Below are 105,942 nucleotides of genomic sequence, written 5' to 3'. Positions count from 1 at the left end.
AAATAAAATTACGCTCTGTCAAGCTTTTATTCATTAATTATCCTAGTTATGACTGATATATGGCTGAGCGCAATGGCAAGCGGCTTCATTGACTCACAGGGACCTGAGACTTTGTTACAGTCAACATTTATTTTGACCTTTCCTAGTGTGTACAGCACATTTTCAGAGTTTTTTGGGGGGCTAGATTAAATAATGAACATCGGAGGTATCATCATTACCGATTATAAAGTAGCCCCCAAAACGCCTGAAAATGTACTATATAATAGGAGAGGCCAAACACACGTAAACTGAAACAGATTCTCAGGTCCCTGTGCATTGACCTGCATATCTATTGGCCTGTTCTACAAAATATGACTCATAACAACTAAACTTTTATTTTAAACTACGTTTAACTTTTTTTGTGCATAGGAAATCATTGTTTCCTTTTTGATAAGCCCTTTACCTATATATACATGTAGTAGTTAGGGTTTCAAACACCCCTTTCAAACTTTTATCAACTATCGCCATTTCTTAGTCAGATGCATCCTTGAGAATCAATACTAGATTATAATGCAGAATTTATTTGAAGATGTTAATCCTAGGCTACCTAGTCTGACGTGCCTTGGAAAATCAGTCATTTATTTCCCCCCAAATTTTTTTTTTTATAAAGCGAGGCGAGACCAATATATTGAAGTCTCTGATTCAGCTTACAACTTCTTCATGGGATATGTAGTTCAGGAGCCGACAGAACGTAATAATACAAAGGGGAGATAACTCCTCTTTATGTGATTTAAGATTTTTATTTTCATGGAGTAGCATCTATCGTGCTTCATGAAAATGGATGACGTCCATATTTCTGGATTGAAAACACAACACATGTGGACTGAGACCACAATTACGTACTTCCGGGTTCAGGCCCCTTTACGAATGAAGTCCCCTCAAAAATGTATGTACATCTGTATTTCAGGAAAACAAATCAAATGCCTCTTTGAAATTGATTTTTGTTGATGAATTTAATGTGGATTTATAGTAGAGATGTCAATCTAGGTTTTGTGATGTAAAATAATAATATTAATGATGCATTTTGTGCTCCAGGATTTTGTGTGAAGAGTCCTGATTTGACCTCTACCCCTGACCCGGATGTATATAATCCACATTGGTGACACATTTTGACAGCTATCTCCAGAAAATGCCCAACATGCCGTGTTGAAACTTTATATTTTGCTTCTCAGATGTTGGTCTTGGCCAGGTGAGATGGAAAGTTGCATTTGAGATTTTGGGAATTTGATATGAATTTTAATGATATGGTCTTAGTCCATATGGGATAACAACTTTTACTAACTTTTACATCGGAGAGTTCCAATATCAGACTACAGTAGTCTCACACGAGTTATGTCCCTTTACTTACAGTAATCTTCTACTGGTACCACACATGGCAAGGTAATGTTTTATTCTTCCATAATCCATATTCTAATATTTATCATAATTTATCACTGATAGAAATCATATATAATTTGGTCAAATTTCGACAGTTTGGTGAAATAAAAGTGTCCCGAAAAGTCCCGTAAAGTTTCTCAACTAAAATAGGATTCTCCCTGTAACCAATGAATATTGTGACATCATTAATTTGAAATAACAGCTATTTTGAAGAATTGCATGGTTTCTTTAAAAAATCTAGATATCGAGAAAATAAGCATGGAAAGTCATAGAAATAATTAGTAATAATTAAGTAAATGGTGACTCGTTATTTTCTGACCGTATCGTAATCCTGAAGGTTTAAAAGAATTAGTTACAGTAAGGAACACTGGATAGATCTATACTTGCCAAATGACAATCTAGAAAAAAAATATATTGAATTTGGTCAATTATTGTATTTCATTAGCTCTAAGTCCATTTTAATATCTGTTTTATTTCTTTATGTTTAAGCAGATGAACTCTCTGGATGAACTGTATATATACGGTAATTTTTAGCTAGCTGCCTGTACATGTGGCCGTTGCAGTAACCCCGTCGAGGGCCTCTCGATATCCGACACCACTTGCTGGCACGTCAGTTCCGTGGTTGGGATGTTTACATGGATGTAACATGGTGAGTCTCGTATGAAAGTTTTGATTTGTTCTACAAGTATAATAACATATTATGGACTGAAGCTTCATGGAACATGCAGAGTCTTTATGTGTGTATTTGTCCCATTACAAGACTCGGACCACAGGGGTACAGATGTAGGACGGAAACTTAAAAACGTGGCCCTATTGTTTTCGTCTTACTCTGGATCGACACATACATCTGTACTGTAGGCCTAATGATAATGAAATACCAAGCATAAGGTCTTTATATATTTTATACTTTAAAGGCATAAAGACCTAAACTGGGCATTTTTATCATCATTATTCTTATTCAGTTTTTAACTAGACCTACAGACGCCTGTGGTAGATCTATAGCTGTAATTTCTACAAAAACATTCTGCTGGACGTTTCACTCAAGATTCAAACATGTACATATACTAGCCTATAAGACGAAGTAAACATATCTTATAAACCTACAGTACGATAAAATCAGCCTTAAATGAACACCTCCTAGTCGTAGTGTACCAAAGGATATCGGTAAAACCTCGATCAGATTAATATTTATCATAAAGACCAGATCTGGGACTGACTGGATTAATTAGCCATATTAAAGCAGGCCTAGTGATTACTAAACATCGTTTCACAATAATAACCATCAAAACACATTTCAGATTTAGAATTGCTGTTAATTGGACTGACTGTGTTAATTAGTTCGACCATGTTTTCCCGTTTAGCTCTACATTGAGATAAATTTCTCTCTCTATATATTATTATTAGGCATTCTATTATACATTTGTATTATAAATCCGAGAAAAATGCTCATTTCTACGATGGCCCGTATCAGCCGACAAATTACAACTACATGATTGTCAAGTCACATGTACAACTACTAAGAGTAAACGTTCATGTACAATTTGTCAAGTTACTCATGTACCACTTCAATGAATAAGTTGACATGTACACTTTGTTTAGTATGTGTTCAACAACTTCAATTACGTAGTTGTAATTTGTCGGCATATACGGGCCATCGTACATATCAGACCCTGCTGTTCACCTAAAGTTTACTGTTAATTGGACTTTGTTTATTAATTTAGCCACGTTAGAGCTTTCTGGTTAACTGGTATTGAGCTTTATTTCTCTCAGAAGTATTTCAGCAGTTATTACCAAAAATGTGTTTAATAATTTCAATTTGTAAAAGACATAAAAAATCGATGCAGTTAACTTATTGTGCGACATTATCATTATCAAAAATAATGGATTATTGTATTGGTCTGTCAGCGAAATGATTTTGATTATTCGTCATCGTTTCAAGACTTTTAGTCAAGTAAAATACACGGCCTCCGACGTTCAAACGTTTTGGCACCGCCATGTTTGTTTACAAATGCGCGATTTTGGAGGGGGAAAATTGTAACAGCCGTGACTCACGAGCGTGTACTATTGACACGAGAGTGGATTACTGGCAAATAATACACGGTTTTAAACCAATCAAGACTGGCGTTGCATAGCAAACGTGGTAGAATTAATATTAGATGATACTTTAGATATGGATAATGAGGCCCCAGGCCTGCGGCAATCATTATCATATATAGCCATTCAATTTGGTTTTGAATTGCAATGTATGGTATCTTATTTAGTAATTGGTATCCTCCTACAGTAATCCATCCCAACATTTCGGTTGTATTTTTAAAAAAATGTCTTTGAAATTTTGAGAAATATTGCTATGAAATCTTCAGAAATTAGTTTGTGGTTGTTGGAACAAAATTCATGTATGATAGTGAATACGACATATTTGTTTACCCCTGACGACTTTTTTTTTTTTTTATTTAAGAAAGTAAAAGGTCATGATCAAGGTCAACTGGTCTGTAAATGTAGTACCAATAGCAATGATTTTAGACAAGGAACACACATACCAAATATAAAGCCCAATCTCGTACGGTTGATATACTGTGTCCATGGTTAATGTGCCTTAAAAGTAGGTCAAAGGTCACGGCCACAGTCTACGGACGACACCGACGATATGCGCCCAGGACTTGTCCCGGAAAGCTAAAACATTTATTAATGTGACCTTTATTAATCGAATTGCCGAAAACCCGACAAGTCTCTGACAAGCACTTTATTGCACACTGCTGGCCAAGTCACGTATGCTCAGCCATGTCAACATTAATTAGACGATAATGGGACGATAATGATCTACTTGGGTATGTGGAGATTGATTTTTTGTTGTTATAGATGTGTGTATTTTGTTGACAGGGACGTGATTTTTTGTTATTATAGATGTGTGTATTTTGTTGACAGGAACGTGATTGACAGGTTCAGATCAGTAACACAACACAATGGAAGGATGGAAGCTTCTGGTGACAGTTGGTTGGCTTTTTCCAACATGTCAAGGTTACGACCCTAAAAACATACTTGTGCTGGGAGGAAATGGATTCATAGGAGCTGCAACTTCAGAAAGACTCATTGCAAGGGGAGATAATCTGGTACTTGTAAATCGTGGTAACTGGTATTGGGACTCGCACTCGACTGTGAAGCCGCATGTTAAACACTTAACTTGTGATCGGCAACGTCAGTTACGTCACTGTGAGGACTTGCGTCGTTTTAAAGACTTCGTTTATTTTGACGTGGTTGTAGATTTTAGTGCGTACCATTCCGAGGCGGTTGAAGATGTTCTAGACTTACTTAAAGGCAGGGTTGGCAGATATATATACATAAGCTCCGATTCCGTGTACGAGGTCTGCAGCAAGAATCATTCCAACCCAAGTCGGGAAAGTGACGCTGTCCGTCCGATGAATGCGGAGGAAAAGCTACAAATGGCTGGCAAGGATGATTATGGTCATAGAAAACTGGAGTGTGAGGAGGTATTGGTTAGACAAAGACAGGAGGAAGGCGGAGTGCCGTACGTTCTACTGCGACTTCCCGATGTTATTGGGCCAAGAGATAACACATACCGTTGGTGGATGTATCAGATGTGGCTGAGACTTTCGGGGTATCTCGAAAGACAAATTTCAATTCCAAAATTTCTCATGGATCAGAAGTTAAGTTTTGTGTACTCTCTGGATGTGGCGGATATGGTGGTAAAATTAACTGACTGTGAGCTTGGAAAATTTGACAATGCGTATAATCTGGGTACAGACGAAATGCCAACCTTACTGGAAGTGTTAGAATTGATGAAAAGACAGCTGAATCTAGAGAACACCCATATTCCTGTCAATGATAGCGCCGAAGCGATATATCTATTCCCTTCAGTAAAACTTGGGCCTGTTGACTCGAGTAAAGCTAAAGACATGTTGAACTGGACACCGACCTCATTTGAAACTATTTCTAGACAGACCATACGTTTTTATGAGTTCGCTATCAGAAATAAAGGTTTTGTTTTAGCTCGAAAAGAAATTATTAGAAATATGCAAGCATACTTTACGAAGCAGCCACACAATGTTTTGTATGGTCTGAATGGGGTATACGGGATAAAGTACCCAGACACGCACGATGAACTATAGGTGTACTCTGTATGTTTAAATTGTTGATGATACGTTAATATTTCGCATTTGTCAAAATTCACAAAGCATGACACGAACCAAAACTTCAATGATGCACTTTCTTAGTCTATAATTAATCCTTGAATTGTCGGGTTTCGTGAAATTTCTCGTTGTCACCGCCATTTCAGAGCAATAAGATGTTCATTCATTTAGTATTTTTGTAATAAAATGATACTGAAATGCTGTTTCCCACTCCTTTATTTCTATGGTGTAACAAGTGACGATATGTTATTTAAATGGACCTTTTTGGTCCGCTCCAAAAACATTCTTGTCGCTTTTTCACTAGAACGATGTTGATCAAAGGCTGAACAAGAAGTCTGACAGTCGACCACTTTGACTCTGAAGTCGCTTGTTATCATAAAACTAGTAGTGGGTCATCTTCCTCAAAGAGGTATGGTCGTTTTCCGCTCATCCTGACCTAGGCAACGTTCAGCGATAGTCTGGGCTAAAAATACAGGTAAAATATCATGTGACCCCAGTGATTCCCACAGTGCCAAAATAGATCGTCATGGTCCATTGGCGCGCCGTGCGTTATGAACGGATTATGTAGTGTCAATTTGATTTAAACATATTTTATTTGCAAATATACAAATGGGATCAGACACAAGTTAAAGAAAACTTGTAAACCGTCTTCTCCCGTAAAACATAAATGATTAAAATTTCAATAGTTTCTGTACCCGCATGTCAGTGTAAAATGTAGTGTCAATATCAGGAACAAAACAAAAAAGATACTTGGTGATTCGAGCTCTGAACCTTCGGGTTGTTAAGTGGTGGTTCTACCATATGACCTAAGCGGACTTTGGAAATGGAAAATTCCTGTTATATACTTCCTACATTTGCACAAAAGATGGTCTCATGGAATTTTGAGCGATACAATTTGCTATCACTATTCCTTTGTTTCATTGGGAGATTTATCCAATGCGCCCTGGTCCCTAGCTGTGCCATTTTGTGTGCGCGTAAAGTTTGGGGAGGTAATCTCGTCTTGAATTTTATAGTTGATAGTGAATAACAAGATGGCCGACTATAAAAAGGTATGTATAATTACTATTGCTCTGTAAAAATCGGCTTACAATATAAACTTAAGTGTACTACTCTATCTTCTACTTTATCATTTACTTAAACATGACTGTGACTTCCTCGCAGACTTTTACTTCTCGCTGTCACTGAAGCATAGAGCAATACATTATATTACGAGTTATTCTGCAGGTTATTTTGTGAAGTGCACAACCAAGGCTAAGGTCATCAAGTTTGGCAAGTTATCCAAACTGATTATTGAAACTAACTCGGACGCTTTTTTGCGTTTTCATCGGGAAGATAATCAGAAGTCACAAGGACCTTGTCAATTCCAACATCTAAATATCTTATTCTAGTTGTTTTCACGCTGTCGGCATTTCCATGGTTATGACATTTTTGTGTCGTCTTCGCTAGCCAAGGTTTCGGATTGCGTTAATATACCAATTCATCATTGTGCTAATATCTTAAGTTCAGTTGTACACTTAAATTCGGGTATAATATTGTTGGTATAATTATAAACTAAAATTCGGGTATAATATTGTTAGTTCAAAACAAATCATTTGACTGATAAACATGAGTATGGTTTCCACAACCATCGTGATTGCGATACTTTGATTTTCTTTGATTTTTTTTGGATTTGACACAAGTACATAATGACGTTTTTTGATATATAATCACAATGTGTTCCTTGCCCCATCAAACCTATATCATATTATATGATATTGTAAGTTCAATTATACACTAAAATTCGGGTATAATATTGTAAGTTCAATTATAGAGTAAAATTCGGGTATAATATTGTAAGTTCAATTATACACTAAAATTCGGGTATAATATTGTAAGTTCAGTTATACACTAAAATTCCGGTATAATATTGTAAATTCAATTATACACTAAAATTCGTGTGTAATATTGTTAGTTCAGTTATACACCGAAATTCGGGTATAATATTGGTAAATTTCACCCTGTCAAGAACTTTTATGCCATCTACTCTTAAGATCAATAGTATCATGACGGATACACCTTGCAGAAGCGTCCACATAATGTTTTTTTAAAGTGTTTTTGTATGTTGGATGAGTGCTGATTCCAAAACTGCTTGGTGCCATTTTGGTTTGGCACCCTTGAGCATTTTGAAATATTCAAGACGGCTGAAAAATCTAAAAATGGCAATACGTTACTCATTTATTACACTAGAGTTATATTTTTTTGTGTCTACTGGGGTTTTGAGGACCATAAATGCCATTAAGATCATGTAAAATACAATGCAGTAATCATTCAACTTAATCTAAAATGGCCGGCAAAATAGCCACCGAAACCTCAAAACTGCAAGAAGTAATGTACTGTCCCTAGAATGGCCTTTGTTGTCTATTTGCAGGTTTTATGGGGCAAGGAACAAATCCATAAAAAATCCACGAAAATCAAATTATCGCAATCACAATGGTTGTGGAAACCATACTCATGTTTATCAGTCCAACGATACATTTTTGCGGGGGGGTATAGGCGTACCTTGACACCAACCACAGTCCATACACATAAACTTCAATTGTATGGGGGTACATGCGTACCTAGACACTAACCATACCAATACAAAAGAAAATATTTGTGTTACTTTCACCTTTTACACGACTATTGTTCGCTATGGAACGCGCATACTGCGAATAACAACGTCCACTTTTGGTACATTATATAATATTCACTCAGCTCTTTCCTCATCCATCCTTGGGGGCTTGGGGTACGTTAGCAGGCAGTGAAATGGTGAAAGAGATTGTGACGCTTCATCCCGGATCCAGCCAAAGCCTCTCGCATCAAGATCAGAGGGCCTTCCTCTAGTACTGCCTACCTGTATATGAGCACGTTTGACGTTTACAGAAAATGACTCGCTGTTGGTGGCAACGACTTTAATTTCGGCGTTGCAGTATTTTGTTTCTTCGCCAGTTTAGATACCAATGTTTGAGATGTTATCTATAATTTTGCTGCCATAACATGTTGAAACAAATGATGTGGCCTCTGAAATTACTTCATTTATATCTGCTGCCTGCTCTCACCAAGCTGTCCGAGTGTTTGTCCTTTTTAAAGAACCTTCATCATTGTCCCTTTTACTATTCCGAACATGTAGGCGAGTGGTTAAGGTGTCCTGACACTTTATCACTAGCCCTCCACCTCTGGGTTGCGAGTTCGAAACCTACGTGGGGTAGTTGCCAGGTACTGACCGTAGGCCGGTGGTTTTTCTCCGGGTACCCCGCCTTCCTCCAACTCCAAAACCCGACACGTCCTTAAATGACCCTGGCTGTTAATAGCTGACGTTAAACAAAAACAAACAAAGTTGCTCGTACATCTACCAATGACCTTTGAGGACTTGTTGCTTCCATTATGACAGAGCATGTCAGCTTCTGGATGGTACAGGTAAACCAGTAAGATAAATACGTCAGCATCGTCACACAGCACTTTGATGCATTTGCGCCCTTGTGTTGCAAGCCACGTCATTTGCGGTGGAATAGTCACGTCCGCCTCCTCTCATGTCAGTCATTTATAGCAAGACACCCACATGGACCTCATGTGGCGCAGGGTCAATTCCAGTTACAGCTAGTTTTTGACTTAATACAGTGCTTAAACAGTGCCTGTAGGCTGAAGATTACGCATCCGTTCTAATAACTGCTGATAAATAAGGTCCATGACCTGCACTTTCTGTGACTGTTAAGATAAATTGTTGAGCTTGAGCAGGTAAGGGAGTAGTGAGCGCAATCATGTGGCGTCGTGTTGCCCTTTTCCCTGCACGCAAATTTCGAGTGCCACTCTTGATGCTATACTCGTAATGTCTGTCGAACCCAAGGTACGTATCCCAGACGTAAAACTTGTGGCAGATATAGTCAAGAAAGCCATTTACAGAGGTCCTGAATTGTACCAGTCGACGGCCAGTGGGTAATTTAAAGTACGACACCCATCGGTGATGATGGCTGCTGTAAATGACGAGCTGACAGCTTAGAGTTTTTACTTTAGTGCTGACTCTGGCTTTGTTATACGCATGTCGACACTGTCGTCAAACATGGATGGTGGTATTGTACGCATGTCGACACTGTCGTCAAACATGGATGGTGGTATTGTACGCATGTCGAAACTGTCGTCAAACATGGATGGTGGTATTGTACGCATGTCGACACTGTCGTCAAACATGGATGGTGGTATTGTACGCATGTCGACACTGTCGTCAAACATGGATGGTGGTATTGTACGCATGTCGACACTGTCGTCAAACATGGATGGTGGTATTGTACGCATGTCGAAACTGTCGTCAAGGTATTGGAGCAAGTTCATGCTTGAACACATCCTCCATATAAATCTTCCTACAATAACAGCCTGGTCGACATTTACCGTGTCCTTGAATAGTCTTCCTGTGACGATGTTGACAATAATGACGATGTTTTCAGTATGGTGTTCCTCATTCAGTGGATCGATACAGGACTTCAGCTTGTCTTTGTCCTGAACGTCCGATTCCACACGAGCTGGCATCTCTTCCCTGTGTGAAATTACTTGTGTTTCTGCGTCTTCCTCGTGCATGTATGCTATGTCTTTGATGAGGCGACTGTAGACATAAAGGCTCGGTGCCCATCGTTTCAGAGCAGATTGGTTAAGAGTTATTCCCATAAGTCCTCCGGGACCATGGCCATACCGCATAAATGCTGTTTCGATAAACATGTCTGACCACATTCCATTCCACAATCCAGGTTAATGATGAATCACATGCCGACCTCCCAGAAAGCTTGGCAGAACTGCTTGTGGAAGGGCTTCCATGGGTCGCATATAATATAATCCATACTTTCCATTCATACTGAACAATATTTTGATTGTGATTTTTAGCTCACCTGGACCGAAGGTCCGGTGAGCTTATGCCATGGTGCAGCGTCCGTCGTCCGGCGTCCGTCGTCCGTCCGTCAACATTTGCTTCAAATCGCTACTAGTCAAAAAGCTCTTATTGGATTTTGACCAAATTTGGTCAGAAACATCCTTGGCAGAAGGAGATCAGATTTTGCATAAATGGTGACTCTGACCCCCAAGGGGCCTGAGGGACGGGGCCCAATAGGGGAAATTGAGGCAATTCCTTTAAATCGCTACTAGTCATAAAGTTATGAATGGATTTGAACCCAATTTGGTCAGAAACATCCTTTGGGGAAGGGGAACAGATTTTGCATAAATGGTGACTCTGACCCCCAAGGGGCCAAAGGGGCGGGGCCTAATGGGGAAATAGAGGTAATTCCTTCAAATCGCTACTAGTCATAAAGTTATGAATGGATTTGAACCTGATTTGGTCAGAAACATCCTTTGGGGAAGGGGAACAGATTTTGCATAAATGGTGACTCTGACCCCCGAGGGGCCAAAGGGGCGGGGCCCCATATGGGAAATAGAGGTAATTCCTTTAAATCGCTACTTGTCATAAATTTATGAATGGATTTGAACCCAATTTAGTAAGAAACATTCTTTGGGGAAGGGGAACAGATTTTGCATAAATGGTGACTCTGACCCCCAAGGGGCCAAAGGGGCGGGGCATAATAGGGGAAATAGAGGTAATTCCTTTAAATCGCTACTTGTCATAAATTTATGAATGGATTTGAACCCAATTTAGTAAGAAACATTCTTTGGGGAAGGGGAACAGATTTTGCATAAATGGTGACTCTGACCCCCAAGGGGCCAAAGGGGCGGGGCCTAATAGGGGAAATAGAGGTAATTCCTTCAAATCGCTACTAGTCATAAAGTTATGAATGGATTTGAACCCAATTTGGTCAGAAACATCCTTTGGGGAAGGGGAACAGATTTTGCATAAATGGTTACTCTGACCCCCAAGGGGCCAAAGGGGCGGGGCCTAATGGGGGAAATAGAGGTAATTCCTTCAAATCGCTACTAGTCATAAAGTTATGAATGGATTTGAACCCAATTTGGTCAGAAACATCCTTTGGGGAAGGGGAACAGATTTTGCATAAATGGTGACTCTGACCCCCAAGGGGCCAAAGGGGCGGGGCCTAATAGGGAAATAGAGGTAATTCCTTCAAATCGCTACTAGTCATAAAGTTATGAATGGATTTGAACCCAATTTGGTCAAGAAACATCCTTTAGGAAAGGGGAACAGATTTTGCATAAATGGTGACTCTGACCCCACAGGGGCCTGAGGGGCGGGGCCCAATAGGGGAAATTGAGGCAATTCCTTTAAATCGCTACTAGTCATAAAGTTATGAATGGATTTGAACCCAATTTGGTCAGAAACATCCTTTGGGGAAGGGGAACAGATTTTGCATAAATGGTGACTCTGACCCCCAAGGGGCCAAAGGGGCGGGGCCTAATGGGGAAATAGAGGTAATTCCTTCAAATCGCTACTAGTCATAAAGTTATGAATGGATTTGAGCCTGATTTGGTCAGAAACATCCTTTGGGGAAGGGGAACAGATTTTGCATAAATGGTGACTCTGACCCCCGAGGGGCCAAAGGGGCGGGGCCCCATATGGGAAATAGAGGTAATTCCTTTAAATCGCTACTTGTCATAAATTTATGAATGGATTTGAACCCAATTTAGTAAGAAACATTCTTTGGGGAAGGGGAACAGATTTTGCATAAATGGTGACTCTGACCCCCAAGGGGCCAAAGGGGCGGGGCATAATAGGGGAAATAGAGGTAATTCCTTTAAATCGCTACTTGTCATAAATTTATGAATGGATTTGAACCCAATTTAGTAAGAAACATTCTTTGGGGAAGGGGAACAGATTTTGCATAAATGGTGACTCTGACCCCCAAGGGGCCAAAGGGGCGGGGCCTAATAGGGGAAATAGAGGTAATTCCTTCAAATCGCTACTAGTCATAAAGTTATGAATGGATTTGAACCCAATTTGGTCAGAAACATCCTTTGGGGAAGGGGAACAGATTTTGCATAAATGGTTACTCTGACCCCCAAGGGGCCAAAGGGGCGGGGCCTAATGGGGGAAATAGAGGTAATTCCTTCAAATCGCTACTAGTCATAAAGTTATGAATGGATTTGAACCCAATTTGGTCAGAAACATCCTTTGGGGAAGGGGAACAGATTTTGCATAAATGGTGACTCTGACCCCCAAGGGGCCAAAGGGGCGGGGCCTAATAGGGAAATAGAGGTAATTCCTTCAAATCGCTACTAGTCATAAAGTTATGAATGGATTTGAACCCAATTTGGTCAAGAAACATCCTTTAGGAAAGGGGAACAGATTTTGCATAAATGGTGACTCTGACCCCACAGGGGCCTGAGGGGCGGGGCCCAATAGGGGAAATTGAGGCAATTCCTTTAAATCGCTACTAGTCATAAAGTTATGAATGGATTTGAACCCAATTTGGTCAGAAACATCCTTTGGGGAAGGGGAACAGATTTTGCATAAATGGTGACTCTGACCCCCAAGGGGCCAAAGGGGCGGGGCCTAATGGGGAAATAGAGGTAATTCCTTCAAATCGCTACTAGTCATAAAGTTATGAATGGATTTGAACCCAATTTGGTCAGAAACATCCTTTAGGAAAGGGGAACAGATTTTGCATCAATGGTGACTCTGACCCCACAGGGGCCTGAGGGGCGGGGCCCAATAGGGGAAATTGAGGCAATTCCTTTAAATCGCTACTAGTCATAAAGTTATGAATGGATTTGAACCCAATTTGGTCAGAAACATCCTTTGGGGAAGGGGAACAGATTTTGCATCAATGGTTACTCTGACCCCCAAGGGGCCAAAGGGGCGGGGCCTAATGGGGAAATAGAGGTAATTCCTTCAAATCGCTACTAGTCATAAAGTTATGAATGGATTTGAACCCAATTTGGTCAGAAACATCCTTTGGGGAAGGGGAACAGATTTTGCATAAATGGTGACTCTGACCCCCAAGGGGCCAAAGGGGCGGGGCCTAATAGGGAAATAGAGGTAATTCCTTCAAATCGCTACTAGTCATAAAGTTATGAATGGATTTGAACCCAATTTGGTCAGAAACATCCTTTAGGAAAGGGGAACAGATTTTGCATAAATGGTGACTCTGACCCCACAGGGGCCTGAGGGGCGGGGCCCAATAGGGGAAATTGAGGCAATTCCTTTAAATCGCTACTAGTCATAAAGTTATGAATGGATTTGAACCCAATTTGGTCAGAAACATCCTTTGGGGAAGGGGAACAGATTTTGCATAAATGGTGACTCTGACCCCCAAGGGGCCAAAGGGGCGGGGCCTAATGGGGAAATAGAGGTAATTCCTTCAAATCGCTACTAGTCATAAAGTTATGAATGGATTTGAACCCAATTTGGTCAGAAACATCCTTTAGGAAAGGGGAACAGATTTTGCATCAATGGTGACTCTGACCCCACAGGGGCCTGAGGGGCGGGGCCCAATAGGGGAAATTGAGGCAATTCCTTTAAATCGCTACTAGTCATAAAGTTATGAATGGATTTGAACCCAATTTGGTCAGAAACATCCTTTGGGGATGGGGAACAGATTTTGCATAAATGGTGACTCTGACCCCCAAGGGGCCAAAGGGGCGGGGCCTAATGGGGAAATAGAGGTAATTCCTTCAAATCGCTACTTGTCATAAAGTTATGAATGGATTTGAACCCAATTTAGTCAGAAGCATTCTTTGGGGAAGGGGAACAGATTTTGCATAAATGGTGACTTTGACCACCAAGGGGCCAAAGGGGCGGGGCCTAATAGGGAAATAGAGGTAATTCCTTCAAATCGCTACTAGTCATAAAGTTATGAATGGATTTGAACCCAATTTAGTAAGAAACATCCTTTGGGGAAGGGGAACAGATTTTGCATAAATGGTGACTCTGACCCCCGAGGGGCCAAAGGGGCGGGGCCCCATATGGGAAATAGAGGTAATTCCTTTAAATCGCTACTTGTCATAAATTTATGAATGGATTTGAACCCCAAATTTTTAAGAAACATTCTTGGGGAAAAGGGGAACAGATTTTGCATAAAGGGACTCTGACCCCAAGGGGGCCAAAGGGGGGGGGGGCATAAAAGGGGAAAAAAGGGGATTCCCCTTTAAAACGTACTTGTCATAAATTTGGGGAAAAAAATTGTAAAATTCTTAAGGGGCAATTTTTTAAAAAGGGATTTTAAACCAAGGGGGGGGAATAGGGGGAAAGAGGGCCTTGTCACATTTAGAAGGGGTTTTGAAAATTTTAAAAAAATTTTTGGGGGGGGCAATTTTTTTAAAAATTTTCCACCCCCAAGGGGAAACGGGGGGTTTTAAAAAAAGGGATTTAACCATTTTAAGTTTGAAATTTTAACCCCCTTTGGGCAGAAAAATCCGGGGAAGGGGGAAAAAAAAATGGGATTCCCCCCCCCAAACGGGGCCTAAAGGGAAATGATAATTTTCCCCCCCAAACCTTTTTAAAAAAAGTTTGAAAATTTGAACCCCCCGGAAAACCCAAAAAGGGGGGAAATTTTTAAAATTTTATTTACCCCAAGGGTGGGGGGGGCCCAATGGGGGGAAAAAACCTTTAAAAGACTTTTGTTTAATGGATTTGAACCCAAGGGGAAAAACCTTGGGGAAAAAAGGCAATTTTTTCTAAAAAGGGGGCCCCGGGGGAAAGGGGGGAAGGAAAAAAAAAATTTTCAAACGCTTGAAAAGTTGAAAGGGTTTTCCCCCCCCCAAAAAACCCCTTTAAAAGGGGGAAAATTTGGGATCAAGGGATTTTACCCCCCCGGGGCCCAGGGGGGGAAAAAGGGAAATTGGGCAATTTCCTTTAAAAAGACATAAATTTTTAAAGGTTTAAAAGGGGGCCCGGGGAAGGGGGAAAAAAAATTTTTTTGGTTTCCCTTGCCCCCCCGGAAAGGGGGGCCAAGGGGAAAAAATTTTTAAAACTTCAAAATTTGTGGGTTGCCCCCGGCAAACCCTTGGGAAAAAAGGGAAATTTTTTCAAAAGCTCTACCCCCCCCGGGAAAGGGGGGAAAGGGAATGGGGAACCCAATCCTAAGAAATTTGAATGGATTACCCAAGGCGAAACCCAAAGGGGAAAATTTTGGGGAAAACCCCCCCCAGGGGGGTAGGGGGGGGAAAAAATTGAGGCAACCTTTAAAAGAATATAATTTTTAAAATGGATTTAACCCCCCCGGAAAAACCTTTAAGGGGAAAGATTTTTTAAAAATCTCACCCCCCCGGGGGAAAGGGGGGGCCAATGGGGAAAAAGGATTCCCTTTTAAGACTTTTCAAAAATTTTGGGTTTAACCCAAGGGGGAAAAAATTTAAAAGGGAAAAGGGGGAAAATTTTCTAAAATTTTTTCCCCCACAAGGGGGGGCCCAAAATTTTAGGAATTTTTTTTAAAAAACATTTTAAAAAAATGGGTTTGAACCAAAGGCAAAAACCCGGGGGTGGGGAAAGATTTTGCTAAACCCCCCCCGGGGAAGGGGGGGCCCCAAAGGGTGAAATTCCTTGAGCATAATTTTTTTTTGATCCGGGGCAAAGCGGGGAAGGGAAAATTTTTAAAAGGTACTTTCCCAAAAAAAAAGGGGGGCCAAAGGGAAAAAATTCCTTAAGAAAAGCTAAATTATAAATGGTTTTTAAAAACCCAAAAAACCCTTTTGGGGGGGGAAAAAAAGAAAATGGGATCTACCCCTGGGGAAAGGGTTTGGGAGGGAATGGGTAAACCCAATGGGAGTCTTGGGGGGGGGAAAATTTCCCAATTTTTAAAAACCAAGTGAAGGGGCCCTTTTTTAAAAGGTTTTCCCCCAAAACCAAACGGGGCCTAATAAAAGATAAACTTTTCGACTTTTAAAAATTTTAAAAAATTTCCAATTTGGGCCCAAAAAATTTTGGGGGGGGGCAATTTGAAAAAGGTGCTTCCCCCCCCAAGGGGCCCCGGGGGGGGGGGGGAAAAAGTAAAATGAAGAAAATTTTTAAAGGTTTAACCCACCCCCAAAAAACCCTTTTGGAAGGGGGGGAAATTTTTTTAAATGTACTTCCCCCGGTGAGGGGGGGCCCAATGGGAAAAAAATTCCTTTAATGACTTTAAAAAATTTTTTTTCCCAATTTTGGGCAAAACCCTTTGGGAAAAAAGGGAAATTTTTAATGGTACCTTCCCCCTTTAAAGGGGGGGCCCAAGGGAAAAGGGGAATTCCTTAAAACATGCTAAAGGTTTGAAAGGGCCCAAGGGGGGGAAAAAAGGGGGGGGGGAAAATTTTAAAAAGGCCCACCCCAAGGGAAAAAAACCCCAATTTTTAAATTTTTGGGAAAAAATGCTACGGGAAAAAATTTTTTTTGGGGGGTTTTGGGGAAAATTTTTTGGGGGGGGGAAAAATTCATCAAAGGTTTTTGGACCCCCCCGGGGGGAAAACCCGGGAAAGGGGGGAAAGATTTTTTTAAAAAGAAAAAATTTTGGGAATGGGAAAACCTTTTGGTCCAAAAAATTTTAAAAGGGGAACCCATTTGGTAAAAAACCTTCCCCCGGGGAAGGGGGGGCCTAAAGGGGGAAAAAGGAACCCTCCATTTAAAAGTTTTTTTATTTAAACCAATTTGTTAAAATTTTTTTAAAATTTTTTTGGGAGGGCCCCCCGGGGAAAAGGGGGGGGGCCCCCCGGGAAAAGGGGGAATTTTTTAAGGCCCTTTTGGGAAAATTAAAAATTTTTTTTTGAAAAAGGGGGAAAATTTTTAAAATTGACCCCCAGGGGAGGGGGGGGAAGGGGGAAAAAGGGAATTTTTAAAAAGTACTAGCAAAAAATTTAAAGGATTTGAAACCCCTTTGGCAAACACCTTTGGGGGAAAGGGGAAAAATTTTTTTAATGGACTCTGACCCCCAGGGGCCAAAAGGGGGGGGCCCCAGGGAAAGGGTTTTTAAAAAAGCTACTAGTCTAAAGAAATGGGTTTAACCCATTTTGGGCAAAACAATCCTTTGGGGGGGGAAAGATTTTTTTAAAGTCTCTGCCCCCAAAGGGGGCCAGGGGGGGGGCCCTAGGGGGGAAAAGAGGAATTCCTTTAAACGCTACTTCTAATTATGAATGGGAACCCAAATTTTTCAAAACCCCTTTTGGGGGGGGAAAACCAATTTCTTTAAAAGGGGGGGGGGGGGGGGGGGGCCTAAGGGAAAAGGAAATTTTAAATTCCCCATCAAAGTTTTTGGGGGGCCCCAATTTTGGGAAAATTTTGGGAAAACAAGCAAAGGCCGCCCCCCCCGGGAAGGGGGGGGCCCTTTAAAAAAAGGGAAACCTTCAAATCCCCATTTTAAATAGAAATTTAACCTTTGGAAAACCCTTTTGGGGGGGGAACTTTTCCCCAAGGGACCAAAGGGGGGGGCCCAATAGGGGAAATTGAGGCAATTCCTTTAAATCGCTACTAGTCATAAAGTTATGAATGGATTTGAACCCAATTTGGTCAGAAACATCCTTTGGGGATGGGGAATAGATTTTGCATAAATGGTGACTCTGACCCCCAAGGGGCCAAAGGGGCGGGGCCTAATGGGGAAATAGAGGTAATTCCTTCAAATCGCTACTAGTCATAAAGTTATGAATGGATTTGAACCCAATTTGGTCAGAAACATCCTTTAGGAAAGGGGAACAGATTTTGCATAAATGGTGACTCTGACCCCACAGGGGCCTGAGGGGCGGGGCCCAATAGGGGAAATTGAGGCAATTCCTTTAAATCGCTACTAGTCATAAAGTTATGAATGGATTTGAACCCAATTTGGTCAGAAACATCCTTTGGGGATGGGGAATAGATTTTGCATAAATGGTGACTCTGACCCCCAAGGGGCCAAAGGGGCGGGGCCTAATGGGGAAATAGAGGTAATTCCTTCAAATCGCTACTTGTCATAAAGGTATGAATGGATTTGAACCCAATTTAGTCAGAAGCATTCTTTGGGAAGGGGAACAGATTTTGCATAAATGGTGACTTTGACCACCAAGGGGCCAAAGGGGCGGGGCCCCATATGGGAAATAGAGGTAATTCCTTTAAATCGCTACTAGTCATAAAGTTATGAATGGATTTGAACCCAATTTAGTAAGAAACATCCTTTGGGGAAGGGGAACAGATTTTGCATAAATGGTGACTCTGACCCCTAAGGGGGCAATGGGGCGGGGCCTTATGGGGAAATAGAGGTAATTCCTTCAAATCGCTACTAGTCATAAAGGTATGAATGGATTTGAACCCAATTTGGTAAGAAACATTCTTATGTGAAGGGGAACAGATTTTGCATAAATGGTTACTCTGACCCCCAAAGGACCAAAGGGGCGGGGCCTAATGGGGAAACAGAGGTAATATCTTTAAATCGCTACTAGTCATAAAATTATGAAAAGATTTGAACCGAATTTGGTCAAAAACATCATTGGGGGAAGGGGAACAGATTTTGCATAAATGGTGACTCTGACCCCCAAGGGGCCAAAGGGGCGGGGCCTAATGGGGAAATAGAGGTAATTCCGTAAAATCGCTACTAGTCATAAAGTTATGAATGGATTTGAACCCAATTTGGTCAGAAACATCCTTTAGGAAAGGGGAACAGATTTTGCATAAATGGTGACTCTGACCCCCAAGGGGCCAAAGGGGCGGGGCCTAATGGGGAAATAGAGGTAATTCCGTAAAATTGCTACTAGTCATAAAGTTATGAATGGATTTGAACCCAATTTGGTCAGAAACATCCTTTAGGAAAGGGGAACAGATTTTGCATAAATGGTGACTCTGACCCCCAAGGGGCCAAAGGGGCGGGGCCTAATGGGGAAATAGAGGTAATTCCGTAAAATCGCTACTAGTCATAAAGTTATGAATGGATTTGAACCCAATTTGGTAAGAAACATTCTTGGGGGAAGGGGAACAGATTTTGCATAAATGGTGACTCTGACCCCCGAGGGGCAAAAGGGGCGGGGCCCCATATAGGAAATAGAGGTAATTCCTTTAAATCACTACTAGTCATAAAGTTATAAATGCATGTTGTAAACTCAGAGAGTCTGGACTTCATTATTTCTTTGAAGCAGTTGGGATCCCCACGCTATAACCATAAATAGCATTGTTTGAGGTTAACAAACAAAAGGAATTGAACATGAACATTATTTTGACATTTGGTCAAATCCAACCAGGTGAGCGATACAGGCCCCATGGGCCTCTTGTTGTAACTAAAAAGCAATCTTCATATCAAAACATGAACACCAATTACCATTTTAAGGAAACAATACACGACTTATAATTTTGAGGTTTCAGGGCGGCCATTTTGGATTTATTTAAAAGCCTAACTACTAAATTGTATTTTATATGTATGATCTTAACGTCTTACCTTGCCCCCAAAACCCCACTTGTGTAATAAATGTGCGACTTATTCCAATTTTAAGATTTTGCCAGCCATCTTAAATATTTCAAAATGCTCAAGGGTCCCAGAGTGGCACCAAGCAGTCCTTGGATCAGCACTCCTCCAACATGCAAAAATCACTAAAAACCATTATTTGGACAATTATGCAAGGTTTTGAGAGAAATTTAGGTTTGGCAACCGGACTATAAATAAGGTATACCAATTCTAAGCAGTGTTCTGGAATAAAATAGCCCTTTCTGTCTTTAGTGAAGCATCAGTATGCAAGAACTGGACTCTTTATTCTAATTTATGTTTTGTCCCAACCTTCATTGGCAAGTGCTATAAAGATGAAACAGACACTTAATGCAGTTTCATTCATTACTTGACACATACTCTATTAGCTACTAAAATTAACCTGTCACTTTATCAGGTGTTTTGTGTGATTAATTAACCTGTCACTTTATCAGGTGTTTTGTGTGATTAATTAACCTGTCACTTTATCAGGTGTTTTGTGTGATTCCGTAAGTTCACATATTAACCTGCTAGAAAATGTGATAAACCACGTCTCTGACATCTCGTCACTGCAAATTGTAAATGAAGACATGACTCGGGGGTATGTAACAATAAAATATTTTACTGAATACTGGCAGCATTTGCCTACATATAATACAATTTGATCTACTGTTATAGATAGTCCCACGAGCTCTCTCCCATCTGTGCTACTGATAAACTAGACAATGTTCTGAGTAATATTGTTGCTCACTTTTGACACTCATTTGCCTTGCACTGGCCTATGGTTGTTTCTGTGTACAGAGAGGATGATCATTTCAGATGTTCAGTTTTGGAGTTCATTGGAACCACATGAGTTCGAGTGATTGCTTGAATAATCAGAATATCCAGTTGGTTTTTATTTTTTTTTGAGAGAGAAATTGATGTGTAAACAAATACAATCGCAGAACTAATGATGAATTCCAGTGATTCCAAATGATTTTCCAGTGTAAAGCTAACAAGTATTTAAAGTGAGTACCGACTTTTAATATACATACATCATTGATAACTAACTGTAGATGTGGTTACAATGGATGATTAATTCAAACACAATTTTCAACCCAAACTAAATGACTTTTACGATTTTCTCCTCAGTAAAACGAATATTGTATATCAAATTTATATATACACAATAAGTAGACTTTGAGTTTTGTGGGTGCAGTAATATTACGAAAACATATAAATTACAATAAATATTGCAAATAATATTCCACCTGACCTTATAATTTGATGCCAGTTTAAACCTGACTCCATTTCATCAGCGTGGTGAAATCTTAATTTAAAAAAAGACAAATTGAAGAAAAAGAACAGTGTCCTACCCAGTTCTACTTTTAAAAGTGTACAGTAATAGGATGTGTGTGTAAAGACCATCCTCTAACCTAAGTAGTTATACACGTATCAATACACTATTTACATAGAATTCCGTACAGCTACATGTCAATAAATATCGTGTCGCTCTTTTTTTATACTAATGTCCTCTCAATTTAGCAAGACATCCAAAATACTAGGACTACTGAAATTCCAAAACAAACTATGAACACATTGATATTTCTAATGAAGTCTGAACTTGCATGTGTATTTATTTTTACTACAACCTGAATACAACCTGTATGTAAACAGCCACACTCCCTAAAAAAATGTCATGATTTTTATAAAACGATGGCATCATGAGAACAATTCTATGAAATTACACTATCGTATGATAAGTGGAGTTGAAATGTCAAACATTTATTTAATCCCGTTATTTGACCATCCGAAAATTCAGTGAAATTTTAAATGTTTCAGTATATGTGAAAAGGAGAGAAAGAATCTGCAAATATCCAGAAAAATAGTTTTACTTTCCAGATGGTAGTAGACCTCTCCATAGTTTCTTCTGCAAAGCTAAACTCTTCGAACAAGCATATTTACAGACTGGAAACTAAGAACAAGCACCACTACTGACCGTAGAGGACAAGTGACCCTCTCACACAGGGACCAGTGTGTGCAGTGGGCAGACTCTCTGCTGAGCTTTATATACGTGTAAGTACACCAAATCTGAAGCAAGTTTTACTCTTATACATATAGCTTTAAGCTTCAGCAGTAACAGACTTAAATTTTTCAAAATTCAACCACAAATCTCTCTATTTACAATAGTCTACCGTATATATAACTCCTGTACCTCGCTCAGTGTCCAGATTTAGTACAATAGCCTATAAGCAACCTTGCATCCTCTTTTCACAAGACCAGACGTACAATTCAATAGTAAGATAGATCTTGTATTGAAAATTGGGACGTACGGTCATACGGTATATCAACAAGGTAAGTTTTTATTCTCATCTGTACTGTAATTCATGTGAAATGAAAGGGTTCAATATCAATACAAAAACAACATTCTACAACATCTATCTGGCAATAGAAAGAGCAATTTGCAAAACAATGAATATCTTTTATAAACAATTACACATACATTTCAAAACTGATAAGTTGTTATGAATACAGATATGTGTGGTTTTTTCTTTCTTATAAGGAATACTATGAATCCTTTCATGAGAGCCAAAGTTTGAACTGGATACATATATTTGCAAAAGAAGCGTATGCATAGCTCCTCTTTGTCACCGACTTAGAGATAAAATAGCACATAACATTTTTTAGGCTCACTTAACATGCTACAAAAAAGTGTAAAATGAATCCTTAAAATCTGTGGTTTACAATAAAATTGACAAAAAAAAAAAAGGTAAAATGTGAAATAAATATAGAAACCAGCATTACAACTCAACATAAAAGCATGTACCTGTCAACATCTACAATACTGTGGTCTTATATTACAGCATACATCAGCCAGTCACAATGTTCTTATACAAATATACTCCATGTTATCATGTTTCGGTCCACAACATCTGATATCCTTATGGAATCTTCTGATACTGGTGTAGCCTTGGGTTTTTAACTATATCTGTATGTTTTGTGGGGTTGGACAAATCTTGTGTTATCATAAGTAACAGAACATTTTCCCTTTACCTCTTCCAGAGACCCCCTCCTCTAAATTGGAATCTGTTAACACTTCAGTATTATTTCCCCACAACTCTTCTGAAGACTTTCTGTGCACATGTAAATGATAAACTGTGGAAGAGGCAATGCATTTCCTCAATACTGAAACAATCAGAACAATCATTTTCTGTTGGACAACAAGTTGTACCCATCTATTTGTTTTTTTACCACTATTAGGTTAAGTTAACAGGTGCCATGTCTGTTAATGTATTTGGTGATTCAAATTGCACTAGAAAATTTACTGCTTTGATATAAAGTGACTTATCTTATAAGCTGTTTTTAAAATGGCTACACATTTAGATGATAAATACATATCAATACATATAAAATATAGTTATTTGTTACAGGTTTGTTTCAGATTTGGATAATGAACTACATAAATTCGGAAATACTTAACACTGTATCAATATTTCAATTGATGTGACGTTTTCATTTAAAATAATATTTTTCCATCATAAAAAAAATTGATAAAATACGACATCCATACAACAAGGTGCTCTTGTATATAAGAAAGTACATGCTAAGAAAACTTTTTAACTTCCTTACTATTAACGAACTCTCATAAAAACTCTATATTTTCTTTTGTTTATATAATTCCGAAAGATCTATTTATCTCAAATACAAAATCCTATTTTTTATATCTGCTGTGTCTGACAATAAACATGTAGATTTGCAAAACAATATCATAACATCTCTTCATCACAGGACAATTTACCCCCACAGAGAATTCATCCCAGCTGAGGAGTGAACAGGTGTGTTGGGTAGACTGTGTGATGGAAGAATGGAAAATATACAAAAATAACAAAACTAGGACATAAAGTTACATGACACCAGGTCAAAAATAAAAACATTCACATATAGCATCTAGAACGGTTGGCATTCACCAATCCTTAAAATAAAACGACAGATTTTTTTTTTGTTTTTTTTCTTTCCAAATGACTATAGATTCACAGTACAGATGTTAAAGCCTATAGAGAAAGAAACAGTAGAAATAAGAGGTACATTTGATTATCATTTATGAGGTCTTTTCCACGTAATTTGAAGGGAGCATGCCCCGTTGACCTGTCCGTTCCACTGTACCCTCCATCCATCCTGCATCAATGATTTCACAGTTGGAGATGTAGTCATCCTCCCGAAAAGAAACTTCATCATCATCAGCTGCGGTGTAGTCATACAGAGCTTTATACTTCACCTGTTGAGACCAAACATTTCCCTTTTATTTATTCATGATGTACTGACAAAGCAATAGCAAGATATCCTTAGCCATTTATCTGATTTTAAAGAAAAAGAAAAAGAAAACAATTTCAGCACAGTAGTCGTGTAGATGTGGTGGTGCAGATATGACTTAGTTCCTTTGGCACTGACCTTGTCATTTTTGTAACAATGGGACCAGAAACTAGCCTTGACTAACACTTTTAAGACTTGTATTGACATCTTCATGTCTGGTCAACTGGTTTGCCAGCAAAATAGAGCAAATGCTAGAGGTCTGTAGGACTATGAGTTTGAGGTCTGTTGTATAACTGACCTGGTTCCTTTGGGGCTGACCCGGGGTTCTGTAGGGCTTTGTTGTATAACTGACCTGGTTCCTTTGGGGCTGACCCGGGGACCTGCATGGCTATGTTGTATAACTTACCTGGTTCCTTTGGGGCTGACCCGGGGTTCTGTAGGGCTTTGTTGTATAACTGACCTGGTTCCTTTGGGGCTGACCCGGGGACCTGTATGGCTATGTTGTATAACTTACCTGGTTCCTTTGGGGCTGACCCGGGGTTCTGTAGGGCTATGTTGTATAACTGACCTGGTTCCTTTGGGGCTGACCCGGGGATCTGTATGGCTATGTTGTATAACTTACCTGGTTCCTTTGGGGCTGACCCGGGGTTCTGTAGGGCTATGTTGTATAACTGACCTGGTTCCTTTGGGGCTGACCCGGGGATCTGTATGGCTATGTTGTATAATTGACCCAGGATCTGTATGGCTATGTTGTATAACTGACCCGGGGATCTGTATGGCTATGTTGTATAACTGACCCGGGGTCTGTATGGCTATGTTGTATAACTGACCCGGGGTCTGTATGGCTATGTTGTATAACTGACCTGGGGACCTGTATGGCTATGTTGTATAACTGACCCGGGGATCTGTATGGCTATGTTGTATAACTGACCTGGGGACCTGTATGGCTATGTTGTATAACTGACCCGGGGACCTGTATGGCTATGTTGTATAACTGACCCAGGGTCTGTATGGCTATGTTGTATAACTGACCCGGGGATCTGTATGGCTATGTTGTATAACTGACCCGGGGATCTGTATGGCTATGTTGTATAACTGACCCGGGGTCTGTATGGCTATGTTGTATAACTGACCCGGGGTCTGTATGGCTATGTTGTATAACTGACCCGGGGATCTGTATGGCTATGTTGTATAACTGACCCGGGGACCTGTATGGCTATGTTGTATAACTGACCCGGGGATCTGTATGGCTATGTTGTATAACTGACCCACGGACCTGTATGGCTATGTTGTATAACTTACCTGGTTCCTTTGGGGCTGACCCAGGATCTGTATGGCTATGTTGTATAACTGACCCGGGGATCTGTAGGGCTATGTTGTATAACTGACCCGGGGATCTGTATGGCTATGTTGTATAACTGACCCGGGGACCTGTATGGCTATGTTGTATAACTGACCCGGGGACCTGTATGGCTATGTTGTATAACTGACCCGGGGACCTGTATGGCTATGTTGTATAACTGACCCGGGGTCTGTATGGCTATGTTGTATAACTGACCCAGGGATCTGTATGGCTATGTTGTATAACTGACCCAGGGTCTGTATGGCTATGTTGTATAACTGACCCGGGGTCTGTATGGCTATGTTGTATAACTGACCCGGGGTTCTGTAGGGCTATGTTGTATAACTTACCTGGTTCCTTTGGGGCTGACCCGGGGGTCTGTACGGCTGTTGTTGTTGTTGCTGCTGTGGCTGATATGCAGGTTGACGTGCTTGCTGGGGTTGAGCTAAAGAAGACAACAGTAAAGTGAACAAAGGTTCCTATGTTTAAGATGAGGTCACCATACCACTATGACCTTTATAATGACCCATTCAATGTACCAATCTTTCTCTTAACTTACCTCTCAATCACTTATAAAATTCTTCTGAATTTGACAGAAAAAAAATCAAATGACATGCTACTGCAAATATAATTACTACATCAAATGATGGAGTGCAGTTATTGTTAACTACAATTGAGACTTATTAATACAGTTATCATTATGGTGTACTTCAACTGAGAGTTTATCCCTTATTTGACTGAATATGTGCAGGTGGCATGGTAACTGTGTAGAGCTCTATAAACTAGTCAGAATGCATTGTGGTAAGACATGGTTCAGATTCAAGTGCAGTTATAAATAGTAGTTATGCTAGGGAGAAGCAGATAAAATCATAGAACACTACATGCAGTAAAAATCCAGCAAATCCAAATACTTCAAATGCAAATTCTATTTTGTAATCTAGTAAAGCAATAAGCCAACTGCCATACACCTGAAAATGAAACTTGAAAAATAAGTATCTACATAATATCAAACAACATGATAGCTAAACATGTATCTTTCGCTACATTTATATAAACTAATTAACTACTAACTAAAATAATCTAAAATCATACCTGATACACTTTAAATATTTCCAGTAAAACTATTCTGGCTTATTGGCAGAGAGCAATGATACTGGAAAAAGGGACCTTGAAATATATTTGTGAGACTAGTGCAGAGTGTAATAAATTGGGACACATAATCAAGTTAACTACAACGTTCAGATAGACAAGTCCATCGCACACAGGGGAGGCCGTCCTTAAATTAACATACATGTTGTTAGGATGTTAAACAATACAAAAAGGAGTCTATTGTTACATTTTCCTGAATCTGATGCTAGACTTTTTAAAAATATTAAAGTGCAAACATGTAAAATTTAGATAATAATAATTGTTATTGTGTAGACTTTTGATTACAATAGTCATTGTAGTTGTACCATCATTGTTTTGCTTGTCCAACAGTCACTATATGATGGTGAGAACAAATGTATAGTTGTGGCAGTCCATACTTAAAAGGTCTATGTACCATTGAAATATATGTGAAAGAACTATTTCATAGTTAAAATTTTATACAGTATCAGATATAAACATGAAGTTGAATGGTGGAGGAAGTGCTTATCTACAGAGGTATTTGATGATGTGGTTAAGAATGGGTTCAGATTTCAACAAAACCTTCAATAGCCAACTGAAATATGCTGTGACTGGTGCTGAACTGCAAAGGTAAACTTAGAGCTCAGGTGGTGCAGCTCTAAGCTGAAGTATGAAACCAGTGGATCTGCAGTGGTAACACGTCAGTGGTGCTGATCTGCAGTGGTAATATCAGTGGTGCTGATCTGCAGTGGATGACAGGGGTCCCGGACATAGTGCTGCAGCATCGAATGGGGACACTGTAAGGTTAACTTACAACCCCCTGTCAGGTCATCGGGAGGACCTGGAAGTGGGTAGTTCTCTGACTGGCTGATACTCTCCTCTGTTGGAGGGGCTGGGGGGTCATAAGGTGGAGGTATATCGTTCTCCACAGGAGAAATCACATGTTGTGGAGTCATCCTCACCGGTGTGGCGAAATGAATTTCCATCTCTTGAACAGAATGTGGGCAACAACCATTGTTTATACCATGTCACTGGGTTATATCTCCAGATAGAATGATTATGTAACAGAAACTATTATCTGGAACACCATGGCCTTTTGTCACTATAAACATTACAACACTTCACTCCATGATTCATTTTGAACCTTGACCTCCCCACAGGAATTTTACAGTATTCCTATTAGTGTACATATCTTTGCAACATACTTGTAACAAGAAATCATCTTAATATAATGTCCCTACTTCATTATTGTCTATAAACATGTTAACATTTAGAAAATGATTTACCAAGTCGAACATCTTTTGAAAGCAAGAATTCATGTGACTTAAATGTAAACAGATAGGTTGTTAATCATCGGGGGGGGGAAATCTACTTTTTATGACAACATTTAAATTTGTCAGTTTGTAAAACAGCAGCAATATATTTATGGTATATTGCAGGGAATGGATCAGCTTATACAGCTGTGTGCTGGGAAGATCAAACAGAACTATGGAGAGAGGGAAGACAGAAGACTATGTTGGTCATACAGGGATTGACATCGTGGCTTTCCCATGCTTTCCTGCTGTTTTCATACCAGAGATTAATCGTCATGCCAAGTTGAGTAGAAGAACAGGAGTGTATAGTAAAGATGCAATCTTAAACAGTCAAGAAATATAGATACTACTAGATAATTTACATCCCTGGTGATATTGCCATGAGATAGTAGATATATTGACGAGCAGTTGGATATTGTTATATTAGGAGTTGAGGAGCTGATGTCAGGAGTAGACCTAGCTTTATTCAGGGTCAAGGTTGGCACTCACTTGGATCCTCTTCTTGAGCACTAATTGCATCTTTCTCAGCACTCAGGTCAACATTGTCATCATCAGGGAGAGGAGGGACATTGGAACTAAATTGTTCCTCCACTTTTGTGACAGACGGGGTGTTAGTTGTAGGGAATTCCTCCTCGTTTGTGACAGGTGAGGTGTTAGTTGTGGGAATATCCTCATCGTTTGTGACAGGCGGGATGTTAAATGTGGTATCTTCTACTTTAAAATGACAATTGCCAATTCATTTTTAATTAATGATGATTGTACCAAAACATTTTTAATCAATGATGATTAGACTAACTCCAAACATTAAAAGACAGCTGTGTGCACGTGAGGAACAGAATCCGTGACAGTTCAGTTGTTTTTGTATCATACAATATATCAATATTTAGAGCAATTAAAAGTATCAACTATACCTGTATATATATATATTAAACTATAACAATAAACCCATATATATAGAGAGAATATTGAATGGTTTCCCGTTTAATATAACAGATTTCACAAGTATGACAGAATATCAACATTTTCACGAGTGCGAATCGGGTGAAAAAAATCAAAATATTCTGTCATACAAATGAAATATATGTTACATGTATATTACAAGGGAAACCATTCAGTTTTCTTTTTATTGCATTTAAGATACTTAAAAACAAAATTAAAGAAATTCGAAAAATTATTTGTGTCAAAAAATGCAGGAATCGGTAACATAATTCATGACGTCATCTCTTTGTTATGTTACTCAACGTCAACTTGACGGCGAAAGGACTGATAAACGCAATTTAAGCATTTTCTGCTGTTAATCGGAGTATCTGCATGAATAGTTAACATCATATGAGTTTTTTTTTTTATCAAGACCTAGTCTGAAATTTTTCAGAAATACAGCAAAATAACCAATTTATCTATCTTCGCTTTGATTGGAAAAATCGGCAAGTTTCAATGCGGTGAATACAAAGGTTTGGTCAAAATCGAAAAACTTATATTTTTCACTGCAAAATCTTACTAGTTTGATAAATTTCTATATTTCACTGGCAAAAATGCAATGAATATATATACATGTATATATATATAACTTTGTCTTGGTAACCACATTATGACGTCATACATAGAAGAGGAGATAATGACGTTATTGCTTTAGGTATTTATATATACAGCTGGCCAGCCAATCAACTACAGCTAGTGTAAAAAGTAGAAATATTAAATATCATTCATGTATCATTATTCATATTGAAAATGTCAATGTTTAACAAACTATAATTTTCATATTTAGTGTGAAATTAACATAACTTTACAACGTTAGAGCTCTGTATGTATATAGGTGTTGTGCATATATATGTTCATATATTCGGATAAGAGTAAAATGAGGTAGTTTGATACATAGGAATATGGAGAAAAGTACAGTGTATGGATAATTACAGGAATGATTTAGGACTAATAAGAGTTAATGATTACGTGGGTTAATGTGTAGGATAGAGTATTGTTTTAGTCACTATTTAGAACAAAAATATTTAATTTTATCTATAAATCAATAATTATGTACTTATGACCTTTTTAATAAACAAAACATTTAAAATTGATACTTTTACTAAACAATTTTTCTCTGTAGAAAGTGTACATTTGTATCTCAAAGAATATGCGTAAACTTAACACTTCACACAATGATTAATATCTAATCGAAACATAATATTACCAAATTGAGAAGTTCCAAAGTCACATTTTATTTTGAAGAATTTCAAATATTTTTACAGTATATAGCAAAGACTTGTTGAGACATTGAATTATCCTGAGAGGGTTTACCATAAAGCCTGACACTCTGATTTTATATACACTACTGAACAGTTCAAGGCCAATGATTAAAGATAACAACTGGACTATAGGACCTATATAATCCATTAGAAGAAAATTCTGCAGAATTGTCAATATATCAAAGAAAGATGAGCCCATGAATAAAATAAATAAATCAAAATGGAATAATGGACACATATCCGTGACATATAGCGCCTCTCAACAAGGAGGTATAATTCATGTGAAAACAAGAGGGAATATTTCCTAATCCAAGTCTATTGTTTTATTATTAATGACTACAAACTTGGACAGACGAAATGGACCCAACACATTCTGTGTTCAATCAGAAGTTGTTTTCTATATGATCTTCAGAACTTATTTGAAAGTATCAATGAGAAAGTGCTGACAACTGAAGGATTTAGTCTGTACTGGTGTTAGAATATCACTACTGTTACCCCGACTAGCAGGTGTTAAAGCAGAAACTCATCATGAAAAAAATCACTTTGAAAGCAGAATTGTAATTCAATGTTTTGTAGTAGAATTATACAAGTGAAATTTCACTTCAGCATTTTCTAGCAGAAGTTATAAAAAAGCATGATCTAAATCATTTTTTTTTTTTAGAATATTGAAAATAATTTCACATCAAATTTCCACAGCAAGCTAAAGCACTAAGTTTGAAGTCCTTGTGTTGACAAAGATAAGAAGTGGACTAAGTTGTCAGTGAGAAAGCAAGTACAATTGCAAGGTAACTTACCGTCCATGTGGGGAGGGGGCACCTCAACAGGGTTGTATTGAGGGATAGGGTCTTCCTGTTGTGGTGGTGGAGGTGGTGGTGATTGTTGATGTTGGTATCCTGACAATATTGGAGCAGGTCAATTCTAGTTTCTTGTGCAAACATTTTGACATTATATTGCGGGGCTGATACTCAGTATTAAATATATTTAGTGGTATATATATGTTGTTAACAGTTGACGTTATATTGAGAGGCTGATACTCGGTATTACATGTACTTAGTGGTATGTGTTAACAGTTTGATGTTATATTGAGGGGCTGATACTCGGTATTACATATACTTAGTGGTATGTGTTGTTAACAGTTGATGTTATAATGAGGGGCTGATACTCGGTATTACATATACTTAGTGGTATGTGTTGTTAACAGTTGATGTTATAATGAGAGGCTGATACTCGGTATTACATATACTTAGTGGTATGTGTTAACAGCTAGTTGACGTTATATTGAGAGGCTGATACTCGGTATTACATATACTTAGTGGTATATATATGTTGTTAACAGTTGACGTTATATTGAGAGGCTGATACTCAGTATTACATATACTTAGTGGTATGTGTTGTTAACAGTTGACGTTATATTGAGGGGCTGATACTTGGTATTACATATACTTAGTGGTATGTGTTGTTAACAGTTGACGTTATATTGAGAGGCTGATACTCAGTATTACATATACTTAGTGGTATGTGTTGTTAACAGTTGACGTTATATTGAGGGGCTGATACTTGGTATTACATATACTTAGTGGTATGTGTTGTTAACAGTTGACGTTATATTGAGAGGCTGATACTCAGTATTACATATACTTAGTGGTATGTGTTGTTAACAGTTGATGTTATAATGAGAGGCTGATACTCGGTATTACATATACTTAGTGGTATGTGTTGTATTTTATTCTGTAACATTTTGATGATTAATAAAGCTTCTTGAATGCATATCTTGAATGAGCAATAGTGACACAAAGCAATGAATTTATATATATATCTTGTATGTATAACCAAGAACATGTATCAATGACCTCCATACAGATTTGAAAATGATCAGTTACAAAGATAAATAATTTATAAATCAGTGCTGAATAGGCATTAAGATGTTGATTAAGACAAAATTCCAATGATCAGATTTCTCTAAGATGGTAATTATCTCAATATCAGCATTTATATAGGTCCAGTCTCTTGGATTCATAGACAAAGTTGGTATGTGCTGCATTTTTCATCAATGACATTCTTTCCAAATTATGCTTCAAAAGTATATACTGTAGTTACAGTCCACACACCCAGTTGGGTGAGGCTATTTCACAGAAACTAACATATTAAATAGGTATGAATTAAAAATGCCAAGTCTATCATATGAATTTACACTTTCGAGTCTACATCAATCAACACTACTGAGTCTAGCTAAACGTATCATACCAGTTAACACTGCCGAGTCTAGCTTAACGTATCATACCAGTTAACACTGCCGAGTCTAGCTAAACGTATCATACCAGTTAACACTGCCGAGTCTAGCTTAACGTATCATACCAGTTAACACTGCCGAGTCTAGCTTAACGTATCATACCAGTTAACACTGCCGAGTCTAGCTAAACGTATCATACCAGTTAACACTGCCGAGTCTAGCTAAACGTATCATACCAGTTAACACTGCCGAGTCTAGCTAAACGTATCATACCAGTTAACACTGCCGAGTCTAGCTAAACGTATCATACCAGTTAACACTTCTGAGTCATTACGTATTAAATTTCACACAAACATGCAACCTAATGTATCTACCTCACTACCATATACCGAGTGGTAATGTAGGAACACTTAGTTTATAGGAAAGCACCTCCCACAATAGGAGAAGTATGTATTCTTATAAATCTGGCTTGTTGACATAGTTTACAAATTGAAATGGACTACCTGAGCATCCATCAACTATCAAATCATCTGGTCTAAAACATATTAATATCAGTCCATGCATTTTGTACTACAGCGATTGTCAACTTCTTTTACATGTATGTCCATATCCCCGAGTGTTTTTTTTTACTCTGGTGTTTAGTAGGACAGCTGATTGTCATACTCTTGTTTTTCCTGAATATCATACATTTTTTCAACTCCAGTTCATCCAAAATATCCAGCAATTCTACTAGTCTAGGTCTTTAACTGAATGATCCTGGTTTGCAGTTGAATATTGTACATACAAATTCGTGATTTGGTAGAGTGTTTACTCAGACTGCAAAACTATTGTCCCATACAGGATGTGAAAATATGGAAATGCTTCAGGTACGCTAGAGTTACAGATGGGATTAACAGTCTCTGATTGGCTTAGAAGATCATCCAGTGAACAGTTGTTAACAGTGTAGCCAACATCACTGATTCAAGGATGGGGGTAATGAAGCTCAACAAAATAAGAGCACAACACCCTCAGTGTTACTGGACTATGTGAGATTTACAAATAGGTTGACCAATCATTGAGAAATCATTTTCTAGTCAAAAGAAAGCTGTTGTAAATATTAAGATTCCAAAGGCTTTTGGATGATCTAATGAAGGAGGCGTTTTTGAAGATAAAAGGTATCTATCAAGGCTTGGGGATAACTTTGTGGAAAAGATTTTTTTTTTAAAGTTAAAAGTTCAACGACTACTGTCAAGAGACAATATTTAGATAACAGAAAATCAAGGTTGAAGAAGTTGGTTGGACTAAGGGGCTGTTTACAAATCTGAGGTTTTTCCCGGCATGTTTGAGGTCTTATCAGGACTTACCAGAGTATTGCCCGGCAATGGAGCCATATTTCTCATTTACAGGATCGTAATCAGAAATTGATCCAACTTTTCTGCCATGTGATCCATTTTGAACTGTAAACAAAAATAACCAAACCATAATTCCTACAGTTCTATATAAAACGGTAACAAAAAGTATACCCAAAAGGGGAACAAAATCTGAAAAAATAAGGCAGAAATCATGCATCAAAAAACTGAATTAAGCTACACATCAACAAATACGACATGGTAACGAAAACTCAAAATGAACAATTAATATCACTCAATACAAACTGTTCTGTAAACCCTTGGAACTGAACACATACCGCGATACTGCCATTCTCATTTATAATTCTTTTTGTACTCAAAATGTAAGATAGCCTGCCACAATTTTCATTTGGATGAAAAACTGAGAAAATGACAAATGCCTGAGCACCATTATACTGGTACCTAAGGTTGAGCACCATTATACTGGTACCTAAGGTTGAGCACCATTATACTGGTACCTAAGGTTGAGCACCATTATACTGGTACCTAAGGTTGAGCACCATTATACTGGTACCTAAGGTTGAGCACCATTATACTGGTACCTAAGGTTGAGCACCATTATACTGGTACCTAAGGTTGAGCACCATTATACTGGTACCTAAGGTTGAGCACCATTATACTGTTACCTAAGGTTGAGCACCATTATACTGTTACCTAAGGTTGAGCACCATTATACTGGTACCTAAAGTATCTTTTTATCAATCTGGTAACAACGTGTTTGGGCCGATATGTAATGGTGGTACGAGCTGAAGAGGTCAAAAATTATAACATCATAACATAGGTTACCTGTGTACCGGTGTTGCCTGGTAAGATTTGATGAAAAGAGAGAACTCTAAATCTGTAAGGGAGATAACTCGAGGACTGTAAAGGGAGAGAACTTGAAGTCCATAAAGGGAGAGAACTCAAAGTCTATGTATATAAAGTTCATATTCTCATGCTTTTATGTATTGCATTCATAATTTAAAGTGACATTTTCCTACAAGTTTTTACCAAAATATTAAATACAACATGTAGAAATGTCACTTTAAGAAAATATGAATATAATGCAGTCATATGACCATATACATTTAGCAGTGCTGGCTATACATACACAATATCAAATAAACACATAAATAACAGATTTACAGTTAACAGGACACAAACATAACCATACAGTATACATATAACATTCATAATACACTGCATACATTTAATGCATGTTACTTTTGAACATTTTATGCTGAAACACATTCAATATATATCTTTAACAAAGCCAAGTATATAATTTGTAGAAAATTAGCCATTACACATGTATAATAGACAATTGAGCAAAGATTTATAGTAAAAACACCATTCACTGAAATAAGATATTTAACAGTCATTGAGAGGATACACAGAAAAACATTTTAGTGTGGCATGCTTTTGGATTTTAATGTTATGGTAAACCTTTCTGTATAAACACGCAGTAGTAGAACATGTTAAAATAACCATGTATTACCATATAGCATTGGGTACATATGGCAGTCGATTGGGAAGTAACAGCTCTCAACACTATGTACACTGGCTTCAGTTTTATGTTTAGAATTTTTTGTTTGTTTTTGCTTTGTTTTTTGTTTTGTTTCTGTTTTATAAATGTTTCACTTGCCTAGTACCAATGTCTGTGTAAATAGAACCTGGTTGAATAACAAATTGCATGTATTATTTCACCTAATATAAACATTTTGAGAAGTATAAGTACCCAAACCTTTTATTCTCAATGAAAACTTTTAATATGATACAACACCTGTTAATGTACAAATATTTCCTGTTTATATTTCTGTTATTATATTACAGCTTGATGCCATCACCTGTAAAAACCACACAGACTTGTTCTGCAGTAAAGGAAGGTTTTTAAGTGAGATATACAGGGGTCAGACAGGTTATTTGTTTTCATATAAAATACAACCAATAAACTTTTATAAATAAAAGTGAAATTGATACAATTAATTCCATCACAATTATGTATGTCAGTATTGAATGAATACAATGTGTTATACAGAAATAAACTCTTTAGTGTCAATATTTGCATTATATCTTTGATATATAAGCTACAGCAAAACTTTTATTAAACAATGAACGATGTAGTGTTAATTTTGGATTTAGTAATGCATGATTCCTCAACACATGGTAGAATCTACTGATTTGAGCCTTTATTTCAATATGTACTCCACATCTTGATATGCTCTAAGATATTCAGAGTATACAGTGATGTATCTAGTCTGTTGTATGTTCCACTGAACAAAAAAAAAAAAAAAAAAAACCCAAACTTTACAAACATTTCCATGTTAGCCTGTCCAAGGGAAATATTGCGTCCCATCACCTTGTCTTCACTCTAAAAGATTTTTATTCCATTTGCCATGTTTTTTTTAATATTTAAAAAAAGTTCATGCACATGATTACTTTGGTTTATCATTTTACCTAGCCATGCCTTTTCCTCATACACCCACATACATGACCTTTTTGAGATAGAGTTACCTCCCCTTATCAATCGACTATCTAATTCTTTCTGTACGATTTGAATTTAAAACCACTTATAATTACAGACAACAAAACATCACAACAATTACAGGCTCTACTATCTATTGCTGCTTTACCATTCAATATATATCAGTTTCTGTCCCAGTAAACTATATAAGTTTCACCTGTATTCACTAACACCAACAGAAATCACTTTTGTGGAGATCAAAATTAAAAGATGAACCATCTACCCAATTTATTAAATTCACTCCATATGAAAAAAGGTGAAAACTGATGTAAAATTCTGATCTAATATTAGCAGATACATGAGCCATTACCAGTATAAATATGCCTTGTATATTTGAATAAAATTCACATTTGAACTTCTTAGGTTAATTCTTAAAACAAAAACCCCCAAAAATTGGCATGGCACTAACTGAATATGTCAAAGTTTAAGTAGAATTATTCTTCCAAATTATGTCAGAATTTTACAACCATGTATTATGAATATGATGAAACTGGAAAAACTGTAAAGAATAAGTAGCAGAGTTGCTAAGACGAGAGTTGAAGCGTATAGGTCAGTAGCTGTGTCCCCTTTTTACTTACTGCTACTGGATGATCCTGTCGAGTAGCGCTGGTGAGAATCTGAGGTTACGACAAAAATGAAGCATCTCTTTGTTAGAACATGATGGTACGAAATGACATGCAAATCTGTTGGACAAATATCATACAATCTTCTTTCTAACAAGCTCTGCTTTATAACAATGCATAACCTACTCCATACACTTATTACACACAGTACTATTGGGTGCTATTAATCTGAAAGCTAAATGGTAAAACCATGCCTTTTTGTGTCAATACCAGTTATTTTTTTCTTTCTCTTACTATCATTCATTACTTCTATTTTCTTCCTTTTATATCAACTTGACTTTCTCTCTCAATAGAGTAAGCAATTCTATTCAATCACAATGATAAGGCTCCATTTTCATGATGTCTCACTCTAAACGCTGATTTTTGTTTATAGCGGGATTCACTCCAGTGACTGGTTGATAATTTCATATCGATAAGGATTCTGAAATATCTATCTTTTCCTACAAATAAGCTGACATGAAATTGACAGAGTAACATCTATGTTTTCCTGCTAATCAGCTGACATGAAATTGACAGAGTAAATGTCACTTTTGCTTACACAAAAAGACAATGTAATGCATGCTAGTCCTATCAAGCTGTCTGTATTAACCAGCTGTACAGTGTAAACTACTCCAGCTGAATATCAGTAATGTGTGGAACATCTCTCCAGCCATAACAGCTAGCTAATCAAGCTACAATACACATATCTATTAAGTTCTCTCAAATCAAACAATGGGTTTAAATCGTATGCTTCAGTAGTTTTTAATTGATTTATTGAATATCCATTCCAGTAGTAACTGTAGTAGAAATTCATATCAGGTCACCAACAGCTTTTAGTAAAAATACTTAATGCTAGTCTGTATTCAGTAAAGGTTCAATTTTCATGGTACGATATATCTAAAAAAAAAAAAAATTCATGATTTTCTCGATGTGAAGACTATCTTTCTCAAGGATCTCTGGAAATTAAGGTTTATAAGAAAACTGAAAGTTTATAAATAAGTATATCACAATTAATATTATTGGCAGAATGGAAGAAATCCAACCAATGAAAGGGGAGAATTTGGTAAACAAGCTTCAGGCATGGAACAAATAAGGGGGGGTTATCAGAGGCAATAACTTGTTAATGTTTATAAAAATTTGAACACGAGATCAATTATGAACAGAAGTGAATAAATGAGGAGAAGTTAGGGAAACTTCAAATCACGGTAATGAGAATCTTACTGGACAAATATCCTATTGTTATTTCAAATTTACGGGAAACAGGAATACTCAGAGTCTTTGGAACAGAACATTAAACCTCTATCTGGTTGAACAAGCAGTGAGGATCAGCACAAAAACTCACGGAGTGGATCTGACCTACTGGCAGTCACACAATGGACTACGTTACTATGTCAGTGTGTTAATACCGACAGAGTAGCCATGCTGGAATCACCAACGAGGCCTGGAAACTCGCACAAACCAAGGGCAGATTACTCACCAACCCGAGTGCTCGGAGGTTGCCATACCGCATAGGCGGGAGCATTACCCCCCGGTTGCTGGGGGGCACTGCTACCCTGGTATGGGTAGTTACCCCCCTGGTACGCCATGGGATTCTCATATACTAAATAAGATGGAGTTATTTAATTGTATGTCTACCTGGAGAACCTCAGCCAGAGAACATTACAATTTCAGCAACATTCACAAAATCAGGGTGAAATTGATTAAACAATTGACAGTGAAACAAAATATTTACATGTAATATTCAAAATACAGTAAAACCCTAAATTGAGCTGAAGACAGTGAGGAAAAAACAAATATTGAGATAACAATGTTCAGAACTGTTGTGGAGCAAGAGCTATGATATATGATATATTTGCTCAAAACTTAAAGAGACCCTAAAGAATGTCTCATTAACCTTTGAAGTTTGAAATTGTCAGGGACTGATAATCCATGACAAAACCTCAATTAAGGAAGACTTAATGATAAGATGTTACAGAATGTCAGTCTGACAAAAAGATAAAGCAATTTGAAACACATGTGGGTGATAAATTGCTTTTCTCGTATAATCTATATCAAAATTACTTAAATACAACATAATCATTTTTCCCCCCAAATTCTTCAATTGGACAAGACGCCTATTAGACTGTATTAGACAGAACATCTAGAACCTGTAATTAGCATATGAGATTTCCCTGTCTCATGTACGAGCAATTCTAGCCTATGAATAGTGAGACAACTGAGCTTGTATCTGACCACGGCCTTACTCTCATAAAGCCTTAATTTTGATCTATATAAGGTATTTTACATCAATATAGGGCAGGTTTTCAGATAAGGGTTTAAAAACTTGAAATAACTTCTTACACAGGATAAAACCTGTGTAACAAGGTAGACAACTCACCTACTCCAGTTCGGGAGTCGTACACAGCGGTACCCTGTGACTGGCGTTGGGAGTAGGGTGTTCCCCCCTTATTTGCAGTTGGATCATAGTCACTAATACTGCCAGGCTGGCGTCCACGAGGTTCATGATCACCGGTGCTCCCGGGACGACGTCTACTCTGCGCCTCTACAAAGAGGCAAGGAATGCATCGCAGGTTCATGCAAGGGGTCAACGTGTAAAATGATGTTAGCATTAAGCCATATATATATATGCAGGTTTCCAGCTATTGAAAGTTTGTACTAATAGTTCACCAAAGATCTGGAAGATATTCTATTACCATTCTTGGCAAATAATATCAATGTTGATTTGTTGATGGAAGAAATGACAACACTTATTGAAAATTCTGGAAGTACTGTTACAAGATTGATCTTATGAGTCCAATGTTAAGTCTTAAAGGCTGGAATGAAATCCAAGTTAATATGGTATGTGCAAAATATTGTAGAAACCAGGAAGTTATAACATTTGTGTTCAGTATATATTTGTGTTCAGTATATATTTGTGTGGCTCTTATCCACAAGTACATCATAACAAACAACATCACTTTCACTAGCTACTAGTTTAGACAAATTAGATATTTTCAGCACCACTAACATAAAACACAGGGATCTAGGGTTCTCAGGAGGGTATTAACACCAGTGTGATAACAATATGCCTTATAAATATGCAATATCATGTACATGTACACTTAAATTGAGCGGGGTATTGAAATTTAAAAGCGAACATCTAACTACCTCGTATCATGCCATTGTACATTTCCATATGACAGTGCTCACATAGACTACATGCATGATATAGTCAAATAAGTTTCCATGGTAACCCAAAATATCTATTGGTTCTTTTTTTGTTTTTGTTTAAACACCTCAAAATACGGCTGAACTGAAATAATCCAACCACTAATATTGTTTTCCTGTTAGTCAGTAGTTTTAAAAGGATTTCTGTATTAAAGAACTTGAGAGATGTACTATTAATCCAGACTTAAAACATTACTTATATACACCAGTACAACTCGTACACAGGTGGTGACTAATTTACTTGTTTTTCCTATTCATTTTTGATAATTATGTCACAGAATCCATTTCCAAACTATGTAACTTCTTATTACACATATAGTTGCATGTGCATCTTTAAGACTGGAACAGCTGAAGCACATTTATTTCAAGTTTTGTAAAATTACCTTTGACCAGTTCGCAGTGACCTATTTTTTCTCTGCTCTGCTCTACTTACCTCATGCAGCTGATACAGGCAAACTTTTTAATGGCTTAAAACATTTGCAGCCTAAGTATATCCATTAGTAAGACAAAACCTTAAATTCCATAGATTTTTACAATAATAATGGTTTCATCACCAAATCTTAAAAATTGAAGAATATCTTCAACTGATTGGAATGAAGGTTGTACAAATTAAGATGATTTTATAGAAGAAAGGCACTTGATATACCAGCTTGTCTGCCGTACCTTCCTGTTCAACTGGGCGGTTCATCTCCATTTTATTTCTCTTGAGTACGTCTCCATGGTAGCTGACATTACTGATAGTCTCCATGTTTTTCCTCACACGCTTCGTCTCCGGATCATCAGCTATTGATATCTTAGCACCCTTTGTTTTCTCAAATTCTGCATGATATTTAATCTGTAAACAGGAGGAAACATACCATCAAATATACAATTTGTGTGGTCCAGATCTAATGTCATGATATTTAATCTGAAAACAGTAAGAAACATACCATTAAATATACAATTTGTGTGGTCCAGATCTAATGTCATTTGTACAGAATGAATCTCTGCATGGATTTGACAGAAATATTTGGTGTTCATCTAAATAGGTTGGTTGTTTCTGCATATAATATTCAGCAGTATTTCCCACAAAAGCACAATAACCAGAATTTGTTATAAAGATAACACCACTTCTCCTTATTGTTATAACCACCTTATTGTTATAACCACCTTATTGTTATAACCATTTTACCAGATACTCAGCACCACCTGTTTCAAGGTCAATCATGTGGTGTATACTAGCCCGAACATTCATACAAGTGTGAAATCTATGTTGTACTTCTATAAATGCCTGTGATTTTCCACATGTGAAGGATGCTTTATAAAACAGGTGATGTACATCCTTTGATATCAGATGAAATGTCATGCATGCTGAAATAAATTCCTGTAATCAATTAGTATTCCATGCCGTTAAAAGACTTGCATATGTGTTAACAGCATTGGGATGACTTTATCAACTGTTACATTTGATTGTATTGAACAACTTTGCTCCTACAACGAAGTTTTCTCTAAATATTTACATGCATTCAGGTTATGTAGCAATCAATATTAAATATATTGATGATTACATTTTGATAAACTGTCTCTTCTAATTCTGGTGCAAAAAGGGACCTTCTCAATATTACCCGACTAAAATCATTTTTGGGACATATGGCCTTTCATTTGCGATTCAGATAATATCTTCAGTAGCTCAATAGGTCTTTAAAGCCAATGCAAGTTTTGTTATGCTTCTCCACATTCAACAGTTCATATGTAAAGTGTCTGTAGATTTCATATGAAAGCCTTTATGCTAATTACTACTCTGTGTTTATGATTCACATTTTTTCTGTATTATCTGTCAAACAATGAAAAATTTCAATATTGTTATATAAACAACATTTATAATCTGAAATACCGTAATGTCAGCTGTTTACATTATTAATGTTTATATATAACTAGACTGTATCTCACTCATGATATTCATTATTTATGTCCGTATAGACAAATATTAATCATATCGCATACAAAATCTTGTGTGACAACTCATCACTAATCTATTCATTACAGATCCATTGCGTCTTCCTTGTCTTAGGAATAAAAGATCAGGTTATGTAGAGGAAAATTAACAAAACAATGGATGATGGGGTAGAGAAAAATCAAAACCTTATCAATGAGTCTTAATTGTGGATACAAAACACTGGGAGTTATGGAACTGGGGTTGGGAGAGTTGATACTCTTCTGGAAAGGTCAATATCACTCAGACGCACTGGTACCAGTTTTGGCTTGGGGATTTTTTGTTGTTGAAAAAGCAAATTCACACAAATATCAAGGGTATGATGAAAAGTTGAAACAACATGCCTAGAAAACGTTAAAAGTATTATACCGTACTGAAATTGTCAGTATTTCGAAAGTGAGTTCTCATTTCAACTGTATCACATATTTGGTTACACGTTCCACGCTGAGTTGTAAACTCTTTCTGATATTCTATCTGAAAATGATGAAAAACAGTTTGCGACATGGCATACACAGACAGACCTGGCTACAACACCAAACTTATCAGACCAGTTCCTTCTGTATATCTATCTGCTCTGAGGAACTAGATATATTTAATTTGCAACAATATTCCATAAATCTAAAAATGTGTTTTTTCTGAGATGGAAACATTTGTGGTATCACTGTTACAAAATTACATTAATAAAATTACTTCGGATTTTTATCTGTAGAAAATGGAATTTGCAACAAAAGTGTTCCTTGTTGTTGTACGATGAAACTCTATCTGAATGGTATATGTTATAATCAGGTTTGTTTTAAGCAGACAATTAAGCACAACAGTTATAAACAACATCTACAGCAATTCTACAACAAATAAACAATGGACAAGTGTACATCTTGGGTTTTTTCATGGATAACAAATACCCCATTCTTCCTCATTTACATTAAGGCATACCATAACTGATACTTATGTCCAATACTGTAATTCACTTTTGATCACAAATCTGCATAACAATGGTCATGCTTAAATTTATCACAACAATACCCCATTATGTTGTACCGTCATGGAAATCTCACATATTGTGATATGTCACCAAAGAAACAGGAGTCAAAATATATATCAAATTTCGTATATAATTCTGATAAAATACTCTTTTATATACAACTCTTTATACAATAATCTTAGCTATGTGATAAATCTTCAATTTATTTCCATTTCACATGTAAATTATCAGTCTTCACACTTTTTCTCATTTCACCTCGCCAGACGCTTTGTTAATGAAATACTCTTTGTTTCATGAATACCAGTAGTATAAAAAAAAACTTCATAATATGTTAGCATCTATCATGTCCCAATGATAAACATTCCACATCTCTCAAAACACAACAGACAATGGTCAAAGTTCCAAAATGTTCTTGCTAATATGAACTGACTGCAAAATGCATGGCTGCATGAACAAAGTGGTGTTGGTACAGGTCACAGTACATAGAGATGACATGTAATTCTGACAAAGTGGTGATGGTACAGGTCACGGTATATAGAGATGGCATGTAATTCTGACAAAGTGGTGATGGTACAGGTCACAGTATATAGAGATGACATGTAATTCTGACAAAGTGGTGATGGTACAGCTCACGGTATATAGAGATGACATGTAATTCTGACAAAGTGGTGATGGTACAGCTCACGGTATATAGAGATGACATGTAATTCTGACAAAGTGGTGATGGTACAGCTCACGGTATATAGAGATGACATGTAATTCTGACAAAGTGGTGTTGGTACAGGTCACAGTACAGAGATGACATGTAATTCTGACAAAGTGGTGTTGGTACAGGTCACAGTACATAGAGATGACATGTAATTCTGACAAAGTGGTGATGGTACAGGTCACAGTACATAGAGATGACATGTAATTCTGACAAAGTGGTGATGGTACAGCTCACGGTATATAGAGATGGCATGTAATTCTGACAAAGTGGTGATGGTACAGCTCACGGTACATAGAGATGACATGTAATTCTGACAAAGTGGTGTTGGTACAGGTCACGGTACAGAGATGGCATGTAATTCTGACAAAGTGGTGTTGGTACAGGTCACAGTATATAGATGACATGTAATTCTGACAAAGTGGTGATGGTACAGGTCACAGTACAGAGATGGCATGTAATTCTGACAAAGTGGTGTTGGTACAGGTCACAGTACAGAGATGGCATGTAATTCTGACAAAGTGGTGTTGGTACAGGTCACAGTACAGAGATGGCATGTAATTCTGACAAAGTGGTGTTGGTACAGGTCACAGTACAGAGATGGCATGTAATTCTGACAAAGTGGTGTTGGTACAGGTCACAGTACATAGAGATGACATGTAATTCTGACAAAGTGGTGATGGTACAGGTCACAGTACAGAGATGACATGTAATTCTGACAAAGTGGTGTTGGTACAGGTCACAGTACATAGAGATGACATGTAATTCTGACAAAGTGGTGATGGTACAGGTCACAGTACAGAGATGACATGTAATTCTGACAAAGTGGTGATGGTACAGGTCACAGTACAGAGATGGCATGTAATTCTGACAAAGTGGTGATGGTACAGGTCACAGTACAGAGATGGCATGTAATTCTGACAAAGTGGTGTTGGTACAGGTCACAGTACAGAGATGACATGTAATTCTGACAAAGTGGTGATGGTACAGGTCACGGTATATAGAGATGGCATGTAATTCTGACAAAGTGGTGTTGGTACAGGTCACAGTACAGAGATGGCATGTAATTCTGACAAAGTGGTGATGGTACAGGTCACAGTACATAGAGATGGCATGTAATTCTGACAAAGTGGTGTTGGTACAGGTCACAGTATATAGAGATGACATGTAATTCTGACAAAGTGGTGTTGGTACAGGTCACAGTATATAGAGATGGCATGTAATTCTGACAAAGTGGTGATGGTACAGGTCACAGTATATAGAGATGACATGTAATTCTGACAAAGTGGTGTTGGTACAGGTCACAGTACAGAGATGGCATGTAATTCTGACAAAGTGGTGTTGGTACAGGTCACAGTATATAGAGATGGCATGTAATTCTGACAAAGTGGTGATGGTACAGGTCACAGTATATAGAGATGGCATGTAATTCTGACAAAGCGGTGTTGGTACAGGTCACAGTATAGAGATGGCATGTAATTCTGACAAAGTGGTGTTGGTACAGGTCACAGTATAGAGATGGCATGTAATTCTGACAAAGCGGTGTTGGTACAGGTCACAGTACAGAGATGGCATGTAATTCTGACAAAGCGGTGTTGGTACAGGTCACAGTACAGAGATGGCATGTAATTCTGACAAAGTGGTGTTGGTACAGGTCACAGTATATAGAGATGGCATGTAATTCTGACAAAGTGGTGTTGGTACAGGTCACAGTATATAGAGATGACATGTAATTCTGACAAAGTGGTGTTGGTACAGGTCACAGTATATAGAGATGGCATGTAATTCTGACAAAGTGGTGTTGGTACAGGCCACAGTATATAGAGATGGCATGTAATTCTGACAAAGTGGTGTTGGTACAGGTCACAGTATATAGAGATGGCATGTAATTCTGACAAAGTGGTGTTGGTACAGCTCACAGTACAGAGATGACATGTAATTCTGACAAAGTGGTGTTGGTACAGGTCACAGTATATAGAGATGGCATGTAATTCTGACAAAGCGGTGTTGGTACAGCTCACAGTACAGAGATGACATGTAATTCTGACAAAGTGGTGTTGGTACAGGTCACAGTATATAGAGATGGCATGTAATTCTGACAAAGTGGTGATGGTACAGGTCACAGTATATAGAGATGGCATGTAATTCTGACAAAGCGGTGTTGGTACAGGTCACAGTATAGAGATGGCATGTAATTCTGACAAAGTGGTGTTGGTACAGGTCACAGTATAGAGATGGCATGTAATTCTGACAAAGCGGTGTTGGTACAGGTCACAGTACAGAGATGGCATGTAATTCTGACAAAGCGGTGTTGGTACAGGTCACAGTACAGAGATGGCATGTAATTCTGACAAAGTGGTGTTGGTACAGGTCACAGTATATAGAGATGGCATGTAATTCTGACAAAGTGGTGTTGGTACAGGTCACAGTATAGAGATGGCATGTAATTCTGACAAAGCGGTGTTGGTACAGGTCACAGTACAGAGATGGCATGTAATTCTGACAAAGTGGTGTTGGTACAGGTCACAGTACAGAGATGGCATGTAACTCTGACAAAGTGGTGTTGGTACAGGTCACGGTATATAGAGATGGCATGTAATTCTGACAAAGTGGTGTTGGTACAGGTCACGGTATATAGAGATGACATGTAATTCTGACAAAGTGGTGTTGGTACAGGTCACAGTACAGAGATGGCATGTAATTCTGACAAAGTGGTGTTGGTACAGGCCACAGTATATAGAGATGACATGTAATTCTGACAAAGTGGTGATGGTACAGGTCACGGTATATAGAGATGACATGTAATTCTGACAAAGTGGTGTTGGTACAGGTCACGGTATATAGAGATGACATGTAATTCTGACAAAGTGGTGTTGGTACAGGTCACAGTACAGAGATGGCATGTAATTCTGACAAAGTGGTGTTGGTACAGGCCACAGTATATAGAGATGACATGTAATTCTGACAAAGTGGTGTTGGTACAGGTCACAGTACAGAGATGGCATGTAATTCTGACAAAGTGGTGTTGGTACAGGTCACAGTACAGAGATGACATGTAATTCTGACAAAGTGGTGATGGTACAGGTCACAGTACATAGATATGACATGTAATTCTGACAAAGTGGTGTTGGTACAGGTCACAGTATATAGAGATGGCATGTAATTCTGACAAAGTGGTGTTGGTACAGGTCACAGTATATAGAGATGACATGTAATTCTGACAAAGTGGTGTTGGTACAGGTCACGGTATATAGAGATGGCATGTAATTCTGACAAAGTGGTGATGGTACAGGTCACAGTATATAGAGATGGCATGTAATTCTGACAAAGTGGTGTTGGTACAGGTCACGGTACAGAGATGACATGTAATTCTGACAAAGTGGTGTTGGTACAGGTCACGGTATATAGAGATGACATGTAATTCTGACAAAGTGGTGTTGGTACAGGTCACAGTACATAGAGATGACATGTAATTCTGACAAAGTGGTGTTGGTACAGGTCACGGTATATAGAGATGGCATGTAATTCTGACAAAGTGGTGTTGGTACAGGTCACGGTATATAGAGATGGCATGTAATTCTGACAAAGTGGTGTTGGTACAGGCCACAGTATATAGAGATGGCATGTAATTCTGACAAAGTGGTGTTGGTACAGGTCACGGTATATAGAGATGGCATGTAATTCTGACAAAGTGGTGTTGGTACAGGTCACAGTACAGAGATGGCATGTAATTCTGACAAAGTGGTGTTGGTACAGGTCACAGTACAGAGATGGCATGTAATTCTGACAAAGTGGTGATGGTACAGGTCACAGTACATAGAGATGACATGTAATTCTGACAAAGTGGTGTTGGTACAGGTCACGGTATATAGAGATGGCATGTAATTCTGACAAAGTGGTGTTGGTACAGGTCACAGTACAGAGATGGCATGTAATTCTGACAAAGTGGTGTTGGTACAGGTCACAGTACAGAGATGGCATGTAATTCTGACAAAGTGGTGATGGTACAGGTCACAGTACATAGAGATGACATGTAATTCTGACAAAGTGGTGTTGGTACAGGTCACAGTATATAGAGATGGCATGTAATTCTGACAAAGTGGTGTTGGTACAGGTCACAGTACAGAGATGGCATGTAATTCTGACAAAGTGGTGTTGGTACAGGTCACGGTACAGAGATGGCATGTAATTCTGACAAAGTGGTGTTGGTACAGGTCACAGTACAGAGATGGCATGTAATTCTGACAAAGTGGTGTTGGTACAGGTCACAGTACAGAGATGACATGTAATTCTGACAAAGTGGTGTTGGTACAGGTCACAGTATATAGAGATGGCATGTAATTCTGACAAAGTGGTGTTGGTACAGGTCACAGTATATAGAGATGACATGTAATTCTGACAAAGTGGTGATGGTACAGCTCACGGTACAGAGATGGCATGTAATTCTGACAAAGTGGTGTTGGTACAGGTCACAGTACAGAGATGACATGTAATTCTGACAAAGTGGTGATGGTACAGCTCACGGTATATAGAGATGACATGTAATTCTGACAAAGCGGTGTTGGTACAGGTCACGGTATATAGAGATGGCATGTAATTCTGACAAAGTGGTGTTGGTACAGGTCACGGTATATAGAGATGGCATGTAATTCTGACAAAGTGGTGTTGGTACAGGTCACAGTACAGAGATGGCATGTAATTCTGACAAAGTGGTGTTGGTACAGGTCACGGTACAGAGATGGCATGTAATTCTGACAAAGTGGTGATGGTACAGGTCACAGTACAGAGATGGCATGTAATTCTGACAAAGTGGTGTTGGTACAGGTCACAGTATATAGAGATGACATGTAATTCTGACAAAGTGGTGTTGGTACAGGTCACAGTATATAGAGATGACATGTAATTCTGACAAAGTGGTGTTGGTACAGGTCATAGTATATAGAGATGACATGTAATTCTGACAAAGTGGTGATGGTACAGGTCACGGTATATAGAGATGGCATGTAATTCTGACAAAGTGGTGTTGGTACAGGTCACAGTACAGAGATGGCATGTAATTCTGACAAAGTGGTGTTGGTACAGGTCACGGTACAGAGATGGCATGTAATTCTGACAAAGTGGTGTTGGTACAGGTCACAGTACAGAGATGGCATGTAATTCTGACAAAGTGGTGTTGGTACAGGTCACAGTACATAGAGATGGCATGTAATTCTGACAAAGTGGTGTTGGTACAGGCCACAGTATATAGAGATGGCATGTAATTCTGACAAAGTGGTGTTGGTACAGGCCACAGTATATAGAGATGGCATGTAATTCTGACAAAGTGGTGTTGGTACAGGTCACGGTATATAGAGATGGCATGTAATTCTGACAAAGTGGTGTTGGTACAGGTCACAGTACAGAGATGGCATGTAATTCTGACAAAGTGGTGTTGGTACAGGTCACAGTACAGAGATGACATGTAATTCTGACAAAGTGGTGTTGGTACAGCTCACAGTACAGAGATGACATGTAATTCTGACAAAGTGGTGTTGGTACAGGTCACAGTACAGAGATGGCATGTAATTCTGACAAAGTGGTGTTGGTACAGGCCACGGTATATAGAGATGACATGTAATTCTGACAAAGTGGTGATGGTACAGGTCACAGTACAGAGATGGCATGTAATTCTGACAAAGTGGTGTTGGTACAGGTCACAGTACAGAGATGGCATGTAATTCTGACAAAGTGGTGTTGGTACAGGCCACAGTACATAGAGATGACATGTAATTCTGACAAAGTGGTGTTGGTACAGGTCACAGTATATAGAGATGACATGTAATTCTGACAAAGTGGTGATGGTACAGGTCACAGTATATAGAGATGGCATGTAATTCTGACAAAGTGGTGTTGGTACAGGTCACGGTATATAGAGATGACATGTAATTCTGACAAAGTGGTGTTGGTACAGCTCACGGTACAGAGATGGCATGTAATTCTGACAAAGTGGTGATGGTACAGGTCACAGTATATAGAGATGGCATGTAATTCTGACAAAGTGGTGATGGTACAGGTCACAGTATATAGAGATGGCATGTAATTCTGACAAAGTGGTGTTGGTACAGGTCACGGTATATAGAGATGACATGTAATTCTGACAAAGTGGTGTTGGTACAGCTCACGGTACAGAGATGGCATGTAATTCTGACAAAGTGGTGATGGTACAGGTCACAGTATATAGAGATGGCATGTAATTCTGACAAAGTGGTGATGGTACAGGTCACAGTATATAGAGATGACATGTAATTCTGACAAAGTGGTGTTGGTAGTACAGGTCACGGTATATAGAGATGACATGTAAGTCTGACAAAGTGGTGTTGGTACAGGTCACAGTACAGAGATGGCATGTAATTCTGACAAAGTGGTGTTGGTACAGGTCACAGTACAGAGATGGCATGTAATTCTGACAAAGTGGTGTTGGTACAGGTCACAGTACAGAGATGGCATGTAATTCTGACAAAGTGGTGTTGGTACAGGTCACAGTACAGAGAGGGCATGTAATTCTGACAAAGTGGTGTTGGTACAGGTCACGGTATATAGAGATGACATGTAATTCTGACAAAGTGGTGTTGGTACAGGTCACAGTACAGAGATGACATGTAATTCTGACAAAGTGGTGTTGGTACAGGTCACAGTACAGAGATGACATGTAATTCTGACAAAGTGGTGTTGGTACAGGCCACGGTATATAGAGATGACATGTAATTCTGACAAAGTGGTGTTGGTACAGGTCACAGTACAGAGATGACATGTAATTCTGACAAAGTGGTGTTGGTACAGGTCACGGTATATAGAGATGGCATGTAATTCTGACAAAGTGGTGTTGGTACAGGTCACAGTATATAGAGATGACATGTAATTCTGACAAAGTGGTGATGGTACAGGTCACAGTACATAGAGATGACATGTAATTCTGACAAAGTGGTGTTGGTACAGGTCACAGTATATAGAGATGACATGTAATTCTGACAAAGTGGTGATGGTACAGGTCACAGTATATAGAGATGGCATGTAATTCTGACAAAGTGGTGTTGGTACAGGCCACAGTATATAGAGATGACATGTAATTCTGACAAAGTGGTGTTGGTACAGGTCACAGTACAGAGATGGCATGTAATTCTAACAAGCCACAGATAGAGTGGTCTACAGCTTAGACAGATAAATAACCTGTGTGAGTACACCGTAGAGCTGCCTATTTTCAGCCTTCAGTTGTCTTGAATTTTCAGGTGGAGAACTTAGTCTAATCCTTAGTACCATGATATTGACTCACAGATCAGTATAAGGTTATAACTAACATTTTCTGCAACAGTAAAATGAAAAACAGAAATTATTAAGGCACACCAAATACTTTGAAGCCTTGAAGCCTTCAATTCCAAAGGGAGACAACTCTAATGGAGATAAAAAAAGGTTTTAATATCACTATTAAAATCAAGTCACAAATGTGACTTTGAATACGACCTTCTCTTCTGAAGTAAACCTTGAAACATAAGTACAGTACTTGCATGCAGAATTTTTTTAGTTCCTATTAATTATGCAATACATATAGACCAGAAACTAAACCATTGCAGAATATTTGACGTGAAACTTAACAATTTTTCACTGATTATTTCCCTAAAATTAATCACTTACGTCACTTAGCACAGGAGAACATGAAGATGTGATTGTGAATTTATTTTCCCAATTATTTTAAATAATTCTATACCCAGACAGTCTAAACCACATGTTGACTAAACACAGAAACGTCAATAAATAAACATTAATCTGACAGTGAATGATAAATACAGACATTCTTTTATTAGAAGTTTATGATCAAGTTTAATGTCTGCTCTACAACTGATACATGTCCGCAGGATACAAGCTGAACGACACAATGTAGGTCTGATCTTAATGTCTGATAGTGTCATATGATGGCTAATGTCATGAAATTCTGTGGTTAGGATGATGAAAACTGTTGACCACACCCAGGAATGCTACAGAGAAACGTAACAGGTAATATCAGCACCAGGCAAAAAAAACCCACAGCGAGATAGCACTGATCTACCTGGTCACAAACTGGAGATCAGTGATACCATGTATAAATCACATACATCTGGAAAGAACAGTATTCAAAATGTTTCAACTCAAACTCAAGGTCAAATAATTCATGCCAAATTATAAAGAACAATATGGATAAGAATAACAAACCATGTGAAGAGCATGATTTCAGTCTAAACATCATCAACATATATAGGTGTCCAGGATTTAGCAAACAATTCTGGGAATGGTAGCAGGAAAATCAACAAAGGTAGTTAACGAATCAATCTGGAAAAGCTCAATATTTTATAGAATACAAATTGAACTATTCAACAAATTCAAGGGTATAGTTGCAAGGTCATCAGTCAAGGTCATTCCATATAACAGGACACACAGCATGGCCGATTACCAAGCTAATGTTTTTGGTGTTGTCCCGAACTCTTTGGAGGTCCGGAGTGTCCACAACAGGTGTAAATTGGTCCTTGGTCATCTCGAAATCTTTGTGATATTGTATCTGTCAGGGAAAACCACAAATAGTCACTTACAATGGATATTTTTCTCTGTACACTAGAATCATAGCAATAAGCTACAATCTGATTTTACCTATCAATTTGTCCTCTGTCCAAAAAACTGAAAAGCAACAATTACATGCTTTTTAAGGGTTAGCATTCAGAACAATACACTGGTCTGTTACCATACATTTTGATTAATCAAAGGAAAGGCTGCTCAGCTAATGAGATTCCATTTGGCTGTTTAACAAGTCCAATGTATTCAGGAACTGCAGAATCATCCTCATAGGTATATTTCTGCTATTCTATATATATAGTAACAATTGATTACTGTAGTGATAGCAGAGATCATTATGATCATTTTGCCAGAACTTATCCAAGGAACCAAAGTGAGGACAGCACAAACACATCTCTATACAATGTATAAATCATTATGGCCACAGTACATATAATGTGTTAACATCTCTATACAATATTAATGTATAAATCATTATGGCCACAGTATATATAATGTGTTGTATTTTCCTTTAAAAAAATTCTGGTAACAATTAATACATATCTATATATCCAACCCTATAAAAATGATTATTCTGATCAACAATTCCAACCATGACATGAGACACATTATACGATATCATTTAACAATAGACAAAGTAATTAATACCATGAAACTTCTGCGATTTATAAATTCTTTTAATAATCACAAACCTTAACTTTCCAAAGAAGTGTTTTTTTCTTATTTCTTTTTTTAAATATCAGGTCCACTTCACATAGTTCTACTAATAATATATCAAATTTTCAAATCAATAGCTTTTGTTTCAAATACGTTTTACTGGTATTAATAAAGATAATAAAATATATCAAATTTTCAAATCAATAGCTTTTGTTTCAAATACGTTTTACTGGTATTAATAAGGATAATATTCCTTGATAAAGAAAGCCCATCATACTTCAAACCTACATTTGTAAGTTATAACCCTGTAATTCATAGTTATATTCTCTGTGGATTAAGTATTTACTTAGTAATGTACATCTACATGTACACTGATAAGTAACTAGGTACATCTACATGTAAACTGCTAAGTAACTAGGTACATCTACATGTACACTGATAAGTAACTAGGTACATCTACATGTACACTGCTAAGTAACTAGGTACATCTACATGTACACTGATAAGTAACTAGGTACATCTACATGTACAATGATAAGTAACTAGGTACATCTACATGTACACTGATAAGTAACTAGGTACATATACATGTATACTGATAAGTAACTAGGTACATCTACATGTACACTGCTAAGTAACTAGGTACATCTACATGTAAACTGCTAAGTAAATAGGTACATCTACATGTACACTGATAAGTAACTAGGTACATCTACATGTACAATGATAAGTAACTAGGTACATCTTCATGTACAATGATAAGTAACTAGGTACATCTACATGTACACTGCTAAGTAACTAGGTACATCTACATGTAAGTAACACTGAAGTCAATAGGTATACTACTAAGCTGTTAGTATTTACAGAACTATACAATGGTTCTATGTAAAGGGGGATTACTCTTAATAGTGTAAAGTCAAAAGTGTTTTGAACATGTTTTGAAAAAGTTAATATCATAATTTTAACACAATAAATGGTACTTCAATTGCCAAACATGAAAAAAAAATCAATTTATACCAGTTACGATTGAGTGAAACAATACATATTTACAATAGATTAATTGTCCATTTTGTTTCTTGCTTGAACTGATCAAGTTAACTTGGTTTCAAGCCAATCCTTGGTTTAGAGCCCATGTTTTATTTCTGGTGTCTCAGGTATATATCATTGGACCCAGTTCTTGTCTGTTTAAATAAACTGTGACTTTCAATTTCTTCTTTTGATAAGCATGACGCCATGGTTTATCATGTTTCTGTTTTTTGATGCATGTACATGTGTGTAGGGTATTAAAGCTAAAGAAATATAAGTAAATAATCAAACAATATCCTTTACATAACTATGTATGTGGGGTAGTTTGAAAATACATTTCATAATAATAATTTTCAATGGTTATCATGGAAAGCTGAAGTGCAAATTAAAGGCAATTAAAGATGGTAGTCATCAATCATCTGACAGACTCAAATTTGTGTAATCTACACAGACATTTATTTCTCTGCATACAGAAAGTCAAACCTACTACAACAGATACAACAACATGTTACAATATATGTTGACATCACATGATTACCATGGTAACAAGATATAGGTCAATTGTGTCTACATATTGTAAGAACAAAACAAAAACTTATCACAGTTTTCATAACAAAGGGAGGGAGTAAGATTTACATTGAGAATTTACCGTAAATCACTTAAATTGACGAAAATCTTGACCAGAACCAATAATTCCACACAACATGGTACTTACAAATAAATTGACTGTTTTTCCTATACAGTATTGATAAAAACTGAGTATATACCAACTTTGTGTAATTTAAATAGACAATTATGTGAATTCATCAACAGAGTATAAAAGACCACACCAGTGTGATACATACTTCAGGTTAGTGGAATGACTAGATAATGAATTGGTACAAATGATTCTTCCGAGAATTTTGATCAATATAAGTGATTTAAAGTTGATATTTACAAATATACATATGCTTCAATCAGTAATCGTGCCAAATATCTATAAATTATACCGAGCTAAGATTTTGGGTATTGAGCAATAGCCGCTTCATGTCGACGGTGTCGGGCACCTGTGTGTAAGTGCCTTTTCTGCGCTCAAAATCGCTGTGATACTGAACCTGTTGTAGTCGGGAACCAAACAAAGAAAACAATTCTCGGGATGAACAATAGGCAAATTATATGGTTTCATGGTACCTTCTGCACGAGCCCTGTCATATATATTTTCAATTATACAGGACTGAGAACAAACACCCTTTTTCAGACTTATTACGGTATTTCTTTGAATTCAATATGATTAAGTTATCAAAATATATCAAGAATATCAAATATATTTTTGAAAATAAATATTAGGAAAAAGTATCATCAGATGAATCTCAATTTTGAAATTCATAACAATTTATTACAAGGTCATCATTTGAAACAATAATTCAATTTGAAATGAAAAATAACAAGATTTTAACAAGCCAACTCCGGTAACGATTCTATGTATAAAATGGTCATTAATATAACCAAATACAAAAGCAGCAAAATTAGTCTACACTATCAACCACCTATCAACCATCTATTAAAAAACATGAACAAAAGTGATTACACAAACTACTACATATTGAAAGCATAATTAAAATTTAGAAGTAGAAAGAAACACTGAACTATTTCTACCAAACACACCATGCTGTAATAGTGATGATGGGTATATATTCTATAGATCCAAAATTGTGAAAAGTGCAAATAACAAATGTTTAAAGAGGTGAAATAAGGAAGATAATTGTGTATTTTTCATTTCCTCTCATGCCTATTTTTCAAAAAAATATTCCTAATTACGAATATTTCAATTGAATTACATAGTTTTACCATACAAACAAACAAGCTCAAACCCTTTATCAAGATACAGACAAATCCCTTATTCTTTATTTACACCAAATAAAATTATCTCCAGAAAATTTGAAAAAAAAACCCACAAAAAAAACAAATAAAACAAATAAAAAACCTTCAACAAATCATATTAAGATCCTCATCTATTTCTATGTCATATGAATATATGTGATTTGAGTGAGTGTCTATTTTGAATGAAATGGTGGTATCAAATGTACAGTACACTTTTTTCTGATGTATTAATCAGAACTCTTTGTTCAATTCCTGAAATGCAAATTTTTCATACTATAGATGACCTTTTGAACTCTACATGTCCCTACATTAGATTGTTACCTATGTTTTCTGATACTGACTGTAAGTACTTACATTACTCTGGATTTTCGTGTTCTCTGCGATTCTTCTGGACTCTGGAGTGTCTGCCACAACTGTGTGTGTTGTCTTGGGATAATGCCTACAAAAATATTGTTCTTTTTTAAATCTAAGATTTAAAACTAACAAAATTTATAGTATTTTATATTTCAAATCAAAACAGAAATAATGTTCAGCTTTGGTCAAACTCTTGCATTTCTTTCTTGATGTTTTTTTTTGCAGTGGCCTTCAAGTTTTAAGTTATTTTTTCTATCAGTATGTTTACTCTTCACAAATCAATACCTACACTATTTTTCTAAACATTAAACAGATGTAGTGAAACATGACATACATATACATTACATACACTAATAATCACCAAAGCTGCTGTACACCTTATTGCCATTAATATCATCAAGATGAATATGTAATTAGTGGATGATTTTATCATTGATAGTAATACCAATTTGATAGCGTGTAGACAATATTTATTAATTCTACAGTTGTCCTTGCCTGTTACAAATGAAACACTACACCAGAGAAACACTCCGCTATATTCCAGTTATGTGTCTCTTACACTGTTATGTTACAATGTTGGCAGTCAGTGGTATTTCTGACTGTTTACATTTGTCCTGTGTGCCATAACTAAACATTACAGCGACCCTGTCCAGCTACCATGTACACTAACATCCCTGCTGCCTTTCAGGAGTACTTTGTTCAGCTACAGCAGACATTGATGGTGGGCTTATTACCAGGTAGTTATTGCTGAATGTACATAAAGACCTTCACCAAGAAGCTGTCTTGACCTTTATTGGGAAATGAAGTGATTATAGTTTGCTAGCTTCATTGACGCGAAGCTAAGTGAAAATGTTAATATTACAAAATAATATAATATTCAAGCTCAAAGATGTGTGTCCATATAGACACGACTTCCTAGAGGTATCACATATAATACCAAATATGGCGGGACAAATAATTGTACTTTTACCAAGAGATGCATGCCTAAAAACATAAAACACCCTAGAGCTGAACCAGTATATCTCAACTTCGAGCTTGGAGCTGTTGAATTTGTGGCTAATCAGGGCATAAACTTCTAGCTTGGAGCTGTTAAATTTGAGACTAATCAGGGCATACACAAACAACTATTTGTAATATACAGCTATAGGAGAGTAACATACTGTATGGTGCATAAAACAATCATTTATACAATTGTGTGGACAAGTACTCCACAATCCTGACATGCTGGACCCCACATGGTACCTGGTCGTTCTGCACATGAATTATACAGCTCCAAAAGACGCATCACAGCAGCCATCAATGTGACTGTTTGTAAGCCATCAATGTTGTGTAGTGTGTGTGGTGTAGTGTGTGTGGTGTAGTGTGTTTGTAAGCCATCAATGTGGTGTAGTGTGTGTGGTGTAGTGCGTGTGGTGTGGTGTGTGTGGTGTAGTGTGGTGTGGTGGTGGTGTGGTGTGGGGTGGTGTGGTGGTGTGGGTGTGTGGTGTGGTGGTGTGTGTGTGTAGTGGTGGTTTGTGTGGTTGTGTGTGTGTGGTGTAGTTGTTGTTGTGGTTGGTGTGGTGTGGTGTAGTGTGTGGGTGGTGTGGTGTGTGTGTGTGTGTGTGTGTGTGTGTGTGGTGTGTGTGTGGGTGTTGTGTGGTGTGTGTGTTGTGTGTTTGTGTGTGTGTGGTGGGTGGTGTTGTGGTGTGTGTGTGGTGGTGGTGTGGTGTGTGTGTGTGGTGTAGTGTGTGGTGTAGTGGTGTGTGTGTGTTGAGCCATCATGGTGTGGTGTGTGTGGTGTAGTGTGTTTGGTGTAGTGTGTTTGGTGTAGTGTGTGTGGTGTGGTTTGTAAGCCATCAATGTGGTGTAGAGTGTGTGGTGTAGTGTGTTGGTGTAGTGTGTGTGGTGTGTGTGTGTGGTGTAGTGTGTGTGGTGTAGTGTGTTTGTAAGCCATCAATGTGGTGTAGAGTGTGTGGTGTAGTGTGTGTGGTGTAGTGTGGTGGTGTAGTGTGTGTGGTGTAGTGTGTTTGGTGTAGTGTGTTTGTAAGCCATCAATGTGGTGTAGTGTGTGTGGTGTAGTGTGTGTGGTGTAGTGTGTTTGGTGTAGTGGTGTGTGGTGTAGTGTGTGTGGTGTAGTGTGTGGTGTGTAGTGTGTGTGGTGTAGTGTGTTTGTAAGCCATCAATGTGGTGTAGTGTGTGTGGTGTAGAGTGTTTGTAAGCCATCAATGTGGTGTAGTGTGTGTGGTGTGGTGTGTGTGGTGTAGTGTGTGTGGTGTAGTGTGTGTGGTGTAGTGTGTTTGGTGTAGTGTGTGTGGTGTAGTGTGTGTGGTGTAGTGTGTGTGGTGTAGTGTGTTTGTAAGCCATCAATGTGGTGTAGTGTGTGTGGTGTAGAGTGTTTGTAAGCCATCAATGTGGTGTGGTGTGTGTGGTGTAGTGTGTGTGGTGTGGTGTGTTTGTATGTACTGGGATGTAAACAAATCAGGTGTGTTTCCATTGTAATACTGTAACTATCCATTCAAGCAAACTGTCACCCAGCCATCAGATTTCTATCGATTGCTGCCAATATCCACCAAAACCACAATTGTTTAACAAAGCACAACCATATATTCAAGTCACCATATACATCTGATCAGATGTAACACAGCCACCCACCCCAGATTGTAAACTGATCACACCACTTAATATTTACACTGATCACATCGCTCAAGATTTACACTGATCACAGCACCCAAGATTTACACTGATCACAGCACCCAAGGTTTTACCCAACGTTGATCATATCACCTTAGGTTTTACCTGACATTGATCACAACACTTGAGGTTTTACTGACATTGATCACAACACTTGAGGTTTTACCTGACAACGATCACAACACTCAAGGTTTTACCTGACATTGATTACAACACTCAACGCTTTACCTGACACTGATCACAACACTTGAGGTTTTACCTGACATCGATCACAACACTCAAGGCTTTACCTGACATCGATCACAACACTCAAGGTTTTACCTGACACTGATCATAATACTCAAGGTTTTACCTGACATTGATTACAACACTCAAGGCTTTACCTGACACTGATCACAACACTCAAGGCTTTACCTGACATCGATCACAACACTTGAGGTTTTACTGACATTGATCACAACACTTGAGGTTTTACTGACATCGATCACAACACTAGAGGTTTTACCTGACATTGATTACAACACTCAAGGCTTTACCTGACATCGATCACAACACTTGAGGTTTTACCTGACATTGATCACAACACTTGAGGTTTTACTGACATTGATTACAACACTCAAGGCTTTACCTGACATTGATTACAACACTCAAGGTTTTACCTGACATTGATTACAACACTCAAGGCTTTACCTGACATCGATCACAACACTTGAGGTTTTACCTGACATTGATCACAACACTTGAGGTTTTACTGACATTGATTACAACACTCAAGGCTTTACCTGACATTGATTACAACACTCAAGGTTTTACCTGACATTGATTACAACACTCAAGGCTTTACCTGACATCGATCACAACACTTGAGGTTTTACCTGACATTGATCACAACACTTGAGGTTTTACTGACACTGATCACAACACTTGAGGTTTTACCTGACATTGATTACAACACTCAAGGCTTTCCCTGACAATGATCACAACACTCAAGGTTTTACATGACAATGATTACACCACACAAGGTTTTATCTAATCAAGACCGTAGTTCTCAAATTAAGGTGTTACAATAATGATCACGATTTTTACCTGAAATTATCATAACATCCAGGATTTTACCCAATTCTTGTTTTTTCAACACTTTGTGGTCATACTCACGCATTGCAGTATGGCAATTTATTATATCCTTTGTAATTCTTCATATTAAGTGTCATCCCACACTCTTGACAACGGAAACATCCCTTGTGCCATACCTGTAAATATTCAAAGATACAAATAGTTCATCACTTTGCAAAATAAATTAATAAAATCTCACTTTTTTATTCAGTATGGAAAGTTCTATGCTGTTAAAATCACAAAATTCAGAGCATAGTTTTGACATTATTGATGGCCATGGGGTCAATCACTAAATTTTATGATTCAAACATATTTTGGCTTCAACAATGAGTAACTTTTTCACAGCTTTGCGGCCACTTACTCCTAGCAATAAACAAGGAGGTGTACATTTGTATATAAAACATTCAAATTGCTGATCATGAAGAATAATGAAATTATCCCGATATCTGGATTTAAAAGCAAGGCCATAAAACATGTAATTACTAGCTGGCCTCAAACTCCATCCAAACTTCAATACACTGATTATATGTTGGTTTTTAGCTGAATTTGAAGATTCATTTCAATGCCAAAATAACTTACAAAATAACTGTATACATGTACAGTATAAGATATGTTCTAGTATCTATATTTTATACTCATGGACGTAAAGTGACCTGAAGAACATTGAAATGAGCAAGTGTTCTAATTACTGGATGTATGTGGAAATACACATCCATGGCCAATACATGTTCCCTCATGATCAATTCCAAGGTGTAAATTATTACACTGATAAAACTAGGATAATTCACATATAAGTTACATTGATTATGATGTCTGATACAACATGTACTGTACATATTGAAGGATGATATTTTTTTTTATTTTTTTTTTACGGAAACAATGATTTTTTTTTAAATATATACTACATTAAACAACAAGGAAATTTGTTTCATAAAGCCCCGGACACCGAAAGTTTGAAGGACTGAAGTACTATGACCTAGCTATAGCTGTCCTTATATGTCTTATAGCTTTTTACCACTTTAGATTATTAAATAGGTTTGTAAATATAAATAGTTCCTGTTGTATCAGTAACACCATCCAAATATGTTTTGTGTAAGTGCTATCCACTGATAAACTAAGGGCCTGCAATCTCTATCACATAGTTGTTACATTATTTAGGCACATTAACAAGCTGAAAAAATAGCATGATTTTTGAGTGATTTCTCCATTTCTGATAGTTTCCAAGTAGATTTAATCATTAAAGGGTTTGATATAGCGATAAAAGGCACATCTATGCCCTTGCGTTTGTCTGTAAAGATAAATGTTACAGACTTTTGACCTTGTCTGTCCTCATAATAAGTCAGAGAGAGTCTATAGCATTTCACAAGGTGAAGAGTTCAAAAGAATACCTACAAATCAATAGATAATGTCAACATACAACTGAACACTGCTGCTGTAATCCTTATATATTGTAGGCTTAATGTCAGGAGATGGATGGAGGTAATTAGGTCGGGTTAGGGGAAGGCTTGACAAGGCATAGCTGACATCATCTTCGTCATTGAAGAACAATGAGTGAGGGACAGGTTCAACTCATTGAATAAAACAGTTCAAAATGTATTTCTTTTTTTATATTTTATGGCTTTTCACGCCAGTATACAGCCAGGCAAATGGGTGGAGAAAAAAGAAAGAAGGGCAACCAAGACATTATTGGTAGGAAGCAGCAGCACAACAATGTTAACAGTAGGTCAAGGTCACTTATATTTTATATAGCATTGCATCCTCTAGCTACCTGCTAGCAAAATATCAGGCTTCTGGGTCTTCATGAACTTGAGATTTAACAGTTTCCTCTGTTGATCTTGAGAAAATGTCATACATGTGAAACTTCATAGTAAATATATATATACTATATCCAAAGTACATCTTCTGGTCATACAAGTATTCTGTGACTTATGAAATCTGAGAAGATTTGTTTTTAACATATTTCAGTATCAAATTTAAAGCTAGCACACTGGTACTGGTACTGGTATTTTCATACAAAGTTTAGCTGGCGCTCTAAGATTTCTGAAGAGTATAGTGTCTCCAATATACAAAGAAACCCTTGGATTCCCAGCAATTAATTTTGGTTCAATTGATAAATATTTTAGGGTTTGTTGGGATTATCAACATCAAAACTTCTAAGAAAGGGCATGGTCCTGATAGGAAAGGGACATGACCCTTTGGAGTTTACCTATTTACTTGTGTTTGATGATATGTTATCCAGCATGTAACTGATACAGCACACACACACAGTATGAAAACAGAGCTACAGTGACTCAGTATATGTCTCGACATATATATATCAGTATAGAAGTAGGGATATGTAGGTTTCCAAGATAAAACAACTGATTAAATACTTACCCTAACTCATTATGCAGAGTCAGAAAATTATTACAGAAATATTGATTACATCACAAAGATAACTATACACATTGTGTTATACACAGTTACATGGGCACTTTTAATGTCGCATGTACAGGTAGTATATCAACAAGTCATGCTTGTGGGATACAAGTTTAACTTTGACATCAACTTCAAACAAAATAAACCTAAAACAAAAACTGTTTTCAACTGTAGTAGATAGGTTTAGTGTAACTTGACTTATAAAGATGGCCGTGGTATTACTGTAGTCCAGAGGACCAAAACCTAAACTTGTCCTATAAGATGGAGGTGGGATTACTGTAGTCGAACCTAAACCTGACATACATACATAAATGGGATTTGAACATTGTTGCCTATGGTATACTATAATTAGTAACAAGTATGTACAAATATCCTAGCTATATGTGTGCTACATCACTGTGGAGTAATGTGCCAGACTCTACCATATACATTGGATCCACCCATCACCACAACTTAAGTGTGTGTCTGGGTTAAACTTACAGCACACATCATTACAACACAGTATGTCACTATACACTTTGATTAGCTGCAAAACTTTTCAGAAAGAGGATCCATCCAATTATATTAACAAGTCCTTTTCTGTGTGAATGTTGGACTTCCTGTGTTCTTAATAAAGTGTATACATGTAAAACATGGCTGTTTCTGAGATAGAGTCAGACCATGTGAAGATTGTAAATTATAATATTCAATGAAGATTGCAATCTTCAACTTCACCATTTCTAGAAGACAATATCTAAAACTATTATCAATATTACCTGAAATCTGTGGCACAGCTTATTGTGGGAATAAAAAGTTTATGACTTACTGGCATACAACATGAGGACATAAAACATTGAGCTTCAGCAAGCTAAACATGGATAAATATCCATTCCATTACTCGGACAGGAATAGTGGTGATAAACTTCAAATGTCAACATATATGGCTCCCCATCGGCTATTTTGTTTTTACGATCACTCACAAACTGTGAAACCAAGGTACAAGAGAAACTTCAGAAATTGTCTTGAGAAATAACAATACCAAGAATTTTTAAGAATGGATATATGTCCCTTATCTGCTTTGATGGAATTGATGGGACAGTTTAATGAGGTCAAAACAGGTAACCTACCTAGGTGGGTCACTATAAGGTCATAATTTTGACCTTTTAATGTTAGTGATGTAGATTCAGAGTCAATATAACCAAAAAGTCTAATTAAGATGTTGTATATATATACAGACACATGGATTAAACAGTTGGTAACTGGACCATTAGAAAAACCCATATGCCCATCTATCCATGTACTGTACTGGGTCCATCAAATTTCTTCCATATCCTAATAACAGGTTAAAATGAAAGCTTAGAGAAAAATCTTGGTTTATCACATGAAAACACAAGAGGCTCGATGGACCTGTATCACTCACCTGATTGTAATGCAATTTTTAAGTTGATATAGGTGATTAATGTACAGATGTGAAGGTGATTTGGTGATCTAATTGTTAATACAAGTACGGTACATCTGTCATACATTTAATAATATATTCAGAATGCTCAAATTAATGTATCGTCACTTTAAAGCTGTTGAAAGACAGGTTGGCCACAATCTAAAGTAAAAATGGAATGTTTGAACACTTTATTGATTTAACTACTTCATTCAAATATAATTTTAACACCTAATATTCATGAAGTGATTTTGTAGCACTTAATCCAAGCAAACCAGTAGCCCAATATCATGGCCCTCTAAGCACTTTGCTTATTCACAAAATCAATTAAAGGCCAAAGTGACCGATAAATTTCATGGTTTGAGATCATATTGATCTATTAGTAACAGTGACCTCAATTTTGACACAAGCACCCACTAGTACAAGTGATGATAGTTGTGAGTAAATGATTAAGGAAGTTAACTCTTTACGTACTCATTCAAATTTCGCGGTCGCTACCGGAAGTGAATGCTGGGTAGGTCCTTTGTGTATTGGAGCATATGGCTATCACATCAGACGTCGATAAAACAACCTTTTACTGATCTTTTACTGTTGTATAATGCTTAATATTAAATGAAGTTTATCATATGGAACAAGTACTGAGTACGGAAACTCTTTTACCCAATTTTTCCTTTAAAATACGGCGAAATCACCAGGCAGAATCGCGGGAAATGACATGTTGATCGGCACATGTGTCACACGTGCGCAAGAAATCACGCAGCCAAAACATCGTTTTTTCGGTGTGTAAAAATATTTTACGTATTTCTTACTTATTTTGATGATAAACGTTACTCAATTATATATATATTATCGTTTTTAATTGTTTTATTGTGTTTAAAACCTCAACAATCTCGCAGAAAACGAAAGTAAATTTGAGGCCGCCATTTTGTAGCTATGTAAACAACTCGGCATGAACTGGCGGAATTCTTTGAAATAGACAATCTTAACGAATGAATATGCTTCTGGTACGTAAAATATACCATCAATACAATATTTACATTGCTTTTTATTTCTTAAAAACATCATTTCCGTGTCAATTCCTTCGTATGACTATGCTAAACCAGCAAGTAATATCAACATCTTTCGCGATATTTTACGACGATTTGAGTCGTCACAAAGGATGGAAGGCATGTTAATTGTGACGTGTGTAGTCGTCATGAAGGATACAGGAGCACATTTTTGTGACGTCTGTAGTCGTCGTGAGTACGGAAAGAGTTAATAGAGCAAAGACATCAAATATCTATTTATAGTAAGTGACCTCAATTTTGACCGCATGTTGTTAAAATGATTGTGAGTTAATAATTACAGTCATATATTCATTCCCCACAAAAAATTATAATAGATTAGTTGAATTTCCTGTGATAAAGATATTTTATTACATATGTTCCAACAATGCTAAGTCACTGTCTACATATAACCCACACACATCAAAGATAGCTGGGAGTAACCTCAAACATATAGCACTGGATTACATACACATCAAGATTAGGGACTGTATATATTATACAGTACATGTTGATATACAGAGGGACTTCAGTCAGAATCAGGTGTACAGTATCAGTTTGTGATCATCAATAATTCAGATGAGCAAGGAACATTATATCACTGCCTGTGGTCAATCAGGGCGGTGCTATGTAGATCTACACACGAGAACCTTTTTACAATAAATAATGTTTATTACTTTGATAGTACACAACTGTCAGCGTTTTTCATCCTGTTCATGTATTTTGGTCAGCACTTTACAACAGTCTAGGTTTTTACCCCCCCCCCCCCCCCCCCCCCCCCCCCCTCCCCCCTCCCCTTCATTGAAATCGTCGTAATTGTGTAAATCTTTAAGACTGGTCTTTTTCGATATCCAGAGTTCTCAGTACATATGTTTTTCATTTTCCCATCATTTCATACTTTTACTGCCCAAAAAAATCCAAATTCCTGTCTTGTTGCAGTTTCACAAAGTGCAAAAAAGTGCCAGGAAAACTTGTGCACATCTTAGAATATGATGGTATACACGTTTACAATTTAGCATACATATCTTTGACAGTGTATACAAAGTGAGCCAGATCTATCTTGTAAAACTGAGATGTTTCTTACATACAAACAATATTAGAAGACAGATGTTTATATATCTATTTTTATTTTGGCTTTCTGCCATAACAACTAATGTACAAATATTGGATACAGGATACCTGACCAATCTTCTCGGAACTGATAAAGTCTTACCAAGGATCTGATATAGCCTTACCTACATCCACCCAACATTCATCCCTACGCCTTCTACAAAAGTGACCCCCACTGCTTTGGACATGAATTAGGAGCACTAAAAATATTGATATATGGATAAATAAACTTGAAATGGCAATCAAGAGAAAAAATGGGAATTTTCTAAACATTTTAGATATAGCTAAATACTTCTCTTTCCTAACACTCAATTAACATCTACATCATTCTCTGTTATACTCGAAAGTCCAGTGTTCGGAATCACATGTATTATATTTTCCTTCACCCCCTCTGAATAAATCATGATCTCCTCTCAATTCTCAGTCATCATCCCAAAGCACCAAATAGCTACCAACAATCACTGAAGGTCATAGGTCAGGTGTCTACCTACTCCAACTCATTAAATGGTTTGTGTACCAAGTTCAGAAAAATTTCTAAAAACACCTGGAGCCAATAAGTAAAATATTTTGGCAACAGTTTTATGGGGGAGGGGGCCTGTTGGGGAAAATTGCCTGTATCTGCCAGCCAGCTGTTAAGTCTACAAGACATTTGCTGGAGATCAGTACTTGGGTAATTATTGCAGACAGATTTCTTTATTATCAACTAGTGATCATGAGATTGTTGATTATACAGACCTTCAAAGTACTTTCGCCATGACAGCTGTGGCATGTACATATATAGGTTCAACTCTTCAGGACTCATTAAGGGGTGCCAAACAAATTCAGAAAAAAGAACACATGGAATGTGGACATTTACTTCTGTTAAATTTTTTATGTCACAACAATGATTCAATTCCCCATAGGCCCACCCTTTGTACAAACACCGAGAGTACAACCAGTATTTTCTGCAGATACACATACATGAAACTGGAAATCTACCACCAAATTATTTTTAAAGCCACTAACTTAATATTCAGCCCGATACTCAAGTTATTGTCTGTCCCTATACAACACCTGTATCCTTTATATTCACTCTGTACACCTTGTAGCTTAAGGAAATATATATGGCAGCCATAGATTCCAACTCGTGATGCACCATATCTAAACTATTGACGTAAGGAAGATGATAGTAAAGATAGGTAGACAGCTTATGCATGGAGTCTATGAAGTGTATTTTCTTGACTTTTGTTGATGGCTGAATGTATTACTTATAAGGTTAATTATTTTACCTGAAGCTAAAGGTCATCTGAAGTAATTCAGATTCTGGGAACCACCAGACAAAAACGGTGACAGAATATATAGGGAAATCATCATTCATAGGATTAAACAAGAAAAATCTTTAAAAAAGATAAACGGCATAGTTTTACTGCAGGTGGTTTAATGTTAAACTGCTGGTGAAATAAATTAACGAACTAATTAATAAATGCGCAGTTTCAGCACGGATAACACAATTATATCAGTTTGAATCATTTTTGTTGATAATAAGACTGCATTTGAATCAGGAAAATGATTTTATTAGTGTGTCATTTGAATAGATACATCCACTTATTCAGCTTGCATTCAATCTTAATTTTGTTTGGTCTTTGACTGCATATCTGCATTTTGCATTTACCGCTACATTGACCAATCACATACTTCAGCTTGACCAGTAATGCCACCTTTCGCGTCATATCCGGGGTCAAAAGAAAAGTATATGGCTATGCCGAAAAAAGTTGTATTGATAAACATTTAAGGTCAGTGTCTTATATAAATCCTACTCAGTGTATATCTTAAGCCTGGTGTAAACAAGTAGAAGAGACTCTAGGTCTATAATCAGGTAATGTCCTAACAGTTCCATACATTGGTCCACAGTGGTCCCCAGTCCTGACTCAGTGCCTGGGCTCACATGTACACCACCAAGAAGTAAGACTCCTGACGATGGGTAGGAGAATAACCTAACAGTGGTCCCCAGTCCTGACTGAGTGCCTGGGCTCACATGTACACCACCAAGAAGTAAGACTCCTGACGATGGGTAGGAGAATAACCTAACAGTGGTCCCCAGTCCTGACTGAGTGTCTGGGCTCACACCACCAAGAAGTCAGACTCCATATGATGATGGGTAGGAGAATTAGCTAACAGTGGTCCCCAGTCCTGACTGAGTGTCTCGGCTCACACCACCAAGAAGTCAGACTCCATATGATGATGGGTAGGAGAATTAGCTAACAGTGGTCCCCAGTCCTGACTGTGTGTCGGCTCACACCACCAAGAAGTCAGACTCGAGATGATGATGGGTAGGAGAATTAGCTAACAGTGGTCCCCAGTCCTGACTGTGTGTCTCGGCTCACACCACTAAGAAGTCAGACTGTGTCTCGGCTCACACCACCAAGAAGTCGGACTTCAGATGATGATGGGTAGGAGAATTAGCTAACAGTGGTCCCCAGTCCTGACTGTGTGTCTCGGCTCACACCACCAAGAAGTCAGACTGTGTGTCGGCTCACACCACCAAGAAGTCAGACTCCATATGATGATGGGTAGGAGAATTAGCTAACAGTGGTCCCAAGTCCTGACTGTGTCTCGGCTCACACCACTAAGAAATCAGACTGTGACGTGTCGGCTCACACCACTAAGAAGTCAGACTGTGTGTCTCGGCTCACACCACTAAGAAGTCAGACTGTGTGTCTCGGCTCACACCACTAAGAAGTCAGACTGTGTGTCTCGGCTCACACCACTAAGAAGTCAGACTCCATATGATGATGGGTAGGAGAATTAGCTAACAGTGGTCCCAAGTCCTGACTGTGTCTCGGCTCACACCACTAAGAAATCAGACTGTGACGTGTCGGCTCACACCACTAAGAAGTCAGACTGTGTGTCTCGGCTCACACCACTAATTATATAAGAAGTCAGACTGTGTGTCTCGGCTCACACCACTAAGAAATCAGACTGTGACGTGTCGGCTCACACCACTAAGAAGTCAGACTGTGTGTCTCAGCTCACACCACTAAGAAGTCAGACTGTGTCTCGGCTCACACCACTAAGAAGTCAGACTGTGTGTCGGCTCACACCACCAAGAAGTCAGACTCCTGATGATGATGGGTAGGAAGAATTACCTTCAACCAAGGTCAAGGGCAAAGAGATCTGCAGAGCAGTCAACTTCAGATATATCTTGGCACACACAATTGTATTATGTTTGATAGAGTAAAGATCCAAGACTCCAGAGAATTTTGCCTTTTCTCAAGCTTCTTTCCTCATTAATTATGTAGTCATGCCTAGAAAAAGATGTTAATGTTGCAATGTTGTGTACATTAGGTATATTGACTTGTTACTTGGCATTGCTAAGTAACAGAATACATATAATTTTTACAAACTGTGTAACACTATGATGTCACTACAATTATGTAGATCCATTACTTCATTTTGAAGATTGACCATTTCATTTTCATCACATTCTGGCATTGAAGATGCAAAAGTTGAAATGCCCCAATAGTACAAAAAAAATATATTTGTGATACTGTGACAGAATTATTTCATTGCTTGGAAGAAAGATAACTGAATGGGGTGGTCATGCTAATCTTAAAACATCGGAAGGTTAGAGAAATTCCATCACTTTCAAAACTCTCAACACACTACCGGCAATTGTTATTTAATTAATGAATTGATCATTGATTTATATTTATTGAATCCAGATCTAAACAGTCGCAACCAATTGACAGTTTGATGTATTGTTACACCATTATTATGGATATATATATATATTTTCTGGAGCAGTTTTGGAGGTTATTATAAAAAGAAACAAGATTCACAAGCTGTCATGCCAATACAAGGACTGTACAAATATACACCCCCCACAACCTCATGATATTGGTACCTTGCACACACTTATGGTATCCAAACCTCACTGGGATACTGTTGCTGTATATTGCCTGTTATGACATAACACGATGCTGTACAACTCTCGCTGTAACAGGAGAATCTAAGCCCTCTATACATTACTGTCTGCCCAGGGAACCAGACACATAACCCACCAGTAGCAATATCACTATGGCAAATAATATATATAATTAGTTGGCCATCAGTAGTGCCTGCTAGTTATGCTGATACAGACCAATTCTCTGCCAAAATCACCACTAATCTTTACTAAAATGCAACTGAAGATTTTGTTTTCTGATGTTTTTTCCTGTTTGCCCAGTTTTCATTCTTTCTTCATTTCACACCACAGACACAGGACTACATGTCTGTTATATCATATAGCCTGCTGCCTCATTTGTATGTTGATTCTGACTGAGCGAAGTCAAACACAGTCCAGTTGGAATGACTGCATTATTACAATGACATTAAAGACCTATCAGCCACTTCAATACTCCAACAGCTATATAACACACAATCGGTTTGTGTTGGTTTTCTACGACAGCATCACAGAGAACATTAGGTTTTCAACATCCAAGTTATCTGATACCAATGTCTATAACCATTTTGCTATTGATAGTTACAACTAACATAATGCCATTTTTTCATTAATTAAGTCCACACACATAATGTTCCCCTACAGAACCTATGTTTACCGTAGTTTATACCATTAGAGTATTTTTATTGTATGTACCATAGTTTATTCCACTGGAGTATATCTTTATTGTACGATTCTGTGATATATTGATTTTCTATTTCAGTGACCTTACCCTTGCTGACAGTGTGTTGCCTGTCTGGCATTTGTTGCTGGTTCACCAGTATCATTGAAAACACTTCATCAATACTTAACGTAATATAAAATGGCGCGTGAAAGCACATTTTACCTTATTATATAATGAAGTACACCGAACCCTTTTATATATGATCAACATCAGGAAATCTGTGTAAACTTTTTGCTCATGACATTCAGCTTGATGATTTTTTTTTATATAAATATTCGAATTAATTAGAATAGTGAAAACTTCTTGAAAAAGTAGTGAATATTTGATGATCATATGTCCCTGCCCCTCCTTGGAGCTAAAAGCAATAAATTTGGCTTAAGATGTTAGAACAAGGAAATTTTCAATTTCTTCTTTCTTAAATCAATAGCATCAATTTGGAATGCAATACAGTATTTATTTTTAAATTTATAAACAAGAATGTCCACAGGGTATATAGCCTTCATGTAATGCAAAAAATATATTTGTCATAAAACATTGCGAGACATTTCTTCATTAATCATTGTTGTAGACATACACACACTAATTAAGGTTACTGGCCTACGTACAATGGTAAACCAAATATGACCTCAAGTCTCACAATGCCATCACAATGTTCATCACATCTTCATTACAAGTTGTAGACTTAAATTCCCATCTATGTAAATTTTAAATATGACATGGTTGAATTGGCCACACAAGCCTTTAATATGTACTACAAATTTATCATTCACCCAAGCATGCTATACAGTCAAATATCAGGTTTGAATGAAGCTCAAGGTCATTAATTTTAACAATTTTTTTTTGCCTTTCACCCCAGTATCAGGTCTCTGGGCTTCTAGCATAATCATTTCAAGATTTTAGCATATCTGACCCCTGTGACCTCAAATGAAAGTCAAGTTCATTCATTCATTTGAACAATTCTGATAGCCCTAGCCTTCACCCATGCACACTACATGCCCAATGTCAGGTCTCTGGACCGCTTGCTTAATGAGAAATAATTGAGAAATTATGTGAAAACCATGTCCTTGTATGATCAGACCACTTAATAGGGTTTTAAATCTTTAAAACAAGTAGGATGATTTGAAGACTGTCCTTGGAAGATGGGCAACTCCATAAGGGTTTTACATCCCCACAACAGACAAGATGATGTGAAGACTGTGACCTTGGATGATGGGGCCACTCAAAGGACATTTACCATCATATATACTGTAGTGTCATAACCTGGGCATATACATTCCACCTGGCCATATTATACCAACAACTAGCTAACCAGTCTTTACAGCCAGCTCAACAAGAATCTAACATTAAACCTAAGACAGCTCAACAAGAATCTATGGCCCTGCTAGACAATTCTATAATTACATAACCTAAGCCAGTTCAGTGCTGCCCATCTACAAATCTGAAATTGAAATATTCACCATTTTGTTTTTTTGGTTCAGGTTAAATTATAAAGATCGATCACCATATCTGGCTGTTAAGGTTTAACCAGTCTGCCTGATAAATATGTTAATCAACATTCACTGTGCATAAATCCCTAGTACACTGTAACAATATGAATTTACAAACAGAACAGACTGTCACTCCAATTCCATTAGACCATTGCATAAACACAGATTCTTATGCAAATGTTTCTCCTAACTTCTGCCTTCCATTGACTGCAGTATATAATGCTGTAAATACCCCCTAACAGTGAAGGCATTTATTATATTATAGTAGATGTAGGACTAAATTAACTATCTAATCAATGTAGGGACCAAAATACATACCATGAGCTATAGCTGGTGATTAGTTTTCTTAAAAACTCCTTTAAAATCAATAAACTTAAATTCAATACAAATCAAGATGAATAAAGATACACCACATCTGACTCCTGTTCATCCTGAAAACTTCTGACATGCATACACACTGTAGATGTGGGTTAATAAACATAGGATCTAGTTTCTTACACACCAAATGTTCCAGATAAAAGCTGATGACATCATAATATAAACTGCTCCCAGGAGAAAAATCTATAATTCTGACAGAACAGGAAAAGGTTCCAACATTTAATGTTCCATCAGAAACATCTTGCTTTACTGAGAGAGTATCTATCTGACTAACTGTTCAAGATTGAAGAACAAACAGTGCACTTACAAGTCTTGTAAAACAAAAAACAAGTTTGGCTCATTCCAAATTTGTTGATACTGCATGTAATTCAGTATTGTTTCTGTTCCCCATCTTCAACAGACCAAGATAACAATCCACAAATTTTGCATGTATGTACCATTTTCAGACACGAGTCACGAATTACATGTGTATAAATCGTGTACTTTACAACTACATGAGTAACTGATATAGTTGTTGGGGTCGTTCTTCACTATATACCTCGACTCTTTGTCAAATTATTAAGACAATGTTCCTCATTGTAGAGATACAAACATGAAACAATATCTTTATTTTGTTACATTACCCTGACTTCTCAGTCTAGCTGCTCATCGTTTTTTTGTATACACCAGTTTTCTATGTTATACAGGTCCAATAAGATATGTTCAAGCTAGTTTTATCATCCTAAGGTCCAATAAGATAAGTTCAAGCTAGTTTGATCATCCTAAGGTCCAATAAGATATGTTCAAGCTAGCTTGATCATCCTAAGGTCCAATAAGATATGTTCAAGCTAGTTTGATCACCCTAAGGTCCAATAAGATATGTTCAAGCTAGTATGATCATCCTTAGGTCCAAAAAGATAAGTTCAAGCTAATTTGATCATCCTAAGGTCCAATAAGATATGTTCAAGCTAGTTTGATCATCCTAAGGTCCAATAAGATATGTTCAAGCTAGTTTGATCATCCTAAGGTCCAATAAGATATGTTAAAGCTAGTTTGATCATCCTAAGGTCCAATAAGATTTGTTAAAGCTAGTTTGATCATCCTAAGGTCCAATAAGATATGTTCAAGCTAGTTTGATCATCCTAAGGTCCAATAAGATATGTTAAAGCTAGTTTGATCATCCTAAGGTCCAGCAAGATATGTTAAAGCTAGTTTGATCATCCTAAGGTCCAATAAGATTTGTTAAAGCTAGTTTGATCATCCTAAGGTCCAATAAGATATGTTCAAGCTAGTTTTATCATCCTAAGGTCCAATAAGATATGTTCAAGCTAGTTTGATCATCCTAAGGTCCAATAAGATATGTTAAAGCTAGTTTGATCATCCTAAGGTCCAGCAAGATATGTTAAAGCTAGTTTGATCATCCTATTATAGGTCCAATAAGATAAGTTCAAGCTAGTTTGATCATCCTAAGGTCCAATAAGATATGTTAAAGCTAGTTTGATCATCCTAAGGTCCAAGAAGATATGTTCAAGCTAGTTTGATCATCCTAAGGTCCAATAAGATATGTTCAAGCTAGTTTGATCATCCTAAGGTCCAATAAGATTTGTTAAAGCTAGTTTGATCATCCTAAGGTCCAATAAGATATGTTCAAGCTAGTTTGATCATCCTTAGGTCCAATAAGATATGTTCAAGCTAGCTTGATCATCCTAAGGTCCAATAAGATAAGTTCAAGCTAGTTTGATCATCCTAAGGTCCAATAAGATATGTTCAAGCTAATTTGATCATCCTTAGGTCCAATAAGATATGTTCAAGCTAGCTTGATCATCCTAAGGTCCAATAAGATAAGTTCAAGCTAGCTTGATCATCCTTAGGTCCAATAAGATATGTTCAAGCTAGCTTGATCATCCTAAGGTCCAATAAGATAAGTTCAAGCTAGTTTGATCATCCTAAGGTCCAATAAGATAAGTTCAAGCTAGTTTGATCATCCTAAGGTCCAATAAGATAAGTTCAAGCTAGCTTGATCATCCTAAGGTCCAATAAGATAAGTTCAAGCTAGTTTGATCATCCTATTATAGGTCCAATAAGATATGTTCAAGCTAGTTTGATCATCCTAAGGTTCAATAATTAAGATATGTTCAAGCTAGTTTGATAATCCTAAGGATTTCCTATAAACAATATGTTTTCATCCAGAATCACTTTCTATTATTAATTCTGATCTAAAGGAGCTGGTTTTCATTTGGGCTTTTGACCATTGGTCACATCTGAAACTGCCTTAACAGGGCTTTTTCTCAGTGGTTTGACTCATTTTGGGAAGAAAATTGGTGAATTGGGAAAGATTTTTTCAGGAGTAAACTGCAAATTTTGGGAATTAGGCTTAAATATAAAATAGTTTCAATTGGGAATGGGGCCCATTAACGGCCCCCAAAAGCCCCCAGAAAAAGGCCTGCTTAAATTTGGACCAATAGCTAGGCAGCTTCAGATTAGTTAATTGCACATACCATAGTTGTATCCATGTATTAAAATTGTCTAAATTTGATAGAGTAAAGCAATTTCTTCACTGAATTTACCAATTTGGCTGTTATTTCAGGTGGCTGCCACTTCAGGACTTTCATTTGTCATTTCATCCAAAACCATAACATTTATTTTTGTCTGAAAAGCTAAACCACCAGTCGGACTTCTAAATATGCATTTCATGCAATTCAGTCATTTCTCAGTTTACCATCCAAACACATTGGCTGCAGTCTATAAGCCTTTATCTCTGTAACTGATAAATCACCATACTGAAGCAATGCCAAATTGTTTCATCTTTGGCGATGTGGGTCACATGGCACACGACAAACAGAGAACTCCCCTCAGTAAAACTCAAGGTAATCAAGTAGAGGTAATATAAGGACACTTCCAACTGCCTGTAATTAAACCCTATGGCCTGATGAGGATCTTTATCAGAGCTACTGCCATGAACAGTTACTGTACCTACTGTGGTATTGATGAAATACATTAATAATACTGAAATAGCTGGATTTATTGGCATAGACATAAAAGGTGTATACGTATGAGGAAATATTCCCAAAATACTGCTTCAGTAATCATTACTTAAAAACATTTTACCCATGCATAATGAATGGTAGATATCTTAAAACCATTTTTCTGTTATTCTATTTTTCACATTTGATGGCTTCACTTTTAATGCAGAATTTTATTAAAAAATGTCTTTTGTATAGGAATTTCAAATAAATTGAATTTGATGTGGCCTTTGGCTTATCTTCATTGTTTTATTCCAAAGTAGAGACATCAATGATCTTTAAATTATATTGGCATTTCTTAGACCTAATGTTGTTTTTTTTTTAAATTTGTATCCAACATCCCAACCTGTATCTTACTTTTTGCCTTTTACACACTTCTAGTTCTTCTTCCATAATAGATGTTCATGACCGCCAACACTGACAGTTTGGACGAACAGCGCATCCCCTTCGACAACATACTGTACTCATTCTACACCCACAATGATAATTGGCAGGTTACAGAGCTAGCTCTACTCCAAACTCTAATTCATTAGATCCAGTATATTGACCTTTCTGTTTATACTGCAGAAAACAACAGAAACAAACAAATAATAAGTATTGAATAGTACTTTTCAATAAAACAAAGAATAATCATTAATTCTCTCACACCTCACCATGTTGGAAAAAGTTTGCCCATGTAAGATCGCTATGTAAGAAAAAGACTCTTTCATTATGTATGTATGTAATATAGATACACCACCCTTGACAAGCCGCAGGTTTCACCACATTTTGTTACCCCTCGGGTGGAATATCCCTACTCTACACACACATATGAAAGAGTCTTATAATCTGATGGCTATGTGATATTCTCTCACTGTAAACATACAGTAGTGTGTACCTGCCGACCTACAGAATCCAATGTGAAGTTGAAGTCAGTGATCTCTGCTTGTCTCAAATTCATTAATATTGTGTCCTCTATGACCATCACCCATGATTCTGTATTATAATTGATATGATAATCAACGAAAACCTTAAACTTTCTCGGAGTAATGCGCACAATGCAACATCCTATAAAAAAATCATTATTCAATTATAAGCATCTATGGAATAAACTTTGAAAACAAGAGATGGGCTTGCTTGACAATAGAGTATTATAGTTCTTATATCGCAATATTATATTAAAGAAATGCAATAGACATTAGTTAATTCAATGCTGGATCAATTTCTTATCGACCTATTAGTGCTGCAACAGTAATCCGTGGGGTGATATATCACAGTGTTAATATAGTATATTTTGTTTTTTGGGAAATAAATGTGCTGTGAGACATGTATATATATATCGCGATACATATTGTATTGTGAGAGAAGCGTATCGTTGCAGCACTACAACCTATAATATATGCTACCAATGCGGCCATATACAGGTATCTTCCATAATCATCAAGAAGCCATTTGCCTATATAGCCAAGGCTAACATTTATCATGAGCAAGCAAGCACTTTCAAAAAGAAAGCACTGTATGAAGTCTGAGTTTGATTGGCCCAAAGGAAGCTCATGTATCTACAAGGAAACTTGATTTTCTATTTATAGTAACAGTGACCTTGACATTTGACCTTTAAATCTGTAAATCAGTATGGAAGTACTGAAAGAAGTTTGAGTTAAATTGGCCAAAGCAAACTCTAGATTCTGCAGGGAAGGTGATTTTAACTATATTTATAATATAAGTAACAGTGACCTTGACCTTTGAATTTTGATTCTTAAAAGCAATTATAAGTAGGCTCTCTAAACAAGGAAGCACTGAATGAAGTTAGAGCTACATCTGCCTAAGAAAATGCAAGTTATTGCTTGAAAACTGATTTTCTGTTTTAGGTCAGTGATCTCGACCTTAAACGCTGAAAAGCAATCCCAAGCAATTAGCATTTTAAGAAGAAGCATTGTATGAAGTATTAGTATGATTGGCAAATGCATACTTAAGTTATTGCATGGAAACTGATTGTCTATGTTAAGCAAGTAACCTTGACCTTTGATGCAAAAAAGCAATCCTGCACAAGCACTTTCAATAAGAAAGCACTGTATGAAGTTTGATTGGCCCGAGGAAACTTAAGTAATTGCTTGAAAATAAAAGTGCTGATGGACAGACTGACAGGGTGATTACTATACGGGGCCCTAATTACATTTTATCAATACTTCCCCAATAAATATATAGAAGAAACAGTATTGCTTTGCAGTCAATATTGCAAATAATTATGAATAATGTTGAATTGAACCTCACATCATTACACAGATGATGTTTGCAATCACACATTATATGTGGTGAAAAAAGTAAAAAAAATCATGCAAGCATACTAATCTTGTTTCTGCCCGGTAGTACACACAACAACAACAAGCTAACTGTTATGCTTAAAGCTTAAAGAATTAAGTCAATATTATGCCAAGGTTGTCAAATCTGGACACATGTTTTGATGGAAGCTAATATTATAAATCGTATACACCTATACACACGTTGACCTTACATAGCCCTGAGGAGATGACTACTGAACTTAAAATTCGGTCAATTATCATAACTACTACAAGATCACGGACTTTTACCTTTGGATAAGGTCCATTGACCTTTTGTAAGTACTGTATGTAATTCAGGCAGAATGGTTTGAGGAAGTACCATTCTCAGTGTTATTCAACTACATTAAACACACCCCAATAATTGCACACATCTGATTCTAAATTTAGATTAGCCACAGGGGCCAAGGTGTGAAGTACAATCCAGTAAAGTATCGGCCCTTATCTACTATATATAAAATGTACTAAATTATCTCCCCTAGTCAAACATTTCTAATTTTAGTATTCTTGAGTGGAGGTAGAGGTGGGGAGAGGTGAGGGTGGCAGTCTTCACCTAACACATATATATAATGCTTCAGTTTTAGCATCTTGTCTATGAATAAATGAAATTATTATATTTACAGATTGTCCAAGTTTTCTGACATCATATACCAACACATCTATCGTGGACTTGATATACAATAGCTACATGTTTGCTGTGGCCAGATGGCTGTGGTATCTGGCCACAGCTGATTAAAATCCTTATCAATCAGAAATGGACAGGTAGATAAAATGGTCAGTAAGTGTGGGGCACTTACCTGTGTGTGAGGTATGATTAGAATGTGTAGGCTGGGCCTATCTCGTATATAAACATACACACACCTGAAGTGTCAGTGTTTGACAGGATCTTGTCCATTAGATTAAGGATCAGCTCAGTAGATAACCTATATCTGGACAGAACAACAAACACAAGGGTTCCTTTCTCCCAGACCTTCTGTTATAACAGGGTACAGGTAACCTACATACAGGTACAAACACCAGAGCGATTGTTTTCTGGCTGTAACCTATATAACCCTATTAAATTTGACATCTGTGGTTGACATTTTAGTCACCAGCATTTACAGGTAGCAAAATTCATGATCAACTTGCCTGGTATAGAGCTAGTACATATATTATACATATCAGTGAAATTTTTGATGACAGTACTTTCTTCCCCACTCAAAACTGATTAGACCAGGTGTTAAATTAAAAATTTTACTTTATGAAATACACCTGTATTTGTGTGCTCTTTCAATGAAAACAATTTCATCAAAGTACCTAACTTAAATATATTACTTTTCTAGAGCGTCAAAATTTCTATTTCTTGTCCTAGTTTATAGTCACTGTATCAGTTTTCATTAGTATCAATTCTCCTAAAACTAGCAACTTTAAATCATGAAACAGGGTTGTTTTTGTCTTGGAAATAGACTTCAGTGTAATCACTGTTAAGGACATGAGTTTGATGGCCTAATCAACTCGCACAGAGCTAATTTTCTCTAAATTTAATAGACACCAGCTGTTTCATTACTGTCTCATGAGTGTGGAGATAAACAGCATCATGGGTGTACATCTCACCGAGAATGGTAAAGAACATGTCTTAAATTCCTTGTTTTAGTTACTTCGTTGTTTGGGTGCAAAAAAGGCCATGTTATCCAAAATCTGTAACAGCTGCTCATTTCTTTTTTCCCCGCTTTAAACAGAGATTTCAGGGCATCCCGTTGACCCTTGACTTTTAGAAATTTCAGAAGTCAAATCACTATTTCTGAGAAATCTGAAGGGTCAAAACAGATGTCAAATAGACATGTCCCTTCAAACCCAAGAGTCAGATCTCAATTTGGGGAGTCAAAAACATACTCTCAAGGGTCTACCGGATGCCCTGGACTTATGGAAGACAATACGCATTATACTGTACCCTCCATATTACTGTATAACAATCTTTCGTGGTTTGGAGATTATTTTGTTGGTAGGAACTTTCATGGTTACCCAGTGCAACAATAATATAATAATACATTTGTGGTTGCAATGTAACAATGAAAACATCAAAAAGTTTATACACGATGAATGATTCATGTTATAAAATACCATACCTATCATCTATAAAGAGATATCCCTCCAGTACTTTTCAAACAAGGGAATCCTAGCTATATAAGAAATTTGAGATTTAACGATAATGGCTGTTTGTTTGCCAGGTTGTTTTCAGGACAGACTGGTCCAAAAATGCAATACAAGGGACCAAGGGGAACCTACATATGAAATTTGATTTGAGAAAGATCCCTTCAGTACTTTGAGAAATAGAGATAACAAACTTAAATTGTCAAAATCCAAGATGGCGGTCTGTCTGCCATATTGTTTTCCAATTGATCTCAAAATGCAATAAGCATAATGAGGCACCAAGGGGAACCTCCATATGAAATTTGAGAAAGATCCCTTCAGTACTTTCTCAGAAATAGCGATAACAAACTTCAGTTGTCAAAATCCAAGATGGCTGCCTGTCGGCCATGTTGTTTTCAGATTGGTCTCAAAACGCAATATGCATAACTAGGCACCAAGGGAAACTTACATATGAAATTTGAGAAAGATCCCTTAAATACTTTCTCAGAAATAGTGATAACAAACTTCAATTGTCAAATCCAAGATGGCTGCCTGTCGGCCATGTTGTTTTCCGATTGGTCTCAAAACGCAATATGCATAAAGAGGCACCAAGGGGAACCTACATATGAAATTTGAGAAAGATCCCTTCAGTACTTTCTGAGAAATAGCGATAACAAACTTCAATTGTCAAAATCCAAGATGGCTGCCTGTCGGCCATGTTATTTTCAGATTGGTCTCAAAATGCAATATGCATAACCAGGCACCGAGGGGAACCTACATATGAAATTTGAGAAAGATCCCTTCAGTACTTTCTGAGAAATAGCGATAACAAACTTCAATTGTCAAAATCCAAGATGGCTGCCTGTCGGCCATTTTTTTCCCTGATTGGTCTCAAAACGCAATATGTATAACTAGGCACCAAGGGGCCCCTTCATATGAAATTTGAGAAAGATTCCTTCAGTACTTTCTCAGAAATAGCGATAACAAACTTCAATTGTCAAAATCCAAGATGGCTGCCTGTCGGCCATGTTATTTTCAGATTGGTCTCAAAATGCAATATGCATAACTAGGCACCAAGGGGAACCTTCATATGAAATTTGAGAAAGATCCCTTCAGTACTTTCTCAGAAATAGCGATAACAAACTTCAATTGTCAAAATCCAAGATGGCTGCCTGTCGGCCATGTTGTTATCCAATTGGTCTCAAAATGCAATATGCATAACTAGGCACCAAGGGGAACCTTCATATGAAATTTGAGAAAGATCCCTTCAGTACTTTCTGAGAAATAGCGATAACAAACTTCAATTGTCAAAATCCAAGATGGCTGCCTGTCGGCGATGTTGTTTTCCGATTGGTCTCAAAACGCAATATGCATAACTAGGCACCAAGGGGAACCTACATATGAAATTTGAGAAAGATCCCTTCAGTACTTTCTGAGAAATAGCGATAACAAACTTCAATTGTCAAAATCCAAGATGGCTGCCTGTCGGCCATGTTGTTTTCCGATTGGTCTCAAAACGCAATATGCATAACTAGGCACCAAGGGGAACCTTCATATGAAATTTGAGAAAGATCCCTTCAGTACTTTCTGAGAAATAGCGATAACAAGAATTGTTTACGGACGGAGGGACGGACGGAGGGACGGACGGACGGACGACGGACCACGGACGCAGGGCGATTTGAATAGCCCACCATCTGATGATGGTGGGCTAAAAACAGTATATGACCTAATAAGGGCACAGGGTGCGGGTAATTGACAGTGGGCGCCCTTATTAAGATTCATTATTCTGAACTTTTATGAAACGGACTATACCTTACAGCAAAGCTGTGGAAACGGTAAAATATTCATTCATAAAAATATTCCAGATGAAGATATCTATTATCAGATATAAAGCTTAAACATCACCTGAATATTCCTGTAAACTTGTAAACCATGCCAGCTGATCTTTAGACCAAAGAATGTGTGTTCCACCATTTATGTTCAAACGGAACTCTTTTGTGTTCTATTTATAGACACAGGTGATTTCCTCGATCATAAACTTGTGTTCCAGTGACTTACTTTGCTGAAGAAAATTGAACACATAAAGTAGCAAAACATTTCACATGAATTATTACTTTTGAACACCATTTTGACACTTAGTCAAAGATGTATTTCCTTGGAAAAAAGGTAGGGCCCCTTATAAGGTCTTATACGGTATATAGCATAACACTGTATTAAACATTCCCAACACAGACAATACAAATGGAACCATAATTGTAGAAATCAAGGTTTCAAGAAATGCCTAGAAAACACACATTTCAATTTCAGATGTGCACACTTATTTTGTAACCATTAGCACATGTCAGCAGAGCAGTAACATTGTTTACCTAACCTACAGCAACCACCAACAATAATATACAGGATCTACACATGTGATGACAATTACTATGATCACATGTTAGATATAATGGTTAACAGGCTGAGCAGCTTCACAGTCATTATAATATAGAAACATCTAACCCGACATAGATATGGATCAGTTGGGAGTGTTTCCTCTTTATATCACATCATTCCAGCTGATATTATATATAGGCCAGTAGTGACAAATTCACACCAACATCAAAACGTCTGTAATAGGACAAAGCCACTGAACAATTGTGTACAATTACATCACAATTTCTTCCATTCGTTTTAGTTGTTTGATGTTAGAGTAAGAGCAGAAAGATTCAGACATTTTTATTTTAAATATCATGAAATGAGATGTTTTTTAATGAGAATAAGACGGGGCACTTCAATACATGTGTTTGCCTTCTCGTTTGTTGTATTTAACTTTGGGCATTACTGGTAGGTTGTTTAAGAAAATGTTCTATTCCCGACAAGAAAGAAAATTGAAGTTTTAATAAAACTGTGTCATCAATGCAAAATTGAAAATTACTTGTATGCTGGGTTTTATCGCCCCATGAACATTCAGGGTCATTTTGAGGCAGGAGCTTCTTGTAGTAGTTGGGCGACTACCTCACTGAACAACTTACATGTGGTCCTTCGAAGGCAATCCAGAGCAATTAGGGTAAAGTATCTTACCCATGGACACAATAACAAAACAGTACAGACTTACTCGTTTCTCAGCTTCTGGAGAAACACAAACTGACATGGACAGGGAGTGCCAAATATGGTATTGCACATTGTACGTACTAAAATGACCCAAAATGCTGCTACATCAAAAAATTCAGAATAAATATTGCAATCTTAAATGGCATTATATATTCTTTATATGTCATGTCAGCCTGACAGTAAAGCTGTGCATTATTCAACACAATCTGCCATTTCCTGTTATTAACTGGTAGGATTTCTAGCAAAAATCATTTGTGTTTATACCTTATAGTGTGCTTCCCAAGGACTTATAACACAATCCCATCATCTGCATCAGAACATATTATGTAAATGGAATCTGTCCTTTATTGAAAAGAGCAATTAATAAAAGAAGTAATAATCTTTACATTGTGATAATCACATGGCCTTATTGCCAGAGACAGCACAAACCCCCACAGACTGCTTGGACCATGAGGTTTGGGATCAGTATGTCTAGTCCCTGTGTCTGTGGTATTACAACACCTATATCAATATGTGAAAGACATATTGCAGTGTTGTCAGGTTGCCCTCATATTTTGCTCAAAAATTAAAACTCCAAAATAAACTATTATGATTTAGTGATCAGAAATGAAAAATTAGTATCTACATAGGATGTATAGTATACTTTATGTAAATGTACATGCAAGGCGTACATTTTTGTTCTTCTCTATAGATAGCCCTGTATCAAAATACACATCTACTTATAAACACGTGTACCTCTGCCAAGTCAGAAGCTAGCAGTTATAAGCATCAGGACTAGTCCTGCTAGTCTCCACAATCAGACCCTGGGTAATGGGAAAACTTGAGCATGCAGGTTGAATAAACTGCCACAATAAATAACTACAAACACTAACCAGAACTTTACAATATACCACAAAACTACATAGCAGTTTGATATGCCTGGGGAAATGTGTGGAATGTAAACTAAACTGTTTGGGTGTAATATTTTATCTGCAGTGGTATATATAATACTATGCTGTTTCTCAAGGCTAGACAAAAAAAATATATAAATTTGTATACATGCATTTGTTTTGCAAGTGAAAGACCTGTTCTATATAAGATTTAGGATGATAAGCTATAGACCTGTTCTATATAAGATTTAGGATGATAAGCTATCTTATGTTAGTTGTATAGGCTGAGGATAGCTAAGATCGGAATTTTCAAGTGTGTATCAACTTAACATGTTCAAGATTACATAAGATCGTGACAAAAAAATCGGTCCCTCCCACTCCATCTTCCCATTACAGAGATATTAGTTCAACACATTCATGGGAGAAAGAGAGCTATTTAAACAAATGTGTGTCAGAGTCTAGTGTGCAGGAGACAGAAGTATTGCTTCCAACATTGCAACAATTAAGATCTAAATATATACAGCCATAATGAATACTAAAAACATTCACCAAACTACTTATATATACATCTTTATAAATATAATCAATATATACTACAAAACTATAATTAAGATCTAAATATATATCAATGACTTTAAAATTTCAAGATTTAATCAAGGTTTAACAACTTTTAACAATGCTGAATGTACAACTTCAAAATCTTATCCATAATCACAGCCTGGTCTTGTTCTCATGCCATACCCCCCCCCCCCCCCCCCCAAAAAAAATGTCCTATCTATACTGTCCTATCCTAAATGAATTGGTTGCAAAGTCATTTTTAACAAAAGATTAAGATACTTTCTCCTGTGAAATGAGAATGACATATATAACCGTGATAACTATTGGCTTGTAAGAGATGCCACACTATTAAACAACTGACAAGATTGTAGAAGAATTTGTAAGGAGCGGATCCAGAGATTGTATTAGAATTCCAGCATCCATATAGACAAAAATAGCTATCAGGTATTTTAGCTATATACCAAAATACACTTCTACACCCACACACATGTAAATAACTACAGCTGGTAAATCATTTGGGCGGGGGTCCATATAGTAATTATTCTGAAACAAACTATTGTTAGAAATCATTTTGGATAGTCGGAGAGCTGTTATATCTGTTCATTGTTTTTACTTATGAAGTCTTTTATCGTGTAAAATTCATGTAAATGTATTTGGTAGAGGAAAGCACGTTCCCACTACTGAGAGCAGCCATGCCTATTGTTTGTGATGACGGCTGTACATAGTGGCTTCTGTCTAAAAATTGACTTTGTCAAATCTGGATCTTTGTCTTAACCAGTCAAATAAATTAGTCCCCAAAAATTTCTTCTTGATCTACAGTTGTTAACTCTGTCTAATCTGAACTTGTATCCGGCCCTATTTCAAGGTCCTGTTCGAATTCCTTCTTTGTATGAGTAAATCTACTCTGTGTAAACCGATGTCAGCTTCGCTCAGGTCCCATGTGTGCAGTGGTGACTTTGTGGACACCCGGAGGGTGTTAATACAGTGCCAATACAAGTAAATTATAAATTGACCCTAAATTGTCACTGTCAAGGTATGGAAACAGTCAGCCAAACACCTGAACTCCTTTCAGGTATAATAAAGAATTCTGCCTATTAATTAAAACAATGAAATATTAAATATTACAATGTGTGTAATTGTGTAAGATACAATTACAAACTGCTTAAATATGCAAGCGAGACTTCTCGAGGGCCCCACGGTTGCAAAATACCTGATTGAGGAAATAGGTGATGATATCTTGCTCACGGTATCAACTCTAGCGCTACTGACATAGAAGATTTCTTCTAAATAGGGAATTATACTTCTTGACAGTGTTCATCCAGAACTAGTAATATCATGGTACAGACACAGCTGAGGGGCCACGGTGGCCGTGTGGTCAAGGTGTCTCGACACTTTAACACTGGCCCTCCACCTCTGAGTTGCGAGTTCGAAACCTACGTGGGGCAGTTGCCAGGTACTGACCGTGGGTCGGTGGTTTTTCTCTGGGTACTCCAGCTTTCCTCCACCTCTAAAACTTGGCATGTCCTTAGATGACCCTGGCTGTTAATAGGATGTTAAACAAAACAAACCAAACACAGCTTAAGGGGTTGGATGTCAAAACAGAAAACGAGATGAACTGCACTATGGAGAGGTGTACATGTGTGACATTACTGAACTCATTGATAAAATCGGGAAAAAATCAAGTTATCTACCTCATTTGGATGAATTAAAAAATTAGATGAAGGTGAGTTCTATTCAAAAGAGAAACGTTTTCAAACAAATGTCATGAATTTCCCAAATACAGGGATTATCTCCCTTTACTCTGGCTATAGAACGACGTACTGAACCGTCATCACATGTTAAGTATATCCATTTATTAGTATTTTTTCATTTACTGTCAAAATGAATGCAATCTGGATGACATAGATATAAAGCTGCATGGTCAGACAAGGTGACTAATGCACAGTTAACTGACTATAGTAGACCAGGCATGTGGCACTGAAAACAAGGGCTGATACATATAATCATGTTGGAACGGTAAACTGTGTATCTATGTATGAAAGATAATTACGGTAAACTGTGTATCTATGTATGAAAGATAATTACGGTAAACTGTGTATCTATGTATGAAAGATAATTACGGTAAACTGTGTATCTATGTATGAAAGATAATTATAACTCGTTGTAATAGTTTGAACTTTTATGAAATGACACAGTGAACCAGGTCTTTGCTTTACTGCTGTGTGACTAAGTACATCATACGTATAGCTTACTGCTGTGTGACTTAGTACATCATATTTATAGCTTTACTGCTGAGAAGCTTAGTACATCATCTGTATAACTTTACTGCTGTGTGACTTAGTACATCATATTTATAGCTTTACTGCTGTGTGACTTAGAACATCATATTTATAGCTTTACTGCTGTGTGGCTTAGTACATCATACATATAGCTTTACTGCTGTGTGACTTAGTACATCATACATATAGCTTTACTGCTGTGTGACTAAGTACATCATATTTATAGCTTTACTGCTGTGTGGCTTAGTACATCATACATATAGCTTTACTGCTGTGTGACTTAACAAAGTACATCATATTTATAGCTTTACTTCTGTGTGACTTAGTACATCATATTTATAGCTTTACTGCTGTGTGGCTTATTACATCATCTGTATGGCTTTACTGTTGAGTGACTTAGTACATCATACATATAGCTTTACTGCTGTGTGACTTAGTACATCATCTGTATGGCTTTACTGCTGTGTGACTTAGTACATCATATTTATAGCTTTACTGCTGTGTGACTTAGTACATCATACATATAGCTTTACTGTTGAGTGACTTAGTACATCATACATATAGCTTTACTGCTGTGTGACTTAGTACATCATCTGTATGGCTTTACTGCTGTGTGACTTAGTACATCATATTTATAGCTTTACTGCTGTGTGACTTAGTACATCATATTTATAGCTTTACTGCTGTGTGACTTAGTACATCATATTTATAGCTTTACTGCTGTGTGACTTAGTACATCATATTTATAGCTTTACTGCTGTGTGACTTAGTACATCATACATATAGCTTTACTGCTGTGTGACTTAGTACATCATACATATAGCTTTACTGCTGTGTGACTTATTACATCATCTGTATGGCTTTACTGCTGTGTGACTTAGTACATCATCTGTATGGTTTACTGCTGTGTGACTTAGTACGTCATACATATAGCTTTACTGCTGTGTGACTTAGTACATCATATTTATAGCTTTACTGCAGTGTGGCTTAGTACATCATCTGTATGGTTTACTGCTGTGTGACTTAATACATTGTATGTATGGCTTTACTGTGCTAATCTGCTGAGGTAACAAATAGTCATAAGAATTGTGTACAGGATCTACAGATCAGGCAAGTGTACCACCAGCAATACACATACAAAGCATTACGTGTAGCATTACGTGTAGCATTACGTGCATGATACTGATGTTGATTTCACTCAACACACTAGCAGGTTCAAATTATACAGCTTGCCGAGAAATATGTCTTTATTTGTGCAATGATATAGTACATACACTCCTTAGAAACAATGATAGCATTAGAAAGGAATTTACGGTAAGGAGCGATATATAATTGGTTTATGTGAGGCCACAGCCAAGTTTAACCCTCTAGAACAGGAACAGACAGCCACGTCATAGTAAAGTTATCCCCTTCTGTCATCAAAGTATAACCCACCAACAGGAGCAGCAGTTATGTTAAGTGGATTAGTGTAACAAGTAGTTGAATAAAGTTTGGGTCTCACTTAAAAGTTCCATCATCACACCCGCCGCCAGACTTGAACTACTAAAACTACAGACAGGATATTCTGAATGAACTTAAAGCAATCATTAAGTGTAATTTAATTTTTATTAGATTTTAAAATTGAATAATGGCTCTTCTATTTCAATAAAATCCATTTTTATTTTAGATTGTGTGGAAAGTTAAATTTGTTAACTGGTTGTTTGGCCTGTCAACAACGAGGGTACATGCAATTCAAAGCCAAATGTAAGCAATGACACAACTGACAATCCATGATCTCATGTATCAGCTTCTTCACCTGAAGTTTCTTTTAATTGTCTCATGATCATATTCCAGATCTTTACAGACTATATATCTATGAGCTAACATATGGGTTCCATATATTAGAGGTTATATACTACTAACAGTGTACAAACTGAAAGCAGTTTACCCTCCAATACTTTATCATGTATAATCTATTATAATGTGAAGAAATAACAGTTTGCCACATTCACTATATTGGTGAAAGAATTCACAGATAGGTCCAATATATATTACATTTTCTTGTGTCAAACCTGCCTTGATGTCAGCTGTCAATCACCCGTCATTTATTACATTTTCTTGTGTCAAACCTGCCTTGATGTCTGCTGTCAATCACTCGTCATTTATTACATTTTCTTGTGTCAAACCTGCCTTGATGTCAGCTGTCAATCACCCGTCATTTATTACATTTTCTTGTGTCAAACCTGCCTTGATGTCTGCTGTCAATCACCCGTCATTTATTACATTTTCTTGTGTCAAACCTGCCTTGATGTCAGCTGTCAATCACCCGTCATTTATTACATTTTCTTGTGTCAAACCTGCCTTGATGTCTGCTGTCAATCACCCGTCATTTATTACATTTTCTTGTGTCAAACCTGCCTTGATGTCTGCTGTCAATCACCCGTCATTTATTACATTTTCTTGTGTCAAACCTGCCTTGATGTCTGCTGTCAATCACCCGTCATTTATTACAAAGCTATTTATATACTTATTCAAATATTGTTTATTACACAAGATAGTCATTTATTGATTGACTTTGGGCTGCTGTGATCGCCAGTCCACCATACATTCTTCAATACAAACCAGTTTGCGCATGCATGTATGACATATTTTCTGCAGCTCATAATCATTTACATAAAGGGAATGCAGTTCCACATTAAAGGTTCCACATAATCAGTGGGTAGTTTCATGGTTTTAAATGCAAATACCAGGTATATATGAAAAACTTTACCAGGTATGAAAAACTTTACAAGGTATAAAAATTTAAACTAGGTATGAAAAACTTTACCAGGTATGAAAAACAATGTTAATGATTTTCAAATGATTTCATCATTAACTATAGGGTATATCTTCTATCATTCAAAATATTTTTGTGATAATCTATAAGTTAGGAAAACACGGAGATGCGTTAAAAACACTTAATCATTAACGAATGCTTTAAAAATGCATTATATGCATTACATAGATCTACTATAATGGACCTGTAATATGTCAGCAACACAACTAAGCAACAACGAAAACTATAGTGACATCCTGTTTTACTTTTTTCTCACTAGTTATGGTATGCCCATGGAGGGTTTAAATGCGACATGTCTGAAATTGCATTTATCTCTGGCCATATGTATAGTCTACACTGCGTGCAGCCTCTTATGTTGGGCTGAAGTGTTCTACTTCCTGTCATGATTCAATATGCTGGTACTCCGTGGTATTTTGTTTTAGTCATGTAGATCTACACAATGTCTAAACCTGCCTAATAATCATGTACAAATATCCATAGTTGAATTTTACCATTGAAAGTATGACTTTAATACTGTTAAGATTTCTGAGAAAATGTTAATTAGACTCAAGTTCTTGTCTAAAATTGATAAATACCCAGTTTATTGCTTTATTTTGTTTAACATCCTATTAACTGCCAGAGTCAATTAAGGACGTGCCAGGTTCTGGAAGTTGAGGGAAGCTGGAGTTTTTAGAGAGAAACCATAGGCCTACAGTCAGTAACAGCCCTAGCTACCTGGGTTTCGAACTTGCGTCCCACAGATGGAGGCCTATAGCTAAGGGCTAGTGATAGTGTTGGTACACCTTAACCACCTCCCCACTGCGGCCTCGAAATATCAAATGTCGACTCAAAAACAAATAGCTGCCACATTCAACCCTTGCCTTGATATAAGGTATATATGACATTAAACTTATCAGATGTCCTTCTATTCTAAACCTAAACTCAATAAACATGGTTCTTCTGTCACAATTACTACTCACAATACTTTGATGATTCTAACATCTCAACCTGACACAAATATTGTTATATTTTGTTTCCGTTAAAAAATGTCCTGCATAAAACAATGTTTCCTTGACAGAAGACTTTAAAAAAACCAAACCACAACATTTGAAATAAGATATAGTAAAAGATATATAAACACACATAACTAGTGGAATACAGGTAGTGAGCCAATTGACATTCCAGAAGGGCTCTGACCCGAGAATAGGAAGGTTGACTGACAACAATGACAGGTAACATGGGGTTTAAACAGCATTATCTAGAACAACGCTCATAATTATTAGCATGAATAACATAAATGAAAAGTTAAAGAAAATTGACGTTTTCTAAAGTCAATTTTTAGAGTATTCTGGTCAAGCCCTTATACGATATATATACTAGTATGAACAACAAAAAATAGGTTTCAGACAAAATCTTTGAAATGATACAATGTCTTCTGGTTAAAGCATTTGGGTAATGTCTTAAGTAACATATAGGCACTATTATAATTACATGGGCACGGTTTTAACATCTGGTGTATGTCAAAGTGTTGGTGATCTGTTGACACCCTGACAAACACATGTACATTTTCAAGACTGAAACCTAGACATTTTTATACTAGTACTGTATATGAGCAGGCTGTCTGACCTCTCAGACATTTTTCTAGCATGAAAAGTTATTTTCTTGAAAAATTCATGTCAGTTACGGCAAACGTCTGGTCAGTTTAAACAGGCAGAAAGTTTACACATAATTTTTTCAATAAAAACAACAATTTTCTAGCTAGTGTTAGTTCAAACTCTAGTTGTTTATAACTGACACTATTTCGGATGGTTCAAACTTGTCAAATCAATGCCTCATTTTTGGCCTTCAGTCGAGCATCTGCCTCTGTGAGGAAAGCTTTGGGTTCTGTCCCCTAGCTCAGATATACCAGTCTTTAACAAGGGCCCGTTGGAGGGCCACAACATACGCCCGCCGCAATATTTGACACTTGGAAGGGGGTAGTTTCACAGGTTGTAATGCTTTAAAATGAAGTATCATTGTTGGAAAGTTGGAAGGAGATATTGATACATATAATGGTGTTGTCGAAAACTTTAAATGATGAGATGTACATATGTTGCAAATATGGGAAACCTTGGTTAAGACACAACAACACAAAAATTAGTTCACATGTTTATATACAGAATATATACATTAAAAGAACCTCTTTGTAAAGAATCAGCCTCCTAATACCATTATTAAGTGAATGGTGAGCAATTACAAAACATTAACTCAGAAATATTGGAAAAACAATTAAGTCCATAATATGCCAATTTTTTTTAAAAATCACAATAATTTTTACAATTTCAACTTCAACTTTTAAAATTTTGGTATGCGACACTCCGACTCATCAAGATGTATATTTGTGTCAAGTATGGAGAGCCTGGGTCGAGTAGTATTGGAGTTATGGTCCTGACAAGTAAAATCATCAAAGGGGAATAACTCCGCAAATACGGGGGTAAGGGGCATGATTTTGGTATGCGACACTCTGGCTCATCAAGATGTATATTTGTGTTAAGTATGGAGAGCCTGGGTTGAGTAGTATTGGAGTTTAATGTAATTTGGGGTAAAAAAAAACTTTTGACAAAGCTAGTGATGTCCGATTGGCTTGATCGAGTTACTCTTTTCATGTATTTGAAAATATTCTATGGTGAAAAACTCGGAATTTGGATTGAGACCTTCACTTGCCCATAATTAATAAACAAAATCGAATAGATTTGGGCTATCGCATCTGGGGTTTTCCTGATCTGATAACTATATATAGATTTTTTTGTTTGTTTTTGTTTAACGTCCTATTAACAGCCAGGGTCATTTAAGGACGTGCCAGGTTTGGAGGTGGAGGAAAGCCGGAGTACCCGGAGAAAAACCACCGGCCTACAACTATATATAGAGTCAGCTTCTTTCACTAACCCTTTACTGAAGTGACCCAATGACTATGGTACTATATATATAGGTACATTGGTGTCAGATCAAATATATATACAGTCTACCCTCGTTATATCGCCACATTTTGTCCGTGTCAATTATGGCGGTATAACGAGGGTGGCGTTAGTATCGAATCATGAAAATTACAACAGTAAAAGATAATGTTGTACCAACGTTTTGATAAATACACAATGAGTCAACATATATAAGACACCATGGTATTGACTGTATATTTCGTAGCTTACATCAAGAAGAACACGCTTTCGTCTCGGAGTTTCCATCTCAACTGACGAAGCCAAATCGTTCATACCATAAATAAGAACACTTATTGAGCAGAAATCAGTCATGCTTTATTACAAATCAAACCATACCTGTGTGTAGATGTCACATATATAAACATCGATACATATATCTACCTGAGCGATAAAAACTCATTCAAGCGTATAACTAAGTTACCTGTGAAAAAGGAAATACCCTAATTCTATAAATAGAACACTAAAGAGTTCCTCGATCGCAAAAAAAACCGAACCAAGATGGCGATATTGTCGAGGGTAATATATAGGGATTTGGGACGTTTGTATTGTTATGAACGTGGCGGATGGCGGTATGCGAGGGTGGCGAACTTAACGAGGGAATTATATAGAAGGGAAATCCGTTCTAGGGGTGTAGGTGGCGGTATGGGAGGGTGGCGGTAGATTCGGGTGGCAATAGGTTGAGGGTACACTGTATATATAAAATGCAATTGAGTCCTTTAAAGAACATTCAGTACATACATGATCAATGTGGCATCTGACAAAAAAACTGTTTTAGAAATTACTTAATAACAAGATAGAGTCGCAACCATGTATAAGCAGCAGGCAATATGTACCTTGTATAGGAGGAGCTGGTTGAAACAGCTGTTCCAGATCAGCTAGGGCTACACATGTACACAGGACAAGAGATCAATATGTAATACTGAGCCTTATAGATGCCAGCTAGAAGCTACTTGGTATACCAAACACAAATCAACCAAATTCAGACATCAGAGCTAATTCTTTCAGCTCTGATCAATCACAGGAAAATTATCAGTAACCATCTTGTACGACTAGGTGATATATTATACATACACTATGTAAAGGCTATTTTTTTTTTAATGATTACCAAAAAAAACTCCATTTTTATTAATATTAATAATAATCCCTGGCCCAAGACAATCAACTGCAGATTTATACAGTATTATTAGCCTCCTGCTTTTGGTTAACTTCTATTTACGCCATATTATATTCTGAACAAATACATGAAACAACATTCCAATATAGCATTGACCTAGTAAGAAATAAAAATTGTAAATGGCCTAAAAAAATTAACAATTGTCTTATACATAATTCAAGTGTGGGAAAACACTCCAGTACCATCCTTACCAAGGCTTTACCTGAGTGAATACAATATATTGTTATAACAGTCTACCTCAAATAACAGTGTTCCAGCTAGGTCGGGTTAGCAGGGCGCGGCGCCCTGCCCCTAATTCAAAGTTAGAAATTCGCCCCGCCCCTTTTCCTGTAGTACTGCCCTTTTTCTAAGTGTCATTGATGCTCATTTTGCCTCGTATACTCTACATGTAGATCCGATTTGCTGAAGCCATGCAATATACAGTCAGTCAGTCACTAATTGGCCACCTGTAACACTAGTCCCCTTACCTGTAGACCCTTATCCACGGTACTGATGGACGCTGCCCGAGGCAGAGATCGGTCAGCTGGGGATCGAGCTGGTGTTTTAATAGATTCATTTAACCGTGACGAGTCGATAGGTCGGCTGGTAATCCAATTAAATCATGATCACGAAGGCTTTTTGAAGATGGACAAAGTAATGATAATGGATGGAAATGTTGTTTTACTTATGTAAACAACTTTTGACAAGACCGAAAAGAGCCGCACGTTTGTCGTAAAGTTATCCCATGAGCACGTGTGCATTGGCGATCAATGTATATATCTTTGAAATTTTCTTCACATGACAACATGAAATCCTTCTAGTGTAAACCAAGCAATTTTTAGGTAAATGATCATGAGATCACTTTCCAGTGATTTTCCAGTGATCAAAATTAGCTTTCGGTTGATTTTATTTGATGAAGTTTGGCGGGACGCCGGAAATGGTTCGTTGTAAATGCAGATGTCGCAAATTCTTTGTTGGATTGACGGATTTCTATACAAAATGTTTATTTTTCATAAATAAATAAAAGACATATAAAAATATCTGCTCATGTGAATAATTGTTGCAAAAGATTAGTTTATATTGTGTTATTTTCGTATCTGAAATGCCGACTCTGCATTAACTGCGGGTCATGTGATAGCCAAGTGATTAACTTACATTTCTACAACACGCGGGGACCGTTTGTTTACGAGAGCAACGGAACAAATGTTTGATCAGAATCTTGCGAATCATGACCGGCCCTAATTCGTTTACCATTTCTTATAATTAATTCAAGAAAATGTTAACTTGCTATAATTTCCTGATTTTAGTTTGCCGTTATTTCTAAAGAGTCTAAAGTGAAAGTAGAAATTTACCGCCGCTTACAAGATACATCGTAGTTATGTGGACGAAGTTATTTGGACGAAGTTTATTCAGATATCAAATAATAGATTTTCTTTTACTTACTCATTTTTTCTCGTATATGCTTGACCACATTTTCTCCTTTGCTCCATAATATCTTCACTTACAATTAGTCGTCTTACAATCACAACGGACAGACCAGAGACCTATATTAATTAGTTAGTATATAGGTCTCTGGACAGACCAACTTCTGGTTGAAAATATCGCTCTGTTGACTATAATCTGATAGTAACTTTTTGATTGGACGTAATTATCGTATATGGATTCTCTCAATACACCCTTAAATTGAAATAATGCTAATATCATTTTATTTTTGAATTACTCTAGGTCATACTGTAACTTTTACCATCAAAATTAAAAACAATATTTGAAGAATAAAGAGAAGAAAGAAGACACTTTTACACACAAACGAAATAATAAAAAAAAATCAACAGATTTCTATTTGTCTCTATGAATCAGGTCATTGTCCTGTAAAATAAGGTAGAAGATAGATAGGCCTGGAAAAAATGTTGGCACAAAAATGCCTTTTTTTTAGGCAGCGCCCTGCCCTTTTCAAATCCTAGCTGGAACACTGAATAAGGAATGTTAGAAATGCAGTGGTGGTCGTGGTACTATATTATTATTACAATCTAAAAGTTATTAGAATTTATACATTTGAAGATATTATGCATGTATACATATAATCTGATATGCTTTAAGACAAAGAAATATTCCATTATAAATCTAAAGTGAATCATTATTTTTAGTCTTTGATTAGTGTAGGCTGTGATCCTTATCCTTGATAAGGTATATATATGTAGCATCCGAAAATGTACTCGTGGGAAATTCGCTCCGGGGCTGTGATGCATGAGCAGTTCGGGACAGATTATACAATTTTATAGAGTAAATTAACCCACGTTTTTATCCACCAGCACACATGCACTACAGTATAAACACAAAGTCCTTTGCTGAGCAGTTTTGGTGTCTTTTTCACTAAGATAAGTTTCACTATCCTTGGTGGAAGTTTTGCATAGGTTTGGTGTCCTTGGAGATCCATTCCCTATGAGCTATCATAACAAAGATTGTTAAATTATTAACACTTCAGTGAATTAATGTCCCAATTTTGGGACATTTTGTAGGATACCTTTTGACAGATATTTGTTAGCGACCAGAGTCAGCAAAAGATGTAATGTGGAAAGTCAGGCCTTTGTTTTCCAGTGCCATGAGCAGCCATGTTAGAACTTTAATCATGATTCTCGGATAATATGATTTTCAGCTCTTTTTAAGTTATATAAAGCTTTCAACTTTGAACTTGGAAGACAAGTTGCAAATTAATGGCAAACATACATATAATACAACTACAAAAGCACAGGGTAGTCACAGATCCTCAATTTCCACTTCATAGAAATGCAAACTGCCTCCAGTATGGCTAAAAAATTCAAACCATATACCTCGAATACTGAATTCACCAGATCTAGAGGATACATTGGTTTGATAGATTGACCTATTGTAGCCTCATTTATCAATCTGATTTAACTAGAGATCATAACTATACACTTGTTAATAAGGTCAGATGTGGCTGGTAAGGGGTCATCTTCAGATGACCTAAAGCTTGAACCAATAGAAATGCAGCTTACAAAATTTTGCCAGAATCTGTTTTTCCTAGGCACCTGTCGGTTGGTACTTTAATGAATTCATAATATCCAATTGTTGCAAATGACAACCAAATAAAAATGACTGTGACCATCACAACCCACTTCATGCCTTTATTGTTTTAAAGAAATTTGACTCCTGTAACCCTGAAGATAAGTCAAGGTCATGTATTTACACAAATCAGGTAGCCCTTCATCCCAGCATTTAACATGCTCAACGCAAGGTCTTTGCACCTCTTTATTATTGAGAAGTGGTTGGAATATCAATGAACATTAGCCCTCTTTGACCTTGAATACAAGGTCAAATTGAATTTGAAAATAATTAAACTTCTTCTGCTTTCACCTTTCGTTAGGATATATCATCCGAGAAGGCTACTGATGTGAAAAGTAAATAGGAAAGAAACATTAGTAGGCCTGAAATTCAGTCAATATTTATTTTCATAGATCCATATTTATATGGTATAAATGCTTAAATGGACAGGACACTGGTCAAACTCAAACTACTACATGCATATATAGTCCTATCAAGGAAAAACTAATGAGCTATTGGCGTCAATGGTGCCTACAGGTGTTACAAAGGGAAAGGTGATGTACCACTAAATGGAACATAAAACTGCCCTTTAGCACAAATATCAGATGTGTAGCCAACCTTTCTATAAATACACATCAGAGAGTGGGTGTACAGCTAGATCTTCAATCAGCAAGCTGATACTTTCCTACACTTATATGCGGCTGTCATAAGCAAAAGTTTGCTCAAGTTAGTCAGATGGAGGCAAATGCTTGCACTTTCAACTACCAATTTGTTAAATAGTTTTACAGAGAAAAGAGTTTGTAAATTGAAATCACCTGTTTCAGTCAAAGATATTAAATTACTTAAATGGAATAAGAAGCTCAGAGTATCATACAACTGCAACTGTATCATGGCCAGCTTAAGTAATTCTAGAAATTGAAATCTTTATACATGTACAGATATCATCTTATTTACCTGCAATGTAATTCCTCACATTCATCAAGTTGATCCATATTCTTGTAGTATACTATAAAATGGCTATGTTATTTCTTTAATTGTGAAGAAGAATCCTGTTCTTTGGCCCTTTTTTCCAGTACTCGAAACAGACTGAAGTTTTCAATATAAAACACTTCAAATGAGTATTTTTTCATATATTTTTATCTAAGAGTAAGAATGGTCTTTGGAATTTGTTGGAAGCAAGGAATTTCTACAGTCCAGATTTTTTCTTTCATATGAAAATAGAAACATAGGCCTTGCACACTATTTTTCAATAATGAAACATTCAAGACTTCATGAAATGTTTATTTTAGTGTATTAAACTCGTAAATTTATTGAAAGCCTATACCTATAGACAGAAATATATCCATTGATATGCATTCCTAACACTACATAATTTTGATTCATGCATGTAGTGTTGACTTTGTTGTGAAAGTGCTCCGTTTTGTGTACTGACCCCGATTTGGGTAGTCACCTTACCTTAATTTCAAACTAGTATTTTATATTGGAAATGTAAACATTCTTAGAAGCAGCTATCATAAAATTTACTACTTTCTGACATATCATCGATTTGTATATAACTTGTTCGGTAGTTGTTGACATCCCCTCAAGCGACATCCGCCTTAATGACAGTACAGCAGCAGCACATGTGTGTGAACTCGTTATTTAGGCCATGGGACAAAATGATAACCTGTTGTATACATCGGAATGCGACTTAAGAATACTGGTCAAACCAAACTCAGCACCATTGTATGCAATGTGACGCTTCCGTACAAAATAAGGAAATAACATCGTATTATCAATATATAGTTTAAATACAGTATGCTACTGTTTGGTTTACCACCAACCTCGGTAAGACTTTTATAGCTTCATAGTCAACCCAACCAGGTATCCGCGAATATCCTTACCTTGTCCAAACATTTCAGTTCCTCCACCGGAAACACGGTTTTCGAACACTTTGCACACTGTTTGCTCATGATTGCGTCCTTGTTAATTTCCAATAAGCGAATCAATTATAAACGAAATTACGACTGTAAGAATCCACTTCTGTACATGTATTCTCATCGAAACACACTCCGCTATCTCCGCCCGTTCGAAGGTTGGCTTACGGAAGTGAAAGATTTGCAATGTGCCGTGTGCAAAAATAGTAGAGTATCATTTGTTACCACCGATTTGATTGGGTCAGTTAAGAAACATTTATCTCAAACATATTTCACGTTATACACTCATAAACACTCATTTTTGTGACTTGGATCTTATTACTCAATAAGGAATTACAAAAACAATTACAATCGTCATTTAGTTGATGTTTGCCGCGATACCCTATCTCTGGAATTAATGAAACCATTATTTATATCCACTACCATAAAATCACCTTTGAGACAGCCCCCTTTCTATGCGATCAGGGAGTGTGTTTTTGAGTAAAATTTACCTATTAATTTCGTTGCAATAAGATTATATAATGGAACGACAGAGTGTCAAAGAATAACGTGTGTAAGTACGTAAACTTCTCTCTAGCTGCGAGAAAAATTACGAGTAAAACTTGGCGCCTTTTCAACCGATGTGTAATGAGAAACCGCTCTTCAGGTGGGCTTGCCTTAAAAGGCAATGTTGTGATTCGCAGATTCACCTGTTGCTTGCAAGGTGTCGTATAGATCACAGGGACACGATATAATAATAATGTATACACGAAATGATTACAAATGTATGTGGGTCACGTTTTATGTTTGTACTGACCCACATACATTTTTAATCATTTCATGTACTGTATACATTGTCAGAGACCTATATACTAGTATATAAGCATAGGTCTCTGACATTGTTACGTGCCCCTGTGTATAGATCAAGTATGATGTGGTGTCCATATTCGTATGTTGTACATTATTAAGGTAAAAAATCACATTTGTATCTGACAAGAATAACATAGATTAGCATAAAAAACTCTGCACTATACGGAAAGTTTAACACTATGCGTGTTTTTTTAAAAGTGAACTATATATAGCATTTATCAATAAAAATTCTACCTGTGCAATATTAAAAACGAAATTTTGAACATCACTAAAATGTAATTCCCAATTTTCCCGTCAATATATTAAGAGATTTCCACTGGGTGGTAAATGATAAGCTCATCTCATGCAAAACTATAGTATAGCTTGTATCAAAACAATAAATGAATTACTGAAAGCACTTAAAAAACTCATGAAATATTAAGGATATGAAATCCCACCAATAATATCAAGGTTCTGTGTACTTTCTGGATGTATATATATTGTATCTGAAAAAACCCCCAATAATTTCAAATGGCATCAAATAAAAAAAAGCCGGTTTCAGGTGTGGAGTGGTATTTTGAAGCATGGTGAAATGACACCCCCCCCCCCCCCCCCCCCCCCCCAATAGTAAAGAGTAAAGTGAAGCCACCATAATATAATTTGCTTTTCATTGACTTTCCTTCACACAATTTTTTATCGGTTAGCGTAGTTATTTCTCTTAACCTGGTAAAAAAAATTAGGGTAGGGCGCTTCATTTTACCATGGCAGTGGTAAAGTGAAGCATTTCACTATTTACCTACTAATTCAATTTTTTCACCATATATATTTTTTAAATTGCATTTTTTAATTCCTCTAAACACATTAACACACAAAAAATGTCTGGGGGTCAGGAAATTTAGGGTGAGGCGGGTCGCTTCACTTTACCTTTGTGTGTTTATGTAATGAATAAAACACAAAACATCTGAAGGAAAAATCGAGAAACAATTAAATGGCTAATTCAGGTTTACATGCAATCAGAACATGGACTTGTTAGCCAAATCAGATTAGTTGCATGTGAATTGTGTAATCACTGAAGAGTTACTTCCCTTGTCAAGTCATATGGTCAGTTGGAACCGATGGAGTAATAATCAAAAATACAAAATCTATTTTTTACTGACTTTCCAGAAATTACTAGTTAGACAGATTAAGAGTATGGACACCGTTTGAATTTTAGCCAGTAATATCACCAGTTGAAAATGGAATATAAATGACTTATTTTTAGAATAAATGACTAACCTTTTAAAATAAGTGGCTTATCTATAAGTTAATTAAAGTGGCTTACCTATTAGAATAAATGACTAGCCTATTACAGAGACTTGTATATACATCTCTGCCTATTAGAATAAGTGACTTTTTATTAGCCCACCATCAGATGGTGAGCTATTCAAATCGCCTTTCGTCCGTGGTCCGTGGTCCTTCCGTCCGTCCTTCCGGTTGCACACTACAGTAGGACAGCCTGGCCATGGGCAATTTTTTTGTTAAGCAAATAACTCCTGTATTATGATATGCATAAAAAATGAAAAAATAAATGTACACTATAATTGGTATATTCAGTATGAAGAAGTACATACAGGCTTCATATTTGTTAAAACAAAAATTAATAAATTGGTTCCTGATTTTAAATTTCCGGATTTTCCGCAAGTGTGTTTACACAGGAAATTTAGTTTTGCCTACAGCGAAAAATGGATGCCCACAGTAAAGGTGAGATAGCGGAAAAACTTAATTTACAACATATGTCAAAACAAGATTAATTCTGTCTTTGGGATAGAGATATTTAATTTTAAATAGGTTTCAGAAAAAATATTGTGTAGAGAATTGTGGTATTTTGGGTCAAATATCATAATATTTTGCAATTTTTGATCATTTTTTAAGCTGTTACCATGGTATTCACAGCTCTAAAAATCACAGAAAATATCAGTTAACTTATCCTTCAGAGCTGTATTAAAATTGCAAATGTTGTACAGATTACAAATATATATGCTTTATTAGTTTATATGTAGGGTTAACTGGCAAAGTTTACATATCTAAGACATGTGTCATATTTTTCAAAATTGGGCATTTTTACTGTACACTGCTACCTCCGTCCGTCCGTCCGTTAACAATTCTTGATACCGCTATTTCTCAGAAATAGAATGTTCTCCCGGCGTGAGACAAAATCTCCCTTATTTTCAAGTCATTTATTTCCTCCCGGCAGGAGAGCCAAAATTCCCGTATTTTGTAATTCCCTCCGGTATTTTTGCCGACGCCATTTTTGTTTACAATTCAGTGTTTTTCTCGCGAGATTTGGCTAAATTTAGCGATCACGTGATCCATCTGTTCACGTCATCTCTCAATCAAAATGGCGCCTGTTGGACACGGCTTTCACCAATCGGGAACCGTCGGCACTTTCCGTAAACGAGAAAGTATTTTCTCGTTTACGGAAAGTGCCGACGGTTCCCGATTGGGCTTTCACACGAAGCTCTGGCTAGTGTAATGTTTGCGCTAGAATATCTATCACCATGAAATAAAGGCAAGTCGCTTACAAACAATTTTAACCCCCTTAGCTAACAGACTTGAATTATGGTTTGTTTTCTTTTAGGACCATACTTTGATGATGGTAATTGGTACAGAGTCTGGTCAGACGCAAAATCACACGTGTTTTTCATTTACCATGTGTATCGTTGATCAGTGATAGCAAGATGAAATCCGATAATTTCTTTCAGAAAACTATCAAAATTAGCACATCTGTTGGTCGTTACAAAGTGGTCAATCATGGTGTTTACAATGACTGTACAGTCCATGACAGAGACAATATACAAAATCTAGAATGATCGTGATAAGATTTACTGCAGTCTCCTAACATTAACATCTTCCGTTCTCATAATTTCATGTATACACTTGCATACTTGGAATATTTTTTATATCTAAATGGTCCAACATAAGGTATCCCACAGGACATTTCATGGTGATTTTTACAACTGATGTGTTCCCTCGGAGTGGATCAAGCTTTCTAATTTTAAGAAAATCCAAACTGATAAATGAATAACTTGCTTGTCTTAATCTTTAGCTACATGTAATTATAATATACCTTTTTCAAATGCTGTTATGCAATGTGCATAAAGCTGTGAAACTTTTTGTGTTGCATAAAAAAAATCGGAAAAAAAATTCATATCATCAGAATCTGAATGTATACTTATTGCATTTTTTACCTTTAATATACAACTTTTTGTTGTTTGCATATACAATATGATTAATATCTAAAATAAATACAAATATTCTTTATCAATTTCAAAATTAGTTAATTGCTAAAAAATTGAGTAAAAATGTCGATATTTATGTCGCGCACAAATCTCCCTTATTTTAGGCAAAATTCCCTTAAAATAATCATCAATCTCCCTCATGGTCTCCCAAAAATATGGCATCCCTTCAAGGGATCCGTCTGAAATTTCATATGCAGACTCCCTTTTGGGCCCTAGTTATGCATATTGCATGTGTGGACTGATCCGTCAACAAGATGGCCGACAGGCAGCCTTCTTAGATTTCGATAGTTGAAGTTTGTTACCGCTATTTCTCGAAAAGTATTGAAGGGGTCTTTCTCAAATTTCATATGTAAGTTCCCCTTGGTGCCTCGTTATGCATATTGCATTTTGAGACAAATTGGAAAACAACATGGCCGACAGACAGCCAACTTGGATTTTGACAATTGAAGTTTGTTATCGCTATTTCTCAGAAAGTACTGAAGGGATCTTTCTCAAATTTCATATGTGGTTCCCCTTGGTGCCTAGTTATGCATATTGCATTTTGAGACCAATCGTAAAACAACATGGCCGACAGGCAGCCATCTTGGATTTTGACAATTGAAGTTTGTTATCGCTATTTCTTAGAAAGTACTGAAGGGATCTTTCTCAAATTTCATATGTAGTTTGCCCTTGGTGCTTAGTTATGCATATTGCATTTTGAGACCAATCGTAAAACAACATGGCCGACAGGCAGCCATCTTGGATTTTGACAATTGAAGTTTGTTATCGCTATTTCTCATAAAGTACTGAAGGGATCTTTCTCAAATTTCATATGTAGGTTCCCCTTGGTGCCTCGTATTGCATTTTGGGACCAGTCTGTTCTGAAAACAATCTGGCAAACAAACAGCCATTATCGCTAAATCTCAAATTTCTTATATAGCTAGGATTCCCTTGTTTGAAAAGTACTGGAGGGATGTTTCTCAATTTGCACAGATTAGTAAAATGAAGGGAAAAGTAGGGAGAAGATCAATCTGACATAGAACGTATAAAGATCATTCAATGGTGGGCGCCAAGATCCCTCTGGGATCTCTTGTTAGAACAAGAACTCTGCAAGCGGGAGCATGATATGCCTGTCACTGGGAAATTAAATTTAAAATTTAAAGATTTGAATAGCTGAATTCAGCTAAAAAAAGAAATAGAAAACTGCATGCATGCTCTTATTTGGCGATAAAAGGGGGCATAACTCTGGTAAAAATAATCATAAAATTCCATAACACGAACTCATTCGAGCTATTGTGGTGGAATATTTGTCACAAGTTACATATAAATCTGTAGATAAATAAAGGTAAGAGAGTGATTACAAAGAAATGTTAATGAATGAGCTTTACCTGAGCAAATATACAATGCCGTTATGCCTATAGTTGAAACACAAGACAAAAACTTTTCTACACAATGCCCATATTTGACATTAAGAAGGGCATTACTATAACTCTGCTAAAAATAATCGCAAAAATTCTGATCCAACCCAACCAACCCACTCGAAACTTGAACTTTTCCTAGATATTATGGTCCTTTATAAGTTTGATCAAAATCCCTCAAGGAACCCGCTGTTAGAGAGTTGATAAAGGATTTTCTAAAAAAAATAGTAACGATGAACTTGTTCTAACCAAGCCTAAAACTCGAAATACCAGGTATTATTATAATTAGATATTACATTGTATATGGTATTTTCTCATTGTGTGAAGTTTCTGCAAAACCCTTCGAGGAGTGAAGACCCTAGAGCTTTGACAAAGACTTCCTTGAAATAGTAAGGGTGACCTTGACTTTGGCCCAACGAGCTCTTTACTCGTACTTGTATATCATGGCAGGCATTTTCCTACAATAGAAACAGCGTCTGTTAAAAATGATTAAGTATATTTGTCACTGGTATTGCTATGTCAATATATCACAGGCATTTTATATGGGTATGTGAGGTTTTTATGCCAAAAAATGCAGTTCCTTCCTTTACAAAATTTTTAATCCCTACCCAAAAGGTTGCTACCAGTCAAATATGAGCTGTTTCAGAGAAGAAGTTAACATTGTTCATATCAATTTAGCAAAATTGATCCTTTTTGACCCCACCCCTCTGCCCCCAGGGTAGGCCCCGTCATTTGCACAATTTTGAATCCCTACCCCATAGTGATGCTACCAGGCAAATATGAGCAATATCCATTGCTCGGTTTCAGAGAAGTTGTTTATATCAATATAGCTAAATAGACCACATTTGGCCCCACCCCTCAGGCCCCTGGGGGATCAGCCCCGTCATTTGCACAATTTTGAATCCCCACCTACTAGTGATGCTACCAGACAAATATGAGCGATATCCATTGCTCGGTTTCAAAGAAGCAGTCGCTTACATCAATATAGCCAAATTGACCCCTTTTGGCCCCGCCCCACAGGCCCCTAGGCGGTCAGCCCCATTATTTGTACAATTTTGAATCCCCACCCAAAGTGATGCTACCAGGCTAATATGAGCAATATCCATTGTTCGGTTTCAGAGAAGAAGTCGTTTATATCAATACAATATAGCCAAATCGACCCCTTTTGTCCCCGCCCAAGAGGCCCCCAGCCCCATCATTTGTACAATTTTGAGTCCCGTACCCATAGGGATGCTTCTGACCAAATTTGTTAAAATTCCGATCAGCGGTTATGAAGAAAAAGTCAAATAAGTCAATTGTTGAAGGACGGAGGGACGACGGACGCCACGGTATGGCATAAGCTCACCTTGGTCCTTCGGACCAGGTGAGCTAAAAAACGGTGAATTTCACAATGTCACATTTTGTCAGATAGAAATCCCCAATTCAATGCACCCTGGACCGAGGTGAAAAATTGTAGGTAAATCCCTGAATGGTTCTTTATCATTGTGTGAAGAAGTGACTAGAGCACTGACAATCTTTGGTGTTACGGACAGAGAGGAAAACAATCTTTTGTGATGTAAAACAAAGGAAATACATGTATACAACAAATTGAATAACTTCCCTTTTGCGCTATTAACCATTTTGCATCAGTGCGAGGGAAGACATTTGATTTTCTTTGGATTTGTTGGCTCTTGAATTTTTCTCAGACAGAATATATAGGATAAGTCTATAAACCAATTTTGGTCAATGGTTAAAATTTTGTTTTATCTGAAAAGTGAAATTTTGTTCAAGAATTCATGGATCCCGAATGTTGGCGAGATGGAAATTCGTGAAAAACATACCTTTCTCAATGA

General features: G+C 37.0%; 2 protein-coding genes across 24 annotated transcripts; one reads left to right on the top strand and one right to left on the bottom strand.

Moving 5' to 3' along the window:
* The first annotated feature begins 1,934 nt into the window (after positions 1-1,934).
* LOC117315929 lies at positions 1,935-5,764 on the top strand. Its single transcript, XM_033870358.1, has 2 exons — positions 1,935-2,065; positions 4,339-5,764. The coding sequence occupies exon 2, from the start codon at positions 4,377-4,379 to the stop codon at positions 5,538-5,540; it is 1,164 nt and encodes a 387-aa protein (XP_033726249.1). The 5' UTR covers positions 1,935-2,065; positions 4,339-4,376; the 3' UTR covers positions 5,541-5,764.
* A 14,690-nt stretch (positions 5,765-20,454) lies between these two features.
* On the bottom strand, positions 20,455-98,794 carry LOC117315791 (LIM zinc-binding domain-containing Nebulette-like). Of its 23 annotated transcripts, none has more exons than XM_033870189.1 (15): positions 98,575-98,793; positions 60,034-60,128; positions 56,209-56,293; positions 54,984-55,088; positions 52,196-52,300; positions 42,416-42,520; positions 40,738-40,909; positions 39,245-39,409; positions 38,345-38,467; positions 33,718-33,810; positions 30,939-31,037; positions 28,394-28,618; positions 27,406-27,579; positions 25,835-25,929; positions 20,455-24,107 (listed from the first exon to the last, which is right to left on the bottom strand). In XM_033870189.1, the coding sequence occupies exons 1-15, from the start codon at positions 98,641-98,643 to the stop codon at positions 23,931-23,933; spliced, it is 1,887 nt and encodes a 628-aa protein (XP_033726080.1). In that variant the 5' UTR covers positions 98,644-98,793; the 3' UTR covers positions 20,455-23,930. The 23 variants fall into 23 exon arrangements, with proteins under 23 accessions (XP_033726080.1, XP_033726088.1, XP_033726094.1 ...); XM_033870197.1 differs by having other exon boundaries at positions 28,394-28,615; XM_033870203.1 differs by lacking the exon at positions 38,345-38,467 and adding an exon at positions 36,844-36,882 and having other exon boundaries at positions 98,575-98,791.
* Positions 98,795-105,942: the final 7,148 nt, after the last annotated feature.

This window comes from Pecten maximus, chromosome 2 (assembly GCF_902652985.1).
Source record: "Pecten maximus chromosome 2, xPecMax1.1, whole genome shotgun sequence".
NCBI lineage: Eukaryota > Metazoa > Mollusca > Bivalvia > Pectinida > Pectinidae > Pecten > Pecten maximus.
The sequence above is the reverse complement of the archived record's forward strand: the minus strand, read 5'-3'. Positions and strand labels throughout refer to the sequence as shown.

Excerpts from the sequence above, each read along its gene's own strand:
- LOC117315929 (XM_033870358.1), top strand. The coding sequence starts at position 4,377 with ATGGAAGGATGGAAGCTTCTGGTGACAGTTGGTTGGCTTTTTCCAACA.
- LOC117315791 (XM_033870189.1), bottom strand. The coding sequence starts at position 98,643 with ATGAGCAAACAGTGTGCAAAGTGTTCGAAAACCGTGTTTCCGGTGGAG. Across the intron at positions 60,129-98,574 it reads AACTGAAATGTTTGGACAAG|GTATGGCACAAGGGATGTTT; the intron begins GTAAGGATATTC and ends GAATATTTACAG. Across the intron at positions 27,580-28,393 it reads TGCTCAAGAAGAGGATCCAA|AGATGGAAATTCATTTCGCC; the intron begins GTGAGTGCCAAC and ends ATTCTGTTCAAG.